General features: G+C 45.2%; 1 long non-coding RNA gene across 2 annotated transcripts; it reads left to right on the top strand.

Annotated features, from left to right (window-relative positions):
* The first annotated feature begins 92,130 nt into the window (after nt 1–92,130).
* Nucleotides 92,131–142,412, top strand: LOC132250958 (uncharacterized). Of its 2 annotated transcripts, XR_009462733.1 has the most exons (4): nt 92,162–92,327; nt 94,393–94,512; nt 139,722–139,937; nt 140,867–142,412. It is a non-coding gene; the product is annotated as an uncharacterized LOC132250958 (long non-coding RNA). The 2 variants fall into 2 exon arrangements; XR_009462732.1 differs by lacking the exon at nt 140,867–142,412 and having other exon boundaries at nt 92,131–92,327; nt 139,722–140,030.
* Nucleotides 142,413–144,179: the final 1,767 nt, after the last annotated feature.

Genomic DNA, 144,179 nt, shown 5'->3' with positions numbered 1-144,179 from the left:
AGTAGCAATCTAGCTGGCTTGGGGTGGCTTTTTTCTTCAGCAAATCCCTCCTCTTCTAGCAGGTTTGTAGTTCCCTATGATGTATGGGGCTTCATAGATTTAATAGTTTTCATTTAATAGATTGTCAAGGGCTGGAAGAGACCTTGCAGATCATCAGGTCCAGCCCCCCCCCCCCCACTCTAGGCAGGAAAGACAACTGGGGTTAGGTGACCCCAGAGAGGTGACTGTCCAGTCTGCTCTTGAAAACCTCCAGGGTAGGTGACTGCACCACCTCTGGAGGGAGTTTATTCCACAGTCTGGACACCATGACTGGAGTTTTTCCTGGTATTAATCCTGAAGTGGCCTTCCAGGAGTTTGTATCCATTGGTCCTGGTCTTCTCCAGGGGTGCCCTAGTGAACAGTTGTTCACCGAGCTCCTGACGCACTCCTGTGATATAGCGGTAAGCCACTATCAAGTCCCCTTTCAGCCTTCTCTTCTTTAGGCTGAAGAGGCCCAGGTCCCTCTGCCTTGCAAGGCCCTGATCGTACGGGTGGCTCTTCTCTGGATCTTCTCAAGTTTTTTGCATGTCCTTATTGAAGTGCGGCACCCAGAACTGGACACGGTACTCCAACTGCAGTCTCACCAGCGCTGAGTACAGCGGGAGTATCACTTCCTTAGTTTTACATGAGATGCATCGGTTGATGCATGTCAGCATGTTGTTTGTCCTGCTGGCCAATGCATTGCACTGATGCCTCATGTTCATACAATGGTCAATCATTACCCCTATCTCCCTATCAGCCATGGTGCAAGTCAGGCTGTCACCTTTGAGCCTGTATGTATGGTGGGGGTTATTTGCCCCCAGATGGAGGCTTGAGAGAAGGAAAGTATGATGGAACAGACACAGATGCCAGGACCACACTTTCTTAGTAGGCAGGAGGAGATCAACATGTGGAGGGCTAATGAAGGAAGGAAGAAAGGAAGGCCTTTTGACTTTTTAACTACTTTACTCAGGTGTTCAGGGTACAAAATGTTGGCCCCTCCAGGCTCCAAGTCCAATATACAAAGCACAGACAAACAAATTACCATCAAACCAAGAGCACCATATCATTACATTCATAACATCACACTGTGACAGATACCTCCACTAAATTACACGTTGTGCCTAACATGCCGTTATGCAGTCAGGACACTAGCCACACAGTACTATAGACCAAAGCCCTCTATAAACAAATGATTCCTACCCTGCTCTATCCAATCATACACGTGACACGTTCAGCTTTGTACACAAAGAAAAAAGAAAAAAGCAGCCTGGTGAGGGCCTAGGGTACGACATGAGCTGAGAGTCGCAGTCCGACATTGAGCCTGCCCAGTTACCCAGACCGGTCATGACATCAGACCGTGTATTTAAGATGGACGTCCTCCACGTGGTGTGCCACGTGGACATCCTCAAGGGCCCAGAATGCCTCAAAGGCAGGCACTGCCCACCAGAGCACAATGTGCTTGAACTCCAGTGAGAGGCGAGAGATGTGTCCACACCAGGAGGCCAAAAAGCCACAGGGCATTGTCTGCAAGCTGGTTGTGGTGGCTCTTGAGAACAGCCATCTTGTCCTGACCCAGTAGAAAGTTGCCCAGACAAACGACACCCCACTCAGCTGGCCAGTATGGGTAGCAGCACACCTAGGTGGTCTCTGAGAGGCTCCTGCCCAGGGATCGCGGTGGCAGCTCAAGGGCATCAAAGAGCACCTGCCAGTGGGGACAATCCAGGAAGGCACAAAAGAGGTTCTTCTCAACACCCCTGGGGCAGAAGGGGCAGGCCGCTGAGGTGGCTGGGTCAAAGTGGGACGCAAATGTGCCAGTTGCTAAGATGTCGTGCAACAACCGCCACTATAGGTCACCAGTCTTCTTGGTGGTTGGTGGCTTTTACAATGTATGCAAGCCGAGTGGGCTGGTGGGAAATCTGGTGGCCCCCAGCCACCGTTGCCATGGTGTATCAGGGTGGCCCACCAGCACCTGGGCATGGTGGATGTGAACCACCCAGGCATATAGGCTTCTACATGATGGAAAAGCAAAGGGCAACCTGTTTCACTGTCAGGAGGCACAGGGAGAATCAGCAGGGTGCCAGGCCCACTGGCCAGCTCACCTGCCATGCCCGGGGTGACTGGCAGCATGGGAAAAGCCTTGCTCAGGGCACCTGCAGCATGGGAGACCTGGTGAGCCCAGAGATGGTCATCCAGGGTGGCTGCTGCCTCCAGTGGGAAGGCATCCTGGATGCCACACAGGAGATGGCCTACGCTGCAGATGGAGTGCATGCCTAGCTGGGTGGTCAGGGCCTCGGGTGAAAGTGGGGCTGACAAAGCGGAGTCAAGGAGATGGCTCAGGACGAGGACATGTGTCTGGATGAGGGTGGCCGTGAGGCTGGTGGAGGCACTTCAGGGCTGGGTTGTGCACCAGGGGCTCCCTCAGCAGCTGTGGGAACTGCAGGTGCTGGGCCTGGGGCTGGAGGTGGAAGGTGGCCTGCCAGGCTCATACCATGCTGCAATAGAAAGCACTGCCCAGGTGAGGAGCTTGAGGTCCAGCAGGAAGATCTCCTGGTCAAAGCCGAGGGCCCCCACCCTCTGCAGGAACTGGCATGTCAGCTGTTGCCAAGGTAGGCGCTTCTCACCATTCAGGAGTCGTTGAAGGGCCTGCAGGTGGAAGGCAGCCACTTTGCTCACAAGGTCAACCAAACTCTAGCCCCCCCTCAGCTACAGGTAGGTAAAGGATAGATCATGGGAGTCAGTGGTGCCCATCCCAGAAAAAATCAACCAGGAGGCACTGGAGGTCCTGTGGTGGATCGAACATGGTGCACTGATGCCACAAGGTTGCCGCCACCAGGTTGTTCGCAATGAGGACACGTCCACAGTAGGAGACGCTGGGTAGGCACCAGTGCTAGCATTGTAGGCTGGCTTCTACCCCTTCCTCGAGGCCATAAAGGTCGATGGCCCTAGGAACACACCCAGGACCTTAAGGCCCTCACGGTGCCAGGTGAGGTCCCCTGGCAAATCTGGGGGGGTTGTGCTGATCCATGTGCCAAGCAGCAGGGTATCACTCTTGGCCCAGTTGATACGGGCTGAGGAGGCGTGTTCATAGGTTCGCTGGCAGTCTGTTAGGGCCTCCACATCTTCCTGGGCATTAAGGAAAATGGTACTTCATCTGCATATGCTGATAGCGAAAGCAGAGGGGCAATGGACAGGCCTGTGGCAAGGCCACATCACTCAGACAGCACTGCAGCATGTGCAGCAGTGGCTCGATGGCCAGGACATTGAACACGCCTGACAGTGGCAGCCCTGACAGATGCCGCTGCGTGTGGGGAACGGGGCACAGAGCACCCTGTTCACCTTGAGCAGACTGTAAGTGTCTTGATACAAGACACTTCCAGACACTCTGGGTGGCGAATTGGCTGGAGGGTCGCACCCACAGAGTCGTGGTATTTGGGTCAGTCTCGGCCTGGAAGGGTGTGGGCAGTGGGGACCCGCAGGGCTCGGTCCTTGGACCGATACTCTTTAATATCTTCATCAGTGACTTGGACGAGGGAGTGAAATGTACTCTGTCCAAGTTTGCAGATGACACAAAGCTATGGGGAGAAGTGGACACGCCGGAGGGCAGGGAACAGCTGCAGGCAGACCTGGATAGGTTGCACAAGTGGGCAGAAAACAACAGGATGCAGTTCAACAAGGAGAAATGCAAAGTGTTGCACCTAGGGAGGAAAAATGTCCAGCACACCTACAGCCTAGGGAATGACCTGCTGGGTGGCACGGAAGTAGAAAGGGGTCTTGGAGTCCTAGTGGACTCCAAGATGAACATGAGTCGGCAGTGTGACGAAGCCATCAAAAAAGCCAATGGCACTTTATCGTGCATCAGCAGATGCATGACGAATAGGTCCAAGGAGGTGATACTTCCCCTCTATAGGGCGCTGGTCAGACCGCAGTTGGAGTACTGCGTGCAATTCTGGGTGCCGCACTTCAAGAGGGATGCGGATAACCTGGAGAGGGTCCAGAGAAGGGCAACTCATATGGTCAAGGGCCTGCAGACCAAGCCCTACGAGGAGAGACTAGAGAACCTGGACCTCTTCAGCCTCCTCAAGAGAAGGTTGAGAGGCGACCTTGTGGCTGCCTTTAAGTTCATCACGGGGGCACAGAAGGGAATTGGTGAATATTTATTCACCAAGGCGCCCCCCGGGGGTTACAAGAAATAATGGCCACAAGCTAGCAGAGAGCAGATTTAGACTGGACATTAGGAAGAACTTCTTCACAGTTCGAGTGGCCAAGGTCTGGAACGGGCTCCCAAGGGAGGTGGTGCTCTCCCCTACCCTGGGGGTCTTCAAGAGGAGGTTAGATGAGTATCTATCTGGGGTCATCTAGACCCAGCACTCTTTCCTGCTTATGCAGGGGGTCGGACTCGATGATCTATTGAGGTCCCTTCTGACCCTAACATCTATGAATCTATGAATCTGTAGGACTCGGAGGGCCCCAGTGAAGAGGGGCCAGAAGCCAAAGGCTTCTAGGGTCTGGAAGAGGTAGGCATGGCTCACCCAGTCGAAAGCCTTTTCCTGATTCAGAGAGGTGAGGCTGATGTCTAGGACAAAGATTTTGCTGGCTGTGAGTAGGTTGTGCAGCAGGAACAGGTTGTCTAGGATGGTCCTGCTCGGCATGCAGTAGCTCTGCTCAGGCCCAGTGATGGAAGCCATGATGGTGCAGAGGCAGTTAGGGCAGGCCGTGAGACCAACGGCACTCATCCTGGCCCAGGTGTACTGGAGCACATCAGGATGCAGGGTTCACCAGATGTCAACGAGTCTCCAGGGCAGATTGCAGCTTGCGGGCTGAAGGCAGGTGAGGCTCAGGCCCCGTGCAGTTCAGCGAGGCGTCAATGATGCAATTAAAGTCCCCACCTATGAGGAGCAGGTCATCATCTTCACTAGCATCATGAAGGAGGGCAGTCAAGGTCTCAAAAAAAGCAAGCCTCTCCTGGCCATCAGTGGGTGCATAAACATTGACAAGTAGCAGGTGGTGTTGTGCTAGGGTGACATGGACAGTCAGCAGGTGGCCGGGCATGATCTCCTGTACCACCACCGTATCATGCTGTAGTTGTGATGGTAGGAGAATCGCAACCCCAGTGCTAAGGTTGGTGTCATGGCTCAGGAACAAGTGGCCTTGCCAGGCAGCATGCCAAGCCACCTGGTTGAACCCATTGGAACGTGTCTCCTGGAGGAAGGCAGCAGCTAGCCACTTCTGGTGCAGGAGCTCCAGGATGGCCTCCCATTTCATCGGATCTCGAGAGTCGTTGTTGTTAAAATTGCCAATGGTCATGGCTGCCATGGGTGTGGGTATGGGAGAGAAAGAGTGAGATAAGGTGCAGGTGGAAGAGCAAGCACCCAAGAGTAGAGCAAAAAACCAGAGATAGGTTGAGGAAGGCCATCATGCCCTATTCTACTCCAGGGACCCTCCCAGGCCCCACTCATCTGTCACCCACTGTGTGAACTTCTCCAGATGGTAAGCCAACTGCCAAGTGCTTAGAGCCTGTTGCATAACTTTGGCCGCAGCTCTGACAGCTTTGCCAAAGAGTTTAGGATCTGTGCACCACTGGGTGATGAACCTTGCTACGTTCTTCTGTCCTTTCGTCTGTTTTAAAAAGCCCAGGAGACCCCCATAGTCGAGGCTGACCCGGGGGGGGGGGGGAAGGGGGTCTGCCAACATGGGCTGGACATTTCTGAGACAAGCATGGCAAGGATGCACCCCATGTGGGAGCTCATCCACAAATGTAGTGTCTACACCCTCAATGTCTAGACACATCAGCCTCCTCTCATTGTCCCCGCCAAGGACTGGCTCTGGAAGAGCAATCTTTTCCGTCTTGTGGGGGTGAGGAGAGGTCATCCTGCTCTCAAGGTCACTTCTGACAGTCAAAAAGCTGGATCTCCATCTCACTAGCCTCCTCATCCAATTTGGTAGGCTGAGACATTACCAACTGGTGAGCCGACTCCTCTTCCACCCCCTGGGTCAGGCCTCCAGAAGAGAGGCAATCTGAATCACTTTTACTGCCACTCAACTCCACAAGCTGGGAGACAGGTGAGGGGTTGGTGACCCCTGCCTTCACCTTCCCCACCTCCAAGCCATCCCAGTCCATGGTCAACAGGGTTGCTGGCATGACAGCCAGAGTGAGGTCAGCAGGGGACTCCCTGGTTCCAGCCGAGGAGGGTCCCAGCAGGGATAGGGTGCCCTGAGAGGCCCCTTTCACCTTTCTCTCTTTGTTCTTCTTTTTCCTAGTGGCAGGTAGCCCACCCTTCACAAGGGATGGGCCGGACTGCTCCTGGCCCGCCTCCCCAGGGCCAGCCACCTCAGACAAGGCCACAGTGGAGGGCAGCTGGGAGGAGGCCTGAGCCCCTTCATCTGACAGTCAGGGCAGGCAGGGGGCAAGTGGAGACATCATCCCCTCCACCTGGTGGGGCCTCTGCACCAGGGGAGGGTGGGCACCATAGGTGGAATGGTTTGGGGAGAGGGCTGGGGAGTAGTCCCAGCCCCTCCGCTGGATGGTGCTCTCATGCCAGAGACCCCAGCCCCCTCAAATGGAACAGGGGTGAAAGGAGGTTGGGAAGAGCTCCTGGCCTCACTGAGCAGGGTCTGTGTCCCAGAAGTGGATGTGCCATCCATCGGTTCCGCTGTACTTGCTGATATTCTGGCCGCTTTCCCCCGCAGGCACTGGGCTGCTAGGTGGGAAGAGCTAACACACTGGAAACACGTGCTCTCCCCCAAGGAAAAATAAATCACAAACCTCCGCCCATTGAATGTGAGGCTCAAGGAGTGGGGCAGAGACTGTGGGCCCTTCCTGAGGAGCATGAAAACCTGCCTTCGAAAAGACAGGATGTGCTTCAGCTTTGGGTCCTCATTTCAGATTGTCAGTTGGTGAAAGGGACTCGTAGGAACCCCATAGGGCTTGAGTTCCTTGGCCGGCTCCCAATTGGTCACATGTGGGGCATGTTGGAAATCACCACCTTCACAGCCTGGGTATCTAGGAGCATGACAAGATAGTGTATGCCTGCCATGTCCAGGCCCTCTGCACACACCCTATTGACCAAGGTGGAAGTATATTAACTATAGAGATAAGTGCCTGGGAATACAGCCATAAAAAACTAAATGGGAGGGGGAAAGGGGAGTGAAAAGAGTCGGGGGGTATGAGGGGTAGGAAAAAAACAGAAACAGAAAAAAGGAAAAAAGGGGGGAGGGAATTAAGAGCACCCCTTGAGAGGCAAGATATAGAAAAAGATAACTTCCCACAACAAACAAGCATAAGAAGGAAAGGAAAAGAAACTAAGAAAAAAGCTGTAAAGTAGCAACTTGCAGACAAAGAAGTAGGAAGTAAAGGGGGAGGGAACAGAGAGCAGAGAAAAAGAGGAAAAAACACTGTGAAATGCAAGAAAAGGCTCAGAAATGGAGATAAACAGAAGCAAGAGGCCTTTAGACAGGTGGGAGTCAGAAAAGAAAAGAGATAGGAAGCTGGGCAGTCTTATGCTCAGGATTGCCCCATGCAGCTCCAAGCAAGCCTGCTCCGAAGCATCCAAAGTGGAAGGAAGGAAGGGAACTGATTGGTTTGCCCTGAAACAAACTTATTTTTTCTTACCGTTTGGTATTGCAAGTGAAACAAAAGTTAGTTATTTACAAAACGATAATTCAGAGTCAGGACAGACTAATGCTTGGAGGGTAGATAGAGATGTGAAAGAACAAAGCTTGTGGTAGCTGAGCTAGGAAAAAAACATAGACCCCCACTGCCCTCCATTGGTTTGCATCCCACTGCGTTGTGGAAAATTGTAGCATTCTCTAACAAGAACATGCAAGGGAAGAGCAGCAGGTTCTTTGCTAGCCAAGGATAGATTTCTCCCCCATGTGTTACAACAGTTTGTAAAACAATTTTCTGCTTGCTCTGCGTCATCTGCTCTCCATCTCCAGCTACTGAGTCCATTGATTTATTCCTATTATCTGAGTCTCCAGTTTAGCAGACAACATAATTGCAGGCTACCTCTGGGGAGCTTTTAGGTGTTAATTGTTTCCCCAGCATTATTTCATTCTGAATTACATAGTTCTTAACTGACATAATTAGGCCCATGCATGGGAATTACCAACATCAGATTACTACAGAACATACTTGTGCAGCCAGACCCAGTTCATGAAGCATTTAACTGCTCCTTTTATTTCCAAAGTTATTAATATTGGTGTGCTCACAGGCATTATTCAGCCTCCGTTCCAGCTCTGATGTGAGAAAGAAGCCAAACCTCAAAAGGGGGCACTAAGCAAAGACAAAATGGAAGTTCTCTTGGTCCAAGAACAGGAATGAATGCTGGAGACCATAGGTTACCTTCCAGCCTTTGTGCTTCTAAGTCACTGCAGGCAAAATTAATGGTGTGTCCAGAAAGCTGGGATAACTAAGTCATGGGCAGACCCAATGAGGTGGCACAATCCTTACCCAAAGCTGGGCCAAGGGTGTGGGGCACCACTGCAGCCTCTTCAGGACATTGCTCCAACCTCTGAAATAGGAGTATTGTCTGCAGCCCTTTATATCACAAGAATAGTGTGGAAAGGTCACGCATAGAGACACAGGCTAGTAGTGGATTGAATGCATTGCTGTAGCACCAATGAGCTGCAGCCCTGGAGTAGGACCCTGTTGTGCTAGGTGCTGTACAAACCTAGAACAAGAAGACAGCCCCTGTACCTACAACCTAAGAGGGATGCACACAAGTGGTCACATGTGAAGTGTAGGTAGAATATTAGTAGGGTGCAAGCAGGGTGGTGAGATGAGACATTAGTTGACTTGGAGGTTGACCGAGCTAAGAATGAAGGACAGTGAGGTCATCATCATGGAAATGAGCTACATTTGCTTGCATTGCACTTGTTTTTTCCCGTGCTAATGAAGTAAGATCTTCAGTCTTAAAATCATGACTCTCAGCCATTTGAGCAAGGCAGAGCATCTCCGTTAGCAGCAGCAGTAATAAGTCACATCCTTGTATGTGGACCAGCTCCTGAGTGAGGAGATGGCAGAGTTATAAAAATATATTCTGACATAGGGAGTTCCCTGCAAGGGTCTGTGTTAGAAAATCATTCTGATTGCTTTTGGCTTTTATGCACATTTCATGTTGCTGGAGAAATGGGGAAACTGGGGGAAAGATCCTCAGTTCCATGCGGTTTTTAAGCCTACAGTGCAATGGGACAAAGAATGAAAACAACATTTTACAGGAACTAGTAATTTAAAGAGGAACCAAAGCAAACAGGATTTTATTTACAATACTGAAGTAGGGTGCATCACAATTTACCGAGTGGCTCTGTCATCCTCTGGTGGTTTGTAGAGTGGTCCATAGAGTGGATTTTGAATCTACTCCTGCCAGTGAGTTAGCAAAGGTTGTCCAACAGACAGCCTGTAGCCGTTCGTGGGTTAACTTGAGGCTCCCAGGCTCCTGATCCAGGACCTGCTCCCTGCTTTGCTTTCCTATTGCTGCTTCTGGAGTCCCCAGGCTCCCTCTCTCTCCTCTGACTTTTGCTGCCTGCCCTGACCCTTGGGGCAGGGTGGGGTGGCATGGCCTGGAGGGCTGAGGGAGCCTGTTGTTGGGTGCCCAGGAGGGACCTGGGGAACTCAGGCAGTGCACAAGGGGCTGATGTGGGGCAGTGCAAGTTGCCTGTTATGCAGCAGAGTGGGGGTTGGTGGCATATCTATACTGCATGGGGGGGCCTGTGCGATGCAGTCAGTGGAGCAAGGGATCTGTGTAGCTTGGGGAGCTTGTGTGGCACACCAGGGGCCTGTGTATTGTGGTGGGGAAAGCCCAGGTGGAGTAGTGTGCATACAGTGCAGGTATATACCTGGGATGCATGCCGCCCATGTGGCACATGGCTGGCAGGCCTGCAGCCCCTTGCCACTCAGTAGTTGGACAGACCTGAGTTTACTGATATGCTTACAAAGCAGTCACTATTGCTGCTATTCTCAGTATAGCCAGGGGTAACACAGACCTCCATGCAGGCTTACGACCGAGCTGTTTACTCAGATTCTGGTCTGGCTTTTGCAGCAGTTAGTGAGTGTTATAATAAGGGCACAGTAGCATGCCCCTTACAGCATCTTACTACAGCCCTAGAAATACGAGTTCAAGTTTTGGTCCAGATTCATGCCAAAAGTTGCCTCTGATCATCCCAGCTGCAAATGGGATATCTGGTTATTTGAGCTGGGGAGTCAACACCAGCCAGCTGTGATGCCAGCCAAATCATTTCCATGTATAGAAACTAGCATGTCTTAACTATGCTATCCTATAGATTCAACTGAGGCCTTGACTCTGCTTGGGGTCTAGGCTTCTAATACTACCTGAGCTGGGTAGTTCAATATTAACACGTTTGTCACCCTGAGCTATGTGACTACCAATGGGTTGTATTGTGCTTTTTAATCCAAATGGTAGAGGATCAGTCTTGTATATCTAAAAGTCTCGAGTTCAATCCCTTCCTCTAGAGAATTGCATTACGTAAAGTAAACGCTACCAAATAATTCCTAATTGAGAACTGGAACATGCTAAAAATATAAATCCAACTCCCACACTTGTTCTACGCAGTTACTACATTTTCTGTCCACATAGTCAATGTTGTTTATAGCACTATGTTTGAGAAGGAGGGGGGAGGGAAAATAAAGGCTGAACATAAATCATAGGCTTGACAGTGAAAATATGGAATGTGAGTGGTGCCCTCATTCAACAGGCAGACTAATGAATGGCCCCATGTTGAAAAAAATCTAGGTTCATTATGAAATATAATGGAGAACATGCTGCCAAACCAACCATCACACTCAATGTATTGTGTACCCCTGTGAAATATTAATGTTGTACTGGTAGGTCTTCTTTCCTCTAATGCAGCATCAATTTAATGCTGTATTAGTCCAAAAGTCAGCTGAGATAATTCAATAAACTTCCAGTGAAGTCAAAGGACTTATACTAAGTTATACCAATCAAGGGTCTTACATTTTGCTATTTTTGACATTTAGTGTTATTAGACAAATGGCTAGAGACTTCCATTAGTAACTCATGGAGAGGACTGGATTCAAATCCTCCAGCAGATCATCAAGAATATAGATCAAAGCCCACTAAAGTCAATAGAAAGATACCTGCCTTGATTTCAATGGGCTTTTAACCAAGCCAAGAGGTGGCAAGTATAATCCCTCATAAAATGACAATGGTGTTATAGCACTCAAGACAGTGTTGTTGACTTGATATGTGCCAGATCAACACTTGGGATCTCAATATTGTGCTGTTAGGAGAACATGATACAAAATTATATACACACATACAAACTGCACAAATACTCTATGGGTTCATACACACATGCACATACACAAACATGCACTTCTGTGGCTGTGTGTTAATACTAGGGGCATTTGGGGTAACTTGGGTTCGGGGTTACTTGGGGTCAAGGTGCCTCAGGGTTACTCAGGGTCATGGTTCTTACTCAGGGTCAAGGTGTCAGGGTTACCCGGGATCAAGGTGCCCCATGGTTATTCGGGCTCAAGGTGCTGGGGTTCTTGGGGTCAAGATGCCCCAGGGTTACTTAGGGTCACTTGGTGCCCTGGGGTTTCTCAGGATCATGGTGCTGGGGTTATGGTGTCCCTGGGTTACTCGGGGTCACCTGGTGCTGGGGTGGAAGCAAGGGAAAAAGCTGGGGCCGGAGACCGAAGAACGGGCAGTGGAACTGAGGGAGGAAACCTGGGCAGCAGCAAGGAGGAGCAGTGGAGCAAGAGGTAAAGGGGCAGTGGGGCAGAAGTGAGGGGTGGTGAAAGCCAGGGTTTAGAGGAGAGCAGAGTTGGGGTTTTGGAGGTGGCAGAGAGGGAGCCAAGATGGCAGAGAGAGAGAGAGATGGGAGGAAGGTCAGAGGGGCAGAGAGCAGAGATGGAGCGGGGCCAGGAGATCAGTAAAACAAAAACCCAACTCAGGGTCCCAAAGTAGCAGTTTTATTAAACAGGCAACACATTACACAGCCCACAAAGTTATTGGTTCCCCCCTACATGCACAAACACTTACACACATACACCCCACAATGGGAGCAGGAGAGGAAAGGCTTAATGGAGGGATTTGAGATCCAGGTATGTAGAGACAGAGCTCAGGTCCCTTGATTAGGGAAAGAAGGTGGGCGATACCTACCTATCCCAGACTGAGGGTTGATCCTTGATGGCCAGTCAGGATCTTCTCCAGCAAGGTGTTGTCCAGAGGGGATCGCTGGCAGGGCCTCTGGGTGGACAGGTGGCATGGCATTGTGCTGGTCCAGATGGAGAGGGCATCCCAAAAAGGTCAAACTCTACCACCCCTTTTATAGGGGTAAGCTACCCGTGTCTCCTATGGGAAGGACATGCTCAGGCAAGGGCCAGTCCTGCTCAGATGCATACGTGCAGATCCAGGTATCCTCATTGTCTGGTGGTATACAATGGCGGGGTTGCTGGTTTCTGTAGGGTCTTTGTCTTTCAAATGTTGGGTTTTGTCTCTGGTCCTGGGTGAGGTCTGTGGTTCCTGGGTGAGTCAATGCAAGGCAATGATCGGGTCATTGAGTTGATGGTCTGGTCATTACTGGTCATTCAGTAGAGGCCTGCTACCATTTTGCCTCAAGCACCCTCATTCATTCCCATTCGTTCAGGAACCAATTTACATAGGAGGGGTAGGTATGAGTGATAGTTACAACATACTATACACTAGGGTATGCCCTATTCTATAGGGCAGGGGACACAAGATGGAGGCTTGACATTAGAAAATCGAAACATGACATTACTTGACATTACTTTGGTTAACTTTACAGACACAGGCCTAAACCAGACAATATTAGTATGAAACACTAAAATTCAATGCAAAAATTATAGGAATACAGTATAGTACAATATAAAACAGTACGGATCAATACAAACATAACAGAACACTATTTACAATATAAAAAGGGGGCTTATTACAATAATAGCCTACAAGAACTTAACCAGCCTATGACTACTTATGATTACTTATAAGGGACATAGAGGTCAGAGAGAAAGTCAGAAATGGTTGGGGAAGGGGAAGGAATATATTTTTAAGTTAAAAAAAATGAAAAACTTGGGGGTTTTGCTACAATGTTACAGGACTCAAGAAGTACCCAGGAGTGGATAAAAAAAATCTACTGTTGTTCAGGATTGATGGGCATTACCTGAGCTGCCAAGCACCCAAGCCTGGAACAGGGGCATTGCAATTTATGTCTGAGGAGTATTGGTACTTCTGTCTAGGAAACTAAGGCTGGAAGAAGAGAGATGTTGCATTCAGGATTAAGATTACTGACACAGCTGTTTAGAGAGACAAAATGTAAGCTTGTTGAGGGCAGGCTAGCTGGATGGAAGGTCCCCATACCAACTACTTCAACAGCCACATCTCATCTAGGATCTGACACATAAATAGCATTTTCCCCCACAAACGCTGCCAAATGTGTTAGTATTGAGCACAATACCCAGAACTCAAAGGAACCTCAGTGGCTCAGGTGGAAATGTATGGGTCTCTTGAACAAGATAAAACTTACCATCAGGATTTTGTAGGCAAAGGAAGAGTGCCTCTGACAACATGCATCACCCCTGGGGTTATATGAAGGGGTTGCATTCCCTGTGGCTTCAAAAATGCCTCTGGGTTACATGGAAGACTAGCTGGAGCAGCCGAGGTGAAATAGCCATGCTCTGTGTCAATGATGTGGGGTGGGATGGCAGAGAGACAAAGGTGTCTTGTAACATGGCTATCTACAGGTGTAAGTATAAGCCTTGCTCCCAACTTGAAGGCTGACCCTAGTTTACCCAGTTTTAAATGGGTACCTGACCATTCAGGCTGGAGAGTCAGAGGTGGCTGGATGTAATGGTAGCCACATCACCCCCCTGTGTACCACTGCCTACAGAAACTAGTGTGCCTTCACTGCTAGGCTTGGTGGTTCCTTTGGTCCTGATGATGTGTTCATCTGTAGCACACATTTCAGCGATCCTGTGGAGGATCTTAGGAAAGCTTTGAAAAGCCAACAGAAAAGTCCTATCCAACTACTACAGAGTAAATGTGCTTTTTCAAGGAGCAGAAATGGTATGGCAGGAGCATGGTGTCAGCTGAGAGTCATAACATGGGCCCACAAGGCATAATTACTCTACAACTTGTGAAATAAAATACCAGATTTATGCTGAAACATCCAGGGTATTTTTTCTAGAAGCACCTTTCTCTGGCATGTGCCATATGTTCAATTTAAGGTGTGATTCTAACCAGTTATAAAGATGTTCCATATTATATATAGAAAGTCTTTGTAGCTGGTTTGCCCTGTTAATGCACCATAAATTAATTTGAATGCCATAGCTGAAATGTTTGCCGGGGGACATACTCATTGGTTTGTTACCCCCCCCCTAAAAATCCCCTTTGATTTAATTTTATACAATCAGGGTATATATGATGTTCAGAAGAAATTAAAAGATAACTCCTTCATTCTTCATAGCACCCTGGGTAAGGACTGGGTTGTTGATACTCTGGCCTAGTGGTTAGGCCATTGGAGAAGGGAAGGAGTTAGAGTCCAGGTTACCAGATCCATCCAAGTGGGAAACCCAGCAGCAGAGTCCAAGTTACAGGCAGAGCGAGAGTCTAGCAGTCAGAAAACAAATTACCAAATCCAAGGGCAGAGTCAAGTCAGCATTCAGGGAGTTGGAGACCAAGTTACCAGATCCAAAAGTAATTTCCAAAAATGCCAGAGTCCAGAAACAGAGCTGAACAGGGTCAGAAGCCAGAAAACCAGAGGATACAAGATCAGACAGACCACCAGGCAAAACTGTTGGCTAACCTGCAGTTGCTGTCACAGGTAGGAGTAAATGAGGATGCTGTTGTCTCTCGCAACCAATCAGGTAGCCCAACTCATTCATTAGGCTGGGGTAGTGCTACCAGTCAGAGCTCCTAGGAAGGGATGGCCAAATAGGCAATTGAGAAGCCCATAGGAATCACAGCAAGGTAGAGGGAATTTAAGAGATTGCTTAGTTCAATCCCCTGCACTGAGACAGGATGAAACATACTTACTATTGACGAGAAATCAAGTCCCTTGCCAAAAATCACACTGGAGCTCCATCACAGAAGTGAAACTTGAACCTACCTCTCCTGAACTGAAGCCACAGGATTATACTTTCCATCAAATAGCAGTGGCTGTTTTTAAATGTGACTGAAGCCAACTTGGAAACGAAGGGAACAACAAAGAATGTTAGGCCCCTGGCTTCCATCAGTGTTTAACCACAACTCAGTTATTACTATTTATCTGAATTCTAGCCCAGCTTGTGATGTGCTAAGTGCTGTCTATAGGAAGAAACAGTTCAAAATAAGACCCAGTCTGGCAATATGTGCCATTCAAGTTGCCAGGCTCGCTCTATGATATTCAAAGAACAGCAGAGGAGAATGTTAATTAGAGCCAGAGTTATTCAAATCTAATTCTCTTCTGTTTATTAACAGCCTAGAGGCTTAGTGGAACTGCAGAGGAATATGCAGTGAACCTTTAATTAATCTGTTTTCAGTTTAAAGGGAATTTGTGGAAGCTCAGCAGGGCTGGATATGTATTTGTGAGAGACAGCAGCAGTGAGAGTTGAGAACATGCAGTTCATTAAGGCACACAGCAGAAATGGCAATATGGACCGGGTGCCTTAGAGTATTGTATGGGGTTTGTCACTGGGAAAGTTGCTTAGGGTGTTCTGTTGCTTAGGGAAACCCTCCCAAAGGGGATTTCACCATAGAGTGGCCTAGTGGTATGGAAGTAGGGATGGGAGAAACAGATATTGGGGAAGGGAGTCAGAAGAAAGGGTTGGCCAGTCCGACTTGGAAGAGGGAATGAAAGGAAAAGGGTTGAGAATGGAGGAGAGGGGTTCATCAGCTGAGGAGGAGAGTATCAGAAATAAGCCTGGACACATAAGCAGTTCATGAATATTCATGAAGGTCCAGAAAGGATGTGCTGAGGGATAGGTACAGGGAGGAATATGTTTTTGCTAATGGTGGTGGAGTGGTTTTCAGAGTGAAAGAATAGGGAGACTGGGAGCACCAGAGGAAGCGGTGTTTTGTGAGTAGCATCCATTTTTGGTGCATGTGAGAATTGATCCAGGGTTAAGTTTCAAGACAATGAGTGGAATAAGGAGGAAGAAGTCAATTGACTATGACTATCACCATCCTTGACACTTTTATCACCATCCTTTGTACTGAAAAGGGCTTGAAACAGATCTGGATCACAGCTTTCCTGAAGCTCAGGGGACTCAGATGGGGGGTGTTGGTTTGGTCCTTGTTAGAGATTAGGAACAATTACCAAGGTTGAATCAAGAGTTGGGTCTGAATTTATCAGGTCACAGGTGAGGACAGGGTAGCTGATCTGAGATATTGTGAGGGCCTATCTCTGTTTCCTCCCTGAGTTCGTGCCAACTTCTAAAGCTTTGGAATATGTTTTTTGATATCCTTCTCAAATATCTCCAGAGACCATCACCTTCAGAAAAGGGGTGACAATAGCTACCAGGTGTATGGTGCTCTTCATGTTAGCCAAAGATACCTCTCGACAGCCTTCCAAGACTCTTCCTCCAGGGTATCTGCAAATGTCATGGGATGCTACAGTGGGCACAAGGGAATTATATGTTTAGAAAAATCTGTAGGGTGAACCCCTGACCAGATGATATGCTTATATGGATAGGAAGACTGTTTATATAGCTACAGACACAGACACACATATATATGCCTATATAGTCTTTGTGCCACTTGGATGAGACAACCAATGACACAGAGTAACAGAGCTTCTTGTAATATGGACATCTGTCTGCTGCAGACTAGATTCAGGCTCCCTCGCAGGGGAGAACTACAATGACTATGGCTCATGCTTTTTTTTGTCTAGTTGGTAGCCACAATGAATGTAGACTGAACTTGAAAATTGTCTATAAAGATGTGTGCAATGCCTGAGGAGATGAGGGCTGGACAATTAAACCACAATTATTAATAATTCCTAATGTTACTAAAATAATAAGTGAAAGAGCCAGAGAAAACCCGTGTTGTGATTTTTCTTTTCTTTCTTTTTCCTAGCTAAAAACACAGGAAAAAAATATCACGTGATCACAAATGGTGACATGCATTTATTTATTTAGGAAGTGAAAGTAGTACCATGGACAGTGACACACAACTGGGTAGAGAGGCTTGGAGTTTTCAGTGTCTCCATCTGTCAAAATGCCTCCAAACACCGCCCGAAGTTTGGTTCTTGTGGTTCCTTCTTCTTACATCACCGTGTATCTGAAGATTTCAGTATTTTTAAAAGCCATCCATTATTACTGCACATGCCAGGATTGTCAGGAGGGACAATTTCACAACAGTTGTGCACGGGAGGAAACTGAGATAAAGACCCTCTCTTTACTACAACACATAGAAGCCAATGGGAGGTGAGGGTAATCCATGAAGACATGAGCCCAAAATCCAGATGGAGGCGGTAGCACAAATTGAGGAGAATCCAAGATTCATGACTCCTACTCCATAGGTCTAACCAATAATGTGGTTTGTCACTAAAGTAAGATAAACCACATGGTCTATGATTAAACTTTTTCCTCCTGTCTTTACTCTCCCTCCTCATACTACTACTCAGATCATATAACTAAGATCATAAAATAAGATTTCAAGGCCAAATATTTAGCTGGTGTAAATGGATACTAATCGGTGGGCTTTTTATGTCCTCACTTTTCATAGCCCTTTGCTGGGACCACCTTTTAACCAGGGTTGCATACCTAACCACATGGGTGACTGGTGTCATCTAGTTGGAGGGGCATGTGCCCCCGCCTCCCCCCCAGCCAATCTTGCCAACCGCAGGGGGCGGGGAGGGATGGGGGAATTCCTCCACAGCCAATCATGCTGATCGAGACGTGGCTGCGGCACTCCTGGAAGTGGCCATAGTGGTTAGCACCCTGGCTGGTGCTCGTGGGGAGCATGGCCTGTCAGGGGGGTACACCAGCACTCTCAGGGACTGCACATGTACCCCCATGCACCCCCTACATGTTGCCACTGCCTAACCGTTTTCTCTAATGCATGGTAATGTAGTGAGCAGCATATTTGCTATAAAGGTATGTTCATTTTTCCCAGAAGGTCTGGAATTGCAGATCAGCAAGTCCTTTGCTTCACACAAGTCATTGAAGTCATTATTCTCCCTTTTCTAATGGTGAAGAATGTGAAATTCACCTCAAAAGTGAATATCTGTGTGATTCTGAGTGCAAAAATTAAGGCCTCTATAACAGGAAAGCCTGAGTTCCACTTAAGGCATTATGTGAACTTTTTTCATTGGTGATAACTGTTAATAAGAGCAACAATATCTTCATTTTCCTGTGTATCCCATGCCGTGGAGATAATTACTACTGAAATCAAAGGTCAGACCCAAGATCATCCTGTTGACCAAGAGCTATTTTCACCTACACTGGTGAATGATGCAATCTCCCTCTCCTAACCGATTCAGCTAATTTCAAGTTCAACTCAGCATCCTTTTAGGATGGCCTCCAATTTCCTTTACCAGTAAAGATGACAAGCTACAGGGAAGCTCTGATATGGCCAGATAAAGAAGCAACAAGAGGTCTGCCCTGCTGATGGTTTCAGGTTGCTAGCTAGATAAGCAGAACAAAGTGAAGGGAAAAAATGGTGAGCAGTAAGGGAGAAATACTGTATCAAGACTGAGATGCTCAAAACTCTACATACTGACTGTCGTTTTGACTTGCACAGGGGAATGCACATCATGAATAGTGCATCCTGTGAAGGCGAGGAGAGGAATAAATACTAAATAGGACCACTGAGAGTAAGTTCCCATATGTACATTTTTGTATAAGTGGTTGTGTTAGACAGCAAGGAAGAGGTGATTTGTCCACTGGAGTAGGTTGCTCAGAATTTACACATTGTAATAAAAGCCAGTGCAATGAAACAGCTTTCTGCCCTCTCTCCAGAGCAGACTTCCCAAAGCAGACACAGAAGCTTGCCTGGTCCTTTTACTTTCATTCTGTGTCATCTTCATCAGCTAGGATTAGCTGGGGCTGCTGCTTCGTAGGCTTACAGAAAGCAAAGCACTTTACAATGCTGCTGCTGTCTGCTGCAGATGTGTGGAAAATTGTGTGTGTGTAAAGAAAAAAAATACATACGCAGACAAGGTTATTTGGGTAAATCCAATATCTTTTATTAGACCAACTAAAATAGGTGGCAAAATTTATTTTTGCAAGCTTTCGGAGGAAAACACCCTTGTTCTAGCTGAGGAAGTGTTCCTTAGCCTGAAGGAGGGTAACGCTTCCTCAGCCTGCAGAAGGGTGCATGTACTCAAAAGCTTGCAAAGAAGAATTTTTCCAACTATTTTAGTTGGTCTAATAAAAGATACCGGTTTTACCCAAAGAACTTTGTCTGCCCATGTTTTTAGACCAACACAGCTACACTATCCACTCCTAAACACACACACACACACACACACACACACACACACACACACACACACACACACACACACACTCCCTCCCTCCCTCCCTCCCTATCTATCCAGATATAGATATATATTTGTATTTATAGATAGATATAATCTCTACGTATAGATACATGTGCAGGGAGGATGCTCCGATGTGCTGTAATTACAGCATGTTGGAGCCGACTCAATTAATTAAGTCTGCTGGACCACGATAATTACTGTGCTCCAGCAGACTCCAGCATCACATGTATTGGCATCCCCACACTGAAAAATGGTGGTGGGGGCACTAAAACTAAAGCTTGTTTGATGGGCTTTAGTTAAAGCACCCCCACTGCCATTTCTGAGCACAGGGACACTGATACATGTGATGCTCTGGGTGCTTTAATTAGAGTGTTTCTCGGAGCTGCTCTAATTAAAGTGTCCCACCCCCCCATTCCCAGAGCATGTGTGTAAACACTCATAGATACAGCTGTGTGTCTATACATTTTATACAGGTTTCCCTCGCATCATGCTGTACATGTGTTCCTGGAAAACGGTGCATAACTCAAATTCACATAAAGGGACCCCACTTTACCATGTAACAAATAGGGATACATTCCATGACCACGGCTGTACTGACCCCCAGGCCCATTCCTACCACTTTTGCAAGACAATTTTGGTACTCACCAACAGCAGAAAGTACACACAAGCACAGGGCACTATCACAATGGGGATGGCAACTACAGAAACACGTGTCTCAGACAATGAACGGGGAACACAAATTCAGACCAGAGACTATATTTTGAGGCGCATTACTCCCACAGTGCACCGCACAAAGCAGCTGACTGCAAGCTTCTACCAAACCGATCGCACAAGAATGAATTTACTTTGCATATAACGAATTTTTGGTATAAAAAGGGTCATCGCATAAGAGCAAATTAACACATACAGAACCCACATAAAGCAAGGGAAACCTGTATATAGATATAGATAGCTAGATTGATTGATCTGTGCCTGTTTACATGTACATATATATTGTGTATACATGCATACCCCTACTCACATATGTGTGTATGTGTGCATGTGCATGAGTGTGCTTGCATTAACCCCTTACATACTGGAAGAAAACGTCCGCACTTCTCTATATCACTGAATTTCACAGTCAATTCAAAATCTCAATGTAGGGAACAGTAATGCCTTGGGTGGGAGGATGGGCAAAAGAACCTGAGGCTGGATCCAAATCCTATTGCAGCCAGTGGAAAACTCCAGTGAGTTTTGGATCAAGCTGTTGCTGGCCTGAATTTATTAGTGCTGCTGCATTGCCAGGTGGGGCTTTTGTGTGCACGCGCCAAGGACTAATTGTGTACAAAATCAAATAGCTACGTGTGGGCACAGACACAAGCCAGTGCTCATGCCAATGCATTTTATAGGCCCATTGGAAAAACGAACCCCTTGTTCTTTTCATAAGTTATTTTCTGAGTTGCTGAAAGTTTGAAGGATGAGCCATAGTAAAACAGGAGCTTCAGTTTTCTAATTTTTTCTAATGTTTGTTTTTTAATGGTGTCATGGGATCTGTAAAGGTGTTCATTACAGGCTCATGTTCCAGTTTCATTGGACCCCCCGCCCTTCTTCACTTCCTTCCCTAAGGCTATGTCTTCAAAGTGCTTGTTCTTAGCTCAATTATTACACAAGAGATAAGCGAAAATGGGTCACAGCCTGTTCCATTGGTTAGGTGCTCGTTGGCCTTAGCAGCCTAAGTGTGGTCCTCTTCCACCCTGCTCCAGTCCCTGAAAATGTGCTAACATGTCTATTTTGTAACACACCATTGTTTTAGCACAATGGCCAAGCTACAAAAAAGCAGCAAGGAGGAGGACAAGGCATCTAACTTTTGCTTTCATCGCTTTTCAGGGACTGAAGCAAGGTGGAAGAGGATTGCACTTAGGCATCTAATGCCACTTAGGCCTTTACAGGGGGAAAACGATGTGCCCCATTACCTCTATTTTATAGGTGGGGAAGCCAAGTCACAGAGAGGATAAATGACTTGCCAAGGGTCCTACAGTGAGTCACAGGATTAGAGGTGGGATCCTGAGAAGCTCCTTAGCTGCTTTCAGTTTAGATGTCACATTGCCTGCAAATTAGGTGCCTGAATGAGCCTGGGTCTCAATCTCTGGGTCAGGGAATGATGTAGCTGGCAGCTAATAGAACAGCTCCAAATTGCTTTAGCAGCACACCATGCGAACAAGTGAAGCTACATGACTTGGGTAGCTTGTGACTGGTATTTAATCCTGTATCCCTTCAGAAAAGTCCTTTTGCTCATTATTTGCATGTGCTCTTACTATCAGCCTCACAGTTAAGCAATCGTGGGTCAGTTATGCCAATGGCCGGGAAGGGAATAAAGCTAAAGCTGGGCTGGGACATGTCCTTGTCCCTGTGATAAAGGTAACAGAGGGAAGAAAAAAAAAATTTGAATATGCCTTTTCTTTCTTTTGGTCAAAGAAACAATTAGGTGCTCAGTTAGGTGCTCAGTGGCCTTAGGTGCCTAAGTGTGGTCCTATCCCACCCTATTCACAGAAAGAATTGTGATGGGGGTGGGATGGACTAGGCTTGCTCACATTTCAAAACATTTTTCTTCTCAGCAGGGGCCAAGAACATGACTCAGTTGTACCTTCTCTGCTGTTAATATCAAATCTCCAAGCATCTCTAGGCTCCAAGTAAATTAGGCTTTTTTTTTGCACAGTCAAGCATGAGGATGTGTCCAAGACAAATAAAAACAAACATGATTAGGTGCCCAGATTCATGGATTTAATGCCAGAAGGGGCCATGATATAATAAGCTAATCTGGCTTTCTTCATAAAAACAGATTGGAAGCCTCTCTCAGTGAGTGAAAGTCCAAATTCAGGAGGCTTAGGCCATGGCCTGACCTGGAGGATGGGATGCAGAGCACCCTCAGCAAGTTTGCAGATGACACCAAGGTGGGGGGAGTAGTAGATATGCTGCAGGGCAGGGCTAGGATTCAGAGTGACTTTGACAAATTGGAGGACTGGGCCAAAAGAAATCGCATGAGGTTTAGCAAGGACAAGTACAAAGTCCTCCACTTAGGACAGAACAATCCCGTGTACAGGCTGGGGGTTGACGGGCTGGGCAGCAGCTCTGCAGAAAAGGACCTTGGGGTGACAGTGGACAATACAATGAATATGAGCCAACAGGGTGCCCTTGTTACCAAGAAGGTTACCGGCATCCTGGGCTGCATTGGTAGGAGCATTGCCAGCAGATCAAGGGAAGTGATTCTTCTTCTCTATTCAGCACTGGGGAGACCACATCTGGAGCCCTATGTCCAGTTTTGGGCCCCCCACTACAGAAAGGATGTGAACAAGTTGGAAGGAGTCCAGCGGAGGGCAACGAAAATGGTTCAGGGTTTGGGGCACGTGATTTATGAAGAGAGGCTGAGGGAAGTGGGCTTCCTGGGCACTTTACACACGCTGCACAGGGTGCGGTGGTGGCAGCACTTTAATTAAAGCAGTGAGAGCCGCTCTAATTAAAGCACCACTACGTCTCCTGTTTCAGCGTTCCCACACTTAAAAATGGCAGCGGAGGCTCATTTGACTTTTCAAGTTCCCTCATGTTGGATGTCTTTAAATGGAGACATTCATAAGCAAGTTATCTTCCTTAAAATGTCATGGATGTTGCTCATGAATATGTAAGGTTCATGTATAAGCGCTTTGATATTCAGAAGTGTCAAGCCACATGGCTTTCCTTTTAGTGAGGTACCTATATCTCTTTTGCTGTCTGATTTGAGACCCAGGTAGGAAAACAGTAAGATTAACTTTTTTATGTTTCAGATTTCCCTTCATGGAAAGCTACTTGCCCCTTTCACAGTTACCTCCTATTCTCAGTGCTGCAACCAGAAGGACAGAGTTTGTAGGAGATGTCAGGAAGTCACTTTGTGACCTCAAATGGTAGCTTCAGTTACACAGGAACATAGCCCCCTAGACTGGGCTGGAATGGGTCTCCTGGGTTATAGAAGCCAATCTTGTGCTATCACAAGCAACCATGTCATCCACAGGCTCATAAATTGTTTACCATTTTCAAATTATTTTTTTATCCCCCATGCCTACAACACTTGGAAAGCTGTTCCAGAGCCTCACTTCTCTGCTGATTAGAAACCTCCTCTCAATTTCTAACCTAAATGTATTCACAGTCAGTTTATGACCACTTGCCCTTGTGCCAACATTGCTACTTAAGCTAAAGGACTGTTTAATAGTTTACTTTAATAGTAGCTGCACCTCTATAAATAGCTCTCAATTAAGAGCCAGTTTAGTTTTATAAGCATGGAGTCTCTTCTTATGACCTAGCAGGGAGCCCACAAAATGCTGCACATACTTTCTGTCTGGATTTCCCCATGTTAATAGCGTTGCTTTCCTTGGGTTCTGCTTTGAAGGAGTGGGGGAGCTCACACCTAACGGCTGCATGTTTTGGGAGTAGGAGAGAAGGGGGTTAAAGGGCATATCACTGGCCAAGGGAGGAATCAGATGTTGTCAGCAGCTCTTGCTTACATGCCTGCTAAAGCCCTGAACATAACTCCTCTAGCTCTTGGTCTGCCTTTAAGAGGCAGTTAAGTGTCCCCCATCCCAATGAAGTCAAATGGGAAAGCCAGCACATCTTGTTAACCCATGCCCAGAGGATACTTCAGTACTGGCTACCTCCACATTTCCACGGAGAAGACATATACTACTTCTCTGGCAGTGTCCCCCAGCTTCCCTGAACCCTGTCGTCCAGTCACTATATGGGCACTCTGCTGACAAGGGAAGCATGTGGAGTAGGGTGGCCATCAGAGAGGACAGTCTGGTTGTCCTCTGTCCTTTATTGATACAAAACCGGACACCTTTATGTCCTCAATTTGCCTTTATGTCTAAGGCGTTGGGTTTTGTATCAATAGAGGACAGAAAGGCGTTGGGTTTTGTATCAATAGAGGACAGAGGACAGAGTAGCAGAAAACCGGAATGTCCTCTATGATGGCCACCCTAATGTGGAACCCCCAAGGGACTGGAAAGCCTGTCTTGAGACAAGCGAGCAAATGGAAGCAGGATAGGATATGGCTGATGTAGTATTAAACAACTAAGAGGACGTAGGGCAGGCAGAGTCAGTCCCTGCCAGTGCTTCTCCGTGGGACGCATGTTGCTAAAGAGTTAGAGGGCCGGGCAGAGCTGCATTCTAACAAAACCCCGACGCTACACTGAGACCGAAACCCTGCGGCTTTCACAAGGCAGGCCCCGGCTCTCCCAATTCAGGAATGGGAAGAAACTGCGCACAGGTGGGAAAATCATAGAGTTTCTGGGAGTTTTTATCTGCAGAAGATCAGAATTTGGTCCAGAGAAAGGACTGCAAGACTTAGGCGGTGTTTCTAGCAGCAAGGGCCTCTTCTTAATCTAGGATTTCCCTCTTGGGATTACCTCCTCAGATGGAGATCAGTATAACCCCATCAACTTCAACAGGGCTATGTTGATTTACTCCAGTGGAGGGCCTGGCCCTCTGTGCACATTTATTTGCTATTTCATTTGCATGGTAAGTACCCGGAGGATGATTGTGTGTATAAATTCCAAGGGGAGCTATTGATTTGTTGAGACTCTGCCTAATTCTCACATTATATTTTAGGATTCTGGCATTGCCCTGTAGTGACCTATGTAAGCAAGGGGTAATTCTCTGTACTTTGAGCTAAAAAATAAGAGCACAGCCATTTTCTGCCTTTGTGACTGGAATGGGAGGAATGTGATTAGATGCAAGAGGCAGGTGGGGATTCAAGTAAACACTTGGCCGTAATTATTGTGGTGCCTTTTGTTCTCTAGTTCCATTATTCACTTAATCCCCTCTGCATGGGATATATTTAATAGTGATTTCATAGCTAGACTATGCAACTTGCTGTCCAGAACTCTCATCCAGCAATGGCCCCCAGTGAGGTTGATATAACTATAATTCTGGGCTTAAAACTATTTCCAAGTTGAAATTACAACAGGATACCAGATTGAAGCATGTCGCCTGCAAGTTCCTAGATATTCAGGGCATGGTGTCCCTCCCCTTTGCAGCAGCATAAATTAGGAGTAAGTTCACAGAAGGCAATTTATTTACCCCATTATATAAACACTTAGGTTAAGTACAGACAGTCAAAAAGCCCAAGGCTGAATCAATTTAGTCTTCGCAGGTTAGTCTAAGCTGTGTAGCTTGAACTGATGAGCAAGTGAACAGACATTCACTTTTGAGTCTGGAAATGCAGCCACATCCCTGCACTGGCTCAGACCAGAAGCCAGGGGGTGCTAGAGCACATTTCCCTGCTCAATCAGCTGGAGTAGGCAACTTGGGTCAAAGCTAACCTGTCCACTCAAGGGGGGCAGGGGGCTAGTGACGGAGGTGAAAAGCATCCTGGGATGCTGGGGGACTGTGAGTTAATTTGAATCTGAAAGGGATCTGGTACAAAAGTTCATTAAATCGATTTAACCTAAATTAGTTAAGTCTAATACTACATCCCTCCAAGTTTATTTTAAACTGGTTTCAGCCGTTTGGAAAGCAGTTTATGGACACTGAACTTCTGATGTATTACAGATTTGAACTGGTTTCTGATGACTTATACCGGTTTATGTATGCTTCTGTCTCTAGCCTTAAAGTGGAGTAGCAGGTCTATTAACTTAATTTAGATTTCTCAAGAATTACACTGGGTTCATGGTTACACATCCAAACCGGGAACAGGAAAATCCATTCAGACAACACTGCATCAGTTCTGACCTGAGGCACTGACCCCAAAATGAACACCTTTAAAGATTTGGACACATCTACTTTCTTTACCTCTTCCCCACAGTTCCTTTTTTAAAATTCTGGCAGGGATGATGCCACATGGAAAGACCAACCTGAAGAAAGAGAGCAGCAGAGCCAGTGGGACACTGTGATGAGCCAGAAGCATGGCGAGAGTAGAGCCATGGCAAGGAAAAATGCCACGGCAAAGAACGAAGAGGATGAGGGGCAATGGGTTCGGGAGCAGCTGGGACTGGCTCCAGCCCTGGCATGGACATGCTTCATGGCGGCATGCTGGTGCCGATTCACCCACTGGATGCTTGGAGAAAGAATAAAAGAAAGAATAAAACCCTCGTAGGTGGGCCCAGAGCAGCCTGGAGCAGAGCATAGCCCCACTAAGGGAAAGTTGTGGCAGCCCCAGGATGGGGCTCCTGAAAATAATCTAAGCTCAGCAGGGCTAAGCTACTTACCAGAAACTGTGCCGTGGATCCCAGATGTCTCTGGACAGAAGTGAAACAACTGGGGACCTGAAGAAAGAAAGAGAGATGAATACTTGGACTTTAGTGGATACAAACGAGAGAGAAGGAAGACTACATCGGGAAACCAGGTAACCTGGGCCAGGAGGGATTCTAGGCCAGTTATAATACGCCATATCTGGATGAGACGATGTCTGGACAAGACCTTTTCTAACTTAAAAGGTCAAGACAAAAAACCTATACTGTGACCAGCCCAAGAGAACTGGGAAATAACATCCTTGGTTGGTGCTAGGCAGGTTGTAGGGGAGGCAGTTTGGGAGACTGAACATGGGCAGATGGATTGGAAGACTGAAGGAGGGTGCCAGGGAAGGCAAGACTTACCATCTTCCTCCCAATAAACAAATTTATTCCAGCAAAGAATACATTTGGCAGGAAAGAACCCCTGGGGACCTTCCAAGAAATCGAACCTAGCAACAAGCTGTCCGTTCCCCAAGTGACGGTGAAGTTCAAAAAACCCATAAAAACGAGGCACACTAGTGAACAGCATGGGAGTTTGCATAAATTTATCAGCATTTCATTCTTTCTGCATGAGTCTTGCTGGTATTAGATGGGATGAAACACAGCTGAGATCCTAGTCACATCACTTTCTTTGTAGAAACTGGCCATATGGGCTGTTACACATGGGCAGACGTTAGGCTTTGACTTGTACTGTTTCAGGCTGAGTCTTATCCCATCTTCATAAAGTTTCCCTCCTTCCCATTAGGTTGGTTAAAAAAACTATTTGTTCCAAGTTACAGCTTGCATTTTGCAAAAGGGTATTGAACTGGTATGGGATATTACTACTTCTTAGTTCAAGCAGGCCACTTTTTGAGAGAACAAAGTAAAACTTACCCCAGGGAATAGAAAAATCCTCCTGGTATTGTAAAGTAGCCTTTTTGAATTGATGGTTAAAGGAAGGAACAGCCAAGGAAGCATTTCTGGGCAGCTGGGTGAACCACTCAGAGCCTGGCAAGATAACACAGTAAATGTACCAGACAACTTTGGGGAATTGGTGCCAGGAAGCCAATTCTGCCCCCACTTTTTATTCTTCTCTTGTAAACCAGACATAGGGTGTGTTCATAACAGGCCTCTTTTGTGCTCTTTGTTCATGTCTTGGCAGAAAACATGGAGTCACCCTTAATAGAGCAAAGTCTCATGGGAGGGACTGGGAGGTGTGCTGGGTGAAGAATGAGTAAGAGCTGCAGGGCCAGGCCTTGTCTGAAGGGGAAATACTTTTCCAGTGATGAAGAATTGGGACTGTTATCAGGAGGAACCAAATACTTGACATAACAGACTTAAACTTCCACCTCACTTAAGATACAGAGCTCCTTTTGCATTCACATGATGAAATATTCTGGGAAATTTAACAGGCCCCTGCCATAGGAAGGGTAAACTATGAGAAAATAAAACATATCCTGATGTGACTGCACCTTCTAGTAATGCAAGAGGCAAGAATTTCTCAGGGTCACATCTTTTATTGCCTAACTATGTAGTTGGGATAAAGTTAGACTAGCTTTCAAATCCAAGACATTCTCATATTTGAAGGCTGATCTTACTATATCCCAAATACATAGTTGGGCCAATAAAAATATCAAATATCATCCTAAGACATTCTTACTTCTATCATAGTTTCTGGACCATCATGGCTACAACATCACTCTTATACTACCTTCCATAGATGGGAATTGAAATAACTGGAGCTTTATGTTGACTGAGATCCTTCAGGCTGCATGCTATCATCTCTATATGAGCCTTACTCTCTAGGAAATGACAGAATAATAAGGGAATAGGGTTGGAAGTGACCCCCTGCTCAAGGCAGGATTGTTCCTGACTAAACCATTCCCAGCCAAGTGTTTGTCTAACCTGCTCTTTTAATAACCATCACAGTTTCTCAAGGTAACTTCCCTAGTGCTTGACCATCCTCATAGTCAGAACGTTTCTCCTAATATCTAAACTAAATTTCCCTTGCTGCATTTGAGACCATTGTTCTTTGTCCTGTCCCCTGCAGCCACAGAGAACAGTCAATCTCCATCCTCCAAATACCACTCTTCAGGTATTTTAAGACTATTATCAAATCCCTCCTCAGTCTTTTCTTCTTCAGACTAAATAATTTGACTTCTTTTAGCCTGTCCTCATAAGCCATGTTCCACAGGCCTCTAATAATTTTTGTCACTCTCCACTGGACTCCATGTCTTTTCTCCCTATCTTTCTTTAAGCGAGGGGCCCAAAACTGGGCGCAGTACTCCAGGTGAGACCTCAGATAACTCAAGGAACAACAGGCTAGGACTTCTCTTGTCACTGAGTCCGCACAACCACATTAGATGGCCTCTTTCATAAGCTGTTCAAGCTTCGTCTTAGCAGAAGTCAGTTTTCCCACTGCTCTTATTAAAGGCCATTCCCAAGTCTTCATGCTTTGAGGATCTGACAAAAGTTGGCAGAAACTGGCTGAATCTTCGAGCCCTGAATAAGCTTTAAAAATTTTTTTGGAAAAGACCATAATAAAATTCTTTCACATAAGAAAAGACTTGCAGAAGATGGATCCAAAACACTAACCTCAAACACTTAACTCACTCACATCAGTGTAATATTGATGTAGCTTCAGCGACTTAAGTGATTTATAGTAGTGCCACCGAATACAGGTTCAGGCCTCAGGCACTTAGCTGTGTGGGAGCTCCTTTTCCATCATGAAACAGCATTATGCATGTGCCCTCCTGCAGTTTTTTGTTCCTGTTGTATGACGTAAAACTACGGAAAATGAATCAGTGGGGCCAACTGTATGCAGCAGCTGGGGTTTTCGCACATAATGTTGCCTGGAAGACCACAGAAATCTGGGTGTGGAAGATTTACTATTCAGTATAGAAAGTAAATCCTAGTTTCCCTGTTTCAAGCCAGCCAGGCCTCACCTTTGGCACATTCTTCAGGCCATTGCATTTGTTTTGCTGTGACATGACAATTAACTTTTTTATGGAATATGTCAGAGCAATCAAACCTCAGCCTTTTTATTGCAATGTGAACATTATGAGTCCATCATAAACCGTGAACATCCTATATAAAGTGAGAGTAAAATGCACAGCAGAGTAATATTGAAGGGGTGTTTCTTCCTTGAGAAGCCTTAGACCAACATCAGGTCAACAGCAAAACATGGAGAAGGACTAAGAGCCCTCCCACAACCCCTACCCCCTGCCCCCCACACACACCTTTTTAGCAGAAGAATCATATTAGTTGTTTATTTCAATGGATCCAGAGCATCCTGGTCTGGGATCCTAATTGCCTTTGCCTTCATTAAGCATTTAAAAATACAAGCCATATCATTCCAACAAAAACAGCCTCCAACAAAAACAGCCCAACAGCCTCCTCCACTCAAAATACAAATCTACAGTGAGCAGAAATCCCATCCTGCACTTAATCTCCCTTTGCCTCAAAGCTTAGGAAAGAGATGGTCTTTGTAGCTTTTTCAGAAGATCAATGGATTTCATGGATTTCAGACCAATGTGCAAAAATCATAGATTCATAGATGTTTCATAGACATTAGGGGCTGGAAGGGACCTCATGAGATCATCGGGTCCAGCCCCCTGCACTTGGGCAGCAAGGTGCACATCAAGTCATTTTTTAAAGATCTCCAGGGTAGGTGACTAACATCTCGGGGCAGGGGGGGAGGGGGGGGGAGTCTGTTCCAGACCCTCAGCACTCAAATCATAAAGAAGTTTCTTCTTATGTCTAATCTGAAGTGATCTTCAAGCAGTTTGTGTCCACTGGTTCTTGCCTTCCCTTGGGGTGCCTTGGTGAGTAGATGCTCTCCCAGGCCCTGATGTACACCCCTTATATACTTATCGGCAGCCACCAAGTCTCTACTAAGTGTTCTTTGCTCCAGGTTGAACAGTCCCATATGTCTTTCAGCCTCTCCTTGTATGACCTGCTCTGCACACCTCTAATCATGCATGAGGCCCTCCTTTGGACCCTCTCAAGTTTCTCCACCTCCTTCCTGAAGTGCAGCATGCAGAACTGGATGCAGTACTCCAGCTGTGGTCTCACCAAGGCTGAGTAGAGTGGGAGGTGAAGAAGGCTACCTTAATCATCTGAAAGTAGAAGGCTCCACAGGGAGCATCCTGTGTTAGTTATCTCCTCTTGTGTAGCCTGAGCGGAGGAATGATCCCATCAGACACTTTTCATTGCACAAACCCTTGTTCAGTCAGTGAGAGTGCCTTGATTTATTTATAGGGGTGTACTTGGTAGCCATGTTGGTCTGAGACAAAAAGACAAACAAAAAACTACATGTCTTGGTTCCAAAATGATACCTTGTATTAGACCAACTGGAAAATGGCAGGAAAAGTGTCCTTTTCTGCAAGCTTTCAGCATCAGACCAACATGGCTACTATGTACACCCCTGAAACATGGAAGATGCCGAATTTTAGCTGATTTTGGATTTTAAACTTCATTGCAGAATAACAAGGAAGTTTTTTTCCTTCCCTCCTGCCATCTGACACCTCCAGGGAAGGAATGCTACCTGATCAACACATCAACGAGCTACTCAACACAGCTCGCAAAGACACTCTCATGGACTCAGAGGGACAGCCTTCCATCTTCAGCTCCTTCTGTGCAAAAATGAAGTTTATTTCCTACCTTTGCAGACTTTTTACCATCTTGTACCATCTACACTTTTCCCAGAGCCTGACAAAGGGACTTTGATCCAAAAAGCTTGCAGAAAAGGACACTTTTCTTGCCATTTTCCAGTTGGCCTAATAAAAGGTATCATTTTGGAACCGAGAGTTCTAGTTTTTTCTATATTGATTTATTTATTTCTTTTATTAGATTTATATGGTGGCTTTCCATGATGCAGGGAATTGGCATTTCATAAAGGCCCATAGAAAATCAAGGTTTGGTTCCACAGAGTACATTTGGTGCTATTTACTATGCTAGGGAGTTGCATTAAATCCAAGGACATTGCTCCTGCACACCAAAGTAACACAGGATACCTTAAGCTAGCTGTCCATGCTGACATGCAGCTTCTGCTTGGCACATCCACACAGGCTGTTAGCCATGATGCTAATTTAGTCCATTGTATGCAGACGATCAATATTAAAATAAGGTATTTTCCTTTGTTAAGAGATGCAAGGGGTTTTCCTTTGCTAAGAGATGCTGAAAAGGGTTCACCACAGTGTTTGAACACAGCACGACTTCTTATTTGCACGCATGTGGTAGAAAGCAGACCACATCTGAATTCATGAAGCAGTGAGGTTATTTTCCTGTCATACTCAACAGAGAATTATTGTTCCCTTTTCTTCCCCCATTTCTGGTATGTAGTGCACCGGCTCTTCACGGTTTCCTTTTCTCCTTATCTGTGCAGAAAAAACTCCGAGAATGGGAAATTGCATAATAGCAGGTGGGTCGGATCCTTTCATTGGGTTTTTTTACTTCCTGTCAGATGTTAAATTCTCCACTTCTTAAATCCTAGCAGTGGGGAAAAAAGCAAGCCACTGGTTTGTAGCATCCTGTTATTTTTACTTCAGCTGCCACTCAGAGAAACAAGAAGAAAAAATGGTAAGGCTCTCTTCCTGGAGTCACACACCCATCTGTCCTACTTTTGTGTGGGCTTCCTTGTGTGTGTGTAAAATTAGACATGCGGATAGGTTTGGCAAGGTCAGGACCTAAGAGATGAATGGTCTAGGAGTCTAGAGATCCAAATTCTGTCCTCAGCTCCACAAGGCCCTTCCCACGTGGACCTAAGCAACCAAACTCGAGTGTCTCAAGGTAGGCGTGTCAAGCCATATATAAGTTGCACGACACAGGGAGAGACACAGGGGCAAAGCAGGCCACTTTAGGTACTTGCAATAAGATATTAGGTGCCTCATTTTAGGCACGCAGAATTGCAATGTTCTGCTTGTATGCACAAACTGAGCTTCAGTGACAATGTTTCAGCAATGAAGAGACAGAAGAGAGCACACATATAAAAAAGGTTAGGTTTTGCAGCTAGGGCAACTACGCAGACCTTACACTTTTCTACTCCCTGTCCCAAAAGGGACAAATGCACAGGATTAGGGCAACTACACAGATCCTACACTTTTCTACTCCCCAAAGTACAGAATTATTCTGCATTTATTTTGCAGGTGCACCTAGGAATCCCAGGCAGGGCCTTATTGTGCGAGATGCTGTGCAGGCAGACACCACAACCTGTGCCCCACAGAGATCACAGCCTAGAGTATATTCAATACAGAACAGCAAAGACCTTTCATCTGAGTTTATTTTTCAGTAGCTGCATGGAAATGAGGTCAAACCCAGGCTCAAGTGTTTTGCTGGATCAGGGTTCAGATGAACAAACAAACAGGAAGATGGGACAGGGTAGGGCAATGGTAGAGACGATAGGAAATGCAATTGCCCTTTAAGGAAACACAATAAGTGGCTGGAAAGATTTGCTATTCAATTCATACCATTTCGTAATATTATTAACTGAAGTGACCTCTGAGAAGAAAATATATGCTTTCCACCAGTCTAATGGCTCTTGCTCTCATGATCACGTGCTGTTTCCCCTGGGAAGACTTTTCTTGGCGTAATGAAATGGCTTTAGTGTTGCAGAAGCAGGTGCATCAGTTCCACCGTAGGAGAAGGGGTGTTTACACTGTGGCTCCACATAGCTTCATAGCTTGTATATGTGACGTGAAAGTATGAGGACTGTGCCCTAGAGGTGCTCCTCCTTAAAGGGGGTGTTGGTTGTACCCTGTTCAGGAGAACACAAAACAACTGCAGACTCTCCCTCTGCCTGAAGAAGGAGGGGCTATACCTGAACGCTTGCAAAGAACAATTTTTTCCAACTATTTAGTTGGTCTAATAAAAGAGATCACAGAAACCAGAGTCTTTTAATACCTTATTACCTGTTGCATGGAGCACATCCTCCAACTGGGAAAAGGCTCCATGAGCTCCAGGGTAGATGCCATGCTGAGTTGGAGGATCTGTATCAGGCAAAGGAAATGCTTCGAGCATGGCCAAGGGAGATGTGGGACATTACCCCAGCTGCCCTGTGGAGATCAGAGCAAACACAAATATTACAATTCTGCCTAGGTTCCCATGCAACCCCATGGGGGTGGGTGTGTAGTAGAGGAGTGCAGTAGCTGAGCCTCTACTACTATGGGTCTCTGGGATATACATTTAAGGAGTTGCCTTGCAAGCACAGAGCCAAGAAAGTGTGCATGGGCAGAGGCCTTTGGTCACCACATCTCTTAACCACGTTGCTTGGCCATTCTGCCCTCCGACCCTACCTAGAATTATGGCCATCTTAGAAAGCTCCTAGCTGCCTGGCACAGCCAGGTTACAGGCAATGGGTGCTGCAGTGACCCCTCATTCTGACACAGGTACCATCATGGATATGGGAAGCAGTGGGTGAAGGAAAGGATGAATGAAGCCTCTGGCCTTAGTCACAGACTAATTTCTGGAGCTGCTACAGCTTTCTCCTTCCCATTCTAGCTCAGCCCCTGCAAAATGTCTTTATAGCTCCAAATGAAATTCTGGACCAAATGAAGCTCACGCTGAAACTCAGTGTGACCTCATCTGGCTACAGTGAGCATTACTTGTTACCCAAGCTACAGAAAGATATAACAGAACTAGTTCAGAGAAGGAATGATAAAAGAAAAAAAGATTCTCCTATAAATTGAGATAAAGGGGATAAGCAAAATATGAGGTGGGTGGAGTGTGAAGAATATGAAGAGTGCGAGCCTCTGTTCTTCCTTCCTCAGGACACAAGAATGAAGATGCAAAATGGAGATCAGAGGAAGAATGTATCAGAGTGAAAAGGAAATACTTTTTCATTCAACACATAAGTGTCGACTGTGGAACTCACTGTCACAGGAAGTTCAGGCCAAGACGATAACAAGAGCCCAAAGGACTTGGATGTCGATGCACATATGATGGAATCACACTCACGCTATATATTATGCCAGTGTGTTTTGGAAGGTGTATTACAACTCCTGCTTCCAGAGAAGTCCCATTTATTAGGGATGAGAGTGAGACTTATCAGGGTGTGCAGTGGATTCCCTCGGACTTCCACATTTCTGAAGGAAATGGTTCTGGGTCCCATCAGAGACATCTTACAGGCCAAAATGGACCTCCCATAAGATCTAGGCCATGATTTTCTATGGTCCTGTTTTCCTGCAATGAGGATAAAAAGCCGAGTTGAAAGAGGGAGGAAAAGGTTTAAACACACACGGACAGGTGCACATTTTTGGCACAACTGGTTCATTTTCCCATTACACTGGCAGAAGTTTTTCATGAACATTTAAATGAAACTAGGAGGAAGCTGGAACATGCAGCCATGCCACATCTCACTTAAAGTTGTATGTTATGCTTGGAATTAAAATCGGTTTAACACTAATAAGGTTTGATGTCTCTGTTTATCCCATTCACAGAGCTGCATGGATCAGACCTGAAGGCCTCTAATGGTTGTATCTTCCAATGATTTGGCCTAATGCTAGTTATTCTTGACAGGATTTAGTGTGATTGAGTTTATTCCCCTTGATGTGATTACATTTAGGCTCCATGCGTCAGAAGGAAGGACAATGCTAATATCACTGCTGTTACATTTTGCTGGCATTGCTTCATGCAGACTCTTTGTTCCTCCTCACAGCCATTTAAATCCATTTCATTTATAAGATCGTGACCAAGGCAGAAGAATGTAGTCATAGGGTGGTGAGAATGGTATCTCGATGGCAACAGCCAATAAAAGTAGAATGTGAACAGATGATTGATGTGCAGGGCCTCATGGACTCAGCAGTGTAAAGCCCATATAGTACTAACTTCTTCTCACTCTAACTCTAGAGTGACCCCACCTATGTTGTAAGCAGAAGATTTCAGTTCCAGTTCTCCAACAAACCAGATTTTTCTTTAACAGATTTCTCATCTTCTGCATATCAAAGAAATGTACCTAGGGATGCAGAGAGGGGAGAGAGCTTGGGTTAGATTCATAAAGGGTGGTTGGAGCTTGTCTACACTGAGAAAAATAGTGTATACTAGGCCTGTGTGAATAGGGAAGTATTTGATTCAGATTCAGCCAATTCAGAGGACAGTGATTCGATTCAGAGATTTGGATCACTGTCCTGAATCAATTCGGCTGAATCAGCTTCGAAAGATTCGGCGCGAATTCAGAGAGATTTGGAGATTCGGCCATAGACTATAATGGGGAATCATTGAAATACCTATAAATTTGCCATTTTTTGGCTGATTCAGATAAAACTTCCAGACTTGGTAGCTCCTTCTGAGGGCATGAAGCCTGCCAAGGTTCAAGGAGATAGGTTCAGGGGTTTCTGTGAAACTACCTCAAGCTGCTGACAAGCAAAAGTCGTGTCATATGTGTGCATTAAGGCACAGCGGGGTGAAATCTGCAGGGATGGTAGCCCCTGCTGAGGCCATGAAGTCTGCCAGCTTTCAAGGAGATAGGTGCAGGGGTTTCTGGGAAACTGCACCTCAGGCTGCTGACAAGCAAAACTTGAGACGTGTGACTCTGTGTGTGTGTGTGTGTGTGTGTGTGTGTCGCTGTATGTATGTGTGTGTTAAGGTGCACCCTCACTGGCACTGGGACACGGTGTGACATGGTACAGGACATGGTAGTGTACCCCAGTGAGGTCTCCTCCTCCCCCACATCCTCAATCTGGTCCACTACTTCAAATGACAACAGGTAATAATAACTTAGTGAGCAGCAGCTCAGTACCACCAGCAGCATCTCAGGCAGCCAAACTGTGATAGAGCCTTTTTTCCTGTCCTGCAGGGGCTTCTTCTCCAGCAGTTGCCAGAGAGGTCTCCCTGTTAGCCCCAGCCCTGGAGCTTAGATGTGCCCAGGGCCCTGTGTCCTTCCGGTCAGCTGACTGGGGACAGGTACTAGGGGTGTTGGTCTAAGGATGTGATTTGTAAATTCACACAAGCACCAAACCTGGCTAACCTAACCTCATCACCAGAAGCCAACTTCCTACAGCTCAAAACAGAAAACCTGCCAACATATCTCCAGTACCCCCACAAAATGCACACCAGAATTTATCAAAGACAAGAATACCCAACTACCTGTGAGGGCATATTTCTCACAAAAAAAAACAGTCTCCAGTCTCTTAGGTCTTATCCTGAATGGGAATTTACAAACCACTTTTCACAGCTGGGCCTATGAACTTCACTTCATCAGCCTCCGAGGTACAGAAATTCATGGACTCAGTATAGACATATTGTGTGCCACACAGCAGATGCCAAGAAAGTTGGCATCACAGATGGCCTTGACCATATTGGCCCTGTTGTTGATGACCATGAATCTGTGGGTGAGCTTGCCCTGCTCAACGAGTCACATCTGGACAATGCGGTTCATGGCCACCATGATCTCTCTTGCTGTGTGGGACTCATCCACCACCTCAGCTTGAAGGAGAGCCCACCGACTGCCTGACTGATCACACCAGTGCCCCATGAGGGAGAGGTAGTTGTGATCACCACCCCAGCTGCTCCAGATGTTGGAGGTGAAGTGCAAGGCTACCTGTGGCCCTGCTTTGCACAGCTCCTCCCTCAAGTATTCCCTTTATGTCTCATACAGGGAGGGCACCACCATCCTGCTAAAGGTGGTGCGTGCAGGCACTTGCTAAGATGGGGCCATGAGTGCAATGAGCTGCCTGAACCTTGGCTGCTCATCTAAGGAGAAGGGCTGGCCATCCAGAGCCAGCATCTTCCCAATGCTCCGGGTGACCTCACTAACCCTTGCAACGTGCCCCACTTTGTCTGTGGCTTTCCCCCACTACTCCAGGGTGGCCTGCCTCTGCTTTGGGAGAATGGGGGCTTTGGAGTGAGCAGGGGACTTCTCTTTGGGCATGCTCCTGCTGGTGCCAGGCTGAGGAGGAAAAAGGGCAAGGGGGTGCTGCCTCCTGAGATGCAGCAGCATCGCCATGGCAGTGAAGTGTTTCACCTCCTTGCCCTGGCTGATCTGCTTTTGGCAGTGCTGGCAGATAGCAAACCTGGGATCATCTGCCATCTCAAAATGATCCCATACTACACTATTCCCATGCTTCTGGGTTGAGGGTGGGGATCCTGCCTTATCCCCGTCCTCAGCAGACTGAGGCACAACAACAGGAGGAACTGACTCAGCTGAGCCACTTGCCTCCGCAACCTCCTCTGAGGTGCCTTTCTGAGAAGGAGACATGGGTCTAGGGGAACTTTGAGTGGTGTGGAGCACAAACTCAGATTTCCCCTCAGTCCCCAGAATTCCTTTAGCCAGGGCACTCAGGTCCCCTGGTTCCAGGTCCAGTTCCTCCTCTGGCAGTGGGAGGCTCACCCTGGGAGATGAAATTGGGGTGGAGGAGACTGTCATTCTGCTGCTGGTGCCTATTTCTGGTGTTAGGGGAGGTGGTGCAGGTGCAGGGACAGGTACTGCTCCTACGTCCTTGCTCCCACTGAAGACACATGGCTGCCAGGAAAGAGATTGTCTGTGTTGGGGGCAGGGGGGAAACTTGCACCTCTAGCTCTCCCCCTACCCCCTTTTGCTCCTCTCCCTCCCCTGCCAGAAGACCTGGCACCTGCCTTTCCAGCACACTTCATATTAATCTTTCTTGTGCTGGAACATGTGCCTGTGTGTGTAATTACCTAATAATACAATATATGTCTTCTTCTTCTTCTCTGATGCATGACTGTTTCTGACTTCTTCTGTGTTGTGCTTACTGTTGTGTGTGTAACTAAAATAATATCTCTTCTTCTTTTTCTTCTTCTATTACTGTCTGACTTGTGTTGGTTTAATAATCTGAATCTCTATCTGACTTTTTTTTCTGTGTTGTCTTTAGTCTGTATGTAACTATAACTAATAATAACTATATATAATCTCTTCTTCTCCTCCTATGACTGTCTGACTTCTTTTGTGTTGTATTCTGCTTAATAATATCTGACTTCTTCTATGATGTATGTGTATGAGTGCATGTAATGTATGTGCTTCCCTGCACAGTGATGGATCATACTTCAGGGAAAACACAGCTTTCTTTTTAAAAGTGTTGGGGGAAAAAAAACAACCAAGACCAAATTTAAATTGAAAGAAATGGATTGGATAGGGATAAGTAGAGAGATTCTAGTTTGTAAGCTATATTCAATCCTTTAGCAGAACAGAAAGTAGCAGGAGACTGACTAGGAAGGAAGCCAAGTCAGTCCAATACCTTTCAGATGCTGTTGCTCAGGCAGAAACAGCTCACAAAAGTCACATAAAGGCTGCAGACAGAGGCTTGTATATTGTTTCTATGTCCCTCCCCCAGAGCACTCTGATTGGAAGGGGACTCAGGGAGCGATCACAGTCACTGGCCATCTCTCCCTCCTCTCAGGTTCTGTTCCCCTGAAAAACTGCCTTGCAAGTCTCCAAATCTTTTCTGAATCAATGTGGAGGCTCCAAATTGATTTGGAGGGTTTTTTTCTTTTCCCAATTTGATTCAGATTCGGTGATTTGGCCTCCGAGTCAGGCCAAATCTTCTCCGAATCAAATCATGGACCAAAGCTTCCCACATCCCTAGTGTATACTTAGGGTCACATCCTATTCAAACTTAGGTAAGTGCCTAAATCAACTTAAGTACCAGTGTGTGATCCTATTCCAGCCTGAACTAATCCCTGAAAAACTGTTAAACACACTGACGCTTGCCTTTAAGACTAGGACACAAAAATGCACTAAGGAGCAGGAAGGGCCTGAGCAGGATAGAACAGGATCTTGCTTAGGTGCCTAATAGATGGAATAGGATCTGGCCTAAGTGAGAGGCACCTTCCCCTACTTTCCAAATGGAGTAAGCTACCTTTTGCAAAGGCAATATTAGTGAGGACTAGCTAGTGGCCTCAAAATTCTTACCTTAACTTATTTCATGTTACCTTCCCTATACAGACAAGCTCTTACATGTGTAAGTCCAACATTTATGCAGCACTGGAATTCCCGACCTTCTGATCTGCCAGAACTATTACCCAACACTGTAGGTTGGGAAGTGTCCACCGTAAAAGTGTCCTAGGCATGTATTTGGGTGGACAGGCACAGAACTGCCAAAATCTTGACAGACCCCAAGTCCATGTGGCATTCATAAACTAGGTGCTCCCCTGCTTATCTCACTTATAGGGCCTGATCTTGTAGGGCAGGCTAACAGCACACCTAACTCCATAAAAACTAAGCCCACAGTAGATTGTGATATCCCCAATGGATAATTAAAGGCACTTACTTGGGATGTGGAAGGTGCCGTCCTCCACTTTTGATGAAGGACTTGCTTTTTATTTTACAGAACTACATTATCCATTTTCTGTTCTGCATAAAAATTGGTTTAGTACTAACAAGGCTTGATTACACTGTTTATCCTTTCTACATACTTGCGGGGATCAAATTCAGAGTTACAATGGTTTTCTTTGACGAAGGCTCTGCCTAATTTGAGTTATCCCAGGGAACATTTTGTTTTATTGCATTAATTTGTTCTACTAATGCTACAATTGTGCTAGATAGTAAATAGAAAAACAAAGCTTCATGTATTTTTATACCTTAATCTGTATTTTATTTGTATGTAGGGGATTTGGGGTATATTTTATTTATATGGGTGTTTTTTTCCTGAGCAAACTGCAAACCTGATTCTGATTTTAGACACTGTGTTCAAAAAATATCGAAGCACAAATATCTGCTACAAGCTGTTAGGTAAGAAAGTCTGTGTGGATTGAGACCCAGCTACAGAATCCAACCTGTTCTGCACATCAGCTCAAGTTTAAGGCTGTTTGCACCTAAGATTTGTTGTTCAAGCTCAGCTTTAGTTCTAATATAGAGCTATGTGTGTCAGCATTTCTGCAGCAGCATTAAGTCAGAAACAAGTCATCCTAATTAGCTTCTTGGGGTCCTTCTTTGGCAAAGTATTTAAACATGTGCCCGACAAAAAGCACAAGTAGCGCTACTGGCAATGGCAACGCTCAGGGTGGAAACAGATGTCACCTTTCATGCCTTTGTACCACCATGAACATTTTTATGGAGGAGTCACAAAGTGAATGCACGGACATCCCTACCTTTTTTAAATCACACCACAAATGCCCAGATTTGCTGCAACAGAAGGTAGTAATAATTTGTGCTGCTTTATTTAGGTTGACATCTATTTGCTTTATGGCAGGAGAGTGCATATCCCAGCACAGCTGACTCACTTCTTTGGCAATGTCTATTGTAGATTCAGAAGACAGGACAGAATTTCACCTCAAGGACTAACTAGATCAGAGTCTGTAAGGTGGAAATCTACCCAGTATTCAGAATGCAGATTGCAATGTGCTAACTTTGTGAATCGGGCCTCTATTGCCCAGTCCACAGAGGACAAGGGAGTCATAACCTTACTACGTAAGTTCCCGGGATGGAAGGAAGTACATAGTGGTGGCCCCCGGGGATCTGTGTTGGGACCAGTGCTATTTAACATATTCAGAAATGATCTGGAAAAGGGGCTAAGCAGCAAAATGGCCAAACTTGCAGGTGACAAAATTATTCAAAGTAAGGACCAAGGTGGGCTGTGAGGAAATACAGAAGGATCTAGCATGATTGAACAAATCGGAAACTAAACAGCAGATTAAATTCAGTGTAGATAAGCGTAAAATGATGCACATGGGCAAAAACAACGCAAACTATACCCACATGATGATTTGTATATTAATGGTTACCACACAGGAAAGAGATCTGGGAATCATTGGGTGTGTTTAAACATGCATTTACTCTGGCTTAAATTTACTGTGCAGTAAGTTACTTACAGGAATAGGCCAGCATCTACATGTGTAGGCATTAAAGCACAGCTTCCAACAGCAGGAATTAAAGTGGAAGACAAATATGTTGAAGGACACGCTTCCACCTGTAAACGATTTAATTAGCTGGTATCCTGCTAGGTCTCTGTATTCCTACCATAGCCTGTTCGTTGCAATGTTCCAATGTCTGAAGCTTAACTTGAGTCACCTTGGTCTTTGATTTTGACTTCATGCCTTAAAACATACTCCTGGACCTTATAAAGAAGACCCCTATCTTGCACACACATCTTACCCCTCACCTGCTTGTAACCACCAATTGCACTGCCCCTAGTACCAGCTTCCCTGGGTAAGCGTTTCCTCAGCTGATACCCAGGACAATGAGGTCTGCAGTCCTGGTGCTTCGGGCTATTCTGTTTCCTTTATCTGGAGCCTGGGTACTTGTTCTTCATGACTGGCAATCACTGTTTTGATCCTATTGCACTTGTGTAAACTGGAACAAGGCATCTTGAAAACAACCCTGTTTATAATTAATTAGTAAATTAGATCGCAGCAATTTAAGGCCACTTTGCAACTGAATGACTGCCTCCATATGGCGGGAGGCGTCAAATGCTTATTTTTTATGAGAATTAATTTATATATTTAGTTTATTCCTCTTAATTTTCTTCAATGCCCCGATGTACAATTTTGTTAGACTCTTAAGCACAAATTCCTTGCTATGGGATTCACTCAACTGATTGCTGCCTCCACCTTTCATATCTAAGGGAATGTGAAAGGACTCCATATTTGTCTAGGCTAGCTTTTTCCTGAGTATTCTTTACAGAGATCCTTTTAGTTAGCTTTCCAGCCATGTGCTTACAAACTTACTGTGACAGGGGGGCTTCACTAGGCCATCTACAAGGCTGGTCTACCCCCCTGTCTAGGGCGGTCTTCTTTGTCTCACCTGCCATATCTTGCTGTTTTAAAATTGATATAAAAATACAGGAGGCTGCCCATTAAGTGCCCCAATGCCTAGGGCATTATACACAGCTCTAACATCCCCTATACTGTGCCCCATGCCTCACAGATGGCATCCAGATAACCATCCTGGATCCTAATTTTGGCCACACTCATTGGGCTCCGTGCCCCTCATTTATACTGGGCTCCTTGTCCCTCACACACACTCCCTCTTCCCCAATCAGGCAGTCTCCTGCTGGCCATGTGACTCCTGATTGGCGAGTGTAGCCACCTCCAGGCTGCTCTTCTGCTTGGTCTTAGCCTTTAAAGTGCTCTGCCATACTTACTTCTTGGTAACTTCTTCAATCACTTGTGTCTTGCAATCCCTGCTCCTTCAGAGTCCCATTCCAGTTGTTACAATTTCTTCTTCCTCTTCCCCTCTGCCCTTTCCTATTCCTGGTTAAGTGGACCAGGACCCTTCTACATGCCCACTCATTAAGACCACATCTCAACCTGAGTGATTCAGACTTCTCTTCTTTCAGTTCTTCATGAGGGAAGATGCTTGTGGCAACTGGAGCATTTACTTGTCTGGAAAACTAACATTAGGAGAGAATTCAATGCCTTGTTTAAGTGGTCATTTAAGAACAACAGTTGGAAAAAAGCAGATGCTAGTACTGTAAGATTAGTTGATTCTCCACTGTTAGAGAACTATAGTATTTCTGCCCTGTCCTCTCTAGCTAAGAATCAGTTACTTTTGCTTTGTTTAAGAGTAAAAATATCCATGTTGCAGGACTTTAAAAACTATCTGATGTGAGGTTTGCCTCTGGAGAAACTCTGTAGTTAGCAAAAGGACTTGGTTTAATTTGGGTCTAACACCGCAGCTCTTTGGGACACGTCATGGTTGCTTAGTCATTGGCCACCCGCATAGCTAGCCTAGTCTTTTTAGTATGGGCTTCTTCCTGACTTCTCCAGGGTGTTACAATGTGGTGCCAATTTATCATAAGCAAAAGGACGATGGGAATTTGGTTTACAATTTAGTATAGGCATATAAATATAGCTATAACAATCTGAATGCACATTTAAAGAAATGCTAATAAATATACAAAACATGATGGATCAACAAATGCATCCATGAGGCATATCTTTATCTCCATCAGATTTTCTGTGTAGGGTTCTACAGAACCATGTCCTTGTATTTTTGCTTTCTCCTTCATCCTAGAATCTTTGTTATCCTGCAATTATATTAAAAATGGTCCTGAAAGGCACCTCTGGAGGTCATCCAGTCTACCTCCCTGCTCAAGGCAGGATTACCCCTATCCAAACCATCCCACACAAGTGTGTGTCTATCCTATTCCTAAAACTATATCAATCAGCCCTGTTGTACATAGGCATATTGCATAGCCATGTACAAGGCATATTGCTCCAAAACAACACGAGCACCCTAACCTGCCACAGGTCAAGTAGGAAGACAAGGGCTGTCAGTGTCCCCCTGCTGCAAGAGTTTTTAAAATACACTCAGGAGACCCAAAGAAGAGGGGCATCCCCTTTGTGACAGGCTAAAAAAACACCCATAGTACTGATAATCTCATCAGCAACCAAATTTATCTACCATCTCTTTGCTGATGGCTCACAGATTCATCTCTGCTTCACATCTGTCACCTTCGGTCTAAACTGAATCTTGGCTCAGCATGCCTGTCTGCCATTAACTCCAGCTCAGGATGGCTATACAAGCCATGCTTTTGGCATTCCTCCCTCCTTTTCTTCATCCTAACTGTCAGCCTGGCTGCAGAGTCAGGTAACATCTCTGACTCAGACCTCTCTCCATGTTCTCAAAACTAGGCTATACCTAGATTTGTAGACCCTGCAGATGCATGCAGGGAAGATTTGCACCTTATAGATTAACTAAATTAGCAAACCCTTCTATAACACTAAAAGGGGCAGAGCTAGAAATGTTCAAGAGTCCAAAACTGAAAAGGCCCACTACCAATTATACTGCTGCCCCCAGTCCTTTCATTTAGCATGGGGTTTCTCAACCCTGTCTGAGGATGTCAAGGCAACGCTAGTACAGAATGAGGCATGGGATACAAAATCTTCCTGAGTAAATACCTGAGTAGCTCAACTATGTTAAGTCCTATGCTGCTTCAGTTACAAGGTTAATAGTACATGAAGTTGAAAACTATCTTACCTAAACCAACTCAAGTTGTAGTCACATCTTGCTTAGAGAAAGAGTCTAGCCCACACTTTCTATGTTAAGGAAATTATTATGCAAGTTGGTTGTGCAGTTGATGAATCTCTGTTATGGTGGAGAATTCTTTGCCTGTGACGCAGTCCAGTGTTTTATTATTACAAAACTGCAAGAGAAATTGTCATCTATGCAATCTGGAGAAGAGAGGCATTTAATTTCCCAAAAAGAAAAAAAAAATCCACTAATCCAAAACTAGTACAAGCATTTAAAATTTTTTTGCCAACTTAATTTTCAAGTAGTAGTATACTTCATCTTAATATGTCACTACTGGAAATACTTAGCATTATTGTCTTCAAATTTGGATGGGGTTTTTCTTGGGTTTCCACCCAGCTGAGTTATGTATTTGCTCTCTGCAAAGTACCATAGGGAGCTGACGTTTCCATTTGGAATTGGAGCATCACCATTAGGCTCTAGTCAAAGCCATTTGCAATTATCAGTTTGTATTCTAAAGCTGAGCCTTTTTGTGCCCTTTATTATTCACTATTTGCAAACATCCAGTCCACAGTGCAGATAAACTGGTGGATATTAATCTGTTGTTGCTGAACCGTGTAAAGCAGGATATACTTTGTAGCCTAGCAGCAAGAAAGGAATAAACAGTGTTGTGTGAACCAGAGATGGGTAATGGTGATTTTTTTTTACATTGTATAACTTGGCAAAATGTAAACAGATTTTTATGCAGACAACATGAGGCACTTCCTTCACCTCTGGGCTTTTCTTCTACCAGGTTTCAAAGTTCAGGTGCGAACAGTATCCATACTAGAGCTTTTTGGCAAACAGTTTTCCAAACAATCTTGTCTAATGATAAATGTTAGGCCACCTTCCTATTCAATTTTAATTAAAATTGTAAAGCTCTGACTATGGGACTTCATGGGGAAACCCATTTATAATCATATTTGCAATGAAACACCAAGAAACAGGACCTCAGTGGTTGAACACACCTTTTCTGTTCCTGCTGTTTTGCTTTGGCAAAGCCTTAGTGAAACCTAGCTTGTATTACTAAGGAGTACAGCCTGTTTCTGTCAAACAGTGGTGGTTGATATAACTGGGGAAGCATAAAGCACTAATGGACTCAGCCTGAGAATAAGAAGGGGCAAAACTGAATCAGTATCCAAAAAGTTGCACTATGGGCAAATGTGTTGGGAGAATCCCTGCTTGGTATGAATTGCATCAGTATGTAACTCTCATACTGAATGAGTTACAGCCTGGCAAGCATAAAGGGCAGGAAAGGTTCTTTGGGTAGGTGTGATATCTTTTATTAGACCAGCTAAGTAGTTGGAGAAAAGTTCTTTGCAACCTTTCGGGCACAAACACGCTTTGTCAGGTGTAGGGAGACTCTGCTGGTGTTGTGAGTTCTTCCTACCAGCAGTCTCACCAGCAGAGTCTCCTTGTGCCTGACAAAGGGTGTTTGTGCCTGAAAGCTTACAAATAATTTTTTTCCCTAACTATTTACTTGGTCTAATAAAAGATATCACATCTACCCAAAGAACCTTGCCTGCCCATGTCCTTAGACCAACATGACTACAACCAACAACCAGGGCTGGACACAGGCATGGGCGAATGAGGTGGCCACCTGGTGCCTGGGCAGAAAGGGAGCCCAAAAATGGTAATTTTTTTCCATTGTTAAATTATTATTCTCATTATCTCTGGTGAAGCGGGTGGGGAGGAGAGGGAGATACTAAAAGTTCAGCTGGGGCCAGCAGATGTCTAAGTACGGTGCTGCCAACAACACTATGACAAGCATAAAGAAACTCTTGAGCAGACTCATCAGGTATTGAAATCAAGGAGAGTTGGCTTGTGGAAATAAAGCTAAGCTGTTCAATATTTAGCATGATTGGAGTAGGGGCTGTGCACCTGTCATAATTTACTTTGGAAACATCCATCTTTCTACAAGTCCTGTTTTATATACAGAAAAAAACCCATTGCTAGCTTGAGTTTTCTTGCAGACCCCTTGATGTACAGGCAGGAATTTTTATATGAGGTGGTTTAGACCGTGGCGATCTACCTTTGAGTAGGTGTTGAACTAGATGACCTCCTGAGGTTTATTCCAACCCTGCTTTTCTAGGATACATAAATTGTCATCTTTATCCATAGCTATAAATATTCAGTAGAAGATATAACCATGCATTTCTTGGACTTTATTCACTTTAAAACATATATATATATATATATATATATATATATATATATATATATATATACACATTTCAAAGGAAAGGACAGGTTAGTATATACAGTACTTCAAAACTTTTGCATTCATGTCATAAAGGGAGAAAGTTTCATAATACTGCAGACTGAGAGATCACCAAGATCTTTTGGTGGCACTGGGAGATGAGAAGACTGGACATCAGTATTTCCAGTAGACTGGAAAAAGACAAGCGCAGTGCCTATTTTCACTTGGTCACTCACTCACTGCAAAGGTGGAGCTAGGCAATTTTAGACCACGCAGTGCGACTTCAGTTCTTGGAACAAATAATCAAACAATTTTAAACAACTGGAAAATACTACATTGATAAGTAACTGCCAACATAGATTTGTAAAAAATGAATCATGTCAAAATAGCCCAGGTTTGTTCCATGACAAGGTAGTGGGCGTTGTGGATGAAGAAGAAGCAATGGATGTGATATATTTTGAATATAAGTTGGCTTTTGAAGAGTCTCACATGAGTCTCATAAGTGAACTAAAGAAATATAGATGAAACTATTGCCTAACTTGTTGAAAAACATTATGCAAAAGGTAAGGGTACCCAAGCTATTTACTATGGGGTATGAATGAGTGGAGGTCTAGAAAATGTGATCTATAAGGACAGATTGAAAGAACTGGGTCTTTTGGTATAATGGGGCCCTTACCCCATTACAGAAAGAGAGAGCGAGCTGAGGAGCAATCAGCTGGCTCCAGGTCCCTGGAGGGACTAATAGTGGCAGAGAGCCAGAAGGAGTGTTAGAGGTCTTATAAAACCAAGACTAGGGCTGTGGCCTGAGGAGTGGGAGGTCTGGCCCACCAAGGGGGAAGGACGCAGAAAGCAGGAAGCTGCAAGGAAGCCCCTGCATCACAGGGCAGCAGTGCTAAATATTTCAGACTTATGTTTTAGCTTGTTCTTATGGTAGGACATGGACCCAGAGTTGGGGGAAAACCTTTTGTTTGGAAGTGGATGCTCATATTTTTTGTTGTGCTGAAGTTTGAACGGGAGGACTGGATTGTGGCTCTAGGGGAGGACAAGGCCGCTAAGAAGGGTGCAGGGCACCCCAGGTCCTAAAACCTTCAGATGGGGGCAGGCAGCATAAGTAGGCTAAGGATGAGAGGGCCAAGGGCCAGCTGCAAGCTCCAAGAAGCAGTGTCTGGAGGCAGTACTGCTATCAAATGAAGGATTGTAGAGTGCAACAGAAAAGACCGAGGGTACAAGCCCAGAGCCCACAGGGGATGAGACAGGGGTTGAGGGGCCCAGAGCCTGCCAAAGGCAAAGCTAGATCAGGGACCTGGGACCCTCAGGTCCTGGGACAGTGGATCTTGGGTGGAGCGGTCCAACCAGAGTAAAGTGGGCCAAGGCCAGGGGGTTACAGCCCAGACAAGGATATAGGACCTGAAGCTAAACCCCCTGACCTCTAGGGGCAGCCTCCCAGTCCAACTATAACATCAATGTGTGAAAGGAAAGACAAGAGTGGGAACCTGGGATGCCAGAGGGTCAGGTAAGGCAGGATCCAGGCAGCTGCTAGGGGTGACTTGGCTGCCCCAAGGCCTGACTTGCTACAGTTGGCTCTGTAGAGGAGAACAAAGGGAATATGATATCAGTCTTCAAATATGTAAAAGGTTACTTTAAAGGGGAAGGAAATAATATGACAAATAGTAACAGGCTTAAATTGCAGCCGGGGAGATTTAGGTTAGACACGAAGAAAAAAAGTCTAACTGTAAATTAGCTCAACACTGTAATCATTTACCTAGGGAAGTTCTGGCATCTCCATCACCAGAGGTTTAGAAGAACAGGTTAGATTAACGCATGCCAAGAAGAGTTGACGCTGCCTTGGAAGACAGGGGTGGAGTCAACATTGTCTCAAAGTCCCTTCCGGCATTGTTTTATTTGAATCTTTGTTTGAAAAGGAGATGGTTCAGTGGAGAAAATGGACAGAAAATGGCACTGTGCCTCAGTATACTTTGGAGTCCTACTAGAAATAGGAATCAGAACTCATGGTAGAGGTGATATCTTTTACTAGACTAACCAGATTTAAAAAAAAAGATCTTTAATTTTTAAATTTTAAAGAATTTTTTTTTGCAAAAACCGAGCTGGTCTAATAAAAGCTATCACCTTTACCATGAGTTCTGAGTCCTTTTGCCTCTAAACCAATATGGCTGCAACCTGGATACCTGACTACTATCAGTAGGTCATTTATCCTGCTGCCTTTGCAAGAAAAGTAGCTACGTTATTAGTCTCTCCAGTAGCTGTATTGTCTGCAACACAAGCCTCAGCCTCCAGCACAGCAAGCCAAACAAGCCAAAACCCCTGTCCTTTTTTGGACATTAAAAGAAGAGTCGCTATAGTGTGGGGACCCTGGAACCAGAGAGGGCACGGTATTTGGGGTGCACAGACCCCGGCTCCAGAGATGGCATGGCACTGGGGGCACAGAGACAGGGCTGCGGAGAGCCCAGTAAGGACAAGGGGCCTAGTTGTAGCAAGGCCTGGGAGAGACAGTGGCAATACCATCTGCAAGTCTTGAGGCATGGTAAAGGGGCGATGACATCTATTTTGAAACGACACCCACAAAGGGTCTGGGAACCCATGGGTTCAGGGAAGTCCATCAGGACCATGTCTGACTGGGCATGAAGGCAGCCTCCGTATATCATAATTACATCAAGATGTGGCGGGCAAGAATAGAGGGTGCCCATCGGGCCGAATTGGCACGGTCGAGGGGCCCTAGGGGTAACTTGGCCATCCTTGAGGACCCCATCCCGTGACACACATTAAAAAAAAAGGTTGAAAACCCCTATCTTAGTAGGATACTTATTAGCAAAATTCCCCATAGCTGACAGTCTTTAATAGGGATGGCTGTCCCTTCTTAAGGGAACAGACCACCCTATTATAAGTCCCTATGTTGCTTAGCCACAGTAAATACAGTGAGGTCCAATGAACAGTGTAGTATGAGCCAAGAAACATAGGGTTTTTCTGCCAGCGTCCTGCTTTTTGACTCAGAATGTGTCTGCATAGCTGCATTCCTAACTGGACATGACTAACTGCAGTTCGTTACCTTGGATTAATGTAGCAATGAAGACAAGGAAGCTTGCACAAGAACTCAGGTTATCAAGTGTTGTTCAAGCTCAGGCTCAACAGTGGGGATGAACACAAGTCTGCAGTGCAGAGATATCCTTCATTTCTCGCTGCTGCTTTCTTCCTCCTTTCTTTTGCTAATTTAGTCTACTCAGACTGTAGCATGTAAGCTACTTAGCATAAAGGCTGTCTCTTCCTAAGTGTATGCACGTCACCAAGAACAATGGTGCTTGGTTGGGCACCTGAATGCCATGCAAATAACTGTCATAATCATAGTATTCACATAAAGCTAAATAACAAAATACAGAGCTTGTTCGTAGTTATTAATTGGATTTACCTCCATTGCTAATGGGTCTGAGTTGGTTTCAACCTGAAACCAGCTGAAACTCAGTGATATCTACTAGGATTAATTTTGTGATACCTGGGATTGCCTGGAATATGAAACACAAGGGGCATGTCTACTTGGCATTTATGCCAGCTTAAATTTACCGTGCAGTAAATTACTGCACAGAAAGCGGGACTAGGCTGGCATCTACATGTGCAGGCATTAAAGCACATTAACACTGTGTGTGGACAGACTCGGGATTAAAGCTAGTCCTGAGTCATTCTACATACACAGTGTTACTGTGGAGTAAGTTGTCTACATGTGTGTTACTGTGCAGTAAATAACGGGTCGTAAATTTGATACCTGCATGAAGCAGGTATCAAATTTACACACAAGTCAGCGTAAGTTTCTATATTTACTGCACCGTACAGGTGTGCACATGGAGACTCATGCCCATACTGCGCAGTAATTTTGGATACAGTAAATGGGCATGTGTAGATGTGCCCAAGGTGAAACAAGTACCAGTTAAATTGAAACCAAACCAGCTGATCATATGTGGATCAAATTAGCTATTTTTATAGAGAAAACTCAAAGGATTCATATCTTTGGTTTAACTGGGAGAAATAGCCAATGGAGATATACCTGGTTCAGTGATGAAGTCTTCCCTTAACACTTATTCTGGGAAAACTAATGAAATCAATAAGAATTTTATTTAACTCAGGACTCAATACAATGACAACGATTTAGTCCTGGAAGTTAACTGGAACTCCTTTGATCACATATCCTTAGTTTTGATCTCATGTGAAAAGCCTCTGTCATGTGGGGTATAAGTGAGTCCTTTCATTGTCTTTATATATGTAAAACTCTTATTGGTTCCACTAAGACTTCTACTTGAAAGAGGTCTTGATATGAGCTTGAAGGCTGGACTCAAAGTCAACCAAGGCTGTCAACTTCCCAAAACAGTTAGGGTTAATCCGAAGGAATGCAGGCAGATGGACTAGTTGGTTTTGGTTTCATTGTAACTCATCTTGGGCGATTGCCAATCTTCATTTTTGTTTAGAAAATGAACCTAACAACAAAAAAGGATTGTACAAAGTTTTGTGGAGAAATAAGTTGACAGTAGAGAGAGAGAAGTTGACAGTTCCTCATGAGAAAAGAATAGCTATTATATCCACTAACATGTTTGAGCAGGACAGAAAGGTCCATAAATCGTTAAGCCAGGGATAATTATTTACTCTACAAATTAAATATTCACCTTAAAAAATATTGGCTCCATTGTGTGTTACCAGATGACTCATTACAAGCTATAAAGAGAACAGCAGGAAAATGCAACAGGTGTGGAAACCAGCATAAATCTCATCTTGGAGAAGAGAGTGACGTTGTAATGTTAGAACAGTCAGCTCATCGTTCAAACATGCTGCCAAAAGGATGTCTCCTGCCATCATCTTGCTCATCACATATTGAATTCACAACTAATTAACTGTTTGGACAAAATGACATGGTTCTTGCAAATCATCTTGGCTGCCCATGAGAGGTAACATTTAGGAAAAGTACATTTCCATGGAGATATTGCTGGCTTATTGAAGACTTCCCATCCATCCTTAGTCACCCTGGGTTTCATTCTGCTGAAAAGCAGGGTTCAAGTAATGAGGGAAGCCCAGTCATCTCCCCCCTCCCAAGTTATCTGGCAGGAGTGGAAGTCATAAAAGTGAAAAAGTCAGAATTACCAACAGGGAAATATAGCAGCAGTTTAGTTAATGCTACTTAGCTAATTAAGGTATTGCATCCTGGGCATATCTGAATAGCGAGATCATTTTATAGGCACCTGATTTTCCAGTTGTATCATTTCTCCTCAGCTGGTGATCCAGTGGCAACCCAATGGGAACTAGGACCATTGCTTACCTGGAGAAATAATATTAAGGAGGTATCAACTATACATATAAATTTGTTGGATGTGATATAGCAGCTGTCAATAGAGAATCAGTGCCATGTGAAAAGTGCCATGTGGTCCATCAGCAAGTGCTGGTGATATATGCAGCACAGCCACCTGGCAATGGTTGCAGGGATTTAGCTGGATCAGGATGATGCAAAGGATTAAACTAGAGCTGTCCAACTGGGAGCCAATGGGCTCCATGCTGCCCCTGAAGGATTAACGTGTAGCTCTTGGTCCCCCAATCTAGGAGCTACTTCCCCCTTTGCTTTCCCATGTCAGGGACCTGTGTGCTATGGTAGGGTGGGCCCAGAGGGTGCTGAGTGGCACCCACACGACATGTGCCTGGGGTGTGTACGGCCCATGTGACATGTGGCTAGGTGCCCTCAGTCACTCAGAAGTTGGACCACCTTGGATTAAACTATCCTGCTTTACATCATATAGCAGCCTGTGATGAACTGCTCTAGCTAGGGAAGTGAGCATCCTCAAAGATACAACTCTTACAGCAAATGGCAGCCCTTCCCCTAAAAAATAACTAAGGCATAAGTCCCCAGCAAATCTGGGAGCCCTTAGTCCTTTAGTGCTTAAAATCCAAGTCCTGTTGTATAAAATATTACTATGTCAAGAAGATAGAGTTACATTGCAAAGTTTCCATGCTTTTTGGCACAGAAGTTTTCCAGTAAAACCAGTTTGGCTAACGTGGCAGGATTGTCACTGGGACTTGAAAAGCAGGTTCATATGCTTATCTCGTCAGACTCCAGTAGATAGGATATCAGCTGCCCTAATGTGCAGAACATATCTACTGAATATGAAAAGTACAGGGAATTATCCATCCATGCATTATACGTGGCTTAAAGCAAAGAGGCACGTATGGGTATTAATGGACCAATTTCTTCTCTCAGTGCTCTAATGCTTTCATCAAAAACACACTTGATAGGGAAGATTAAGCAGTGACAACATTGCATATCTCCCTGAAGGTGTTACAATCCTAGAACGATTTGTCTGGAAAAGGCAGCCAGATAAAATGAGTCCCATTAAATATCAGAGTCATTGATTCTACTTTGTCAGCTGCACTGTAGATATTCCTTTATAGAGAATATATGGAGAATATATGCATATATTCAACTGCTGCGTGCAGATGCAGCTAGCTTTCACTAGCTGGAAGGATAATCTTGTACATCTAGGCTATAACATTACAATCTGCCCTGGGTAAGGGGTGGCACATAACTGTGCTACCACAACCACAGGCCAACCATCTGAGCCTTTATTTCTCCTTCTCTCTGCCCTTTCTAGCCTTTCTCCCCATTTCCTCTCAGCCTGGAGCACTGGGCCAGCATCCCCTGCTCTTCCCACCATAGACAGAGTCAAAATGTGGGCAAGTCCAAGCAGGGACGTGAGAGGGGTGACATCTCTACTACTATAGGGTAGTAATTGATGGAAGTCACTCATCGTGGTGTCCTGTGACCAGTGGGGTCCCCCAAGGTTCTGTCCTTGGACCCATACTGTTCAACATCTTCATTAATGATGTGGACACTGGAGTCAGAAGCGGACTGGCCAAGTTCGCTGATGACACCAAACTTTGGGGCAAAGCATCCACACCAGAAGACAGGCGGATGATCCAGGCTGACTTGGACAGGCTCAGCAAGTGGGCGGACAAGAATCTGATGGTGTTCAACGCCGACAAATGCAAGGTTCTCCACCTTGGGAAGAAAAACCCGCAGCATCCTTATAGGCTCGGCAGTGCTATGTTGGTTAGCACTATGGAAGAAAGAGACTCGGGGGTCATCATTGACCACAAGATGAACATGAGCCTGCAATGCGATGCTGCGGCTAGTAAAGTGACCAAAACGCTGGCTTGCATCCATTCTCAAGCAAATCCCAGGATGTCATTCTCCCCTTGTACTTGGCCTTAGTGAGGCTGCAGCTGGAGGACTGCGTCCAGTTTTGGGCTCCACAATTCAAAAAGGATGTGGAGAAGCTTGAGAGAGTCCAGAGAAGAGCCACACGCATGATCGGAGGTCAGGGAAGCAGACCCTACGATGACAGGCTGAGAGCCCTGGGGCTCTTTAGCCTGGAAAAGCGCAGGCTCAGGGGTGATCTGATGGCCACCTACAAGTTTATCAGGGGTGATCACCAGTATCTGGGGAACGTTTGTTCACCAAAGCGCCCCAAGGGATGACGAGGTCGAATGGTCACAAACTACTACAAGATCGTTTCAGGCTGGACATAAGGAAGAATTTCTTTACTGTCCGAGCCCCCAAGGTCTGGAACAGCCTGCCACCGGAGGTGGTTCAAGCGCCTTCATTGAACACCTTCAAGATGAAACTGGATGCTTATCTTGCTGGGATCCTATGACCCCAGCTGACTTCCTGCCCTTTGGGCAGGGGGCTGGACTCGATGATCTTCCGAGGTCCCTTCCAGCCCTAATGTCTATGAAATCTATGAAATCTCTCTTTCCACGTCAGCGCTATGATCATCAGCCTATAGGACCAGCAGTGCTATGACCATCAACCTATATTTATCATGTACCTAAGAGTCCAACCAGTGCAAGGAAATGCCAGTCCATTCCCTTTCCTCAGTCGGGTAAACTTCAAAATTAAATCCCATTCTGATTATACCTCCATTCTTCTGGGAAAAGGGGGAGCAATGCCTGTTTTGGCAACTGTGTATCATTGGGGAGACAGGATGGAGGGGGAGAGGCCTAGAATACAAATTTCCTACTTCCTAGGAAATAGTCCTAACTATTAGGTGACTGGGCTACAGAATGAGAATGCCCTGATCTTCCACCACTACCACTATTTTTCTTCTGGTACATATGCACACAGGCCTGTCCCATTTTGCCACCGGTAGGAATAGAATTCAAACTCTGCATCAATACCAAAAAATGCTGTTACACAACTGTGTAAATGCCGCTTGGTTGAAGAAAGGTGAAACAGGATTTAGCCTGTAATTCCTTCCCTGATTGCTGTCCTCATATGGGCAAAGCTATGGGCATAGCTGTCCTCTTATGGGCTTATGGGCATAGCTGCTACTGGCCTATGTGAACAAAATTCCCCTGTGCTATCTCAGATGTCATGGCCATTGAACAAAGGAAAGGAGCCTAAGTTCTGGCCTTCCATGCTCATTTCTTACCCATCTACCATGGGCAGTGGAGATAGGTTGGCACACAGCATATGCTTATTTCTGTCTTTCTGGATTCAAGGACTCGTAGCTTGTACACAAGTATGAAAGGGATTTCTTATATGCACCACAAGGTAGTTCTTAGATTTTGCATCATTCAAAACTGTCATTTCTGTTTTTCCATCATTACTTTGTTTTATGGCTTCCTGAGTAGAATTAATAAACACATTCTGTCAGACAACCTTAATTATTATCAGTCAAAAACTATTCCCCTGCGGAAGCATACAGCAGAAACAGCCAAACCTTGCTAGGATGTCTGTAGACTCCCCAGGGAGATCAAAGTAGAGGTGATCTTATTATCAAATTATTATGAAAAATCATTTTTCCACCAAAACAAATATTTCCTCCCAAATCTTCAGTTCTCAAAAGGCAAGAATGAAGCTCTGGACCTTGCAAGGGGATTCTCCTAATCAGGCTGGGAGAATTAATTATTGAGGATACAAGGTCAGATGCAAAATATACAGCTGCGTTCTGGGTACATCTGGGTACCAGGTTCAGGGTGAAGAACCAAGTGTCCCAGGGGAGAAAGGGGGTCTGCTACATTGCTCATCCAGGACATAGTGATACAGCTTGTGTAACAGGGTGGTCTGTAGGCATAGACCCCAAGGTCACCCTCAAGCATGGAGGCATTGACACCAATGGCTGGGAGGAGCAAGCTGCTGACTGTTCGATGTGGTTACACCTGGTCCACCAAGGCGCACACCACTTCAAGGCCCAATGACTTGATACTTAGGTGGAAGAGCGGCAATGGAGGAAGGAGAAGGAGACCAACCCGGGGAGGCAAATCCCACTCCCCCGTGCAACAACATGCCCCCATTGCCGAAGAATGTGTGCATCTAGAATTGGGCTCCTCAGTTACCTGAGGACCCATCAGGCCTCATGGACATCATCCTCAACTCTGAGGGACTGCTGATGAGGTACAGTCATCCCCATTAGGAACCAATCAATTGTATGATTTTCTGCGAAAGAGGGTGTGTCCCAGTGAGAGCTTAAAACCCAAGAGGAGAGTGCTGAAAGGAAGCAAATTTTGAGGGAACAGGTGTAAGGAGGAAGGAATCAGACTGTGAGCTGAACAGCTTGCTGCATGGAGGGGCCAGGCTGCAATTCTGATGCCAGAGCAGCCTGGCTCCCCTCCTGGTACCTGGGACAAGGCAGAAGGGCTTGGTTTTGTTTGCATATATTTGCTTGTTTGATATTTAAAGACTGTGTTGTATTTGGGAGACGTGGCTGGGAAGCTCCTTTCAGAGCAAAACCTGCCTGCAGAAGCCAGAGGCCAACGTGCTCAGAGTTGGCCACTGCCCTTATGTGTTCATTCAGGAAGGTGCTGTTATTTTTATCTGCCACTAGTATGCTCTGTTCATTAACATGGACTAAAGTATAGCATCCCTTTCCACCACCTTCAGGAAGCATCAGGATGACAGAGAATGAGGGCTTCATCTCCCTTTTATACATATCAGTCTAGATTAGAGGCTACTCCATTTTAAAATTGGGATAATTTGATATCATTATTGAACATGAAAATAAAACTTCACCTGTGGTTAGCATTGATATTGGCATGAAGAAAGGTTGCATTTTAGTGCCTACCAGCTTCAGCATCTTCTTTTCTATCCTTCCCAAGTACACTTTTGAAATGATCAATCAGGTGTACTAATTGAATCAAGGATGGACAGCAGCTTATTCAAATTCAGACAATTTCAGAGAAAAAGGCATGTCACCCAGCTCACTGTTCAGGATCTGCTCTTCACAGATGACACTGCATTCATCTGTAACTCGCTTGCTGAATTGCAGATCATAATGAACAAGAACACGTTCTCTGATGCACGTTTGGCCTGGCAATCAGCATCAAGAAAACAGCTGTCATGTCGCAAGGCACCAACATCTCACCCAAAATCTATGTTAATAATGAAACTCAGCACAGGGTTGATCACTTCTGCTATGTCGGCTCTGCGGCGGGCTGGTAGGGGGTGCTCCTGCATTGAGCCACCCACCTCACTGCGCCCGACCACCTTCCAGGCTCCGAGTGCCTCCATGGGGGTGCCTCACATCTGGCCGACCCTTCCTGGAGCACACTCGCTAGCCTGGGGTAAAAACTGCCACCACCCAGGGCTGGGCTTTATTCTGGCTCTGTGCAGCCTGGAAATCACAGGCCTAGTAGCCCTCGAGGGTACTTGACTCACTTAAAGCACTTGAGGGTGCTTCTTTGAGTTGGAAGCACAAGTAGTGGTCTTCCTTAGTCAGCCGAACCAAGGTGACCCCAAGGCATAATTTAGACCCACACCCAATAAGTCTCCCATGCTAGGTACAAAGGAGAACATTATTGGTTACAAGGGGTAAGGTTGCAATAGGGTACAGGGTAGAGCAATATCAGAGAAATCCCATAGAGCAAACTGGCATGGCTGGGTAGCCATCTGAGTTACTGGACATCGGAGTAACACGCATCTGAGTTACTGCAAACTATATATCTGGTTAGATCTCAAGTAGCTTACTCACAAGTATCATCCAGAGGCAAGTGGAGATTCCCTCTGGAGGCAGGCAGTTCCTTGATCATGAGTTTTGAGAGAAAGAGCAAGTTTCAGATGGTTCAACTCTTCTCTCTCTCTAAGTCTTCCTCATGGCTACTGCCTCCCACCTCCTGGGCAGTCCTTAACTTATATAGCCCTTATGACCTCATTTACCTGGTCCAATGGAAGCCAGCACCTGTTGGCTGTCAGACAACCAATTTGAAATGCATCACTAATTGCTGGGCAGACTGGCAGCTTCTAGCTCCCCAGGGTGTCCAAGCTCATCACCCAGGTATGTGATGCCAGTCACAAAGGCAGAGGGAGCAGGTTTTCCCCCTCCCTCAGGAATGTATCCAGCTCAGGTTACCTAAAGAGATAGGGTAAGGTGTGCACCTTGTGCAGGGCCCATCTTAACCAAATTGTCACAGAGCAGAGTTTTTGGGGAGAAACAGAGATGGCCTTCTGTCACAGACTCAAGTCTCACCAGCTCACTTAGCCTTCATAGGGAACTTGATGAGAGAATCAGCAAAGCCTCTGCCATCTTTGGCAAACTTAGCTCAGGTGTCTGGAATAATAAGCTGCTAACCCTGAGCACAAAGTGTCCATCTATCAGACTTGTGTCCTCAGTGCCCTCCTTTATGGCTGTGAAAGCTGGGTCATGGACTCCAAGCAGGTGCAGAGATTGAACAGCTTCCACTTTCATAGTCTCGGAAAAATCCTTGGAATTACTTGGGACCAATGGATCACCAACAACAAGATCCTTGAAAGGACTGACCTACAGTCCATGTAGACTATGCTGGATGCTTGCAGGCTTCGCTGGTTGGGACATGTGGAGCGCATGCCTCAAGATCATCTGCTGAAGGCTGTGCTCAATGGTCAACTCAAGAACCACCCATGATGTAGAGGAAGGCCAAAGCTCCAATACAGCAACAAGATCAAGTAAGGTCTTAAGAAATTCAGTATTCCCACTGACAACTGGGAGAACTGGCCCATGACCACTCAGTCTGGACAGGCCAGGTCAAAGTTGGTACAGTCACCATGCAGAGCTATCAGAGAGCCCAGACTGAGGACTGCTGGTGAGCCATGAAATGGAGTGTGCTTCAACCTTCATCTGATGAACGGACCAGAAGCCACTGTGGGAAAGCTTGTCTGCCGCATGTACATCACGCTCTTCTCCCACACCACCGCCAAGCACCATTGACTGACTGATTTTGTCGCATCTCCTTTCATCTGTCAAGATGTTGGATGGCCATAGACCATTAAACAGGCACCTTTTGCTGAGACCACCACCTATCGTGTTGACTGTTACTGTATCACAGTTTCCTGGTACTCACAGGAACAAACATTGGAGTGGGTACACTAGACCTATTTGATGATTTTGGCCCATGGGCTTTAGCCCACTATTTCACTAAGGGGCACCACTTCTGGGTGGTGATGGGAAACCAAGAAACCAACTAATTACGGGGGACAAAAATGATGAAAGGGAAGTGACAGTGGGGTCAGAGAGTCGAAATGAGTGTACCCTCAGGAGATACCTACCAGAGCACCCCAGCCACACTCACTGACTCTCAAATGCAGCCAGAGAGTTGGTGGCTACTGCCTAGTGGTACTCTGCTCAGGGATGGGACCAGATCATGTCCAGGAAAAAGGCCCCACAGTCCCCAGGAGTGAGTACAATAGAAGTGCTATGAGGATGACACAGAGAAAAGAGAGTGAAAGAGATTTTCCTGTTTAGCTTAGCACAATGAAGACTAAGAATAGAATAAGGTTTGCCTTTATAAGTAAAAAGAGGAGTAAATGCCAAGAAAGGAGCGGAAATGATTTAGCTAAAGGGCAACATTCACACAAGAACAATAAACTGGCCATGGATACATCTAAGCCGGAGACAAGTCTCTACCAATCTGAGACTTGAAGTTCTGGAACATCCTTCCACTAAGAGTATTGGGTAGGAGGGGGAGAAACAGGATAAGTTATTTAAGATGGAGCTCAAGCAGTTTACAAAAGCAATTATATTATGTGTGACAAAAGGGAATTGGCTTGATGTTCCAGAAGTTTGCTTCTAGTGCTGTGCTCCCCAAACAATGTAACAAATAGGGATAGGTTCCCATGGAGTGGAGGGAGGGAGGGAGTGAGGCTGGGACTAGGGAAGGGGTGTGGGGAGGGGTGCCTCTCCTGGAGCTGCACAAGGCAGTTAAGCAGAGGGAACAGAGTGGTACTCACTCCAGCTCTGACTGCAGTGGCCCCAGGAGTGGCTGGTGCCAGCTTCCTGCAGCCTCTGGGCTGCACCGTGCTCCACCTGTCCCCACTCACCTCGGCTCCTGTGCTGCACCGTGCTCTGGTTAAGGCAGCTGCTGTTGGCTGCTCCCGGGGCTGCCCCAGCGTGGGCTGGGGTGAGTGCAGACAAGCAGAGCCCTGGGTGGCATGGGGCACGGCACTCACCTCAACCCCGGGAGTGGCTCACGCCAGCTGCCTGTAGCAGATGGGCTGCACTATGCCCCAAGCCCCCTGAGGCTCTGCCAGTCCCCACTCACCCCAGCTCCTGCTGTAGCAGCTCCAGTGCATGGTGCAGCCCCAGCTGGTGTCCACCACTCCTGGGGCCAAGGTGTGTGCTGCACCCCATGCTGCTCAGGACTCTGCTTGTCTTCACTCACCCCAGCCCGTGCTGGAGCGGCCCTGGGAGCAACCGACACCAGCTGCCTGCACCAGGGTACAGTGCAGCCCAGAAGCAGAGGTGAGTCTGGACGAGTGGAGCCCAGGCATGGGGGGGACCTGTGGAGCATGGTGCAGCCCAGTGGTTGCAGGCTGCTGGCGCCGGCTGCTCCAAAACAGTAAATTGAGTGGAAACCTGTATACCAGTCCACCACCAAGCCAGTTTTATTGTCTGCTGCTTTTGTTGTCCTGCGAAATACATCAAGACTGTAAGCTTTTTCAGGGAGGTGGGTCTGTTATTCCCTTCTGTGTTTTCTCACTTTGCTTAATGAGGGTCTAGGCCATATTTAGGAATTTTAGTACTAGTAGCAGTAGCAGTAATAAGTCATTAATCCCAATACAGATATGAAAGCAGGGATCTAAATAAAAGTAGACAGTTCAGCACTGGAACTGAATGCCCTTTTGTCCTGCTTGTCTCTCAGTAATTAAACCTGCCTAATTCTTTGAGTGAAAAGCAGTCATTTTGCTTGTGTTCCTTCAGTAAAAAATCAGAAACCAGATATGTTTCAGTAATGTTTGTTCGGCTTGATACAATTATGCTGGTTTCAGGAATTCTTTTCTCCCAATTTTCAGTTAAATATTTCAGTAAAATAATTAATTAAGGTTGCTTTTCAATTGAAAGTGGCTTTTGGGACCTGATTTCTTTTTATTCCTGTGCAGAGAAAAGAACGAAACATTTATAAGAAAGCGTAAAGCTTTTTTTTAAACCAGCTCTGTCAATAATCAACAGAAATGCTTCTCCTATTTAATGAAGTTGGTAGATATCGTTAGTGCTAAGGGCTTCCCTTAAGATACCAGCACTTGGAACAATAAGATCCTCAGAGGAGGCAATGGACCGTTGCTAGCAAATGCTTTGGTTCAAGGCTTTCCTAACAGAGACAAATTAAAAAAGGCTGTCAGCCATTTTCAAACAAGTACCATTCTCAGGGAAATGGAGCTCACCATTTCATGAATTCCCTGGAATGGTGATTTTGTGACGTACAAGAACCAGTTTAGGTTGTAGGACTGGAAACAATGAGAGCCGGGACCAGTAGTTCTCAGCCTTCTTCACTCCGCCCCACAACTTTTCGCAATTGAGCAGCATCCCATTTCAAAAGCTAATATAAATATAGCATGGGTATTATAATAGAAACATGCCATTAATTAATGAGTTACTAAGTGTATTACTATATTATAATATTTAATGTACTATAAGTATAATAGTCACAACTTCAGGCTGCTCTCCCTGGCTTTGCCTAGGGGCATGTTTGCTCCCAGCATGGCACCTGGGTCCCTTACACATGGTTTCAGGTCACTGCTGGAGCTAGGGATTGAGCAGGCTAATTTCTGGCCTTAATAATCCCAGGGTGATGCCCCCTGAACTCCAGCCCCAGGGCCAAAATGAAGCTTGGAAGTAAGGAAAGGATCTTCCTCCTCTGCCTACCCCCAGCCTGTACCTAAGGGGGCAAGTACATCCCCCATTGCCACCACTGTTCCTTTGGGAACTCTCAAACCAGAGCCATCTGCCCCCATGGCCCTTCCCACCAGCCCTGAGAGCATGCAAGGAACTGGGAGATGAGCCAGGTTGGAAAGCACCGGACCAGGGTCTGTCGGAGGGTGGAGGGGATCAGTCATGGGTGCCCCTTGTCTTTGGAACTCTAGGGAGAGTGGGGGGAAGAGCAAGCAACAGCTTATCTCTTTGCAGAGGGGCTAGGCATCACAGCAACCTTGCAGGGTGAGGTGACAGGAGAAGGCTCTCAGGCTCCCAGTTCAGAATCACTGAACTAAAGCTATGGTGTGCAGATATTCTGTTTTTTCTGACCTTGTTTTTAAATGAAAGTGTGATTATATTTCAACATGCTCAACGCTTTGAAATACAGCTAATACTGAAGGGAGGCGAGTCTTCCTCTTCCTCTTCCTCACTGTTTTTTTTGTGACTCAGTCTTAAGGGTAAACATGATGGTGTGTTGAACAGAGTGGAACAGAATTGCACTTAGGTGCCCAAATCCATGTAGATGCCTCCTAGATTACAACTTTCATGTTAGTTGCTTCAGTAATCATTACTACCAGGGGTGACTGGTGCCACCTTAGGGGGGGCATGTGCCCCTCCAGCAACCAGTCAGTGACCAGAGGGAGGGTCCTCCCCCGCAGCCAATCTTGCTGACTTGGGGGGAGGGGTCCTGCTGCAGCCAATCTCACCTATAAGGGGAGGAGGTCCCCCCATGGCTGATCACTAAGTGGCCGTGGCGCTCTTGGAAGTGGCCGCAGCAGCTTCCAGAAGCGCTGCAATGCTCCCACACCCTGACCGACGCTCACAAGGAGGGCACTGGTGCTCCTGCCTGCCCCCTCCGCCTATCGCCTAAGCAGTGAGCACAGCCTGTCAGGGGGTACACTGGCATTTTTAGGGGGTGCATGTGCACCCCTGTGCACCCCTTATGCATCACCACTGATTACTACATAGCCATTATGAAACAAAGGCCTTGCTTTTCCTTTACACCAAAGTTTCTGCATAATTGCAACAAGTAGTTGCAATTATGCAGAAACGTCATTAAATGCACAAGAAAGTCCCTAAAAGTTACTTCTGTCGTAAAAGCACTTGCTGACCTGTATTTGGCTGAATCCACAGGTGAGAAATTGTTGTAGATCCACTGACGTCAAGGAGCTTTGTGATTTTTACCAGCTGGAGGGCAGGCCAGCTGGCTTGATTTTTTACTGTGTTGCAACTAGTTGCATCATCTGCTGCCACGTGAAGGGAGTCCAAAAGGTACCTAAAGTATTTTACTTTCCTTTGGCACAGAGATAGACAGTTGCCCACATTTCAAGGTGGTAGAAAGTCAAGGTTGGATTCATGGGTTTTCCATTCTCTGAGTACTGCACTGGGACTGTGGTGGCACATAATGATTCTTCACATAAAAATGCAGCCCATGAAGAAGATAAAAGCTCTCTAAGCTGGCATCACAATAAAAAATGTGTGCACTCAAGATGAAGAGGAACATTGTTTCTTTCCCCTCTCATTGATCTGAGTGCCTAATTCACTTAGGCTCCTAAAAAAGTCCCAAACAAAATGTTGAGATGTTTCAAAAATAAATGCACAACATTTTAGCTCTGGCAGTTTCTCATGAGGTCTGTGTCCTTTTGGTGCAACAGCCATTGGCTTTAGCCCTTGTTACAAAAAGATTTGTCTACTGACATTGTAGAGGAACGAGGCAACATTTATGGTCAGGGAAGATGCTTGGCATCACAGACTCCTTGCAGTGACTCTTCTCTGGTGCCATGTAAAGGTCATTTCAGTAAGTGTTGGGCGCATTTGTAGTCTTCCAGAGAAAGAGATCCAGGACATGAAACATAAGCTGAATATTAAAGGCATGAATGTGTTTGAAAACTGTCAAGTTCTGTCATTTGTATGAAAAGTACAGGAAAAAATGACGGCTGGAAATTAGGTCCACTTTGAGATACTACAGCTTTCTACCGGCAGCTGTCTTCTGGAGAAAGGGCTAATCTAGTCTAACAGGACAGTGAAGCCCAATTATTCTGAGAACTGTTTGGTCTGTTAACAAGGGTCCTAGACCCTCACCCCACATTAAGTCAGATTTTTAAGTAGGCCATTTCAATGCTTATGATAAGGTGAGCTGCAAAGGTTGTGCCAAAGCCACAAGACATGCGAGAAGCATTGCAAGTTTAAATTCCTCGGATGTTTCTTGGTCTAATCTGCGGCCTTGTCTCTTCAGCGTCAGGATGGATTCCACCCTCCTAGCCTCACCTTTTATGCTATGCAGACGGTGAACTTCTTTCCCATAGTATCTCCAAAATAAAACCAACGTGGATGAAACTTTACACCTCTAACAAGACCGAAGTTTCCATATAAATCTTAAGCAAGTCGTGCCTGGTATCTTTGAGGCCAAGGATTTCATTATGTTCATCTAAAAGTTTTTCCTGTACCGGAAATTTGAGCGCAGTTGAACAAATCGTCTTCCATGCCTCTATGTTCTTCCTTGCCTGGATTTTTATAGCTGGAGGTCGTTTTTATTAGTACTATCTTTTCTCATAGGGTAATTAGCAACAGACTTTGTCGGCACTTCTCTGACACAAGAACATCTGTGGCTGTACCCGAAAGGCATAATTACAGAGGCACCAGAACATTTTTAAAGCTATGTTTAAGGTAAAATCAAATTATTTAGCAGCTGATGAGCAGGAAAACAGTAAGATGTGAACAAAAGGAGCTCATAGTGGAGATTATATAGCTGTAAACACTAATCTACATCTGGAATCAGATAGAAACGGGCTGCTAAAGGTCGCAAAGGTATGTCATTTGAAAGGACTAAGTGTGCTATTAATCCACTCATACAGGGGACTATTCTTGGTGTGTTTCTTGGCACTCATCAGTTTTGTTAAGCCATAAAAGAAAAAAAAAAAAGTTTTAAACTTTTTTCAACAACCACTCTGTAAATTATTTCTGTAATTGCTGCCTTGGAAACACTTTTTAGAAAATATCTTAACGTAAAAAGCTTTCTGTTGGGAAATAACTTTGCTGCATATTTTACAGCGCGGAGAGAGAAAGATGGAACCAGGAGGAGAAAAAAAAAAGATGTTCAAGTCGCAGCAAGTAATCAAAAATGCCGACAAAGTAGTTTTGGAAGGTGGATTAAATTAGGTATATTGTGTGAGCATCTCTGTGCAGGTGTATTTATCACACTGAAGAATGTCAATTCTAGAAAATTAAGTCATTGTGAAAAATGTGTCTTCTCCGATCTCTCTCAAAGATAATGAAATAGTATGAGTTAGTAAGAAAAATCTTCCCTTCCCTGGTCCCAAAGGCTGCAATATCCTCCTACACATCAGGGTATATCTCATTACAAATCTTAAAAAACAACTACAGAGCCAGGTGTACAAGTAGTATCTTCATGCATATACGCTGTTCTCTTGGAGAAGAGATTCACCCCCAAATGTGAAACCTTCCGAAATCTGATTTAAAAAAAAATATATTTGTAAAGGGATTCATGGGCTGGGCAGAAATGTCCCGACCCAAATGTTGGGATGTTTAAAAAATAAATGCACAATATTTTAGCGGTCTGTGTCCGTTTGGTGCAACAGTAGGTGACTTCAGCCCATGTTACAAAACGATTTGCCAACTGTCATTTTAGAGCAACGAGGTGATCAGGAAGGATGCTTGGCATCACAGACTCCTTGCGGCGACTCTTCTCTGGTGCCACGTAAAGGTCATTTTGATACGTGTTGGGCACAACACTTGCTGAAGTGCAAAGAAAAAGGTATAAGTGATCTGTACACTGACTGCTTGCTTCAAACCATTCAAGTTTTCTCATGTGCCCAATGCTGTGCTATCTTAGCCCCCCGGGGCACCTAATACTGATGTCTGGTGGGATATCCGAATCACGTAGAACTGATGGTTTCAGGTAGTATTAAGACAAAACCAAAGGGAACTCGATGCTTTTGCCTACGTTTTGCTTTGCAGCAAGGTATTTGGGGAAGAGAATATAAATCTACTTCAATTGAATCCCTGGACAAAAAGCCATGCATCCTGCAAGCTCTGCTGTAGGGTTCATAGTAATTGTAATGATGACCTATGGCTTTTTAAGATAGGGAAATTCATTTAGATTAAGGTAGGATGTTCATTGAATGGGGAATAACTATGTGTCTTTAACGTAATACGTTGAAGCTCTTCTTCCAAAATAAGAGCGACTTATTCTGCATTTGCTTAACCCCCTTCTGAAGGTTAAAGGTTAAAGCAGAATAAGAATGAATCAGAGGCGATGCAAAGCACCCAGCACCATGAAGTAGGTTATAGTCAGGAATGAAACCAGAGGGGACTCTCTCTCTCTAGAAAAATCATGATTTTTTTTGTCATATTTGATAGGATTTCCTTATGGGGTTAGTCAGCAGTAGTGAATGGTAGTTACAGTGGTACAAGGACTACACTAGAGGAGAACATTTAGTGCAAGGGCAACACCGACCCTATTGAAATCATAGCTAGCTTTGCCTTTCACCTCAGTGGAAGTAGGATTTTGCTTCCAGTATTGTGCTTTATTTGCCAGACCCTGCTGTCTCTCTATCAACCCAAATTAAAGGCAGTAGGGGCTGTTATATTGGTGGGTGGGACTCGTATACTAACTTTTTATTGTTTCTTGAATTCATGCTATTTCATTTGTAAATTATTCAGCTATTGTAGCAGAATTCACCAACGCAGAATAGATTCCTCAGCCAAATCATTATGAACTTTGCACATGAAATCAGATGGATTTCTGTATTAAATTATCTACAACTGGCCACCCACATGCACACTGTAACCATATAAAGTGTCCTGGGTGCTGTATGGCCCAGTTTCCATTTAAGTAATACTTGTTCAAAATAAAAATATAATATCTGTGAATTGAAATGATGCTTCTACTCAAATGCTAACCTTGTTCTTCTGCTACTACTTGTAACCAGTGGTTTTCAACCTTTTTAGACGTAAGGCATTGACTCAAGGCACCCTTGGAAAATGCCAGCTCTTAGTTTTCACTCTTTTTTTGACTACAAAAAAATAACAGAGAAGTTTTTTTTTCTGTTGCAAGGAACTCGGAAAGACCACAGCTGTTTACAGTCTCTGGGTTTATCTTGTGAATAATGTGTGCAAACCTAACAGTCCTAACTGTGTGGCTAGCATTGTGCGTTAACATTGTGTGGCATCCCACGGCACCCTTGAAAGGATCTCAAGGCACCCTGGTTGAGAATCACTGACTTATACTCTCAGCTCTGTTCTGCTTTCTTGGCAGGCCATATTTTTCGGTGTTTCTTTTCTTTTGGTCTCACTAATTCCCTGATGTCTCTTGGGAACACGCAGGCCCTGTGTCTGCTGTTTGTAAGCTGACGGTCTTATGCATATCTTCACTGCTATCTTTGTCCCTTCCTAATCGACACATGTTTGCCTTTGTATTTCAAAGACAATCTAAATAGGAAGGATCACGTGCATTTTATAGTGTTTGGTCTGAATATTGTGGTTACTTAGTACAGTTCCCTTTATTTTCTAAGGGCAGGCCTGGGAAGACTTTTATGGCTGGTGGGTCGGTGATTCATCCCTTTCTCTCATTGCTCTCAGGATATTTTTTCCTGATCTTCATAGTTACGGATAGCCACATGCCTCAGAGGCAGCTGAGAGTCGGCGGAAAAGGATTGTGAAAGTCCCCTCAACAGTAATGCATTCCTTGTTGATCAGTGTTGATGAATTTTGGAAAATGCTATTTAGCATTCCCAGGATGTTTCTTCTCTCAAAGTCCTCCAGACTACCTTTAATCCTTCGATAATGTCTGTATTCCTTGTCTTTCTTGTCCTCCAGTTTTCTCTGTCCTTCTCATTACCTTCCTTCATCTATCAGGAGATGTCTCTCTGGCCTGACAATGCTGCTAAATTCTCATTTTGTCTTGCTTCTACCTCTTCAGTTTTCTTGTTAATCTCCCTAAAGTCACTGTAAGAGCCAGATCCTATTCCACCTACTAGATGGCTAAAATGACATAGGTGCCTAAGTGTGATCCTATTCTACCCTGCTCAAGTCCCTGAAAAAGTGCCGTAACATGCATTCATCTTAGCCTGGAGACTAAGGCCCCCTCTACAGGTTACAGGTATCCTGTAATTTCCTTAAAATCAGCTACATGTGCAAAGTACTTATCCCGCTATAAAAAGCTCCAATCAGCTATAAAGTTAGACCTCAAAACTGTACACAAACTTTGCAGCTGGTTGCTACTGAGCTTTAACTTGTACGTGTAGCAGGGTCACCACTGGGTGCACCCACGGGGGTGCACGATACCCAGCGTGAAACCCCTGAACCCTGGTTTGGGAGCCCCAGGCCAACATGCACTGCCAGGCCTGAGTGCCCCACACCTTATGGGGCTCTCAGTCCCAGCTTCCCATATAGCACAACCAGGAGAGGAAGCCCCATTATGCACGGGACTCTCAAGCCTGGCGATGCGTGGCCGCTGTGGCTGGGAGCCCCCTCAACAAAGGGGGCTTCCAGCAAATTAAATCACACCAGCCATGGGAGCCTGCTTTTTGCAGATGCAGTGGGAGCCCACGATTAAACTCTCCCTACACTGGCAATAACGCACAATAGGATCTAATGTGTGATTGTGCAGATCACGCAGGGTGCATCTACATGTGCTATTAATGCTCAGCAATAAACTGTGGAGTTTATTGCTCCTGGGTGCACCGTTTACATGTGTGCCCAGGCTGCAGCACAATGAGCTGGGTCAAAGCAGCCCCATCTGGCAGGGGACCCGGAGGTCAGCCTGCCAGCCTAAGGCTGCTCTGACTGGGGTCAATGTGTTGCATCGGGCTGGTTTGGGCTTAAGGAGGCAGCCCCTGCAGTGAAGCCCCTTTGTGTCCCAGCCAGCCTGGCTTACCTGTGCACTACTGCATATGAAAAAGCTCTGCAGCAGGGTAGGACCTGTATTTACAAACCCTACCCTGCTGTGGAGTTTATTAGCTTCTTGCGCATTATTGCGGGTGTATGTGTAGATGCTGATACATTTACTGGGGTGTAGGTTGTAGCCATGTTGGTCTAAGGATATAGGCAGACAAGGTTCTTTGGGTAAATCCAATATCTTTTATTAGACCAACTCTCAGAGATACATTTTCTGAGCAGTTAATTAGTTAACTGTGCAGTAAATGTCTCGTGTAGATGCACCCACACTGAGCAGGAGGAGCCATCCATCTTTTTCATTAAGTCCATGCTTCTTGATCCGGGTGCCACCACACCTTGAGGTACTCGGAGATCCTTTCAAGGGTGCCGTGGGGCTCTACGCAATGTTAGCACGGATAAGTTTGCAAACATGATTCACAAGAGAAAACTTGAGATTGCAAACAGAAATCCACAGCTGTGGTCTACCTGAGCAATTTGCAACGGAAAAAAAGCTGCTCTTATTATTTTTCAGTAGTCAAAAAAAGAGTCAAAGTTAAGAGCTGGCATCTTTTAAGGGGTGCCTTGAGACTATTGAGGAGGGGAGGGGGGCTTGAGTCTCAAAAGATTGAGAACCACTGCATTAAGTGTTTCCCAGAGATACAACAAAGGTAGAGTAAAATCACATGTAAGCATCTAATACAGGGGAAAGAGTGTCACTGCTTCTTGTCCTAGAGCTCTTTTTTTCAGCTCCTTTTTCATGCTCATAATTTCTGCTGGAAGACCCTTTAGGGCCTGGTGCTTCTCTTTGTGCCTCTTTAGTTTAACTCCTAGAGGAAGTTATACCTTCTTTCATGGTGGTGTCTTTGCTTTCTGAAGAAGATTTTTAGGGTAAAACTTTTTTTTTTTGCTTTTTCCAGACATCTAGCTCCTTCTGGATTAACTCCCCAGTGCTTCATCTTTGCCCTCTAGCCCTTCTCCAAGTGATCCAGTCACACTTCCCTCCTGCCTGTCTGCCCGCCGGCAAGGTGACCTCCCCAGCCTGTTTTCTCACTGCTCGTCCCATCTTAGGAGAACTGGCATGGCATTTCCCTTGTCCCCTCTTAAGATGGCTATTAAAACACAGCAGGTTATTAGGTTTGACATCTTGTTGAATTTACGTACTGTCCTTTTCCACTATAGTAAAGTTTCAGTTTGTCATTACCAGGTTTTCTGAGTCACTTTAGACTTTTTACATGGGCTGAGGACACGGGATTCTCCCCTTGTGTTTCCTGTTTCTTTCCTAGCGGTGTCTGCAAGTGGAGATCTCACAGATAGGACTTAGTTCAAGTAAGGTAGCATTTGTTTTTTTTGTTTTCTTTATCTTCATTTTCCCTTCCTCTCCTTTTGCAAAGACTATAATTAAACTACCATGTTGTTTGCTCACTAAACATGCCTCATTGCTCCTTCCTTTTATTAGCTTTGGCCACAAGAATTGTGATGGAGCATCTGCCTTTGTTTAATGTCAGCTGATCTACACATGTCAACAATTCTGTTTTCCTTCAATAAACGTATTAGGAACTGAAGTTTCCTTCTTTCAAAAAATGCCACAGCTGCAATAGCTCTCTCTTTTTTTTTTAAGCAAATAAAAAAAAGAGGGGGAGAGGCAGGAGGAATCAAATATAAGAAGAAAAATGAAGTCAGAAAAAGAGAGAAATCAAGTACGTTGACATGCATGCTGTTTTTAGCTTGACCAAAATATGATGTGACCCATGGGTGACTGGGGGGGTACCAGATCGCCGGCGGGGGGGCAGGAGGGGGGTCCCCAGTAGCTGATTGCTGATCAAGGAGCAAAACTAAAGTTCACTTCCGCTGGCACTTCCTGTTTTGCAGCTGGCACTTCCAGGGGGCACATGGCCAGCCTCAGGGGGCCACCAATGATGTGACGTTGTGCCAACATTGGTAAAAAGGTTAAAAAATGATGGTGACACCTGTTTTTCATTTTTGATTTCTTGTATTAAAGTAACATCTGCTGACCCCAACCAAAATCAGGGCCCCATTGTGCTAGGTAGTCTTCATCTCCATAGCAAGAGAGACTCCTTGCTCCAAAGGGCTTAAGACCAATTTAGACAAGAGCATGGAATGGAAATCAGAGGCACAACAGCCTAATGCCATCAGACTTGACTCCTTATTACCTGGCTTCCAAAACTTTTTCTCACCATCTTAGTCTGTGCTACGTCTCATTGAAGGGAAACATGTTGAAATAACACGTGTTTTATTAGTATTTTTCCAACTCATCTGGAAACAGGAAATTTTAGATGTCTTTGGGAAGAAGCAGTTCTGAATGATTCCCAGACCAATGTAGGGCCACATATAGACTATGTTCTCTTACAGCTCTTTTGTAAAGTGGTCGGGTATGGACAAGAATGCTCTCAGTTGAAGCAAAGTTTAGGTCAGTTGGCCAAACTGCTGTTGTTGATATGCCTGAAACTATCCTGATTCCAGTGGGGATGTGGGTGTATAAATGAGAGATGAATCTGGTCCATTGAGGCAAGGTGGTGGTAGAGAACTCCAGTCAATTCTAGTCTAGCTGGACATTTTGCTGATTTTGTCAAACTGTCAATTTACTTCATCAGACCAAGTTGTAAACTGGTCAGTCCTTGAGGCAGAGGAGTTTTCTATATGAGTTTTGTGTAGCAAAAATGCCAGCCTTTAATGAATAATAAGGAATATAGTACTGCCAAGAGAATTCAGCTTGGACACTTAGTTCCTCCCCTTGTCTCCCATCTGTGCTTCGATATGCATGTTTAATTACAAACGAACAAAAAAAATGGTTTTCTTATCGGTTAGACAGGATAATCTCTGAATAGTGTTGTGCTAGGCAGTGGTATCAAATTGTTTTTTTTTTCTTTTACAGTGTTTTTGCTACAAGATATCCCAACATGCTTTTCAGTGGGAGATAAAAGGAGATAATGCTACATCAGAATTGAGTTGACTGACTGACTCATAGGGGCGATAAGGCAAACAACCCAAACCAAACAGAGCATGATGTAGAGATGGAACAAAGCAAATACAGGAAAAAAATCATTTAAACACTAGGAATGCAGTTTTACAGATAAGGCCATCCTCTTAGGAAGAGGATATGTGATTCACCCAGAGATCAGATATATCCTCTTTGCTGATGACACTAAGATGTGGGGCGAGGTGGGCACACTTGAAGGGAGAGAGAGGCTGCAACTAGATTCAGACAGACTACAGAAGCGGGCAGATGAGAATAGGATGGGGTTCAACGTAGACAAATGCAGGGTGCTGCACCTTGGGAGAAGGAATCCACAGCATACATACAGGCTGGGGCGTTCCCTTCTTGAAAGCACAGAGACGGAAAGGGATCTCAGAGTCATTACTGACTCCAAGATGAACATGAGCTGCCAATGCCAGACTGCAGCCAGCAAGGCCAGCCACACCTGGTCGTGCATCCAGAGGTGCATCTCAAGCCGGTCCAGAGAGGTGATCCTCCCCCTCTGTGCAACTTTGGTCAGGCCGCAGTTGGAGTACTGTGTCCAGTACTGAGCGCCACACTTCAAACGGGATGTGGCTAGCCTGGAGAGGGTTCAGAGGAGGGCCACCCACTTGGTGAGAGGGCAGCAGGACAGGTCCTACGAGGAGAGACTGAAGGACCTGAACCTGTCCAGCCTCAGTAAGAGGAGGCTGAGGGGGGACCTGGTGGCTGCCTACAAGCTCATCAGGGGGGATCAACAGCAAATAGGTAGAGCCCTTTTCGCCCCAGCACCACCTGGGGTGACGAGGAACAATGGTCATAAGCTGATGGAGAATAGGTTTAGGTTAGAGATCAGAAGGCAATATTTTACAGTTAGGGTGGCCAAAATCTGGAACCGACTTCCCAGGGAAGTGGTCCTTGCCCCTACCTTGGGCAAGTTCAAGAGGAGGTTGGACGATCACCTGTCTGGGGTCTTGTGAGCCCAGCATTCATTCCTGCCGGTGGCAGGGGGTCAGGATAGATGATCTGTTCAGGTCCCTCCTGACCCTAGCTACTATGAAACTATGAAACTCTGTAGATGAAGCAAGCCATTCTGATATGGAGAAGGGCCACACTTGATGAAAGGAAGTCTTAACCTTTACTTCCATCTTTTGTTTCTTCCATTGACTACAGGTGGCTTCAGTTTTGTTTAATGGGAATCCAGGATGGAAACAAGGTCATCCAAATCCATACTTCAGTTTCTTATTGACTACTGTGATGGCATAACACAGCAGGAGGCACACTGACATGATTTGAGCAGGGCAGAATAGGATTGCACTTAGGTGCCTAAATCTACTTAGTTATCTAAAAGATGGAAGAGTAACCACCCCAGCATGTTTGCATTGGCAATGGTTTTCATTCATTCATCCCTTAGAATCAAGCAAAAAACTTTCTCTTCACAATATTGTCTTGTGAAGCCTTTTCTTTCCTGAGCCATTTATTTAACCTAATTCTTTTCTTAAAAAAATAGCTCTGTATTTATTCCAGGTTTGTGATGACATTTGCAGGAAATGGCATCTGGATCTTGAAATAAATGTGTTGATGTTAGCTACATTTTATTGGTCCGATATTTTTTCACATCTTCATTAAAATTCCACTTCTGCTTTAATCTCCAGAGGCTGCCTTCTTTTCTAAGGAAATAATATCATCATATCATTACAAAGTCCCAGCTCAGTTGTTTCTTTGCTGCATTCATATGTATGACATTATCTGTAGACTGCATTTTTCAAATATAAAAATACATAGTGTGTATTATATACTGTGATATGTCTTTTGGAAAAAAAAAAGCATTTAAATTGCATTCATTGCTATTCAAAACTGTGTCATTTCAATAGTTAACAACATTTTAACAGCTATAAGCTCGCATTGTGTCTGTTTGTTTATTTTTCCTCGAGTTGTTGGTGTGATAGACTGGAGAGAGAATCAATTTCTTTTTTTTTTAAATTAGAAAATGCCAGTGAAATGAATGTAAATGAATTCCAAAGTAACACAAATAACTGTCTTCATAAAAATGACATAACGGGAGAACAATACTATGATGCTTCTGTTCTTCACTTCTTGTTTTCAAATGCAGGTCTGAACCTTAGCAGTTTCCAACTTTTAAGTTTTTGTCCCAAGACCCTTACAATTTGGTGGTGTCTCCATCCCTCTCTACCAGTAGACTCAATAAATTACATTGGAGGTTCAGTTTGTAGGTTCAATATAAAAAAAAACCATTTTTAGCCTTTGCAGTTGCACAGAAAAAGCTTGAAAACATGACCCAAGAGTAATATAACAGCACAAAAGCCAGAAGGCTAATAGCAATTGGCTTGTTTAGTCTAGCAAAACGGAGGCTGAGACTATGACAGCTCTCTATAAATACATCAACAGGTCAAGCACCGTGGAGGAGAAGAATTATTTAATCTAAATGACAATGCTGGCATGTTAACAAATGGTTGTTAACTGGCTGTGAATACACTGAGACTGGGAATGAGAAGATTTCTAAGTATCTGACGAACGAGCTTCTGAAACAGCCTCTCAGTAGGAGTTATGATGGCAAAGCTCTAACAAGCATTAAGAAAATGCCTGAATAGTTTACAAAAAAAGAATGATATGACGTGATTAAGTGCGGTCCCTGGGTCAGACTGGCTGACCAGATTGTCCCTTCCAGTTCGGTATTCCTACACAAAGAAAATAAATCCATTATTTTTCTTTAAATCCCAGGATATTTTAAGCCAATTTCATGATTTGGGGCTTATGGATTTTGAGCACTTTAGGGCTGGTGATGTTGCCTTAATGATGAATTAGCATTTTTTTTTTCTTTAGCAAACTCCATCCATGTCCAAATGATACATTCTTTGATTGACTAGAACCTCTTGACCAATGACCTCTTGACTGATGACCTCTTCACCAATGATGTCTTGACTGATGAACTCTTGACCTCTGCTGTCTGCTGGGCATGGAGCCCCACCTCTGCCAACTTGTGTGTGTGTTGGGGCAGGGGGCGGGAAGGGGGGGATGTCCTGGATTTCCTGGATTTCTGAGATTTCCATATAGTCAGCCTAACTATGAATTAATTAAATGCTTACATTGGGGTCCTAAGTGATTCTAGGCCTTTGAATCCCTATGGAAATTTCATCCCATTCTGAAATAACAAATGGATTCAGAATAACAATGAGTAAATCTCATAATAATACTATAGGACCACTTATAACCCGATTGATTCCAACTATTCCTTGGTATCCTACTGTAGTATAAGTCATGTATCACAAATTTATCCTTCAGATCTCAGGAACAAATACAAGACCTGGGGACTGTTTCCTGGGGCTATATTCTCTGTTAACGATGAACATTTGTTCATGTAAACTTGGTACGAAGTTGCTTTAGCAAATGTAAATGTCTGAGACCACCAAGACTAAAAAAAACATTAATAGTGGGAGTCCCTTCAGGAAAATCAAGTGACTTTGCTTTCTGTGTCAAACTGGCAGCCACATAATTGGGAGCCTTTTGGGCTGTTGGGCTAATGGGTCCATTCATGGTAGCATGCTAGCCCCTCCCCAAAAGAATAAAAAAAATAGGATACTTTGAATAACTTTTTTTTGCAGGACTTGTTCAGCTAATTTTCAGCCTAATATATTGGTTTTGTCCAGGATGTATTGTGATTACAAAATCAGAAAGGGGCAAATTCAGAGGTGAGGTAAATGGATGTAAAAGGAGGATACGGGTATGAAAGTAGAGGCAGAGGTAAGTGTAAGGAGGTGCTCACCCAAGACATCGACCACATTCATGTCTTTCAGTGAAACAAGTGCACTTCTGCTGGAGTCCTGAGGCAGGATTTCAGTAAGAGGCTATAGTGATTTTATATCTGGATTGCCAAAGGTCTGTAGGGACAAGAAATTGCTATGACATTGTGGCATCTGGGTGCCCAGGTGAAACCAACAGGCCATCTCACTTTGTTCTTCGTGAACAGGTGGCTCTCTCAAAAACTCAACTCCATAACTGGACGGGAGGCCAAAAACTGACTAGGAAAGGAGCTTGAACCTTCATTTGACTTAGATTGTCCCTCCAAGTCAGGGTTGAGGTGTTCTGGGAGCAGCGCAAGAAAGAAAAATGAGTTACTTTTCACGTCGTTGGGGTGTATTGGCTATAGGAGGGCTGTCTACCTGGCAGCCTTTGGGTTACATGCAGCCCATGAGGGGTTAATTTGTGGCCCTTGGGCTCCAATGCAGCTGCTGCTTCTTTTATTTCTCCAGCTGCAACAGCACCCAGGCTCTCCAGGCTCCCCCACCCTCCTCTGGCTTGCACTTCCTGCCCCTGACCAGGGGATGATGCAGTGTGGTGCTGTGTAGCACAGCACACAGTGCCCCAGAACACCTGCCTGGCATGGTGCAGCAGAGAAGCCCACAGCTAGGGAGCTGAGGATGAACCCGGGTTGCCCACACATACGGTGCAGCGGGGGAGACTGCCCGCTCACACGCGCAGTGCGGGGGGAAGGACACCTACACAGTAGGGATCTTTGGCTTGCATCGATGTGGCCTGTAGGGCATGAGGCTCTGGCCACTTAGGACTTGGACAACCCCAGTCTATAGGAGCCTGCTCCTGGAGCACCAATGTCCTGTGCGTACAGGAGCAGATCAGTTTGAACAACAGTGTCTCCTGGGGCTGCGTGCACCTTAAATGTCCTTGCACTTCCCAGGGCCCTCAGTCCTTTATAATTATCCAGGGAGGTTAAACAGATCTTGCAGCTTCACTGCACTGTCATTAGTTGTTCATTTATTTTAATTAACGAGTGCAGTTGGTTAATAGAGCAACGAGAACATAGGATTGGAAAAGACTTTTTGTTATCAAAGGCATCACACCATAGGATCCCTGAATTCTAAAATGGATTACTGTTTTTGACCTCTGGCTTCTACTGGAAGGCTTTTCTGCAACTTTTTTCCTGTAAAAGGAGGCACCTTCTTCTAATTTCCAGCCTGTATTTATAAATGTCCACTTTGTGACTATTTGTTCCTATGCCAACATTGTCCCCTAGCTTATACAGTGTTTTCCCATCCCTTGTGTTTAAGTCCCTGATGTATCTACAGCCAGCAGTTGAACTTCTTCTGAGCCTTTATTTTGCCGGATTAAACAAGCAACACTTTGTATTCAGAAAAAAAAGTCTTCTTTTAAAAGATGGGTTCGCCCATCACTTGGTCATCCTCATAGTCCTTTTTTGCATCTGTTCCAGTTTGAGTTCATCTTTCTTAAACGTGGACAGAACTGTGTCAGCGGTCCAGTTAAAATCTCACCAGGACTTTTCATAACGGCGCTCCTGGTTCCTTACCACTGTGCCAGAAGAACCTCTTCTTATACTTCCTGGCCTCCTTCATGGCTTCATAGATTAAAGTCATCAAGGCTTAGTACAGACAGTCAAAAAGCCCGAGGCTGAATCAATGTAAACTTCACAGGTTAGTCTGTGTTGTGTAGCCTAAATCAATGAGCAAGTGAACAGACATTCACTTTTGATTCTGGAAATGCAGCCACATGCCTGCAGTGGCCCAGGCCAGAAGCCGGGGGGCGCTAGAGCATGCCTCCCTGCTCATTTGGACCAGACAGCTTGGGCCAAGGCTAGCTTGCCCATTGGGGGAGGGGGGGTATGTGGAGGACTGCAAGTTAACCTGAATCTAGAGAGGATCTGGGACAGAAGTTCAATAAATCTACTTAACCTAAATCAGTTTAGTCTGATACTACATCCATCCAGGTTTAACATAAGCCAGTTTTAATCACTTTGAAAGTGGTTTATGTGCACTGAACTTCTGCTGTGTTACAGACTTGAGCTGATTTTCGTCACTTATACTAGTTTATGTGTAACTTCTGGGCACTTGCACACATGCAGGGACCCTGCTCTGATATGCTGGAAATCCTGTGTGCTGGAGTGGACTTGATTAATCAGGTCTGCTGAAGCACGTAAATTGATGCACTCTGGCAGCCTCGCACGTCAGGTGTATCAGTGGTGCAGCACGCCTCCACGCTGAGAAAATGGTGGCGATGCGCTTTGAACTAAAAGATGTTCGATGTGCTTTAGTTCAAAGCACAGCACCATGCTCTCAGTGCGGAGGTGTGCTGCACTGCTGATACACAGGCACTTTTAATTAGCACGGCTTGCTAATTAAAAGTACTCCACGTCACATCAGGAGTGCATGTAAAATTGCCTTCTGTCCCTAGCCCACATGGTTCTTTTTCTCCATCATTTCCAAGTGATGATTATGGCTGAAGGCTTTGTTATTAGTCCATCATCCTGCATCTCATATTATTGAATCTCATCCCATTTCTTTTAAACCCTGTCCTCAAGGGCATCCTGTTATTTTCTATATGATATCCTAATTGTTTTAATCAAATATATTTTACAATATTATGATCTCACACATTGTATAACCCCTTTCATAAACTTATCAAGGCCCATCTTATATACAGCTAGGATTTTAGATTTCAGTATTCTTATGAAAGAGCGTTTCCAAAATCTATGATGGTTTGAAGGCATTTTTTAAGTCCTACTTTAAATTTATTTCTGGCCAGTTATTTCCCATTTGTTCTTGTGCCAGTATTGTCCTTTAGCTTAAATAGCTTTTTCTTCCCTGGCATTTACCAGCCCATGGCTATATTTATAGAGAACAATTACTTTCCTTCAGCCTTATCCAATAACTTGTTTGTGCAATATATGAAGAGTCCTGGGGGCAGGCACCAGAACCCAGATCTCCTCTTCACCCAGGCGAGGGGCCTAACCACTCCACTAGTGATTCATACTTGCCTTTTCTTCCTTTCCGTGGCCCAATGAATCTTGACTTCTTTCTTGTACTGTAGAATAGCTTGAACAGGAATGGAGAACGCCTTTTTCCGGGAATAGCTGGTACCTGATGATGGGAAGGATGTTCAAAGAGAGTCCTTTGAAACCCCTCAGGCAGAGGGGAGAGTTTAACTCTGATCTTCCACCTCCTGGCTAAGTGCTGGAAACCCTGCTCTGTTTAAAAAAAGAAAAAGAGTGCCCATTTTTGAATGAAGGCTGATGTCAGCATAGGGTTCTGGAGTTGTGAACCCTGGGCACATCTGTATGAGATATTTACTGCGGAGCTGATTAATTATTAGCTCCACAGCAAAGTCTTGGCATCTACATGTGCAATTCTATGAGGCTGCAGGAAAATAATTTACGCCACTGTAGGATAGCACTTATATATACAAGTATTATCTGGCAGTGAAGTAAAGTGCTCCATCTCAGTGCACGTGTAGATGGGGACAGAGCTGGATGAAGCACAAGGGTGTTTCGGTGCAGGGGCTGCCTGACAGCTAGCTCTTCAGTGGAGCAGTCTTGTGCCCCAGCCAGCCCCTCTGCAGCACATTGAGTTTGGGGGAGCAGCTCTGGACTGGCAGATGCCCCCCCCCCAAACCTGCCCGGACTCCCTGCCAGCTGGGGCTGGTCCGACACGACTCAACGTGCTGCGATTCTGGCCACACGTATGGCACCCAGGAGCAATAAAATTCCAGTGGAAACTGCCACAGTTCATTCAGCCACACGAATTGATCAAGTAGAGGCACCCCCTGAGTAAAAAGAAATAACTTCCTAAAGCCCTGAATTAGGCACTTCAGCCCTGGGAGTGGCAAAATTGAAGACACAGCCCTGTCTTCAACATTTCTTATTGGGTGGCTTTAAGCCCTTCCATGCATGCAGGTTGTTTTGGACCCCATTTTTGGGTGCTTATCTCTCCCCATTTATTGGCTAGGGAGCCTTGGTGTTGGGTTCCGGGTGCCTGAAGCCACACTCAGCACCGTGGCACCTGAATTGCTTTTCAGGATCAAGCTTTTATTTTTCTCATTGGTTATCAGCAGTAGCAATTGGTTCTCGTCTTCTAGGTAAACCAGCCATTACATTAGGGGCGGGCAATTATTTTGGGCGGAAGGCCGCTTACTGAGTTTTGGCAAGCCATCGAGGGCCGCATGACGGGCAGCCGGGCACATTTTGCCCACGGCTGCATTACATGGAGCCATGTAACAGACACTGGTACCACTGGGCTGCACAAGCAAGCCAGGTCCTAGCCCCTGGAAAAATGATGCCACATAGCTTCTCTGACAGGGAAACAAATGCACTAACATCACCACTTCACTGATTCCCTTTTCAGCCCACCTCATGGATACTGTTTCTCATTTAGCACTAGCAGTTTGGCTTAATCCACAGTCTCATTGTGGGTGGTAAAAGAACCTTTTTAACTCCATTTCCTGTCATTTGAAGCTGTCTTTCTCTCCATCTGTATTTGTATCATACCATCATCATATTTTTTCCTTTGTCTTGATCTCTTTCTTGGTCTCACCTTTTGTACTTGGCTTTATTGCTTTTTTTATTTGTTTTGTTACTATTCAATGACTTTATAAACATTTGAAGAGCAAGGAGGAAACATGGGACTTAGGTAAAAACTCGGGGTAAATACATTTATCCTAATCATTATCTAGTACAGAAAGCTGAGAATAAACCTTGGAAGCTTAAGTGGTAGCTAATAAATCTAAGGCACAACAACAAACCCCACAGACCTGCAGATGCTGGGTAAATCAGCAGACATCTCTCTGGCTGTCTGTCATATAGAATATATGATGGACTGAAACAATAACCTCTTTATTGCCACTTGTTTGGGATGAGTTATTGTTGAAGTAAAGCCATCAGTGAGCTAGGGAAGTGTCTGCAAATAAGCAGCAATAGGGTTTTTAGACTGCCCTTTGCTGTCACTTATTTTGCTGGTGCCAATCACCTTGTTCAGTTGTTGTCAGTGCTTTTTGAGCCTCCTGCTTTTGTTGAGAGCCATATCTGTTCCTAATGGTGTAGTCAGAAGAAACTTTTAGGGCTATTTTAATGCAAGTGAGTTGAGATGGAAGGGAAAAGGGAGAGGAGAGGTTATAGAGCTGATGACCAGAAGGGACTGCTAAATCATTTGGTTTGACCTCCAGGGCACGAGACGGGGAACTTCACTCTGTTCCCCCTTTCTTGAGACCAATACCTTGCATTAGTCAAAGCAGATCCTTCAGGAAGACATCGGCTCTCGATTTCAATACATCAAGAAATGGAGAACCTTCCCCCTTACAGGTACCTCCAGGAAACCCAAACAGGTTGTCAAGTATCCTTAGCAATGCTTAACACATCAGAAAGGACATAGGTGACTGGAGTGCTAGGTCTGAGAGACGGTTTGTCCAAGCAGGATAGACCCCTTGCACACTAATCACCAAGGATCCTGGTTTTCTCTGATTAAAAAAAAAAAATCCCAATTTTTGGATTAAGAAAAGTAACCCAAAATCCACGTTTTTCCATGATTAAAATTAAACACCACTACACACACACACACACACACACACACACACACACACACATCTATCTATCTATCAATATGTAGCAAACCCCCCAGTTTTTCTTTTTTTTTCTTTTAAAATGCATTCGTGCCCCTTCCCCAACCATTTCTGACTTTTTCTTTCCCTCTCTATTCCCTATAGGTAAGTATACGTGAGCTAAGACATAAGATAAGCTTCAGCATTTTATTTTGGTAGCAAGTTGTATTTGTTTTGTTTTTTTCTCCTTCTTTATATTGTAAAGTTATTATGTGTATTGATTTTTACAGTTCTATATTACTGTTTTACTGGTGCTACATGATTTAGGCCTACATATGTGAGTTAGCATAAGTCATGTCAAGTTTCCATTTTGTTTGTCAAGTCTCCATCCTGTCCCCAGGCTCAGTTGTGTAACCCATGACTCACACCTACCCCTCCTATGTAACTTGGTTCCTGAATGAATGGGGATGAATGCGGTTGCTTGAGAGACAATGGCAGTAGATCTAAAAATAGCTCCCTCTGAATGACCGACCCATCAACACCAATACCTGGACCAACAACCTAGCCCTTGGAACCACCCTCAGCATTCAAGACACAAAAGACGAGGCAATCCACCATTGTGCCAAGCTGCACATGCTCAGTAAGAACACCTGGAGCCCTCTGGGACAGGACTGACATGGCCTGGACAGGACCTCCCCATAGGAGATCAGAGGTATTCTGCCCCATAAAAAGGGGTAGTGAAGACTGACTCCTTGGGACTCCCTCTCCATCTGGACCAGCACCATGCCACACCACCTATCCAGCCAGAAGCCCTGCTGGTGACTCACCTCTGGACAACACCTGCTGGACAAGGACCTCTTTCCAGCCTGGATAGGTAGCTATCACCCCCATCCCCTCTTCAACCAAGGACTTGGACTCTGCTTCTCTTCCCCACCTGGACTCCAGCCCTTCCACTGAGTCTCTTTCTCCTGCTGCCATTGTGCATGCTTGTGTATGTGTGTGTGTGTGTGTGTATGTGTGTACCAATAACTTCATGGGGCTGTGTAGTGTGTTGTCTGTTTAATAAACCTGTTATTTTGAAACCCTGAGTTGGGTTTTTGTCCTTTTCCTGACTGTTTCCTCCTTGCCACCACTTATCTGCCCCCCCATCCTCTAAGCTGTCAGCCTGTTTCCAGCCCTAGGTTCCAGGTTTCTGCCTCTCTCTTTCCTGGCTGTTTCCTCCTTGCCACCACTTATCTACCCCTCCCCCCCAATCTCTCAGCTGTCTGCCACAGTTTCCAGTCCCAATCTACCTTAAGTAACCCAAGCCTCAGTTCCTCAGCCAGTTTCTCTCTAGTCCACTGGTTCTAATCTCAGTTCTGGCAACTTTCACTCCCTATGCTTTCTCTCTCTCTCACCTTAACCTTCCCCCAGGTACCCCAAGCACACACATACATAGTGTGCCATCCAAGTTAGGAACTTACCTATGTGTAGGTAGGTTGTATATGTGTAACCTGGTGAGTGTGTGTGTCTATATATATATATATATATATGTCATTGTGGGTATGATGTATGAATTAGTGATATAGGTACAGACAACTGATTTTTGTCTCACTTTTGGGGTGTATAGTGTATGTGCTTGAATTGGTGATAGGTATGCATATGCCTAGGCTAGTTTGGATGTGTATGTGCCTGAGTTGGTAGTGTGTGTGTGTATGCATCCAATCGATTTGTGTGTTTGTAGATGTGCAATTGTGTCACACCCTCCTGTCTAACAGTGCAATATAGAGATCCTGAGAGTTGGCCTGACCCTACAGGGCAACATATCTATCTATCTATCTATCTATCTATCTATCTATCTATATTAGGGCTGCGTGAAACGGCACCATTCCATTTCGACTTGATTTTCGAGGTTTCGATGGAACAGCATTTCCTTTCAAATTTCCTTTTGATTCAAAACTGCTGTTCTGTTTTGTTTTGTTGAAACAGTGAAGCTCTTTCAATGTTTTGCCCATAGGCTATAATGGGGAAGCTCAAAACAGCCTCTCTCATCTGGCAGGCAGATGGGGACCCATAACCCTGGGAGGGGTGCGGGGGCTGTGCCAGTCCTCTTGGGGCTGTGGGCTTCCGATCTACCAGATGAGGGAGGAAAGCCTGGTGCTGCCACCTGGGACCGGGGAGCCGGGGAAGGGAACTGAGCCGGATAGCTCAGTTCCCCTCCCCAGTGCTATGATTGGGCTGAGGAAAGGAACTCAACCCAGCTGAGCTGAGTTCTTTTCCCCAGCCCGATCCTAGGCTGGGGAGGGGAACTCAGCTCAGCCTGGGCTTAGTTCCCTTCCCCTGCACTGCGATTGGCTTCCCACAGCCAGGCCGTGGGAGGTGGGTAGAGCCAGGGCTTCGCTTCCCACCTGGCTGACCCACATGGGGCTACGCAGCTCCTGGGAGCACAGCCCTGGTTCTCCTTGGTCTCCCACCACCTGGCTGCTGGCTGTTTCGAAACTTGAAATGTTTCGAAACTTTTGAAACATTTCAACTAGCTTCATTTTGTTTTGAGGCTGTTTCAAAGCCCTCCTTTTTTATTCAATTTTGCTGTTTCGAGCTCGCAATAAGTCGAAACAGTGTTGAATCAAAACAGCCGGTGAAATTTCACACAGCCCAAATCTATATATCTATATCTATATTTCTTTTAAACCCTGTCCTCGAGGGCATCCAGTTATTTTCTGTATGACATCATGATTGTTTTGATCAAATATATTTTACAATATTATGATCTCTCACATCGTATAACCCCTTTCATAAACTTATCAAGGCCCATCTTCTATATCTTCTATATATTCTCTCTCTATAGCTAGATATAGATATAGAGTTGTGTTTCATTTTAATTATGGAAAAATGTGGATTTTGGGTTACTTTTTAAAATCTGGAAATTGGGGATTTTTTTTTTTTTATTAGAGAAAATCAGGACCCATGCTAATCGCTGTATGTGAAAGTTGATATGGGGGTGATATTAAGAGATATCTGTAAGTAGGTGTATGAGTCCCATTTGGCAGAGAGGCAATGCTGGCTTTCATCCAGTGGCAAAACTTCTGTTTCCAGCAGTGAGACATCCTCTGGGACAGCTGAGAGTAGAATCAGGCTGGACACGTCCACCTTTGTGATCTGATATAAATATATAAAAAAGCAGATGTTTGATGGAAAAGAGAATCGTGTATCTGCTCCTCACCAGCCACATGGGGCTTCTGTGTCAGTTAATTAGAAGCAGTGAAACAATTGGCAACACTAGTGATTGCTGGGAGATCATGAGAAGAGTTCTGCAGCCCAGAGCAGGTGGATATTGCAGAGGATGATGCTCAGCAGTAGAGGAATGAAGCACGACTCTACAGCTGGCTTGGTTATGAAAGAAGATGAAGGAGCTGGAATAGGTTTATAAAAGGGATACAGAAACAAGAGTTCTGGCTGTGATGTGTGGAGTTATGCATGCTGTCCCCAGGCTGCAAAGCTGAATGGGAGGTGTTTGGTTTTTCCCATGCTTCTGGGCTTTACTAGTTACCACATGAGACCAGGAGAGGAATTTTTACCTTCCTGTTGCTACATATGTCGGGGTTTTTTGTTTTTTTCTACCTTCCCCAGATGCTGCAGCCAGGGCTGGGTATTTTGACTTGCTCCTTTTGGGACTAAAATCCAGAGGTTTTTTGGGTAGAGAGCCTTGCCTTTCTGTTCATGGTCAGACTGATCACCATATTTAGGGTCAGGAAGGAATATTACCGTACAGTCAGACAAGTATAGACCGTTGGGAGGGGAAGGGGGTTTGCTTTCCTCGGTATCAGGGGCATGGACCTCTTTCTAGTACCTCTTGAGTGCATTATGGCAACCCTTGCAGCAACAGGACACAGACTGCTTATCCCTTTGCTTTACCTGTGGCATGTTAGGATGCTGTGCCTTGTGGTTGTGACAGATTAGATAAGGATTTGGATAGGGATGATGTTGCTTCAAATGGGTCAGACTAGACCTCTGGAGGTCCCTTTTGGCACGAATTTCCTGGGCTCTTTGATCTATGATCTAAGGTTAATTTGATATTTGCTTGACAATTCAACACGGCAGTCACTCTGTTCTGGATTCAAAGCCAGGTCCTTAGCTGACATAAATAAATGAAAAAATATTTCAATTAGTGGTCTTACAATGAGGAGGAAGCCTACAATTGACATGTTTTGACTGTGCTATTGAGGCTTTTGTGAATGACCAGTGGGGGGTGAAAGACACTGGGTAGATGTTGAGACACAAGCACTTTTCAGGTGGGGAAATACCCTGACACCAAAAAGATCCTCAGTTTCTATAAGTGAACAAGCACCAGACAGGACCTGGTCCAAGAAACATTATAGATTCATAGATTCATAGATGCTAGGGTTAGAAGGGACCTCCACAGATCATCGAGTCCAACCCCCTGCCTAGGCAGGAAAGAGTGCTGGGGTCAGATGACCCCAGCCAGATGTCTATCCAGCCTTCTCTTAAAGACCCCTGTGGTCTGAGCAATGCCGCATAGAGGGGAAGTGTCACCTCCTTGTATCTATTTGTCATGCATCTGCTGATGCATGATAACGTGCGGTTAGCTTTGCTGATGATTTCAATACACTGATGACTTCACGTTCATCTTGGAGTCCACTATGACCCGACCTATGCAGGGGGTCGGACTCGATGATCTATTGAGGTCCCTTCCGACCCTAACATCTATGAATCTATGAATCCCTTTCCGCTTCTGTGCTGCTGAGAGGGTCACTTCCCAGCCAGTAGGTGTGCTGGATTTTTTTGCGCCCTCGGTGCAACACTCTGCACTTGTCCTTGTTGTGCTGCATCCTATTGTGTACTGCCCACTTTTCTAACCTGTCCAGGTCTGCCTGCCATCATTCCCTACCCTCCGGAGTGTGCACTTCACCCCACAGTTTAGTATCTCCTGCAAACTTGGACAGAGTACACTTCACACCCACATCCAAGTCACTGATGAAGATATTGAAGAGTACAGGTCCAAGGACCGAGCCCTGCAGGACCCCACTACCCACATCCTTCCAGGCCAATACTGGCCCATCTTAGTCACCCTATGCCATATGGTGAATTCGATTGATTGGTGGTCACTATCCCCAAGGTGACCACAAATCTGCAGCTTCCCTACCAGGTCCTCCCTTGTAGCCAACACCAAGTCCAGTAAGACATTCCCTCTAGTGGGACCGTATACCTCCTGTGTTAGATGAAGGTCCTGCACACAGGTTAAGAACCTACGTGAATGGTTAGATTTGGCAGACTGCTCCTCCCAGCAGATGTCAGGGTAGTTTAGGTCCCCCATGCCACCCATGCCCCTAGACCGCACAGCCTCTGAGAGCTGCCTCAAGAATTTCAAGTTGAGCTTTTCCTCTTGGTGTGGTGGTCTGTAGCAGACCTCCACCACCAAGTCCCTTTCCCCATGACCTCCATGTATCCTAGCAATGCCTCAACTTTCTCCTCCTCTGATCCCATTTGATTAAGGTAGATGTATAATGCTCCTTTACATAGACAGCAACCCTGCCCCCTTTCCTCCCTACTCTGTCCCTTCTGTACAACCTATAGCCCTCAATGTGTACTGCCTAGTTATGGGTAGGGTCCTGCCAGGTTTCCACTAACCTCGCTAAATCAAAGTTATTATCTGCAAGCAGAAGTGCGAGTTCCTCCTGCATATTCCCCATGCTCCTAGCATTAGTATAGAGGCACTTGAGCCCTCCAGATGGTGCCTTTGGTCCCCCCCCCCCAATTCTGATGACCAAAGGGCCCCCTGGTACTTACCTGAGGTGTACAGCTGCATCTCTCGCAGTTTGTAGGCTCTGGACTCTCTCCATCTCCTGCCACCCCGTCTCCCATCATACTTAGTTTAAAGCCTGATGTACGAGGTCAGCCAACCTGCAAGAAAAGAGACTCTTACCTTTTACAGGGAGATGAAGCCCATCATGTCCCAGGAGGTTCCTTTCATGGAAGTGTGGATCATGGTCCAGGAAGCTAAAACCTGCATGATGGCACCAACTCCGGAGCTGCGGGTTGACTTCCCTGACACAGGTGACATGATGCCTACTGCGACCGCTGACCAGGAGGATCGACGAGAAGACCACCTGCACCTCCGTCTTCCTAAGCCTGGTCCCCAGAGTTCAAGATAATAGTCCAGATTCAACATAATATCTGGAGGTTATTGACTCCTGCTGCTGAGAGTCAAGAAACTTCTTGTTCAAAATAATTTCTTACTTCAGAGCACCGTAAAACTAAATTTGTCCATTTGTTGACTATGACAGATATGTCTTATGTACCTACACAGTGAATCACAAGTGCCAGAAACAGAGTGAGGTTTCTTAGTCCACCCTTGCCAGTGCTGGACTGAGTTGCTGGCCCCATCTGTTCATCTCAAAATGACTCACGTCTTTCCCATTGACAAGTTTCCAAATTCTGTTTGACTGGCCCCACTTTACTATTATTTTAATTCTGAACTATTTCAGGCTTGTCAACTGTGATGCTCGGATAAATTCATTCTCTCTATCTCTATCTCTATTCCAACAATATTATAAAGGCAGGAAAGGAACCACAGCAAGAGCATTTGTGTGCCATAGAAATCCCAGTGTCTCAGCTGACATAAATGATATATATGCTTCTGATGAGATCCTTTCTTCTTTTGTATGACAAAACTGGTGTCCGTATCTTTGTCTTTGTGTGCTTTGGCATTTTTGTCGATTCGGGAGCTCTTGGTTGTCAGAGACATTACCAGGGATCACTACATGGAAGTGGCTCTTGTTGATCCCTGTGAGATGCACGTGTCCAAAAGAAAATCTTGTCTCTTAGTTTTCCCCTTAAATCTCTATGATTATATTCTTGGCCCCATCCTCCTTTATTCTGTAATCTGGGTACACCCAAGGGTGCGCCCTATTCTCACTCGGACGGGATGGGTAGGCAGGAGGCGGTGCTGTGAGATGGATGCCAGAACTTGGAGTGGATCCCTCTTCCTTTATAGAGTTAGCCCAAGCCCAACGTTCTTAACTATATACAATTTATTGAGTTATAAAATACATAAACATAAAACTAAATATCATATACATATATTTACACAGTGAACGTTAACCAATAACCAAGGTCAAACCCTAAATAACACTGTGGGAAAATCACTCCCAACCACAACCCCCAGAGAAAACAATATATCTACAAAAAAAAGCTCCCCCCACCCCCCGGTGGGGAACTTGTACTCAACTAAAGGGTCATGCGAAGTATAAGAGTGGAAATGTGATTTTGCCCCTAGAGAGGAACAGTTTCCTCTTTCTCTAATGCAGAAAGATAGGCATAAAATGTACCCCTACTCGGTTAGGGGACCTAGTATTGCAAGAAACCAACAGGGTGCTTTTCGAAAATTACTCTGTCCTATGATAACACTCTTTACCCATCACAATAAAACAATTTCAGCAGCATCAACACAACACAAAATCACAATACAACATTTTGATTACAAAATATAAGGCAAAAACATGAACAATCTTAATACCATCTATTCCTTAATAGTCCTCCTTCCAATGGGGTCCCTTGGGGGTGTCCAGGAAGCACCAGGGGCCCCTCCCCTTAGGGTCTTGACTAGGTGGGGGCTTGCTCACCCAGCCCCTTCTCTGGGTTTGCCCACCCCAGATGTCTTTCCCTTGTGGGACCCAAGGGCTCAATGACTCATGCTCCTGCAGGTGGCAGTGGGCAGGGCGCAGCTCAATGGGGTCTCTTCTGCTGGAGTGCCTCTCCAGGCCTCTCCTGCACTGCTGGGCTCCTCTCCACCCTGTGCCCTGCTCTAGGCACCGAGGGCTCAGCTCCTCCCAGCTGCACCACTACTGCTGGGTGCTGGGTGCTGGGCCTCATGCTGCAGCACTACCATTTCCCTGTGCCCTGGCTTTGGCATGGAGGGCTCTCTTAGCACAGTGCTGGGCCCTTCAGGCTCCAGCCAGCCATCCTCACACTGGGTGGCTAACCCAAGCAGCCTCCACAGCTCCCTGGCTCCCAAGGCTCGGGCCCGTGCGCCACCCTGTGCACCGTGGGACCTGGCTGCTTGCTGGGAGATGGGGCCTGAGCTGCCTCACTGCGACCTCCAAGGCCCTTGCCCCATGCGCTGCCCTGCACACCGTGTTGCCCGCTGGCCCTGCCGGGGTTGCAGGCACGAGCTCTGTGCACCGAACCATGCACCGTAATGGGCCCAAGCGGTTTCACACCACTTCCCAGCTTTTCTTGACTCCGCTCGTCTTGAGTCCCTCGCCTGATGTTTTATTTACACCAGAAGCTCCGCCCCTGAAGTCTGCCAGACCTGCAAAGCACAGTCTTCAATCAGGTCCAGGGGCTCCTTGCATTCCCCCACCTCTGAGTAGGGGCGGGGAGAGCCCCTCCCAGCTGTTATCTCATGGAAATGTTCCACCAATCTAGTGTCCTTGTCCAAGCCGGGCAAAAAAAAGTGAGCCCGCCACCCTTCTTTTAGTGAACTTCCGAGAATGCAACCCGAAGGCTCAGTAATTCCCTGTTCTGCCAAATGGATCTTCCTCTGGCCCCCATCCCCTTTTTCAATTACAAACAATTATATCAATAAGGAAGGCAGGCCGAGTGATAAAGATGCTAGCTGGGGAGACTGAGGCTCAAACCTGTGTCCTGCTACATGTTAAGTCATGGAAATGCAAGTCAAATCATCAAAACAATTTTAACTCTGCCAACTGTTGCTGCATGCACTGAAAGTGCAGTTATGATTAAGCTATTTTCCGTTTGTTTTACTTCCCGATTAGATTGAAGTAGCTGTTTTTCTTCCCATTATGGTGTCACTACAGGGCAGAGTTAAGGTTGTTTAGATGCATTAATGGTAGCTTCACATGCTTCGTGTCAATGCAGAATATTTTAAGAACAAGGAGCTTGAAGAGAACTCCACTGTGAGGTTTCCACCCTAAATATATGTGATGCCAATTGTAACCCATTTTAAAACAATTTTAATTTTCATGGCGGGGAAGGCTTGCCATGACACTTGAGTAGTGTAAAGCCAATCGAGAACACTGTAAGCTCTGTATTAGCACAAAGCCAAGTGTAAGGCAGTGACTGATCCTCAGCTTTATTGGTTTAGACAGCTGTGTTAGAGGGATCTCAGGAGAGCCTTTGGCCCTTCTCCATTGGTGCTCTCTCAGCTCTCCAGTGCAATGCCTCAGGGATCCACGCAAGCACTGTTATCCCAGCTAGCCCATGATTATGGGACCTTTAAAGACCATTAGGCCAGGTAATCTGCACATGTTATCTATCCCCCCTCCTCCCCCCACCTCAACACACACACTGAAAAACCTGCTGTGGCAGATCAGCAGTGGAGGAAAAGTGGCAATCACAGTGGCCTCATCTAGCAGTTACGTGTGCCAATGAAATATTTGACATCAATTGTGTCCTGGGTATTTCACAGCAGCGGCCTATCTGATCCCAACCCTGTAAAAACTATAACATCAGAGTATGACTAGTGGTAATGATGGTTATCACACACCTCTGAGGCTCCTTCTCCTCGGTATTTGGGCACCTTTGAAATAATTTTGAAGCACTCAAACACTTTCTCCTCTTCTTCTATTTCCTTAAATGGGGTAAACGCTGGGGGAAATGTCATGAGTTCTCCTTCCTCTGAATTACTTCTAATACAGCAGAGCCTCCTTTGATTCAAACATCTAGCCTGAACCTTTTCGGATCAGTGGGTGAAAGAAGAACTGATCCGAATAAAAGGAAACGATGTCGCTGCCACTATAATGTGGTATGGAGTGAAGATATACGTTAGCAGTGGCCTGGAAATCTTGTAATGGTCCAAGGGATTTGGGATGGTGTCTTTTCAAACAAACAAGTGTGCAGAACAGGTAGAGAAAGTGCCAAACAGTTAGTCAACATGGTGGTATAGAGCTGAAATTATTGAAGATCTACTATAGTGAGCTGTATTTCATCCAATATATTGCTTAACAGATGTTTCCTGGCAGGTGAAGCAGTAATTGCTGTATACTGGAGTCTGCAGAATAAATTCTCTTCCAACACCTCATTTTTTCAGTATTTACAATGTTCTGAAACTCCTACAATGACAGCTCAACTTTTTCTGGCCTGCTCGGTGCTCCTAGGTGAATTTGATTTTTTCTCCAAGATTTCAGCAAAAAAGGACTTCTGTTATCTCTGGCACAATGACAGCGCATCTTGCTGGACAGCTCTATCACTGAAACAGGTGGGAGCTGGAAGTTGACATTTTCTGGCACAGAAATAACCCTCGTTGCAGAGAAATGCTCTTGATGTTCCAAACGAAATTGGTTTTGACTGGACTCAATCGATAAGGCTCTGAGAATTTCGAGCTGCGCATGCTCGCATCATTTGTGCACGGGGATATTTAGAAAGGGAACCAGAGCCAAAAGATAGCCCCGTGGAGAGAGTATTTTAAATGGTGCCCAGATATCGCACCACAGGCCCTCGCTTTAAAAACACACCGATTGGGAACAGTGTATTTTGCATGCATGTGGAGCGACTGCAGCTCCATGCTGAATGCAATGGTGCGGACTTTTGTACAGGTTGAGAAATGCTTAGTACATGTAACATCCACTGTAGCAGGGATTATCCGGTCTGGTTTTAAGGCTTGCTGCCACCTGCTTTTTCCCTTATGAATCTCCAACTCCCAGGCTGGAGCTCTAACAGCCTTCCCTCTCTTGGGGTTTAATTCATTGATTGCTAATAGCACATGCACATCCTCTTCTTGGCCTTCCTGTTTGTTCCTCCTCTCTCCAGCTTTGGACTTCCCCAGACTGTTGCATATCCCTGTGCACAGCAGCTCACATAACCCTCCTATTCCTTGAGTCTTTCCCATGACTGTTCCCTCACTAAATTCAGGCTGCCTGTAGCAAACCTGCTTCTGAATCAGGAGCTCCCATCTTGGCCTCATTCCCTCCACCTGGGGAGATGGGCCAAGCCTTATTAAGCACAGGTGCAGCTGAGTATCAACCTCTGCACAAACTGCTCACCCTCCAGTAGTGTATAGGATAATGTATTTCACTCAGTCTAAGCAAACAGCTGTAGGTGAGCAGAGTTGCTCCAACTGAATCAGCAGAGCTCCAGATTCCTGGTGAGTGAACTGTCTATTTCTTTTCTTCCCGGTTGTTTGTCTTTAAGAGCTCTGTGATAGTCAGAGCTTTGTTAACATGAAGCTTGCACAGTGAAAAATATATTGCAGCTCAGTACCACTGGATGTTTGCATTTGCCTTGTGTTGGGCATATGAAACAAAGTACATTAATAGGGTGAAATGGGCTCATGTAATCCTGCTCAGATTGGAAGCACTAGTTACCCCCTGCCCCTACACACACACACACACACACACACACACAGGTTAGTATCAGCACAGTGGGAGCTTACTGGTATTTGCAGTCCATACAATTGCCAACTTTGATGGAAGCTATTCTGGGAGATCTTTTTTTCTTAAAAATATCCTATTAAAATCTCCCAGATTGCTTTCAATAGTCACCGGGAGATGGATGCCGATTCTGTAGACTTCTGACCAATCCGGGAGGGTTGACAACCCTAGCAGGCCACCTGGTTCACAGTTTGGCTATCTGCCTACTGAACTGCAAAATTGTTCTTGCAATAAGAAAGTGGTCCTGATACCTTGAAACAGCAGCCCTGCGATTGCTGAGATCTGGATTGGGGATGGAACTAGACCTGCTGAGCAGCAGTATGTGAGTACATCTAGTTCCTTGTCACTTATCTGAGTGGAAGGCCCTGTGCACCGCTGCAGTGTTTGGATAGTAACTATGGCAGCTCCTAATCCTTTGCATTGTGCTTGGAAAGTGAAATAACTCTCTAGACACATCCCAGGCTTGAGGGAATAAGGCTTGCTTCTATTGCACTGCTGCAATGAAGTTTGGTGCCCAGGGCAAAGCCCTCCTTGCTCCGCGCACAGATCCAAGGGGCATGCCTCCCGTGCTTGCAAGGGGGGTGCATGCAGCGGCAAAAGCTGCCCTTCCCCTGTCCCCATGCCCCCCTATCCCCCAAACAAGCTGCTCATGGCTCCATCCTGTGCCCTGACCCGGCTGGGCAGTGCCTATTGGCACTCTTCTGCACGTTACCACGTGGACAATGGGACTGCAAGTTCAGAGCCTTCTATAGCAAACTCTTTGGTGCAAGTGCCAGATTTTTATGTATTCTGGGAACTATTATTTCTGGAGACTAAGAGCAAAATTCAGACTGGGCAGAGGCCCAACACAAGGCTTATAAATCAACTAAGTCCTCAAATCTAGCTTCAGTGTGTCTTGAGGCACATTTGTCTTTGCTCAGCTTCTGCACAGGGGTGAATCTATATATAAATAAATATTATTATTTCTGTTGTAGCAGGGGGTAAGAGTACTGGTCATGGGTTAGGACCCAGGTCTATACATCAGAACACAAGTGGTCCTTGCCCTAAACTGCCTACAGTGTAGAAGACAACCAAAAATGGGCATATATAGACAGGGGAGTGCAGTGAAACAAGGATTGTAATGCTAGCATTATTTTTAAAAAATGGGGCAACTGAGGCACACCCAGCTTCTGACCTTGTCCCGTGCCAGCTTGGGGATGCCTTTTCAAATGCGTGTAATGGCATAGCTGTCAACGTGACAGCCTTGAAACCAAGCATGTGTATTGCTAGATTGGAAGATGGCAACGGTATTTTCAAAGGTACCTTTTGCTTTTTCAAAGGGGTCTCTGCAGGATAATGTAATTTGGAAATATAACTCGTTGCTTAAATATTTTGAATATTTGAATATCTGGCAATTCAGGCTAGATCCAGAAAGGCCTTGGGCACCTTGTTTTTATCAGTCTCTTGATTTGAAGATGATCTCTACCGCAGCTCATTGAGTCTTGAGGTGATTTAAAAGTCTAATCCTTGAGCCACAGAGCTGTCTGAAGAAGTTGCAGGCCTTTCTGCAGGGGGGAGTGGCTGCAGATTGGGATTTCTCTCCTTTTCCTTCCTCCGTGCTCTCTTCTCTGCTTTGAGGGCAAGATGTAATACGCACAAAGTGTATATTATATTAAAAAACAAGCAGGACCACTATCAGGAGGGCCAAGGCAAGTTGCCGCATTTATTGAGAATACAACAGCATTAAGACAATACACACATCAACACACACATACGCATTCATTTTCCTTCTCTCTGCAGATGTTACCGTTACCAAAGTCAGTTGCTCAGTATTTGCTGTACATGGCCAGCCTCGGCATATTGAGATCCCATTGGAAGCGGGGTGTGCAGACACGCCTGTGCTCCCATGAAGTTTGCAGAGTGAGTTCCCACGTTTATGCTCTTAAGTCTCTTCTTTTATAGGGATTGCAAGTCTTTGTTTGAGACTAGGGTACTTTTCCATTCTGGCATGAGGTCACGCTCATTCATGCATCATTGTACCCCATTTGGCAACTTACTTATTGACATGTCTTCATACCTTGCTCTGCTTTTACCATTCATTCTACATTCATTCATCCAGGCGTCCAAATGTTATAAAAGAAATACTTGTATATAATAATCAGAGTATAGACAAATACTAACTTAATGTGTCAACTTGACATAAAATAACTATTCTTATTTATGCTAAGCAGTACAAAGTGGAGTCCAAGCCTTGCGTTGCATAACAATAAAGCCTAAATAAAACTAGATAATGATACCCCTAATTAAAAGATTAATACGCTGGTGTCAGCTCAACAAAGATGCTTTACCTCGAAACAGGCTGCCACTTGGTTGAGATTGCAGTGCCAGGGGAGTTTGTCAGCAAGCATCTGCTTCTAGCTCTTGATGTCAGCATCTGTTTTCTTGAGGTATGTCTTCAGTGTGTTCTTGCAGTGTTTCCTCTGGCTGCCATGAGATATCGGGCCACAACTAAGCTTGGAGTAGAGCATTTTTTGGGGGGGAGTGAAGAGTCAGACATACATATGCAATGTCTGATCCAGTGAAGTTGCTGCTCGGGGATCACCGACTCAAGGGTCATAACATTGGCTTGAGCACCTACAAGTTGGGCAGTGTGGTCCGTAACCAGTTGGCATTTGGTCCCCAGAGTGCAATACAGAGCCCAGGAGGAAGGCTCTAGGGTCTCTGGACTGTCCATGGTGGGGTGATCTGAGATACTTATGTACTGAGCGGGGAGCCACCTAGATCTTGCCAATAGGAAAGGCTCAGTGTGGGAATGCAGTTGAAATCCCAGTGTTCCCTGGAGCTCAATCAGGGCTGCAAGGAAGGTGCCTCCACCCACTCAGCTTCACACCGTGGAGTCGGTGCCTCGTCTTTGAGAGAACTGAACAGAGCTTGCTGTCTGCTTTAATAAAACTTCGGAGCGGTGGTCATACTCCTGCTGAAGCAGACCACTGGGCAGAGAGCATGCAGGGCTGAGGGGTTCAGAAGGGAGTGCAACGGGGAACCTGACTATGCAGATGAGTGGATATGACCCTTCTGTAGACAGGGGAGCCCATTTCCCAGTCCCAATTCTATCTGGGTAATATGTGTTTAAGGAGTCAATGGACTAAAAACAACAGTCCTGGGTATACAGAAGGATTTCCCCTTCGCAGAGGAGTGCTATAGCCACTAGGGTCCAAAGTTTGTCTTGCACAAACTTGGTGCATCTCCCTATCTCTCTCTTGGGGTTGATGGCTCCATTATTCCTTTCTGCCCAGTGGTCCCACTTCAGCATGAGGGGTAGACCATGCCCCTATCCAGGCTCTTCTAGAGCCTGGTTGTTTTGGCGCTCTGCTGGAAGATGTGAGGTTTGAATCCCCTTTGACTGAGGCAGCCTTACTTTGGTATCCCACTTGCTTAGAAAGTGTTCTAACCCCAAGGATCTTCATATACAATATAGCTACCCCCATGGGTTTTAATCAGGCTGCCAGAATGGCATTTTGACCCCTCTACCCTTCCTCTGGTCCAATCTTGAGGGGGAGGCTAAAGGGGTGCTCTGATATTTTGGATTCCTAGTCTGGCCTCACACGTGAATCCCAGGTGGGGTTAGGTGAAACCGTACTGCCTGTTTATGCAGCGCTGGCATTTCTGAGCTTGTGCAGGAGCAAAAGTTCAGGCCTTAAGGGACCTTGCAGGCCCAGCAGGGAGATGTCTAGCAAACTGATTCCTCCTGATATACACCAAAACCAGGATCAGGCCCATCATTCTTGACCTGCTATATGATGTTTTAAAGAAATTTGTTTTGCTGCTGTAATGTGTGATAAGCAGAAACTACTAAACCTTTTAATTCTGTGGGTAAAAAAATTGTGAAATTTAATCAGGAGGCTAAAGATAAACTTTCTTCATCAGTATGATGTAGAGAGAAGCCTTTTTTTCCTTTTCATTTAAGTGACCAATTCCTCAACCACTTGCTTCAAAGGTCATTTCCCAATCATTAATTCCACTGCTAATGTTCACCTTTGTTCAAGAGATTCCCATTCGGAGACAATAAAAGGGTGGCTGGAGCGAGAGAGATTATTAACTCTACTCTCTAGCCCATGGGGCTTGAAGACTGGGTCAAAAGTGCTATGAACTGAGATGTTCCTTTCCATTTAAGACAATTTCCTAACTCAAAAAATGTAAATCTCCGCTGTGTTTGATTAGCCCTGACCTTGACAGAGAGAGAAGCTTTGATCATCACACTAAGCATTAGTGGTTGCTTAGATGCAAGTGGCCATGCTTTATTCTATTAACAATTAACAGATATAATCCACTCCAAACAAGCAGTACCTATGTACTTGTGACACTAAACTTTTTACAGGGACAGAGTTGAAAACAATGATGAGTCCACTCACCTCTTGGAAAGATGCTTTACACTTTCTTTGTGGGGGGTTTTTTTTTTTGATTTTTTTTTTTTTTTATACTGATATAATCATTTCTGTATTAAAAGATTACTAAGTACCCAAAAGAGGCCCAATTGCAAGCTTGAGGAATAAGGTTATGCTGGTTTGGGAAAGGAACAATAAAAATGGGGTGATGCAAAGGAAATGGGCAAAAATGAATATGAATGTCAAAGTTAGATAATTTATAAAGGCAAAATAAAAATGAGGAGGCATCTGTGAGCAGCAGAGCTGAGGCCCGTAAAAATGAATATTTTAAATACCTTGGAAAGAAAGTATTGTTTCATTACTATTGACATTCCCATCTAATATCAAAAAGCAGGTGTGTTCAATAAATATTGCTGCTGTCAAAAAAAAAAAAAAAAGAGATCTCGTGTTCATATAATGCTGTGAAATGCTTTCTAGTCCAACAGGGGTGTTGGTTATAGTCATGTTGGTCTAAGGACATAGGCAGACAAGGTTCTTTGGGTAAACGGGATAACTTGTTTTAGATCAACTAATAATAATAATAATGATCTAACAAAAGATATCCCATTTACTCAAAGAAACTTATCTGCCTATGTCCTTAGACCAACACAGCTACAACCAACACCCCAGAAACTAAAGTAGGGCATTTTTAATTCCAAGGATCAGGATATGGTATGCAACACTTTTTTTTACACAGCCCTTTGCCCTATCAAAGTTGTTCCCCCCCCCCCCCCCCCCCAATTGTATATCTTGGGGCACTGAGAAAGTTCCCGTGCTGTTAATTAATGCTGTTGCATGAATATTTAAAAATAATAAATGGATGATCTGGGAAATTATGAGGCTATCACCTTGACATCCATCTCGAGGAAAATCATTATATGACCCTCCTTTTAATTTATTAATTGCGTCCTATATCATTAATGCCAATCAATATGCATTAATGGGAAATAGATCTTGTCAATCTAAAATGTTTTCTTTCATGATACTATAGATTTTGTTAATAAAGATAGTGGTATGTCTGTAATAGACAGACATACGATTTTCTAAAGGATTGGAGCAGATTCTGGATAAACTTTTGATTTAGAAGCGAGGACAATACAAAGTCAACATGGCATGCATCATATGCATTCAATCATATGCATTTATGAGTGCATATTATTATAGTATGTAGCAGATACTGTCATAGATTGCAAGCCCATTCTGCAGAACAGTGTACACAGGATGAAAATGAAAAGACAGACTCCTGCTCTCAAAAGCAGTGGACATGATGCACTTTGACTGTAGCAAGGCTCTTGATAAGGTTTCCCACAACATTCTCACAAGCAAGCTAAGGAAGTATGGGCTAGCTGGACGAATGGACTGTAAGGTGGATAGAAAACTGGCTGGATGGTCTGGCTCAAAGGGTAGTAATCAATGTGCCCGTGTCTAGTTGGCAGCTGGTATCAAGTAGAGTGCCCCAGGGGTCAGTCCAGGAGCTGTGTTTGTTCCATGTTTTTATCAACAACCTGGAAGATGGGATGGCACGCACCCTGAGCAAGTGTGCAGATGACAAGCTGGGGGTGGGGGGGGAGGAGGAGGGGGGTGGTAGATGCACTGGAGGAGAGGTCCAGGATTCAGACAAACCTCAAGAAATTAGAAGACTGGACTAAAAGAAAGCTCATGAGGTGCAATAAGGACATGTGCAAAGTCCTGCACTTAGGACAGAGCAATCCCATGCACCAGTGCAGGCTGGGGGCTGATGGGCTGGGCAGCAGCTCTGTAGAAAAGGACCTGGGGGTGACAGTGGACAGTACGATGAATATGAGCCAGCCGTGTGCCCTTGTTGCCAAGAAGGCTACCGGCATCCTGAGCTGCATTGGTAGGAGCATTGCCACAGGTCAAGGGAAGTGATTTTTTCCCCTCTATTCAGCACTGGGGAGGCCACATCTGGAGTCCTGGGTCCAGTTTTGGGCCCCCCATTACAGACAGGGGGTGGACAAATTGGGAAGAGTCCAGTGGTGGGCAATGAAAATGGTGAGGGGGCTGGGGGACAAGATTTATGAGTAGGGATCCTGGTTTTCTCTGATTTAACCCCCCCCCCCCCAGTTTTCAGTTTTAAAAAAACCCCAATCCACATTTTCCACAATTAAAATGAAACCCCACTAATGTGTGTGTATTACATGGATTACACACACACACACATTAGTGGGGTTTCATTTTAATCATCGAAAATGATTTATTTATGGAAAAATAATTTAATCATGGAAAATGATTTCATTTATTAAAATGAAACTCTCTCTTTTGCTCGCTCTTATTTAAAATAATCCCCCAATGTTCAATATATAATATATATATATATATATATATATAATAGAGAGAGGGCAGTGTTTCATTTTAACCAGGGAAAAATGGATTTGGAGTTACTAACTGAAAATAGGGGGGTGGTTTAAATCGGAGAAAACCAGGATCCCTGCTTATGAGGTGAGGCTGGGGGAATTGGGTTTATTTAGCCTAAAGAAAAGAAGACCGAGGGGGATTGAATAGCAGCTTTCAACTCCTTGCAGGGGGGCTACAAAGAGGATGGAGCTGGGCTGTTCTCAGTGGGGGCAGATGACCAAACATGGAGCAACGGTCTCAAGTTGCAGCAAGGGAAGTTTAGGATGGATATTAGGAAAAAACTTTATCACTAGGAGGGTAGTACAACACTGGAACAAGTTACTCAGAGAGGTTGTAGGCTTTCCATCTGTGTAGGTTTTAAGCTAAACAAAGCCTTGATTGGGATGATCTTGTTGGGGCTGGTCCTGCTTTGAGCTGAGAGTTGGACTAGATGTGACCTCTTGAAGTCCCTGCCAACCCTCAGTTTCTATGATTGTATGAAATCTAAGCGTTGGGTCTCAAGATATAATTGGAAATGGAGGAGTCTTCACACACGAGTGGGAATCCCCTAGCGATTCATACTTGGCTCTCAAATATTAACATTTTTTCTTTTTAAATCAGTGGTCTGGAAAAGAAACAAAATCGTTGCTGATTAAAGTTTGCAGATGATGCACAAACTGAAGAAGTAGTAAATGATGAAAAGGATGGGTCACTGACACAGAACTGAACAATATATCTGTGTTTGATTTATGACTAAGTATAAAGCCATTTTCCCCCCTCCCCAAGTTGATTTTATCTTTGTTACTGGAATTGTGTGTCCACTTCTGGTGCACATCCTTCAAGTTAATGTTCAAAAATTTGAAGACGGTTTAAAGAAGGGCCATGGAAACATTGAAAGGGTTGGAAAACATGCCTTTGTAGTCCACAAGTATTTAAGTGTGTAACTTTTTGTGCTCAGTCGATAATCAGTAAGGCTTCAATCCCACTTGAATAGTGTTGTTGCAGCTGTGATGGTCCAGGAAATGCGTGAGGCATTTTTCTTTTGCGATATCTTTCTGTTGGATAAACTATGTAGTTGGGAGAGACATTGATTGAGATTTTGAGCATGAAGTGCCCTTCCTGAGACGACTTGGGAATAAGGAAACGCTTTGAAGACTGACCCTTCACTGTACCACCACTTTCAACAGAGGATGTCTTTCTTCTTATGTTGAGTGTCTATTGCATAGGCCCAAGTTTCACATTCAGATACCTTAGTTAAAGCTAGACTCTCCTAGGGTGATCTCTCATTTCGTAGCTGGGATACGTAGACAAGTTTTGAATGTATGATTTCTTCCTCAGGTCTGTGATCCCAGCAAGCCAGGCCCAGCATAGTGAAACACAGCTGAGGAAAGGGGCTTAAAGACAATTCTTAGGGGGAATGGACACAAAATTAGTGGAAGAAAAGAAGCTGATTGCTGGGGGATCGAGGCCTGTCAAAAGGGAGGAGGGTCACTCTTGCTTGCCCTCCTGGTATGGAAAGAATTCAGGAGTCAGATAAATTATAATGTGCCAGAAATCCAATATAAATGTTTCCTCCTTGGTTCTTAGTGTCCAGCCAGATTACAATTTTTTTTTTTTTGTTCCCAAGTTCATCTTCTTAAAGGTCTTGGGTAGATTTCCCTTGAGTGTAAGAATAGTGAGCTCAGAGGGGGACGGGTTTTCTGTAAGAAATGGTAAGGTTTGCTTTCATCCCTATGTAAGAATACAGTACATCCTCCGTGTCTGCCAGGGCCCCAGAGTTCATGGTCTGGTGCTTTTCAGATAAAATAGGATATAGCAATAATGTTTGTTTTTCTTTGCTGCTTTCAGAGTTTAATTTGTAAGAAGAAATCCTCAATTCTTGTAGGAAACGCTAAAAAAAGAAATGTTAGCTATTATATTCTGTCTTCCCTTCTCCGTATAACTATTATTCAACCACAGTCTATTCTGTCCTGTACAGCAAACACTTGTCTTTTGACTCTGCTCTGAAGGAAACCTGCCTATCAGCCTGAAATGGATTTTTGTACAGTAAAGATTTATTTCATTGTCGGGGCAAAGGATATGAAAAATCAATTGCTTGGAAAGGATTGCATGAAATAGTTGGGTCTGCAGGGCATTTTGAAAAGGTTCTATAATAGAAGAATTGCATTCAAGCAGATGATAGAAATGTGTATCTTATCATCAGTCATTTTACCTTATTAATATACGCCCAGGAGTTTTAATGGATATAGTAATCGCAACATTAGCATGCTCACAAAAGGGTCAGCTATAGATATCCTTATTTATGTTGTGTGGTGCATTACTCTAGTCTTTAAGTGGTCCTATGGAGGCAAGAGCCTAGTCCAACAAGGGCTCTCAAGACCTAAACCTATGGGTGAATCCTCCCTTCAAAAATAATTCCCTGCAATGTGATTGATCCAGGGAAGCTCCAGGAGGTCTTAACCCCTGGACTGTCCACATTAATACCTGAAACTAGTGTTAAGCATTTGGGTGGCTTAAAGTGATGCCAGTCCAGGGCAAGATTCTCTCTGATCTGTACTACCAGTTCCTGTTGCATTTAAGGTATAAATCTTAGTGCAAATACTCTCCCCCATTGGCCCAGATAGAGCTTGCTGCCTGTACTCTGTCCCAAGGCAGCTCCCTGGGTGGGCTCAGCCCGGAGAGGAGCAGCATCCTTGCAGCAGCGTGGTGGCTAACCAGGCAGGTTAACCCTTCCCTGCCTGCTCCCCAGGGATAGACAGTGCGGGGAGCCAAAAATAAGTAGGGATGGAGGAATGGTGGAGCCTTGGGGGGGCGGAGGTGGAGGAAGCCTGGGAGGAGGGGGGAATTTTTTACCTTTCAGTCCTCCAAGGCCCTGCTGCACTGAAGTGCTCCAGATTCACCCAAGGAAACTTGTCTGCCAAAACTGAACTAGCACTAATACCCATCAACATTTGCATGGCTCACAGGGTAAGATGTAATAAGGCCTGAAGTCAGGGGAGGACACAAATGGCAGTTCCAGCCCACGGCCCTACTCCATTTCCCAGCAGCCCCTACCCACATGGCTCATGGCCGGTCTTCTTGGAGACCCTCCTTGGAGTGCATTGCCTTAACAGCATGGGGGTGCAGAACTATGAAATTGGGGCTCTGTCACAGCCCCACGATCCTGTGGTCTCCACAGAGGCTGGCTGAGATCCACGCAGGGAGCTGCTCCAAGGCCAGCACCAGGGTCTAGGGGCAGTGACAACACAGGGCTGGGGCCAGGTCCACTCCTTGCATGCCCCTGCCCATGGACCCCACACTTGTCACAGGGGTACGCAGGCAATGAATTGCAATTCTGCCCTGGCTCCATGCCCTGCCCATGTGGGTCCCCTCCCCAGCAGGGGTGCATGATGGACAGGCCGGGGTGCCTGGGCAGTGGGTTTGGGGCTGGTGGCGGCAGCCAGAAGCAGCTACCACTGTAGGGGCTGCTGGGAAGGTCTGGACTTTGCCCACCTCTGCCCTAAGTCAAAGTATTCAAACCAAAGAGCCATTTCCTAGTAGTAAAATTCATATGCAAGTACCCTTGCATCATTTGTGTATTGGAGGAGCTGCCTATAACAATCCACAACACTGCCATTTTATCTTCCTTCATCTCTTTTCCTAAAACTCCCTTCTCCTGTGGTGTCTACAAAATGCATCACAATGGCTGGACAGCAGTTATGCTGCAACTAGAGCTGTGTGAATAATTGACTCCTTTACACTTGCTTTCAGGGCTGGGGGGAAAAAAAAAAAATTTGGTGCCCCTGCAAATAAATGTATAAGTGTTTTCCATCAGAAAAACATACATTTTGGGGTTGAATTAAACAGGGTTTTAACCAGGCAAGAAGGATCCCATTTCAAATTCTTTTGAAAGGAAAGATGAAAATGTTCATCTTAATGTCACAACAAAGCACCTTGGGTTTTATTTGGGTTTATTTTTTTTCCAAACTAAAGTGACTCGTTTCATCAATTTTTTCACCCAGTTCAACTATCCCCTGTTCTCTCTCCTCATATGTAACTTGTTAGCTATATTTTAGGGAAAGGAATGACTCCTGCTATGAGCCTTTTGCATACTAGCACACTGCAAAACTTATATTATATAACAAATGGGAGATGATATACAGGATTTCAACAAAGCGGCTCACTTGTGCTGTATCCAGTTATGCTCATTTTGCTCTTCCTTGTCCAATTGTCCTGCAATCAGCTTCATCACACTGAATTAAATTCAATTTCCTTGTATCTAACTCTTGGCTGGGAACAGAGTCTGTAAATGCTGAGTTAATGATGCCCCCAGGGTATGATTAGACACGCAGCCTGTCTTGGGCCAGAGGTCTCCATTTCCCTAATGAATGTATTATCCAGGTATTACCATAGGACCCTGATTTACAATCGGGTTCTCATTCTTTTTTTAATTTTGTTATTTTGGAAGGGTAAATTTCATGTGTGTGTTTTAAAATATTAGTCATGGGGGATTTGGGGAATAGTCGACCTTCACGTGCTGTTTATGGATACTCGTGGGCTAACCAAGGATAGACAACTGGTGGATATTTTGACAGCCTGATATTTCTACTATTTTTAAACTCCATTCACTGGGGAGAAAGTCATACTGTTCCCCCACCATAACTGGATTCCTTCTTCTGTCCTCGTGACAAGGTTTTAGCAGAATCACAGATTCATGTAATCTAACATGGATGCACCACAAACGTTTCTGCTATGGCTTCAAATTCATGACCTCTGGGCTGTCAACCATGTACCTTGGCATCTCCACCACCCTAGCCCCCGTAATTTGATTTGGAATCCTATATATATTCTAGGATTTTTATTTGCCTTCTAACTGAACTTTTAATGGTCGTATTTTCAAATTCTTCTGGTTAATCAAGGATCTAGATATCTTCCCTCTTTCTTTCCTTCTTTTTCATACTTAAAAAAAAACAAACCAAAAAACTGAGATGCTTGTTACAACCACATATAACAGGCATGCTTTTTTGCTATTGGTGGGGGGGGTTTTTGTGCCAGACCGGAGGAAGAGCATTTTATGCCCAAATGGTTGTCTAACCAGTCTCTCGTGTGGTTGGTGCAATAAAAGCTACGACCAAAAAAAACCATGCTCAGATGTTTCCTAGACTATCGTAGCCACAGCAACGCTCTGACCCTACTTATCTATGCACGTAGTTAATAGAGATGATGCCAATGCTGCAGTTCATGGCACTCAACAATATGTGTTGTTCTTGGCTTTGGTAAGATTTGCAAAGTTTGTGCACTGTGAACAGCCTTCTCTGCAGAACTTTCTACATCAGATCTTATCTCTTCACGTGGTTCCAGAAGTTAGGGCTTCATGAAAAACATCACGTATCATGAGACTGAAGATAAAAATCCTGAGAATTGACAGCAATAAGTAACGATCACAGAAAGCATCACTTTTTTTTTTCCCAACACTGATTAAGGGCCTTTACTACAATAGAGGGATTGTAACATTTCTGACCTTTGTCCCTGTCTCTCTCACTCTCTCTGTCCAGCAAATTACTTCCGTCTACTTCCTCCTCTTGTCTGGATTGCTGCTATAAATATAAAAAAGCATGGCACACATCCTCAAAGAGGTGTCAATCTGAGCCTATAATAAATGTGTTTTCATTACAAGACATTTTTTGAAGTAAAAAAAAAACCTGAGGTTGTGGTCAGGGGAACCCCAACTTGGTGTTTGAAAGATGGGCCCAAATAAATGGATCAAAAAAAATTATCAAGCAGATAAAGCGATTGAAGCCACTCTCCTCATGTACCAGGACCCCATTTCATTCTTATTTCACTAGGGCTAAGCACAGACAGTCAAAAAGCCCAAGGATGAATCAGTTTGATCTTCACAGGGTAGTTTAAGCTGCGTAGATTGAACCAATAAGCAGGTGAACAGACATTCACTTTTGATGCCGGAAATGCAGTCACATGCCTGCAAATGGCCCAGGCCAGAAGCCGGGGGGTGCTAGAGCGAGCCTCCCTGCTTGGCTGGAGCAGTCATTTTGGGCCAAGGCTAGCCGCCCACACTGCAAGGAGGGGCGGGGGTTGTGGCAAAGTATGCTGGGATGCTGGGGGACTCTGAGTTAATTTGAATCTGGAGGGGATGCGAGACAGAGATTCAATACACTCATTTAAACTAAATCACTGAAGTCTGATACCATATCCATCCAGCTTTATCTTAAACCAGTTTCAGCTATTTTGGAAGTAGTTTTTGTTCACTGAACTTCTGATTTGAACTGTTTTCCACTCACTTATAATGGTTTATCTGTAAAGTCTGTCCCTAGCCTAGAAGGCTAGCAGAGAGACTGAAATATTCTCTCTTTTGGCTCCTGGCCATAACACAGATTTTATAATTCACTGAGTAGAGACAGAGTTCCCCTCTGGCTGAATGTATTGGCAATCCTTGTAATAGGATACGTTCAGTATTATCATTCTCATATTCAAAGGCCCAGTCTAAATTATAGTCCCAATCTGAGCTTGGTACAAATGCTGCCCCCAGAAAGAGTCCCTGTGCTGGATTTGTTGAGGTCCCTGGTAGAGCAGCCCATATTATACCTTAATCCCACAGACCGCAGGGGATCTAGGTTGATGGCTCCTGCATGGAGCCAGCAGCACAGGTATGTACCTGGTGTGCTTCATGGACTCCCCCCAACACCTGCCTTTTCTATAATCAGAGGGAAGCCCTAGCACATGCTTCTCTTGAGAGCTCCAGGCTGTAGTTCCACTACCACCTCCTCAGAAACCACCTACCGCGCTTCTGACTGCGTTTCCCCACACCTTGTATTTTGCATGCTCCTTGCATGTAGCCCCACTAGGTCCTGAGGCCTTCTGGTTAACCTCCTCCTGGCCTTTCCCAAACTTCTCATCTACTAGACCTGGAAGGAGGTGCTGGCTATGGGGAATGTGGGCAACTGTGAGACTTTCACTCATCCATGTATATCTCCAGGCAGAGACTTTCATTGAGTAGCATCTACCGCAGGGGCAGGCAATTATTTTGGGCAGAGGGCTGCTTGCTGAGTTTAGCAAGCCATTGAGGGCCACATGACAGGCATCCAGGGGCAAATAAAAAAATTTAGAAAATTAATATTTTAGGGGCCCTGCAGGCTGGATAGAATGACCTGGCGGGCCACATCTGGCCCGCAGGCCGCATTTTGCTTGCCCCTGATCTACCGCCTCCTTAGGTTTGTTCAAGGGGTACTGGATGCTGGCTGGTGTACTTTCCTTCCTTTCCCCTCCTTGGAATAGTAGGTATTAACCTATGACCTTCACTCCTGTTTCTGTTGTTTTCCCCCCCCTTTCCATTGTCCCATCCATCCCTTGTCCACTTAGTTGCTCTGCACTTAGTGGCCTCCCTCTAACCATTGAATGGGAACTTGTCATTTCCTGGTGAGTCTAGGCCCACTATGCCTGCATAAGGAATAGGCCTGTGCTGGAGAGATCAGTGCGTATAGGCCTGTATTGTGATCTGTGTGGGTCTGTAAAATCAATGTAGGTACAGGGCTTCATGTGGGGGGGGGGGGGGGTACAGGGCTTCATGTTCTCTTGTGGGGGATGGGGTGGTACTTACAACCATATTTAATGCCAGCTATAGCATTGACCAGAGCAGCAACTAGTGCAAGCAGTATATCTGAAAGGCAATCTGTTTCTCTTAATGCTTTGTGAGGTATCTTCACGGAGGCAGGATGGAGAAGCGTGTGCTGCTGCATCTCATCTGTACTTGATGTGTTGAAATAAAAGATTTTAACTGCGGCTGTCCAGGAAGCACTGCGTTAGCTACAAACTAGAATAGCCTCTGCTTAATCCAGTTTTATACTGCGGTAAATCAATTGACTTTTGTGACGGCACAATGAGGCAATCCTCTCACAACTTCAACTGACCTATGCTGTTTTACATCAGAAGGGCACTGGGCCCAAGTTGATACAGTGGTGTTTTCTACCAACAGCTAACCCCCCTTGGCTTGAGTGGTGCTACACCATTTTACATCACTGGGGGATCTGCCCCCCAGGAAATCTATAAAGCTATATTTGATGCCCGATGGGAATCTTTTTAGAAATCTCACAAAGTAACTTCTCTATGCCTCAACCCCCCCAAGGCTTTCTTCATTATAGTAAAACAAGGAAAGTCCACTCAGGTCTGAATACAAGGGATGATTCATTTTTATCACAGCTCAAAGTCTCTGCAGTTGTTTCTAAAAAGCAGATCAATGGCTATTGACCAAATGCCAGAGGAAAAGGTTTGAGATGCTCACATCTATCTAGTCAATTGAAGGCAACCCTCTTGTTTGAATTATAGCCCAGTTAATGTATCACAAACTTACTCATTTGTTTAGGCCGTACCTTTCCATTATTTGCATGGAGGGCATTCATGCCATTTTAAGAGACGTTTCCTCTTTCCCTCATCTTGTTTTTGGTGCAAAACAGTGCTGGACTATAACAGATGAAGGTAGTTGAAGTTCTGTGACCTGTCTCAGCCAGCACCTTATAATCCTCTCTTCTCTTTGTTTTATGCTCAATCAGCAGCCTATAGCAGTCTAGGAAAGACTTCCACTGACTTCAGCTGGCATTACTAGGGCAATAACTGGCACTGGCTTATTCTGGCTTCTCTTCAGAGCATCAGTTAGTGCAGTAGAGTAGAATCAAAAGCCTTGGTTTCCACTTAAATTGCTCATGTTGGATATCCCTGAGAGAGTCACTTCTATACAGCCTTTGTAGTGAGTCCAAAGCTGCTGTTGAAAAGTAAGTCCTGCTCATTCACATCTGCATGCTAGACAGGTTGGGAGTGGGTCTGAGGAAATTAGAGTAGCTCTGAATTTGCACCTCCAGTACTGTGCTTAAAATCTCCATTGGAACACACTGGAAGATGGATATAAGTATTTGAAATAAGACGCTACTGGTGCCCTATTTTGCATACAGTGTCTTTGAGAGTCAAGTCTCTGAAAAGAGATGTGATTGCTGTTGTTGGAAATCTGGACATTTCTTAACAATGTCAAGGAGGTAAAATTGCATTAATCTGACCATGCAAGACATCCTAGTTGGGTCACTGCAGTGCTTCAAGGACAGGTGAACCAAAGGAGGTGGGGGGGGGAGATAACATTCCTGAATGGACAGGAAAGACCATAGCTTTCTATCCATGATTCTCAACCAGGGCTCTGTGGCTGGGTACCTGAAGTCCCTTGAGATCCTTTCAAGGATGTTGCATAATGTTAGTACTGTTAGGCCTGTGCAAACATCCTTCGCAAGATAAACTCGGAGATTTCAAATAGGAATCCATGGTATTAAAAATATTCTGACCTGTTGTGATCTTTTTGGAGTTCTTTGTAACACAAAAATCTGCTCTATTTTTGCATAGTCCAGAAATGCTTGAAAGGGGTCAGGCCAGGAGCACCGTGCTGTGCTGTACAGCAAGGCAGGCAGCAGCGCTGGGGGGGCTGTAGCCCCCCCCATATTCACCTTACTACCTGTAGCCACCCCTCCCAGTGCTGCCACCCCCACGAGAGGTGCAGTGTGGTGCTCTCGGCCTGAGCTGGCTCAGCCCCATGCGTGGCTGTGGGGACACGACCTGGCAGCAGCTCCCTGCCGGTAGTGCAGCAGGGGCTGGGAGGGAACAAGACAGAGCCACGGGTGGCTGGGGGGGCAGGGGAGGGGGTGCCTCAGAGTGATGGGGAGGGGGGAGGTGCTGTGAGGGGAAGGTATGTGGCTGAGTGTGTGTGTGTGTAGGTGCATGCGCATGCCTGCGTGTGTGCATGTCCCTGGGTGTGTGCATGAGTGCATCTCTGTGCATCTGTGTGTGTGTGTGTGTGTGTGCATCTGTGTGTGCAAAGCATCTATGTGCACATCTGTGTGTGCATGTCTCTGTGCATGTGTGTGTGTCTGTTCATGGCAGGTAGAGTGTATTTATTTCTGTGTCTTCATGTGCAGAGAATGAGTAGCGTGCGCACCTGTGTGTGTGTGTGCATGCATCTGTGTTCATGGCACGAGGGAATGTGTATTTGTCTGTGTGTCCGAGTGCAGAGAGTGAGTGAGTAGAGTGCACACCCATCTGCATGTGTGTCCCTCTGTGTGCATGCGTATGTCTGTGTGTACATGTGCCTATGCATGTGTGCGTGTGTGCATGTGTCTGCTTGTGGCAGGGAGAGTGTCTGTGTCTATGTGCATGCCCATCTGTGTGCGTGTGCGCGTCTGTGTGCATGCATGTGTCTGTCTGTGTCTATGCGTGTGTGTGTGCATGTGTTTGTGTTCATGGTAGGGAGAGTGTGTTTGTGTCTGTGTGCACCCATCTGTGTGTGTTTTGTGTATGAGTTTGTGTTTGTCTCCGTGTCCGTGTGCAGAGAGTGAGTGAATAGAGTGCACATGTGTCTACGTGTGCGTGTCTGCATGTCTGTGTGCATGTGTCTGTTCATGGCAGAGAGAGTATGTTTCTCTGCCCACATGCAGAGAGTGAGTGAGTAGAATGTGTGCCTGTCTGCATGGGTCTGCGTGCGTGCATGGCTGTGCGTGCGTGTGTCTGTGTTCATGGCAGGGATAGTGTTTGTGTCTGTGTCCACGTGCAGAGAGTGAGTGAGTACAGTCCATGCCCGTGTGCACGTGTGCATATTTGCATGCGTGCGTGTGCCTCTCTACAAGTCTGCATGTGTGCGCGTGTCTGTGCATGTCTGTTTGTGCGTGCATCTGTGAGTGCATGTGCCTGTGTTCATGGCAGGGAAAGTATGTTTGTGTCTGCGTGTCCATGTGCAGAGAGTGAGTGAGAGTAGAGTGCGTGCTTGTCTGTCTGCATGTGTGTGTGTGTGTGTGTGTGTGTGTGTGTGTGTGTGTGTGTTTTTGGCCATAGCAGGGGAGAGGGGTAGGTAGCAGGGAGAAGAGACAGGCATGTGCTCCCCCTCTTCCCCCCCCCCCCATCCCCATCTCCAGCCCGGCAGGGTCCACCCAGCCTCCCCTGCCAACACCAGGAGGGGAAGGGGCCCCTCGCCCAGCTCCCATGGGGGCAAGGGGCCACCAATGTTGTGTTTGCCCAGGGTGCCAGTAGACATTAATCCACCTCTGCGGGGGGTGGAGCGGGGCCGGACCCGGAGCGGCATGGAGGTGGGTGCATGGCTGGACGCAGGGCTCCGTCACTGCCCACCTGCCCCCATCACTCTTGGTGGGCAGTTTGCTAATAAGAGAATATTAGTTATGGCGAGAATCAATGTGTTGTTATGGTGTCACGACTCTGGAGATTGCGGGCAACCGACTGACTGAGATATAAAAATGGGTTGGATTTTTCACTGGACCAAGCTGGATGAATAAAGGTAGAAATGTAGCATGGCTTCTTCTGAGACATTTCACTGCAGGGGACTACCTCTAGCCTCTAACTATTTGGGAAGTTTCTCATCAATGTTTGGCCTACCCTGGTATAGTGGGTAGATGTGAGGGAGAGCCGTGCGACAAGCAGGAAACTGTGTCACTACTACAGTCTCTGGAATTTCCATAAAATGGCTAGAAAACACTTTTTCCATTTTCTTGATTTCAAAATCTTCCATTTCACATCGGGATGGCACCTGGATTTTTCTCATGAAGATCCAGAAACCCCCTCGTATAATGGCCGGAACTATAATAATGTGATAGTTTGGAGCCTTCTTGTATCTCCTCATTTCCAGGCTACTGATTATTTTGGGGTGGGTATGTGCTGTGTAGATGCTCTCTCCTTCCCTCCAGCCTGGCCCTCTCATATCCCATTCTGGATGCAAGGAACCATTACCCACTGAAAGTTTTCATTTGAAACGGATACATTTCCATGAATAATTTCTCTCTATCTGTCAAGTCAGCAGTTCTCTCTTTTTGGACAAAACTGCATTATACAACCAAAACATCTTGACTGGCTCTCATCTTAACAAAGGCAATGCTAAATGACTCGAGGGAGCGCGAATGCCCTATCTGATTAAAGAACAAAGCATTCTCGATGAGAAATAAGTTAGAATTGCAGGGATTCAAACTTGGCAAAATAGGAATGAGTGCACAAAATATTACTGTTACTCAGCTCATAAATCACTTGTGGATGTTGGCTAGAGCTTTGGACACTTGGCACCTGGTTAACTAGGGTTTGAACTGCATTGGCTGGAGGCAGGGGTCCTGTCTGACACTGCTATCACCAACACTGCATGACCTCCATGCAACAAAATGAAAGAGACTGTCGGGAGAATGGCCCAAATGCTGTTCGATCATTCAAGTACGCCCTTGCTGATCTCCCTCCAAGCCCACCTTGATGGATGAGCCTGGTGTTTATCAACTTTATTAATATACAGGCAGAGGAAGCAAGTGATATGTTAATGAAATGAGCAGAGACTGACCCAGATCCTCGGCTATGGGAGTGGGCTGGCACACGGCAGAGGAAGGGGGTTGCAAAGGCAAACTTTGTGCTTCCCCCAATGCGGTGGGTAGGCTGCATACTGGTCGAGTCCCTTGAAACAAGAATGACCAGTCTTTGTGGGACCAAAACAGAAGGCGCGGAGCATTTGGGCAGAAGCTATGGGCGACAAGTCTCTACTTCAGTGGCCAGGAGGTGGGTGGTAGTTCACGCATGAATTTCCATTAGCAGGAAGTGAGAGCTAGAGAAGAGTGAGGCTCTGGAGACCTGGGTTTTTTGGGTAACTTTGAAGGTATGGACTTACCTGCTCCACACCTCATCTTTCCCACCCTAAAGAAGTCAATTTTAAAGTCTTTTTTTTTTTTCCTAGTTAAAAGGCTGTATGAAAGCCGGTGGTTCTAGCTGTACTACAAGGATATGCCTCTACAGTTAGGTGGGCTTCTCATGACCAGCTCCAAAGCCCAAAATCACTAATAGGACAGCACAAAGTAGCCATGCAAACACAAAGCTACAAACTTTTGGAGAAGCTAGAAAGAGATGGAGACGGAGAAGGATCCCAGAATAATTGAAACGGAAGAGGCAGGAAGCAACAAGCTGCGAGTCAACTGGAAAGGGGGTGGGGGGAAATGATCTAGCAGATCATCCTGACATAGGGACAGGTCCTTACCCTCAAATTCTTGTAGACAGACGTGACTGCTTTGACTCAGACCACATCCTTAACTGGTGTCTGCTCTCTGACGCTCTTCTACAGGTTGCTCACGTGTGTAAATGTTTGTCAGATGTGGCTCCCTTAATATTTTCCCTATAATTTAGCCTCAGTCATCTTTTTTTTAACTCCCTCCCATTAGCTCTACTTATTGTTGCCATCATTTGTTTTTCATTTTTTTTTTTTAATTTTTAAAAATCCTAATCCTCTGTGGTGACACTGATACATAGCAGTCCCAAGACCTTGCATTGTTAGGCACCGTACAAATTCTATCCCTTTTCCCAAGCCTAACCATTTCCTATCCCTTCTTTGTGCCCATCTCTTATATTTTCAGTTTTCATTCTCAGCCGTTCTCTACCGGGCTTAACGGTCTATGCTTGTTCGAACTTTCCATCACCTTTCTTGCCCTTGTTGTTGTTTTTTTTTTTGTTTTGTTTCATTTATTAAACGCAGCAAGAAACAGAGCATGTAAAGGCAAACTGTGTAGCCCAAACACTGAACTGTGACTCCCGATCGATGCCTATTACCTAGAAATGGTTTTAAGGACTTCGAAAGCTTTGACCGTTCTGAATGCACCAGGTTCTGAATCTCAAGTTGAACTGATACGTCAAAGCTTTCAGCAAAGAATAGTAGTCTTAGTATAAGTTAATAAAAGGAAAAGAGTGTGTTTTGAAGTACCTGTAAGTGGAAAAATGCTCTTGGATGACTTTCCCTCCTTTCTTTTGGCCTTGTTCCTTGGTGATTTGTGAGGACGAGGGTGGAATTTAGTAGCAACAGCATTGACTGCTGCATTCACTCCATAAATTACACCATAAAGCAAGAACAGAAGGATTAAGATCCTGATCCATAAATCAGTGGAAAGGGGTCTATTGCAGCACATTTCTTCATTCCCCTGGCTTTCTGGAAAGCCACCCCACCCTTCATCCTTTGATAAGGTATTGAGTTTGTTAGGTTTCTGAGGCAGGCCTCATGGAAAAATTAATATTTTTCCCACCCTGCAGGACTATCTATTCTAAGCCTAGATCTAGGTGGGCTTTTGAGCCCTTCAGTGACTAAAGGCTCTTTTTGGGGGTGGCCATAGAGTTGGCCATAATGCTTGCAGCCTTATAGTAGGACAGGAAGGAAGGGGGCTTTCTCCTATAGAGGCAGGAATCGGTCAACACAACACTAGGTACCTTAATAGGTTAGCTGCAGCCAGGACTGAGCTGCCTACCTGGTCATCTGACTCAGTTGTGGTCTAAGACAAATGATAACCCAAAAAGCTGTTTCGTGGTTGCACATTGCACTTGATTCCTGGCTTGACTCCTAGTCTGTCTTTGGCTCTGGATTTCAACTTGTATCAATGGTTTCGTCCTTCGAATTCAGGTTTTGTTCATTGTGCACACAATGCTTAGAATGGGCTCCTGAATGCTACTGCAAAGCAGACCGATCCCCCACTGGTTTCAGTGGGCTTCCAAAATGGTGGCAACAATCCACAATGACAGGCAGAATTAGACAATATTGTTTGGTATCAGATAGATAAAATAGTGAGGAAAAGTGGCAATAGCTGGGTAAAGGATAGTTTATTTAATGGGAAAGTAAGGCATAAACCCAATGGTCAGCTCTACAAGACTTTGGACCAGATTCTTATCTCAAAGGCACAAGCTTCAAAGGACATAAACTGGTCTGTTCCAGTTGAGGGTCTGAGCCCTTGACTGCTTACTCTAACTCTAACCCCTGGATCTGATCAGGTATGAGGGGAACGTTACTTCTGCACAGGATTGCATTAGTGGAGCTGGAAGGCAATCGCTTATGGAAAGTAGAAGTGGGTGGAGATGTGAATGTTGGGGACTTTTCCCCTTAACTTTATTTCTATGCTTTTAGGGTTTGTGGAGTGCGATTGTGTGACCTCAACTGTCTCCAAAATGGCACTTGCATTTTTGTTTTTGGTCTTGGATGCTACAGGGATGCTAATGCTAATACTTCTAATAAGGGATGCTAAAGGGATGGATGCTAATACTTCTAATAAGGAATGCGCCCCACCCCCCCTTTCATATTTCCATCTCTGTGATCTTTGTTTTATTTTTTCAGAAATGAAAGTCAATAAAAACCAGAATATGAAAATATAATGGAGAAAAAACAAAAGCTGAAGTACAAATGCCAAAATAGCCGATGCCTGTTTATGACAATATGATACTGAAAAGTGGTCTAGTGGGCATTGAAACTTTTCTTTGTCAATCTCGGGTTAAACCTATATGTTCTTGTTCTGGCCTGGAACCAATACCTCTGGAAACTATCATTGACTTCAACTGGCATTGGTCAAAGACTCTTGGAAAAAAAATAATAGTTCCTTATATTTGCGGAAACTAATTCAATTGCTCATGTGCTTAAGGACGTCCAGGACTGGATCATACTATCATACCCTCCCTGGAACATCAGCGTGGTAACTTTTAGTAAACGTCATGGCAGACTCCATACGCGGCTACTGAACCTCTGGGAAGGTCTTTTGGACCATGTCTGGTTCTGGTTATAGGCCAATAGGTTTGAATGAGGATAAAAAAGGACAAACTGCTGATAGGCCATGCTGTTGGGGAACTATGCTGTGGTTTATAGTTGTTGCCTTGTAGCATCGGGTAAGAAAAGGCTGAAGGAGTGTGATCATGATCATATCTCTTACTAAGCCTGTTGCTCCCTCTTCCACTACCTGTTTGAAAACAGTGACTACTGCCACTAGTGCTTTCTCTTTTGTCATGTTCTCCATCCCGTCCCTCTGTTTTAAGCTATTCCATTTGATTGTTTTAAGCTATTACCAATTTTAGACCAGCAGCATCAGCTTCGTGAACCCTGGTATATCCTACATCTGTCTTGGGACATCTCAGAATGGCATTTATGTAGCCAATGCCATGCTAATTGACACCACCACCACCTGCAATGAGATGGGTTATTTCTCTTCCACGTGTCAGGGGACCAGTACTCTTTCCATGGGGAGGGGTGTTTCTGGAAAAAGTCATCCCCTCAACGCTTGCATGCTACAGCACTTTTTTTTTTTTGCCCTACGGGATGGGTCTAAGACCAAATCTGTGGTCAAGGAACCCTGGGTTATCTGAAGCCTGGAATATGACTGTATAATACATGAACAGAAGAGACAGTATTAGGGTTGCTTAATCGTCCTCTTAACATATTTCATTTATGTGCCATAAGAGCAACTACATGTAACAAAATCTCCCTGGAAGCTGCAAGAACCTTAAACTTTCACCAGCTCTGCAGAGGATTTTGTTGCTTTTTTTGGAATAAATTTCATTTAATAACAGCACATCTATCAGCAGACACTTTCTACAGGACATGTAAAACATTTTAGGTGGCATTAGAATTATTACAGACATTATCTTTCGCCACCACCACAGCAAAAGATAAAGGTTTTCAAGATATTTATGGCAGATGATTCATTGGCCATGAGTAAGTAAAAATAGCTTTGTGTTAGGCAAGCCTTAGACGTGGATTTAATCCCCTACTGGATTTGCCTATAATTAGAGTGGAAATCGGTATTTGGCACTGTAATCTATGTACCTGATTCCTGTACCTTCCCCTATGTCCATTTGGTCTAGATATAACATATTGACGGAGAGATGAATTCATTGACTAAAAACCCTGAGATCTGCCTGACCAATAGAAACTAATGTAATTTTCTGATCTCAGCTGAACTCCCAATCTGTTCAGCTTTATTAAATGTACAAACAAAGATTTGGTTCTTATTGATGAGGCAATCGAGGCTGATATATTTTGTGAAGTTCTTTAGCAAAGCATTGCACATCACATATAGCATTCATTGCTGGGGCTGGGAAACTGCAATGTACTGCTGTGTTTTTTTTTGTTTTTTTTTTTATCTATCAACTGAGATCTTTTTAAAAAGCACAACAAAACTTACTGTATTGTTAGTTCAAAGAGCATTTGCTATGTCAAATTCAACATTTGGGCTTCAGTTGCTCCACAGGTCTTAGCATTTGTTCCCATTTCATTATGGTAAAATACGTCGGGGCTTGATACCATAAACCGGAATCATCCCTAAGACGGACTGTGTATGTAGACTTTATTCATATTTGTCATAGACCTGTTTGGTGGTCTTGGTTGGATCACTAAAGGCTAGGTCCAGTCAAGCACTTGCATGCCTAATCACTAGATAGAGCCTTTCTGGTTATGGGCCTTGGAGAGGTATCCAGTGTTGGGGGCTTCCCATTGCAAGGCATTAAGAAGGTGGATACCAAAGTGTGGGACCCAAAAGGGCGCACTGGGCAGGGAACCTGATAGAAAACACTGAGGAATGGTGTCTCAGAAATTTTGATAATCTCTGAGGCTTGAGTGCTTTGCTCAGGGAGATGCCACCACTTACCATGCCCTTGAGTCCTCTCCTGACAGTAGGTGGCTACACATTTTCTTGCAAAAGAGCATGCAGAACTCCCTCTTTAAAATGCAGCCATGGAGGTGCTGCATGTCTTTTTATACAGTGGCTTCCTGGCTAGAGCGCTCTGGTAAGTAGGACTAATTTGGATTAATTTGCCTCTTCAGCCTGGATTAATTTTCCTCGGTTACACCTCCCAGTTTCCAGGAGAGTATCCTAACCACCAGGCCCCAGGCTATTCTGAATGGGGAATGCTTTTCCCTTTGTTGAAGCTATTCCGCCGTGCAGCAAATAATTCAAGATTTATTGTGTGAGCGAGCCTGGCTCTCTAGTTTAATGATTACGGCACTTGCGTGGATGGTGGGGATCGAGCGTTTGTTCCCTTCTCCTGGAGGTGTTCCAGTCTTTGGATAAAGCACACAATCATTGCTTAGAGGTGCATTAGGATGATCCCAACCACCATCTTTTAAAAGAAATCAGCAGCTGCCTTGGTGCCTTTGCAATGAAGCTGGTCCTGATTATGTGAATGAGATAGATCATGCTTTGAAAGTACTTACTGGACTGAGCCCGTCTAGTTGCACAGCAGAGGAAAGTCGGGTTTCTGGGTCTTGGCCAGGCTTAGGCAGGAGCTGGGTGGTGCTGGGAATGCATAAAAGTAGAAGGCCTGGCATTTAGCAAGGTTATGTGGCTCCAGGGTTAGGCAATACATATGGTGGGGAGGAGGGGGATTCAATTGTAATTTTGGTTTGGGTGCCTTTACTTTGCTTAAATATCACTTTAGATCCTGAGCCCTTTATAGGTTCAAGCCCTTAATTTTTTAGGATTCTCACATTTCCTGCCTATATATGTCTTAAAAGGGTGCAGATCATGATCATGGGAGAAGTAGGGCTGGAAGGGACCTCGCAAGGTCATCTAGTCCAGCCCCCTGGTAGCATCATCCCGGACTAAAACACCCCAGCCAAGTGTCTGTCTTACTGCTCTTGAAAACATCCAAGATTGGAGAGTCCACAACTTCTCCAGGCAGCCTGTCCCAATGCTTCACCACCCTCATAGTCAGAAAGTTCGTCTTAATCTCCAGCCTACATTTCCTCTGCTGCAGCTTGATGCCATTGCTCTTAGTCCTGTCCCTTACAGACACAGAGAAATGTCCATCTCCATCCTTTCTGTAATTGTCCTTCAGCTTTTTGAAGACAGTTTTTTCAAATCCCCCTCCTGCGGCCTTCTCTTCTTCAGATTAAATAACCCTATTTCTTTCAGCCTTTCCTGATAAGTCTTGCCTCCCAGGCCCTTAATCACTTCTGTTGCTCTGCACTGAACTGTTTCCAAACTGTCCGCATCCTTCTGGAAGAAGAGTAGGGCTCAAACTGGATGCAGAAGTCCAGGTGAGGCCTCACCAGTGCTGGATAGAGCAGGAGAATCACTTCCCTTGCTATGCAAGGGACACTCCTGCTAATACAGCCCAGGACGCCATTGGGTTTGCTTGCAACAAAAGCACGCTGTTGGCTCATACAGCTCGTGGTCTACTGTAACCCTCAGGTCTTTCACAGTACTGCAGCATAGCCAGTCGTTCCCTGGTCTGTGTTTGCACATGCAATCATTCCCTCCCAAGTACAGGCCTTCACACTTGTCCTCATTTGATTGCTTGCAGACCTTTTTTTGGTACCTAAGTCACTCACTCCAGATCTTAGCCCTATCCTCCAGGTCATCTGCTGCTCTACCCACCTTGGAGTCACCTGCAGATTTGCTAAGTGTGCACTGAGTCCCATCATGCAAATCATTAATGAATATACTATTAATGAATATGCTAAGCAAAAACTAGTGATCATCCTGGCTTTGTTATTCTTGTCTCCTTTAAATATTCAGCTTTCTGAGATAGGAGCTTTTTAGTTATTGTCGTTTGTATGCATGGCATCTAGAAAACCTCCATCCGAGTTGCAGAGTCTCAGGTGTTACTGTGAGTCTAGTAATTATGATCTTGCAGTAGGAAAATCTCCTAGCATGTTGTTTGTCTTATTGGTCACTAACGGGTTGGTTAACTTGTATTATAAAATGACTTGGTGGTAAGCAGGCATGAAAACCATCAAAGGAGCAGTGCAGTATATGCATTTGAATATGAATGTGGATGCTCAGTAGGAGATAAATGTGAAATCCCTCCCAGCAGATAGTCCTTACAGGTCCTGTGGCATGCCAGGCACCCAGCATGAAAGCAAAGTATCTAGACACCATACTTAAGAGTCTGATGACTGAATGGGAGGAAGGAGAAATGCCTTTTCAGCTCTGTGCAGCCTTCCAGCCTAAATGAATCTGCAGGGGGCTCGAACGTTGCCCTCACTCCCTTCTCCATGCCCTGCCACATTAAACAGCTTCACATATATTCAAGGCGTTGTATCCTCATCTAGCACATGCGAGAGATTTTGTGTGTTTTGAGTATGCTTCAGATCTGCCTTAGCCTTATGGGACATTAGCCGGCAAAATTAAGACAGTTTCATGGCAACTAAGTTTGTTTTTATTCTGTCTAAAAAAAGATGTCCATTAAAAACATTATTGAAAGCAAAGCTTCATTTGGAATCGCATCCAACAGTGACTGGTTCAAAGAGCTGCAGTTGCAAAAATTAGCAAGGGGCTAAAGTTACCAAGTCAAAACTTTTGTGTGTGCATGCACGCGTGTGCCTTCTTGTATATCCACCAAAAGACACCTTAGAGGGACTGTGTTTTCTGTAAGAGGATGACTGCTCAGATTTTGGAAAATCGGCTCTTTCCCCAGGGAGGAAGTTGGGGGGGGGGGGGGCGGTTATTTGTACCTGAAGTCATCAGTTGTTTGGAAAATATAGCTAAGAATTCTGTTATATGCAATCCCATTTAATATAGGAGAATTGTAGGAAAACCTCTTTTGTCTAAAATGATGTAGCTGAGCTCAGGATGTGGATCTATAGATGCAACTGTACTCTCTGCTTTAAATCTGACTCGTTCAATGTGCAATAGTGCCCCAAAGCTATCTTGAATGGCGTTCAATTCAATATAGCTTTTGGGCAATATTGTACCATTGCATCTATAGATCCACACCCTAAACCTAGCTACGTACTTTAGATGAGAGGTTTTCCTACTAAGGATTTAAGATGAGTAGGAAATACAGAATCGCACCCAGTCATGCTTTAGTATCCAGGGGGCAAGGAAGGGTAACTTGTTAATGGAGTAAACTGCAAAAAGGAGATGTCTGTCAGCATGTAAATAGTTAACAGAGAAGGGGTCAATTGATGGTGCTCCACATTATGAAGTGTTATTTTATAGGACCAGTGAAGCTCTTGTTGCTATAAGCTCCGTGTGCTTTATTGTGCAGCAGCGTCTAAAATCCATCTCAAATGTCTAACAGTAAAGCAGGATTCCACTCAAGTGCCAAAAAGGACACGGAAGGGATCCTCTATTGCACTAATTGTTACTCTAGGATCCCTGGAGGTTGTGCTAAGCTGTGGGTTGGCAGCCAGTTGCTGCATGTGTTGCAGAGCAGAGCATGCCATGTGCAGCAGGAGCTCCTTTTTAACGTACCATGAAAGCTAACCTGTAACGGCAAAGCCACCTCTAAGCCAGATCTGAAAGGACAGCTGGGTCCACTCCTATAGGAGATCTTATCAAGTTGTATATGAGGGTGGATTAAAGCAAAGGGCTTGACTCCCTGTAAACTACTTTGAACTCTATAATCTAAAGACTGCCACTTAGAAGGAATGAATTGAGGCATCTGAAGTGCAACCCCAATTTTTGCTGGCTCCCTTCTCTCCCATGGCCTGCAGCTTATCCCTGGAAGATGTTGGACAGAATGAATTTGCTGTCTTTCAGGACATCATGGAAAGACATGCAGTAAACAGCTCACAGCAACTACCACTGCTGGAGGCATCTGTAAGAAACAGGGAAAGGACTTTGATCTCCGGTGCTGGAAACCAGGATCCCTGGACATAAGTAGCCTTTTCTTGATTTCTGATCTCTGCCTACCACAGGGCGGGGTATAGGCATTCCTGAGGAGGAATCAATCTAAGTCGTATGGTTTTCTGTAAGCTGCGTAGTTTAGATCGGTAGTGAACAGAACACACATTTGCCCTAGGGAGGGACAAAACTTGGATCCGATTCTGCCATTTTTAAACCAGTCCGTGCACCGAACCTCTGTTCTGTTATGGGTATAGACCAATTTCCGATTGCTTATACTGGTAAAAATGCAATGTCTGTATCTGGCCCAGTAGCTCACTATCCTAGAAAGGAGAAGAGAGAATATGCAGACTCTCAAGTGTGAATAAAGCTTCTTCCTCCTTCTCTACTCCCTCCCCTGCACACCTGCAATTTTGTTCCCCCTCTGTGCACTTGGAGAACATCTTGACATAGGCTTTGGGCTTCTCATCTAATTAGACAGACAGTTCAAAGAGGGGACGAGCAAGCACTGTATTTTTTTTTTTTCCTTTGGTGAATCATGCCCTTATGAATCGCATCTTGTTTTTTCTAACTTGAGAGCCTGTGTCGTCCAATTGGTGCTGGCTGTTTCTATAGCACCCCATTGCCGGACTGTCTAGCAATAATGAGTAGCAGCATTTAGTCTCTATAGCTCCCTCTTGTTTTTCTGATTTGTTTTGTACTTTGCATAAGATCTTCCATGCATTTTTCCTAAGATCGCCACCATCGTAACAGAACCGGAAATTTTTCCGGTTCATGTGCACAGATCAGGCATTGGGGGAAGATAAGGCTGGGACATCATTATGTCCCAGCTGCACTTGAAGCATAGCAATAATGGCACCAAGGGTGGAAGTTGAGGGAAATCTTGTGACTCTTATAATCAGAAAAGGAGCCAAGCAAACCCTAGAATCAAAAGTCCTTAGGGATGAATCTGACTGAGCGCATCAGTTGGATTGCTTGGGGTAGATGAGGGGGATGTGAGAAAATGAAAGGAAGCATGGACTACACCTGAGAGTGATGAGGGAATTCGCTGGAGTTATTACGGGACCGATGGTGAAAGTATTTGAAGACTCATGGTGCTCAGGAGAGGTCCCAGAAGACTAGTAAAGGGCCAGTGTCATGCTATCTTTAAGAAGGGGAGGAAGGAGGATCCAGGAAACTATAGGTCAGTCAGTTTGACCTCAATACTGGGTGAAGATTTGGAAAAAATTATCAAGAAGTCCATTTGTGAGAGATTGGCAGAAGGCATGATGCTGAAGAATGGCCAACATGGTTTCATTGTGAGCAGATCGTATCTGATCAACCTCAGCTCCTTCTATGATCAAGTAACGAACTGCTTAGATGTGGGAGACGTGGTTGATATCATATACTTGGATTTTAGGCCTTCGATATCGTCTCCCATGATGCTCTTATTAAAAAAAACCTGGGGGATTGTGGGTGGGCAGAGTCCACAGTTAGGTGGCTTGGGAACTTGGTAAGGGGTTGAACCCAGAGAGTGTTAGTGGATGGATCTGTTTTGTCTTGGCAGGGGGTGGGTTTGGTTCTTGGCCCCGTGCTGCTCAACATCTTTATCAGTGATTTAGATGAGGATGCGGAAAGCACACTGGTCAAGTTTGCAGACAATACTAAATTAGGAGGAAAAGTGGTCACACTAGCAGATAGGATGCGGATCCAAATGGGCCTGGACAAGCTGGAAAGGTGGGCGGGGCAGAACTGGATGCAGTTCAATAAAGGTAAGTTCAGAGTGCTTCATCTGGGGAGAAGTAACCAGTGACACAAATACAGGTTAGGAGGAGATGTCCTGGCCAGCACAATGGCTGAAAGGGACCTCAGGGTTATGGTTGATCACAGGATGAACATGAGCTGCCAGTGTGATGCTGTAGTCAACAGAGCTAATGGCATACGTGCTGGTAAGACCCCAGCTCCAGTACTGTGTCCGATTTTGGGCGCCGCACGTCAAAAAAGACATGGAAAATCTTGCAAGTGTCCAGAGAAGGGCCACAAGAATGATTAAGGGCCTGGAGGACAAACTTTGAGGAAAGACTAAGGGATCTGGCACTGTTCAGCCTGGGGAAGAGAAGACTGAGGGGGGACTTGGTGGCCATCTATAAGTATTTTAAGGGGTGAATATTGGGAGCTGGGAGAGAAACTGTTCACTAAGGTGCCCCAGGGGAGGACAAGGAGCAATGGCCCTAAACTGTTAGGGGATGGTTTCAGGTTGGATTTAAGGAAGAACTTCTTTATGGTAAGGGTGACCAGACTCTGGACAAGACTTCCCAAGGAGGTGGTGCAGTCCCTAGCCTTGGGAGTCTTCAAGAGGAGACTGGACAGACGCCTTGCTGGGATCATTTCATCTTAGCAGTATTCCTGCCCAGAGCAGGGGGTTGGACTCTGATCTTTCAAGGTCCCTTCCAGCCCTTAATGTCTACGATCCTATGGCCTATGAAGGCAAAGGAGCTGAATTTACTGTGACCCTCAAGAGGCAGCCAGGAAAAGGAATCTGAAAATGCACAGTGGGTTGATAGAAGGAGATCAGCTCTCAGTGCAATAGCACCACTGTCTGTGCATGGAAGGTAGACTTCTATTTTGACCTTCTTTCACTTCTCTTCAGCATACCTAAGTGCTGGTCATGAGAGTCTTGCCAGAGATGGTGAGGGTTCATGTGCACTTAAATAAGCTAAGCCTTTCCTGGAGGAATGCACCTAATGAGTTGTGATAGGAAGCTGCATTTATGCTAGTAGACCTGCTTCACAGTAAGTCCCATGGAGGTAAATCCTTCCTGGTCCTTTCTAAGGAACAGACTAGCACATCATTACTTTTTATCTTCATGGGCTTCATGGCTTACACCTGTGATATTTAAAAGAAGGCCCAGAGGTTGAGAAGGAAGACCATGGTCAATGTCTGCACTCCTCTGGCACAGCGAACCTCTAAAGAAAGGGTAAAGTTTGTCTGTTTTGGAGACACAAAATTTTTGGAGGCCAGTTTGAGACTATGAATTAAGGACCATCACAAATCTCATTACTTTCTGCTCCAAGTGAATAACCTCTGCCTGAACCTAAAGGTCTGTTGGGAATAAGTCAGATCAATTTTTGTAGCCAATGGGACACAAGAAAGTGATGAAATGAGCTTCATGTCCAACTGCATTTGGCACTGCATCACGACTGACCAGGTGGTATTCATTGATATGCTTTTAGCATGAGTCTGGAACCATAACAAGAACTTGTTTTCTGCTCTGTTATTATGCCCCCAGCTCTGCTCCTGGTATGCATTTCTTTAGACTTGCCTTATGTAAAAGTACAAAGCAACATAAATCATTTAAACCAACTCCCCCTGCCAAATCCCCGCTGAAGAAAGGCACGCCACTGCACATGTTGCTCCAACTGGAGAGAAGATGAGAAAACAGCACCCAACAGATGGTAGGCCAGTTGGTCAATATGCTACTGGAAGGCATGCAGATATACCACTAATGAGCAGTGTATAAGGGCTCAGATGGAAAGACAGAATCGTGCATGGTCTGATGGGTTTTAAGATCCTGAACAGCATATCTTGTGTCAACAGGATCCTGAAGTTGAGAATCTTTTGCTTTACATATTTTACTAGGTTTGCAACTACCCTTATTTTCTTTATGGCTGTGGTGATGTAGCGATAGTAATAGTAGTATCCAGCCCATCCCTCAAAAAGCCAACAGTCAGGTACAAGACACAGGTCAGCAGGACTGGAGTAAATGAGAAGGTCTCGGGACTTCCTTCTGTTGCACAATTCAGTTGCAGTATGGAAAAGGTCTGGAATGGCTAATTGGAAGAGCTGGTTTTGTTTCCGTTCCTTTTAAATGAAAAGCTGCCACCCATACATAACCGAGTCCAGTTGGACGATGGTATTTAACTAGAAGATAGAAACCTGGTGAAATTGTGTCTTTGTTATCCATTATTCAAAGGAATTGGAAAGAACCAGCTCTCTGGCAAAGGAACAGCAAATAATATTTACTTAGGCAAGTATGAAATTGGATATACCAAGAGGGGGTAAAAAAAGATATTCAATTAAAGTGAGAATAATATCCATCAAAGTAATAAAATGGAAGAGCAGCATCAGAGAACGTGCCTTATCACTTGAGATTTATAGATGCAGTGGTAATAGTCTTCCCCCCTCCTCCCCCCTCCCTCATCTGCCCTTGAACTGAAACAAGAATGAGAGCCAGTATATAGAAAAGTAATCCAAATATTCAGTTTAATAGCAGAATGTGATCCGCTAAAATGTATGGCACTTTTTTTTTTTTTCTGTAATAATATCTAATTTTGTTTGTAGTATGGTAGCTCATAAGCAAGACCAGGGTCTTTATTGGTTAGAAGCTGTATATGATTACCACTATCTCAAAAACTTTACAGTCACAATAGGCAAGACCAGTGGAAAAGGGATATTCTCACTAGCCTCACTTCACAAGTGAGCACCTGAGCTGAGTTGGGATGATTTGTATTTGATTTGTATAGGATGCTTGCAAGCCATACGAGGAAAGGCTGAGGGACCTGGGCCTCTTCTGCCTGAAAAAGAGAAGGCTGAGAGGGGACTTGGTAGCAGCTTACCACTACATCAGGGGAATACATCTGAGGCTCAGTGAATAACTGTTCACCAGGGCACCCTTAGGGAAAACCAGGAATAATGGCCTCAAGCTCCTAAAAAACTGTTTCAGTCTTAATATTTGGAAAAACTTTGTCACAGTTGTGGTGTCATCCTATACAAATCAAATACAAATCATCCTATACAAATATCTAATCTTAAACTCTTAGCAGAACTATGGTCAACCCTGACATAACTCGAGCTACGACACACTCTTCTTTGGCAATCCTTTGCAGTCGAGGATGATTGTCTTCCATGATTGTCTTAGCTGTGGACCTGAAGATGGCTGATGAGGCCAGTCTGGGATCTATAGACTCTATAAAGCTGTTTTCATGAAAGATGCCTGTGTTGTGATTTTCTTTTATCATGGAGAAGATGCTTCACATCAGCATCCCGATGGCTCTTGACCAAACAGGACCTTGATCCAGCGGCAAGGAGACCAAGACAAATGGGGATCCCGTTCTGCTGCAGCCTTCATCTGCCTTTGCTGTTGAGATTTTAACATCTTCTTCCACCTGCTCCACCGGTGAGGACTTGTAGACCCAGAGCTGGGGGGCTGGGCAGGCTTTAGTGGCCACCTGTACTCGCCATGTCACAACACTATCAAATTATATATTCAGGCAGTCCATACCAGTATGACCATGAAGTGAAATTCCTCCTGACCCCAAGTATGGTGATCAGTCTGGCCCTGAGTGGAAGGGCAAGACCCTCTAGCCAGGAAACTCCAGCTTTAAGTTGCAGCAGGAGCATTAGCACACCCCAGGCCAAATCCCCAGACTGCAGCCATCCCCCAGTGCCTCTGAGGAAGTCTTTCTATTCCACTGCCTCGCTGTTGTAACAGTGAAGAAGTGTTTCCTGATATCAAATCTATACCAACTTCGCTGCAACATCAAGCCATTGGTCCACATCCTGCTCTCTGTAGCAAGAGAGAAAATGTGTTGTCCCTTCTCTTTAAGGCAGCCCTTCAGGTAGTTGAAGACTGCTGTCATGTCCCCTCTTACGTGCCTTTTCTGCACGCTGAACATGCCTAGCTCCTTCAGCCTCTCATCATACAATTTGCTTTCCAAGCCTTTTATCATCTTTGTCACCTGTCTCGACCCTTTCTAACTTCACATCCTTTTTTTAAAATGAGGAACTCAAAACTGCACACACTACTTCAGATGAAGCCTAGCCAATGCTGAGTAGAGGTGCTATCACCTCCCATGTCTTGCACCTAATGCTGCTATTGCTGCATCCCATTACCTTTTGAGCAGCTGCATTGCACTGCAGACTCATACTGAGTCTGTGGTCTACCAAGACTCGTGGATGCTTGTCCCTAGTGCTGCCATCCAGTCAGGTGTCCCCCATTTGGTATTTGTGTTTTTGACTGATTATTCTTTCTGCGATGTAGCACCTTGTATTTGTCCACATTTGAACTTCATCCCATTAAGTTTAAGGCCAGCTTTCCAATCTGTTGATCCTTCTGAATTGTAGTGTTACCAGATTTGCTCATTACTTTGGGGTGTGTTAATTTATTAGGGATACATTTCTAGGGTCTTTGTAATTCTATCAGTGCGCTGCTTGTGTACTGGTGTTTCTATACGGAGCTGTATATCTCCCTTCTACAAGTCCTGACCCCCAGTGGAGCTATCTAACTATATAGCATATAACTGTAGCATTGTGACATGGGGCATTAGTACAAGTTTTGAACAATTTTCAAGTAACTCCTCAGTTTATCCATAACAGTTCACTCAATCTCCAGTCTAGGCCTCTAATATAAGCTGAGCCTAACATAGGAAAAAAGAAAAGCTCTCCGGGCCAGGTACGAAATGTGAATTAAGTTCTGTTTAAACAGCAACTTAAGTGCCTATGTCCAACTGAGCAACTTGGAAAAACCCTGCCTAAACACACAGGCAGATTAGAAATCCTTTGCTTCTGCTGGACCCTGTACATGCTTAAAATGTAGCTACTGCCCATGCCTAGAAGTGTCAGCATCTTGACTGACCTGAGTGTGTGCATGCAGCTATCTGAAGTCATTTGAGATTCAACAGATAGTCATCCCTATGACTAAGTCCCTGGGAGGAGGAAGAGGAGCCCATCTTTAACATAATAATAACTTAGAAGTTAGGGTTATGTGATAGTCATGGTGGTCAAGGAAATAAGCAAAAAAAGGCAAAGATTTTTGAAGGGTGATATCTTTTAATTTGAACCAACTGTATAGCTGGGAGAGATCTTAAACAGTCAGACAGTTGGTCCAATAAAAGGTATCACCCCCCAAATCCTTGCCTTTCTGTTAGTGGTTAGGGCATTAGCATTAGGGTTAGGGCATTCACTCAGGCAGTGGGCGACATCGGTTTTATTTTAAAAAGTAAGCAGCAATGATGGTGTCTTGTGATGGGGCCTGTCCTGTCGGTGTGTGTTAAATGCGCTCAGTATGATTCAGATTTTGCTACTTTGGGTTCTCTCATCTTGATGGCCGTGCAATGAGCTCCAGGTGGCTGCTCTGACTGGGATGTTTCTTCACAAGTACAGAGAACTGCAGAAAACTAGAGAACATTTTTGTTTGTTGTCGTGTAGTTTTTTGCTTTTTATCCACATCTTGCCTAAAGCCTGATAATGAGCTCTTAACTTGATGAGTTGTCAGTGGTAAAAAATGTGACACGAGCTCAGACCTCCAGAAAGCTCATATCTTTTGATTTGCCTCTGTGGGAAGCCATTTTCAGAAGCTAAAATACAAATCACTCTCTCTCTCCTTTTTTTTTTTTCTTTTCTTCCACCAGAAAAGGAGACATTTCAGGATCAACACTTTTTGCTTAAAGACCCATGCTGAGCAGGAGAAAAAAAGGTTTCTCTTAATGTAGCACTGCCATAGACCTCTGACATAAGGTTCACCTCTGCTTTGTAGCTTTTGTTTCTTAGTCTTTTTTGATATATTTTTTCCCGCTTTACTTTCTGGTGATTTTTTTTTTTTATTTTTTTTATTATTATGTCTGGCTCTGAGACAGTAGGTGATATAAGAATAATGGGACAGTAACAGAGAAGAAGTACAATGAAGAAAAAAGGGCTGTGTTATTCTTCACGTGCACCAAACTGCATTAAAAAAATTTACCCGTTGGATCATGAAGCATATTACACAGCCAGTAACTGTGTTTTCCTAACACTGTCAGTCATAACTTCTCGGGAAGAAATTATCTGAGACTTCTCCAGCCATAAAATGCTCAAGCAAAATGTACCCAGAGTGTACTTGAAATTATAGTTCGGTTAGACTGTATTTTTTAAAAAGCAACTTCCAAGCTAAATTTTAAATATAATTTTTTTCTCTTTTATAATCCCATTGTGTGTAACCTACAGGAAATGGATTACCATAGTTCATGGGATAGAGGTGAGAAATGGATTGGCCAAAAGTGGTGGGAAAAACAGTCTTATGTCGGGGAAAAATCTTGTATTTTCCTGGTTGAATTGTGAAACTTTGCGGGGTTTTGACTGAGTTAGAAATGGGAATCTTACAGGGGTACTTCAGTGTTGCAAAACAGTTGAGAATGAAGGGAAAGAAGTGAAAAGAGCCTTCACTTTAAAATTTCAATTTTTTTGGTGTGTGAATTTCCCCCCCCTTATTTCTATTGCATCGTCTGTGGGGTAACTGGCCCACAGAGAAGCAGGTTAAATTTCTCAGGCTTACCATTTGCAAACATGAGTATGTTCAGGTCTTAGTAAGAGTAGAGGCCTTTTGCTAAGGCAGAGAACTGACTGCTCAGTGGACACAGACATCCTGTGCGATCCCGGGCAATTCACTGAATGGTTTGCCTTGGTTTCCCATCCATAAAATGTTGCTAACAAGGTCTCATTTTTGCATACTTTGTTGAGAGTTTAAGAATCTCTCTCTTCCTTTCAGTTTTTTCACCTGTAGAGTTCATTACACAAGGGAGCTCCAGTCTCTTTCAGGCCTCTGTAACCACGTTCATGCTCCAAGGGAGGCTGGCATGCCCCATTGCCCAGCTCCAACTCTAGGGCGCCCTCTCTTTCTCGCTCCCCTGCCTTTGATGTAATTGTTCGACTGGAAGGGAGGCTGCCTAATGAGGCCTACAGTGAGCTCCTCTAGTTCCTCTAGATGCTAGTTACTTCTCCCAGGGCACCTTAGTTAGCCTGAAGTGGTAATTACTTTGCTCTGACGGCCCCTTACCCCACACCCATGCCTCACAGATGTCACTGTCCCTTCATTCCCTTTGTGGGAGCCTCTGTCTTCTCAGCCTCCACCCATTTTCTTTGTCTGGTCCTTCTATCCTAGGCCCATTGCACTGGACCTGGCCTCTGGGCACCAGCTCTTATCTTGCTTACTTTAATCCTGGGCCCTCTAGCCCTGTCTCTGCCTTGTTCTAGGTGCTGAGCCTGCGCTGGCTCTATCTGGGCCCCGCTGGACCTTCCTTTGCTCCCCAAAAGCAGTGGTCTGGGCTCTCTAGCCCTACCTCTCACTCTGGTCCCAAGCTGTGCCCCTCTTTGGGTACTGGGCTACCTGGCCCTTGTCCAGTTCCTTTCTATGCTAGGTTTCTGCCTTTCTTTCTCTCTCTCTAGGCTTGGCTCTGCCCTTGTGGTCTAAACCCTGAATTAAGGCCCCTAGCAAGGCTCTAAATGCTGGCGTGTCCCTAGCACTCCACTGTGGGTAAAACCCTCAGGTGCTCTGCCTTGACCTCTGCTCACTCCTCTTTCTGTCACTTCCAAACCACTGGTTACAACAGTAGCCCAGGAATAAGCCTTCTGGTAAACACAACTCAACCGCCGCCGTGGTTGTGTGCCCAAACATAGACAATGGCTATCTGTCTGCACAACAAGCTTCGTGTTATCCCAGGTAATATTCCCCCATGGGGCACCAGCACTTTGTTCGCCTTCCTCAAACCGGCTTTGGTGCCAGCTAGCAGAGCTCCTGCATTCCCCTTGCTCTGGAGCTCTTGCCTCAGCAGCATCCAGGGCCAGACTGTCCCTCCTGGCTCAGGGCCTGTGTTTATATACCCCCCTGGCCCTGCTGGTCACATGCTTGCCTTTATGTATTTATTTAACGAATGCAAATCTGCAAAGCCAAGCAATAGCCACCTTGTTAACTGAGTTGAAAGTTATTAATTCACCTCTTAGTTTGTAGAGGAGACAGTCCTCAGTGATGTGCAGCCTTGTTTGTATCTGTCCACAAGTGCATGATGGGTTAGCACAGAGGCCCCAGCAGTGACGTTTGGCTGTGCAGAGGCCCTGGCCTATCCTGAACCTGTTTAGCAGGGACTGCTCTCACCATGATAATTCAAAGCCAGCAGGTTGACAGGTGGGGTTTGCCACAAGGAACTTGTTTGTGACTTTCTCTGATTCCCATTGCTTGATCTAGAGGGGGGGACTTCTGCAAATAGATCCTGGTCAGGGAGGTTGCTGCATAAGGGGCGTCGCAAAAGAAGTGGGGCCTTGGGTGAATTAAACAGGTCATCACGGCGTGGTAGGTAAGGTATAGCACATCCTCCCTGACCTGCCATAGGTGTTTCCCGATTGAGCTGCTGGCTCAGCCCTAGGGTGATTTACTGGTGCTGGACTCTGGTGTGCTTCAATGCAAGGCGCTAGTCCATGGTGCTACCACAACACAGCTAGTTCTGAGGTAAGGGCTTCCCTTGGGTAACTCCCACAGTACCTGTTCCCAAACAGCTCATATTAGGCACCTTTCCCTGCCTGAGGCTCTCTGGTGCTCCTTCTGCCATAAAGTAACAGGAGCCTTTGGCTCTGTTACACCTCCTCCTAGGCATTTATGGAATAATAATGTGCTAGTTGCCATGTGTGGCTCCAACCAAGTCAGTCTGGCAATGGTGTGTCGCAGGGCACTACGGTGCCCTGCTCCTTTAAAGAGTGGAAACTGCAAGGGGAAGAGCCGTAGCAGTGAGGTGGAAGCCCCAGCTGCTGGTTACCAGGGCAGCCAGAATGAGCTAGTGGCCCACACCTGTCAGCGGTCAGCTGACTGGAAGGGGCAGGGCCTGGCTCATATATAAACCCCAGGGCTGAGGCCAAGAGGGCAGGTTCTTGCTAGTAGCCAAGTGCGGAAGGAGCTCTCCTGGAGCAAACAAAGGGGAGAAGCCTGACCGTAGGTACAGCTTCTGATACTGTTGAGGGACAGAGTACCCTGGTGTGGCTTGAATGATGTTATAGTAGGGCGGCTTGAATTTATGTTACAGCCCAGGGGCTTGTGTTTTGTTTGCTGTTGTATAAGACCGGTGGTTTGGGTAGGCTATTAGGGGAAGGAGGAGACCTCATTGGGGGCCCACGGCAGCGTGGGGACCCCGGTACCAGAGAGGGCATGGCATTTGGGGTGCACAGACCCCAGTGACAGAGGGGTCTGTGGAGAGCCCAGGTGCCAGAGAGGGCACAGCACTTTGCAGGGCTGCAGAGAGTCCAGGGAGGACAGGGGGGCCAAATTACAATAAGGCCCAGACCAGACAATGTCAGTACCATCTGTGAGGCTTGGGGTGTAGTAAAGGGATGGTTGGAGCCATGCATAGCCCATAAAGCTAGGGTGCCCTGAAACACCCATTGTGACATCTATTTTGAAGTGGGATGCACCAGGAGTCCAGGAAACCACGGGGTCTAGAGGACCAATCAAAACCATGTCCGAGAGGACTTAAAGGCAACCTCCCTGTTAATCATTCCATCAAAGACGTGGCAGGCGAGAACGGAGGGTGCCCATTGGGCCAACTTGGCACAGTAAAGGAGCCTTGGGGAGATCACGACCATCCTTAAGGACCCCAGCCCGTGACATGGTTGATCAGCTGATAACTTATCAGAAGTCTTCGGTCAAACCGTACACTCCCCCACCTCCAGCCATCATTGTGCAGGACTGAACTAAATTCTAGTGACATATTAAAAGGCAAGAATAGAGTGGGGAAAACAACACTTTTTAAGGCTTATTGCCAGGAGACTGTTCCTTCATCAAGTGATTAAATGGATATCTGGACAACTTGCTTAGTTAGCCACTGCCAGGTTTCTTGTGCATGACTCGTGTATTCCTGCCCACTGTGTATGAAATGTAGTAGCCTGTTTGATCTCTGCAAGAGCTCCAGTGTTTATACACCACCTAAGTAAGTAACTGCTCATTGCTTTTTTGGTGTCACTGTGTTCCTACTGTCCCATCTGCTAGGTAATTATAGCCGGTATTAGTGTAGAGCACGTATCCCACCAGGGGATGCGTTAATGCAGTAAATGGATCCCAGGCGAGGAAATAGCCTTTAATGCAGTGTCACTCATCAACAAGTTTCTTCTGCTGGGGATGTCTATTTTTAGATGGCAAACCAAACCGAGCCTGTTTGGATGGAGCCATAATGGCGCCTGCTGTAATTCAGCTGGTACTAAAGTAATTACTTTGACTGCTGTCAACAAGGGACAAAGCATGACGGGCAAGGATTCCCAGCTAGTTGCACTTAATGAAGGAATGAAACAAGCTGAGGCTGCTCTGTTTGGGCAATACTGAGGCAGCATGCTAACTTGAAGTGGAGGGAAGCCTTTCATCTGAGCCACTTAGCAGGAGACTGCAAATGAGATCCAGTCTTAGGATATCTCAAAGCAGGGTTGATATCTCAAAGCCAGTTGTGATACAGTTGAGGTGTGTGTGATGTGTGCAGTTCACACACACATGGTTGGGACATGATGGTTGCAGCCTCCATGGGAAGTAAGCCCCAATTTGGTCATAGCCCCTGAAGATCTAGCTTTGACCCAGATAGTGGTGATCCGGGGTTCTTTGGGACATGAGCTCCTTGTGACTTATCTTTTCAAGGCTGAGGATCACCAAGCTTGGTGTAAGGAGCCAACAGCTGGGATACCTCCTTGGGTGTGGATGACATACACACCATGAAGTAGCCTGCCTTTAAGTTGGCCTCCCTAATAGCATGAATGATCTGAAAGATGAAACGAGTTACGTTCTCCTTTGTGGGCATGGGACATGCCTGCGCTGTGTTAGACAGTGCTCTGGAGTGCTGCCATGAAGACCCAGCTGTGCCTACTTGCTCTTAGTCCACCAAGTGCTAAAGTTTAAAAAAAGCAACAAAAAAAAACCAAAACAAAACAGGTAACGGCTTTTTAGTGTGTGGACAGCTCTAGCAAGAGCGAATGTGATACTTTCTGGCATGCAGCACACATGGAGCAGGAGCAAATGTGTTTTCTCAGCGGTGGTCTTGGGTATTGTGTGAGATGGTGTAGATGTGTCAGTCCATAGACAGGCAAATCCCCAACTCTTGCTAAAGCCGAATAAATTAATAGGACCTGTCAGTTTGTTCCTCCCCAGATGGGGGTGGGAGGAGAGAGGAAGAACTGATGTTGGCATGCGGAAAGGCTGTTGTTTGTAGTTCATTTAACATTTTAAAATCTGATTGCTCATTCTATGACCTGAAATATTGAATACTCCTGGTGCGACGGGAAGTGACAGCGTGTGGAGGTGGAAAGAGGGAGAGGAAGGGAAACCTGGTCTTAATGAGGCAAAACACTCCTTTTAATGCCAGCTGGCTAATTAGCAGTGGGGAGGATTAGCAAAAACAATCCCTGGGGCTCCTCTCTTATTTGTTCCACGAATGTAAATAGCCTTTTCACCTCTAAAGGTGAGGGATGCCAGCTAGCGAGGCTGGAAGCTTTGTGTAGATCATTAACTGCTGAAGACAAGATTCTTTCCTGCCTCCAAGCTGTAATACGCTTGAAAAAGGGAGAAAAGTGAGACAAGGACTCTGTGGCAAAAGGGGAGGCGGGAATTGGGAATGAATTAATGGCTTGGAGGGGTTTCACCATGGAGTGGTAGCTGTGTCGGTACGATAAGAATGCTGTTCAGCACCCGGTGCTGCTCTGGGTAGATTGCTTCTGGGTGAGGAAACAATGTAGCCACCTTTGGCAGTGTTTGGAAATGGGCTAATTAGTACTGCTGAATGAGGGAGCTAATTGACATGCCTCAAGCAAGTAGGCTGCCTCTGGCAATGGTAGGCTGATTTAGACCCAGCCAATGTCTCCCGAGGCCCTTGGTTGCAGGGAGAGCTCGCACTCCAGCCCTCGTTCTGGATTGTGCCCACAATTTGTCTGGTCCTGTGTCTGTCGTGCTTTGGCACTGCATAAAGAGTAGTGCTAGTAACTAAGAGCTACATTGTGATGAGACTCGAGTATCATGCCACTGAGTATTGTGGCATCTAACCTGGACAGACCTGGCCCCTCTACTGGACCCCACAGCCCGAAGGTAGGTGCTGAGAAGGATTGAGCGTCTTCACATCTGGAGCATGGGGCCGTCTGAGGCAGCCCATAGGAAATGCTGTTGTGTCTTAATACTTCCTGCTCTGAAGGGCTTTGAGGTTTTACTTTGGGCTGCAGAGAGGTATCTCAGTCCACTTGGGATTCACGACCCAGAATCCTTTCCTGGAGTTTTATCTCTAAGGCTTTTCTCTCAAAAGAGAGGAGGATGGAGGCATGCATTTTATCCAGTGACTGTTTAAATAGTCAATTCAGGGTCTAGAATCCAGGTCTCTCCTTCCAGTTGAGTGCCTAACCCTTAATTTTTTTAAATTCTTTTTTAAAATATTTTTTTTCAAAAATCTTGTTGGTCTAATAAAAGGTATCTCTATTATGAGTCCAGATTGCCTTTTTCTGTAGACAAATATAGCTACAACCTGGATACCTGACACATGGAAGATATTGAATTTTAGCCAATTTGTCAAAAATGAAATCTCCATATTTTCCTAAGTGGGAAGCAACTGTGACCACCTGAGATCCTGCTCCTGCCTTTGTTTAAAGGTCATTTGCATCCTCAGAGATCCACCCAGGAGGTGAGAGGCTCCATGCCAGCTATGAACTGCCTGCCCAGAGGCGTTTTCCATCTATTGACTTCTCTGTGAAATCCTATGAAATATGAACTTTCATTTCTACCCAGGAGGACTAATACAATTTTTTTCTCCAATGCGTCAAGGAGGGTGTTTGTGCCCAAAAGTTTGCAATTAAAGATTTTTTTTTTTTTTTTTTTTTTTGCAAAAATCTTGTTAGTCTAATAAAAAATATCGCCTCTACTATGAGTCCTGATGGCCTAACCCATAGGTTCGACCGTCATGCCTTCTCTATCACCTGTATTTGGACCAATACCTACTTAAATGCTCGGGAAAAGTAGAACAGCTTCAGCAGGAGGAATAAAGGATGATCATGGCTGGCTGGATGTAAGAGGGCCTCTCCTGTGTGTTATCCCCTTATCCTTAGTATCAATACAGTGTTGACATTTAACACAGTACCTGAGTTTTTCGCTCCTTTACTCTTCCCCTGCCCCACCCAGTTCAGTCTACAGCTGGATGGCTATGGCACTCTCCTGGGAGGAGGGAGATGGGAGTTTGAAGCCCCTTGAAGGATTGTAGTCGAGGGAAAGGACAATGAGAAGAGTCTCCAAGCAAAGCAGGGGAAGGATGAGGAATAATGAGGAGCCCATGGAAAGAGGGGGAGCAATGACGGCTGGAGGGGAAGAGCAACCAAATGGGATGAATAGCGGAGTAGGAGGAAGTGAGATTGTGAAGAAGAAGAAAAAGCACGGATGATTTGATGGAAGAAAGGACGGGCCAGTACTGATCACATGAAGGGCTGAGAACAAAAGGAATTGCCCAAGAGAGGAATAAAGAGGTCAAAGAGAGAAAAGACTGCACAGGAGGGTATGGGAAGCTTCATTCCTCTCTCTAGCATGCCATGAGCTTCTTAGGCCCAGTGGTATACAGCAGGGCAGAGCCTTGCGGCTATTTCCTGACATGGGTGGGAAAGGGGTAATACACTGATCGTGGCTGGCGGGATGTAAGAGGGCCTCTCCTGTGCATTATCCCCTTATCCTTAGTATCAATACGGTGTTGATATATAACACGGTACCTGAGTTTTTCCCTCCTTTACTCCTGAGTCGGATCACACTGAAAACTCTCCCACTGGTCTTGGGTCCGTATCTGACAACCTGGCTGGGTTGTACTGAAGTGTTTTGTTTATGGTGGGGGAAATTCATTTCACATATACTAATCTAGAGGCTCTGGGCAGTGGATGATGGGGGAAACTAGGTGTGGGGAGCAATGCCTTGAAGCTGATGGAGACATTATCTGCTATCACATGCTATCCCTAATTATGTGTTCATGCAGTGGGGCAGAGGCTTGTTGGAAGAGAATGAATAGTCTCATGGTTAAGTCACTTGAATGCTATCCTGAAAAATGAAATGCTAGCACTGCCTCCATCTTCGAGTTCCTGCGTGCAAGCCAGTTAAACCATGCGCATCTCCTTCCCCTCCCGACAGGTGATCACCAATGGTTGTTTTATTTTCTTGTGTTTTGGGGTGCCCCTTTTTAGGACCCTGGAATCTGAGTGCAAAGATATAGTGATGAGATGGTGGGGTGTGTGTGTGTGTGTGTGTGTGTGTGTGTGTGTGTACACACACACTCAATAGAAGAATAAAGTCCCAGAGGTCTCAAATTGGGCTCCTGAAGTAAGTGCCCATTATTTGTACTTCTCATCTGTCTGTAAATCATGGGAATATTGGCTACCTCGTGCCACCGGAGTATTATGGAAACAGTTATCTGATATTTGCAAAACACTTGGTTATCCTGATGAGCTTCATGAAAAAGCCTCTGACACAATCAGGGTTTAAAGAGTCTGCAGTAAAAATGGATCCCCACTCCATTTTTAACAATGAACCTAAAACCACCTCCGGAATAGTTGCTCATTAAATGAGCACCATCCATTCTCTGTGCTGAATGAGGCAGGAGTCCTGGGGGGGGGAACAAAATACTATGTAATCATGTAACTATAGACTGAACATCTTGGTGCATAATGGAAAAGGGAACATGGAGTTTGCACCGGCAAACTTCATTCTGCCATTTCAAAGCAACTCAGCAGTTTCTTTGAATTTTAATTTTCCTTTGGCATGCTTTTTTCCCATGTTTATGCTGTCCAGCAGAGCACACTTCAACACCCTACTGCGAGGTTTAGCCATGCGTTTTTTTTTTTTAATTTGATTTCTTGCATTATTTAAAAAAAAAACTGTCAGAGAGAATTTTGTTCCAGTACACAATTTAGAGCAAAGTTTGAAACTGGATATCGAAAGACGTGATTGAACAGCAAACAATTTGCTTTGATTTTTCGACTTTGTATTTAAAAGTGCCAACTCCCCATGAGGTGAGATGCTCAGTTAAAGGATGGTCAGATTTAGAGAGAGAACTCCCACAACTGTAATAATTAAGGGGGGAAAAACACTGCCACATAACTAGGGAAGATGGAGCATGAACATAAAGGTTGAAAACAAGTTAACTCCTAATGCTTTTCACTCTCAACCTTTGCCAAGGCTTAATTCTCAGTTCCCTGCAGCAAATTCCACCCTCGTTCCCAGAGGTCTTGGCTTCTCTGCTGGCCCAGGCTTCCCAGGACTATGCAAACTGTCAGGACTGAAGGTTATCACATCCTTCTAGATTTGACAAGGTGCCCAGTGTACCTCGGGCTCACAAATAACTGATGTGCATGCTCCAGTTTTGGTGGGCTGGACTGCTCTATTGGTTCCCATAAATACAATGCCCAGGAAATGGCAGAGGTGGGGGTTTAATTGAGAGTGCAAACAGGCCACGCACAATTGCAGCAACCCAACAGCTCTTCACCTAGCTGGAAACATGGTTTTGAATAGGGATAAGAAAGTACGCTCCAACAGGATCCTTGCATTTAATGTCTGGTGTTTTTCCTCCTGTGTGTTGTCTTCCTGAAGGACGGGCAAACTTAGGTCTGCAGATCTGTGACCAGAGCTCTTTTTTTTCCCATCAGTGGTCTTGTTAGGGTCTGTCTACCTGGATCTGCCACTTTTTGTGTGCAGTTGCCTGCCTCCTACCACCCTCAAACAGGCTACTCTGCTATACCTTTCTACTGCTGCTGTTAGTCCTCCCCTGTCTAACCTCAGCTTTGCAGTTTCAGGTCTCGGTGCCTCTAGGCATCTTTTCCATATCCCATGCTGGTGCCTTTTGTTCCCAAGTACCCGTTTGCTCTGTGACAACCTCCTCCCCTTGGACATTGCAAAGTTTGGTCCTTTCACTCGATATTATGGCACCACCAACTGGGAGCGCAATACTAGCTAGATCCTTTTTGCACGGTGGTTCCCCCTACTGAGGCAAAAGGTTCATTATACTCACTCTGGTATGCTACTGGTTAGCTGGTTTAGTAGATAATTATATGTAATTATAAGAAACATTTTCCAGGACCAAATGTTAGTTGTTTAACGAAGACAGTAGTTGATCTTTATACCACCAAGCTAATTAAATGCTCATTTCCAATAGTCATGTGTATTACCCAGAGCCGAGAATAAATTATGGAAGAGTGACATTTCAGAGAGCAGCAATATATGCCAGGAAACATTTCTTTTGAGCAGTCTGCTTTCTTCTTTTATTTTTTGCTTTATGGAAGTGTGAATTTTGATGGAGAAACATAGTATTCAACTATCTGTGTTTTAATTCATGGTATATTTGTCCTTGAAATCCTGTACATTCTTGCAACACTGATACTGAAGTTATATGCAGGCAGAAGAGCTTTGTTTGGATGGCGCCTCCTGCCTTTTCACAATTTAGTTGAAAGCTAAAAATACACAAGGAGGCAGAAGAGGAGAAAAGAACAAATAATCATAAGGACTTTGAATACACACGATCTTTTCCCCTGGAAAATGTGAGGAAAGGCAAATGCTCCATGTAGCAGGGTGGTCTAGACCACATGGAGGGGCTGGGAATTCAGGGGCAAGGTGTGTGGGGCTGCCACTGAATTATAGGGTGCAGAGCCCTGTTGGCTTAGAAATGGTATTTTAAAGGTCTGGTTTTTGGGAACTGGCTTATAGGTATGGATATATACATTATAAGGGGTCAAGATGGGCAGCAGTGTTAAACGGATTTCTAAAGACCTTGGGAGATGTACACAAAGCTTCTCATGGCCCCGAGAACAGATGGGCTGTCTAGCACAATACGGCCAATGGATGGACACAGCCTTAGAGCTGAGGGGGGCATGCCAAAACATGAGATCCCAGCCTTCGAGGCAGATAGGTTGTCTAACACAACAAGGATACGTAGGCTGGGAACTGAGGAAGTATAATCCATACTGTCCCATAACACAAGATAAGTGACACCCCCCTCCCCCCAGAGCACAGGGGGGCCTGAGGCATGGTTTTGGGGGAACAGACCAAATTAGGAGAAGACCTGGAAGGCTACACGGACGTGTGACCACAGCAAGACAACCAACCAAAGATAACCATGGATGAAGAGTCATCAGGAGTCATCAAGGGGGAAGGAGAATACAAAAGCAGAAAATTGAGATTAATAGAGTCCTTCCCTGTTCCTTTTCCTCCCTGTTCCTACCCATCTTGTTCCCTCAGAGGGGTCCCCATCACCATCCTCATCCTCCGGGAAGGGTCCCTGAGGCCACCACGGACAAAGGGCACACACCAGCAGCCCATCTCATGCACCCCAGTGGAGAGGGGCTGTGAGCCTTGGCATCCCACCTCCAGACTGCTGACACCTAAGAAAGAGAGCCTCAGAGTGGAGCCTGCATCCTGACCAGATGTATGACTCTGATGACAGCCCTACGATTGGTAGATATAGAGTTGTTTGATTGCTTGTATTCTTGCCTTTCTGTTCTTACTCTGTATCAATAAATTCGCCTATTATCAACTGGCAGGTGTGGTCAGTCTGAAGGTTACAAAGGGCATAAGGGCTGGGTTCCTAAAATCCAGTGTCAACAAGCCCCACTGGGAACATGTTTGGGTCATAGCAGATCGAGCAACAACTGTGGTAACTTCTCATGGCACCTTGAGCCAACACAGCCGCTTGGGCACTAGCAGCATTTAACACCATGGCCATGAATCCAGCCACCAGAGGTAGGTCTAGGTTAGACCTGCAAGAAGCCCTGTGATCCAGATGTGGCTGGAGTTGGGGGGGGGGGGGGTGTGAAAACAATTTTGATGACCCCAATCTAGGACTGTTCATATTGGTGAGCTTAAGCCTTAAGCAAGCTTGGATCAGAATCACTCCAAGCCCCTTGTTCCATTCTCAGATCGACTTCTTCGTCCCGGAAAGTTGAAGAGCAGCATGTTCCACCTCGCAAAGTCCTCTCTGATTCTGGATCTGGTTCTGGTTAGCTGCAGTATGATTCATTTGGGAGGGACTGGGACTAAATGGTTCTGAGACCCATCAGTTCTGCTACCCCTGACAAATCATTTCACCCCAACTCTCTGCTCTGGTGTTTCCACCTACAAAATGCAGATAATGGCCTTTATCTTGTTACTGATCCTACTGTAAATGCTTTGGCAGTCAACATCCCTTTTGATCTACGGTTGGGTGCTAGGTATGACATGAGTTTAGAGGAACACGCTCCGAAGGTTAGACTGCTGGCTCTGGCCTTTGAGTTACCACGGACAGTCAGGTTTTGAGGAACTAACAGAGGCTTTCTGTAGGAGGACTGCAATAAAAAAGTGCTAAATTAGAGATATATGTGACTGTTGGCTTCCCACATTATTCCCAGGTCTGAACCACGTCTTGTGTACCTATGAAGTCTTGCTTAAGCGGAGTATGATGGGCCACTGCAAAAGGATGCATTCCACCCAATATGAATTACCAGCACACACATTTTAAGGTCTCTTAGGAAAGTCAGCAGGGCTGGAGGGGGGCTTACAAGGTCATCCAGTCTAGCTACTTCCTCAAGGCCGGATCCTCCCTGACTAACCCATCTCAGCCAAAACAATGTTTGCTTTCACAATACCTGTTGCAAAACAAAAGATGTTGCCTAATGTGAACTTGTTCCAGTATTTGTGGAACCAGAGGCCATTGCAGTTCCACAATGCACCTGGCAAGCTAGAAAGGAGGAGGAATTGTACCAACACTGGACGTTACGAAGTCAAATAATGAAGTGACGGCTTTCCTAAGCTTCAAAGTAAATGCCACAGTCACCTTGGGTAATGAAGTACACAGAAGAGGACTTCAGCTTCCAGCTCTCCTTGCATTGGATGCCATCCTGTGAGTAATCCTAAGTGTTTCATATTTACATAGCTAAAGTGAAAAAGCAAACCCAACAAACCATCATATCACATGGCAAGTGCAGAGGGATGATGAGAACAGTCTGTGGACATCTAATTTGGAGTCTAGCCAGGGCCCTAGGATGAATGTTCTTATTCTTCCAAAAACTTTCCTGAAACTTTTACCCAGGGTGCTCACATTACTATAGCAATTTTTGCATGGAAATATTTTTGTAGGTGAAATTTAACAGTTGCATTTAGCTCCGCATGAGGCCAATGCATCTCCACGCTATTTGAGGCTAGGCTTTTCTCATAAGCAAATCATTAAACATCCAGAATGCAATCAGTCGAGTCCAAATGTTGAGTAATTGCTTTGTTTTACTCCAGATTCTACAAAAAACTGGAGAGTTGTGGGGTTTCACTCTCTATTTATTAATTCTTCCTGTGTCCCACAAGGAAGGAGACCTGCTTCTCAATCCAGGGACTGGCACCTTCCAAAGTTGGTACAGCCAACCAGGAAGCTACAGCAGTAGCTGTATATGGACAGCTGATATTTACCTGATATATGTACAGTCCCTGCAATTTCTATTCAAGCCATATCCATAATTTTGTGAAGTAGTATTGCCAAAAAAATATCAGAGCATGATGGTTTGGATTTTTCTGGAGGCAGCCAACTCTTACAAAGAGCTTCCATGCAGAATTTGCACCCTGCTATAGATAAATCCCTCTCAGTCTCCAGAGACGGCACCAGGCCCATGGTATAAATTCCCCTCGCTGTTGTCATATTAACTGCAGCGTTTGTAGTAAAACGAAAGGATTAATCATTGGCCTGCTGTGTGTGTATTTTATTAAAGTCTGGGAGCCTAGTGTATTTGCTTGCTTGTAGTGAAAGACTAGTGCTATTCCTGGTAAGTGTAATCCAATAATGGGAGGAGACGTTTTTATATTGTATATTCAAGCATGTCATAATATAGTAGCCCGCAGCGGTTTCGAGGAGTTAGTAATGAGGTGCTGAGATCTGAGCTTGCTATGAAAAGGTGGAACCTTGCTCAAATTAGAGGTGCCTGAATCCACTTACCTTCCTGAAGACTCTGTGAAAGCTGCTGATGACCTTTGCCCATTACTTATTGAATAAATGCCTGTGACAGTTCAATATCTATAAACTCTCCCTGATGGTACCTGGGGCAGATGTGATGGCTTATAGTGACTGAAAGCGGTTTCTTCAGGTGAACTTTCAAGTACATGGGTCCGGTGTCATGGAAAATCTTCTGTGTTTATAGTCATTTTGTGGATGGGGTATTAGTATCCAGGCCTGGAAATCCAGTACCCATCATAAAGTCCTTAAAATATATTAGCAAACTTTTTTTTTTCTATAGACCTGAACTGGGACTTAGGCTCTGATTCTTTCCTTTACACCTGCTTTGTAAATGTAAGGTCCATTTATGCCGTCAGATGACTATAAAGGAACACGAGTGTTGGTAAGGATTCAGGCCAAAGTGCTTAAAGGACCAAACTTTTCATCCGGTCAGGAAGTCTAAGGGGCAGCTTAAAAAGAATGGATGAGTACAGCCAAATGCCAGTTGATAGAGATAATGGTTTTAGGAAGACAGGGGGTATTGGCTGCACACAAAACAACGTGTGATATATTAGTGTATCCTTGCAAGCTTGATCTAGCTAGCATGGTACCAGTAGCAAAGGAAATGCATGCAGCATATGCCACCTAAGAAGAGTATACATCCAGAGGGCCTGTACTGTGGCTGCTGCCATGTAGGATGAGCAGTGCCAGCACACTTGTTATCACAAGTACACCATAGCACCTTGTTTTATCATGGCAGTCTTCAGGGACCAGACTTTTACCATGTACTGACTGGATCATTCCTCTGGAAGGGTTTGTGGGATACGTGCATGGATCAAATTCCCTCGGAGTCTAAAGAGACAGCATGAAACAGGCCATTAAGTAAAACCTTCTTAAATCACTTAGGAAACATTTATGTGCATTACACCTGACTAAATTAATTCCCTTTTAAGCCAGTAAGGAAACAATGTTAACACATTTTCCATTGTGCCTATTTAAAAGCTGAAGACATATCAAACCTGACTGGGAGTTATTGCATGCTTTATTATTTAGAGCGGCATGGTGTTCTTGTCTCTGGCAATTCTTTGGAATATGCCCTAGAAACATGACAAGATTAGAAAAAGGCTAAATGTGAATGGTTTGGAGAATCTACATCCATTTGCTTTCTTTGAAAAGAACATCTTGTTAGGTAAGTTGTTCCAAGAGTTTAACTACAGCGGTGGTGACTTGGTCTCTGCTTGCAGTCTTCAAGTCTAGATTCAGTACCACTGGAAGCTGTGTTTGTAGCTTGGACAAAAGGTATGCAATGCTTAAAAAATTATCAAAATAATGTCTACGCTCAGGCATAGAGGCTGTCTATACATGTGCATGGAGGTGGAGGGGGGGTGCATAGGCAGCCGGGTTCACTGAACTGGGGCATATTAACTACTGTGCATGAGGGGAATACGCTGTAGTGATGTCCACAGGGCCAATTTTCTCTCACTATAGTCTTAACTCAAGGCTGTCCAACTTCTAAGCCTCTGGGGGCCGCAAGCAATAGATTTGCTATGGAGATTCATAATGCCACTGTTTTTCCAGTTAGTTTCAAGACCCTCTGATTATTCCTTATTGTTCTGGCTCATGAAGCCTGTTCCTGGAAAACTCGATTGCAGAAAAAGGCTATAAGGGCCATTTATCTTTACAGTTTCCTAAAGAGCTTCAGGATGGCAGTGGGGTTTGCACCTGGGCAATATCTTATGAATAGGTTA

This window comes from Alligator mississippiensis, chromosome 5, assembly GCF_030867095.1.
Source record: "Alligator mississippiensis isolate rAllMis1 chromosome 5, rAllMis1, whole genome shotgun sequence".
NCBI classification, from domain to species: domain Eukaryota; kingdom Metazoa; phylum Chordata; order Crocodylia; family Alligatoridae; genus Alligator; species Alligator mississippiensis.
This window is presented reverse-complemented; position numbering and strand designations above follow the sequence as displayed.